Source organism: Camelus bactrianus, chromosome 10 (assembly GCF_048773025.1).
Source record: "Camelus bactrianus isolate YW-2024 breed Bactrian camel chromosome 10, ASM4877302v1, whole genome shotgun sequence".
NCBI lineage: Eukaryota > Metazoa > Chordata > Mammalia > Artiodactyla > Camelidae > Camelus > Camelus bactrianus.
The window spans coordinates 13,434,127-13,548,618 of record NC_133548.1 but is presented as its reverse complement, the minus strand read 5'-3'; the positions used below and the strand labels follow the sequence as shown (position 1 = coordinate 13,548,618).

The following is a 114,492-nucleotide window of genomic DNA, read 5'->3' as shown; positions in this document are numbered from 1 at the left end:
GATTCTTCACTATGTCTGTGAGTCTGTTTCTGTTTTGTAGATGACTTCATAATGTCTTCTTTTTTCTTTCTTTTTTTTTCCTTCTGATTCCACATATGAATGTTATCACGTGGTATTTTTTCTTTCTCTTTCTGGCTTACTTCACTTAGAATGATTATCAGCAATGAGGTATCATGTCACACCAGTCAGAATGGCTGTCATTCAAGTCCATGAACAATAAATGCTTGAGAGCGTGTGGAGAAAAGGGAATCTTCTTACACTGCTGGTGGGGAATGTTGTCTGGTGCAGCCATTATGGAAAACAGAATGGAGATTCCTCAAAAAAACTAAAAATAGACTCACCGTATCCTGCACTCCCACTTCTGAGTATATATCTGGAGGGAACTCTAATTTGAAAAGATACATGGATCCCAATGTTCCTAGCAACACTATTCACAATAGCCAAGACATGGAAACAGCCTAAATGTCCATCAACAGATGACTAGATAAGAAGTTGTGGTATATTTATATAATAGAATTCTACTTTGCTGTAAAAAAATAAAATAACACCATTTGCAGCAACATGGACTGACTTAGAGGTTGTCATTCTAAGTGAAGTAAGCTAGTTCTTTCTTCTGAGTACCCATGCTATGCCAGACAACCTCTCCATGCTTCAGTTTCATTCTATGTAAAATCAGAAAGTAATGTCACTTACCCCACAGAGTTGTTGTAAAGATGAAAGGATTTTATAAATGTAAAAGGCCTAGATCAGCTTCCTCATTTCTTATCCCAGCATGAGGAGACTGCTACTGACCACACACTATTTTAAAAACAGGTCCCCTGCCTTTGAATCATGCGTTTATATACACACCTATCAAATGCTCAGCCAGAGAGCAGGAGGTCAGCTTAGTGACTCCTCAACACTTGGCAAGATATAATTTTCTGAATTGACTTAAAGAGAAAAATCTACCAAAATTATTTTCTAAAACATAGCTCTAACCAAAAGTAGAATAGTTTAATTAAAAACATTTTATTTCTAAGAGTTATAAAAGTAAAACATGGTCAATGGAGAATAGTTTACAGAGATAGAATGATAGGAAGTTTTAAGTCAAAGGACCACTCCCAACCATAAGGATTCACTTGACCCTCTATCAGTAGTTCAGTGCATGCTCTTCAGATGTGCATTTGTGTGTAGCTTTATGTACAGTCATTTATGTGTTTTACTCCATACAGAAGTACATAAAAATATAATATCTGTCTAAAACTAACCTATACAGACCAGACACTCCTATTCCTTCTTTTCCTAAGACACAGCCTCTGAAATGTAAACACACAATTTTAGTTCCTAATCTCATGATCTGGATAGAAACCAGAAGGTAGACATTTAAATTTCAGTTATGTCAAAAGAGATTAAAGTAAATTAAGCTAAAATCTATTGATAGCTCAAGGCAGTCCACCCTGAGGCTACAATTTGCTTATACAGACAAAACAGGTGAACTCCTGGCACATTTTAAACATTATCATGCATGCATGTAAGAGATTCAATAAGACTATTTCAATGATTTCAAAATAGTGCTTCAAATTAATAAGAGCATGTTTCATATACTCTAAAAAGTTGTTAACATCAACTCCAAAACTCACTCTCATGTCACCTCTGTAACCTCTAAAAGGCAGTTACCTGGTGGTCCCTCTAAGAAGAAGGCAGAAATTGTGCAATTAAATTTTCTAGGATCGTGCTCGGGTAACTGAAGTTCTAGCCCCATCCAGGATATACTTACATGAACTTCCACCTACAAAAGAGTTGGGAATCATGACACATTAGAATTTCAACTCAGCAAATCTAAGCCTGAAGGCAGGTAAATCAGGAACTACAGTGGGAGCAAATCATTCAATCACTAAATGAGGAGTTATTTTGATAAGACCAGAGTTTCTAATGATTGTAAAGAAAGAATTAAAACAGATGCTCTAAGTGTCCAGGGATTTATATAGGAAACAACTCTTGTGGATGACAAAGGAATTCAAATTTCATCAAAATGGGAAAGGTTGCCCCCTCCCAAAAAAGGCAGACAGATAAGCTGTTTACAAAATCATGGAACTGTGCCAGTTAGCTGTATTTGAGTTTATTTTGTAAACACTTTCCAGTCCACATCTTACAAGAAACATCGTTACTAAGATGTTCTCCTTTGGGTGACAGACCTGGGCTAAAAGAGGGCACGGTGCCATTTTTAATTGGCACAGGATTTCATCATGTGCAGACTTGCATCATTTCAACTGCATCCCTTTGAGGCTGTATCTGTACTGACGGAGGCACCAATCACCACACCAGTGAAATCCCATCTGTCCCTGCAATGATCCACTTTTCCCAGGGGCAGAGCTTCACTGGAGCCAGGCCAAGATGATGCTCCACCCTCACAAAGCCAGATCATGCTATTAACAGTTCAATTATTTGCTCAACAACTAAGTTCTTCTTCTTCAATAGAAGAATGGCCACACGATTATCTGCCTGATAATATACATGAAGAAAATCAACAGGACTTGTTCTTGGCCGCCTACCTCTTACCAGCCCCAATTTCTCTATCACCTAATGTGGTGCTCTCCACATCCTTTAAGGCTGTTATTAAAGTTGTATCACATCTATCTGCAGGAGAGTTGCCAATATACAAAATTCAAAAATGTTCCTCAGCCAGAAAAAATCAAGGACTAAAGTCTTTCTTACTTCATAACAATTAGTGTTCTCAAATGACATGTTTTCAATTTAGAAATATTTGGGGTTATAGCCTTCATTCTTTTTCAGCTTTCAATAGTAAAAAAAAAAAAAAAAAAAAATATATATATATATATATATATATATATATATATATATATATATATATATATATATATATCTCCTACATTTACAACACACTTCACAGATTCCAGCTGATTCATTAGCATCATTGACCATACATTCTGGGAAGTCTCCTGAGAAGGAAGACCTGTCATTTTTACTGAATATGGTCCTCACAGGTGATGGGCCAACATCTGTGTTTGGATGACCTCTACTAACATTCTAAAGTTACTCCGTGCTCTTAACTAACCATTTAGACAGTAGTTGGGGCAGTATGCCTTAAACTTTTTATATTATTGTCCTCCAAAGGCACTTTCGTAGGCATTCTGTTCCCTTAATCACCTCCCCCTTTAAAATAATAATACCATAATTACACTACTTTTTATGTGTTATGTGTGTGTGTGTGTGTGTGAGGGAGAGAGATTTATTTAGAAAAAATAGTAAGATATTTTCACTCCTCAAGAAACCATTTTTACCTACTTGGGGCCCATATTATCCCCAGTTCAAATACATGTGTTAGAGTAACCTACTTATTTTTTTTAAATGAAGGGGGAATAATGTAGTTATTTATACTTGATCCTAAATAAAATTCTAGCTGTGTGTCAAACAATTACACAAATTTATATCCAATTGTCTCCTGGATCATCTTCTTACAAAATATTTTTCATCATACCCATTACTAACAAAATTATATTTTATAATTTATTTGTTTACTTGTTTATAATCCATCTGCTACCCACTGGAATGAAAGTTCCACACAAACACAACTCTGTCTGTATATTCAATGTTGAATACACAGCTCCCATATATCTGTGGCCCACTCTAGGCACTGAATAGTATTTTTTCAGTAAATTAAGTAAGTCAAAATTTCCTAAACTGAATTGACCATGGAGCCATTTCTCCAGGAATAAAATTAACACTATGGGATAACAATGAGAAAGCCCTGTGGAAATAGTACCTTTTTAGCTCTTCAAGGTGCTGTCCTCAGAATTAACAAGGTATTAATCTCCTTAGTGATTGAGTTGTTTATTTTTCCTCCAAATACCTTTCATCTAAGTGTCACGTTCTTTGAATTTTATTTCTTGAGCCCATGACATTTGCCTTTTCATAATGTCCATGAAGGGTAATATATCCTCAGAAAAGAGATCATCAGATGGCTTTTCCCTGACAAAAGAGGAACCAAGAGAGAGCAAGGAGCCTGGGAAATGGAGGTCAATGGAGAGCTGAAGAGAGAAAGTGCCCCATTGCCAAAAATAAAAGAAGAATGCCCCAATGACAATCTTCACACAGCCAATAATCAGATCTGCGTTTTGCGATTTTCACATCATGATAGGAAAATGTATTGTGAAGTAGGAAAAATAGAGGAAGTAGAGTTTCAGAGACTTGATATTGTTGTTTAACCTCAGTAAGTCTCACTTTCTTCTTGTATAACATGGAATAAAAATCTAATAATAAATGCTGCTACCTTAAAAGAGTTAATTTATTAAAGAGGGTATCGAAATGTACGCCTCATAGTCGGCCATCAAAAATAGCTCACTCGCCTTACTTATTGCCTAATGTTTTCACTGAATTAAAAGTCCAAATTAAACCAAAATATACTTATACAACAAATCCAAATTTTATTTATCTCACTATTTTTTAGGAGAAACATATTTCCTTATATATATTTTTAATAATCAGAAATAATCAGATGGCACTTGATCCTCATGAGATTCTTGATGATGAATACAAAGGAACATCTTAACATTCCTTAAAATTATTCACAAACCAGCAAAACTTCATCCACCAAGGTCAGACTGCCTTACATTTCCTTCTTCAGTCCTTACACTTTCAAAGTTTGCTGTTGACAATTTATAATTTGTACCTTGCTAATTTGTTTACCTCTCCACTGAGCCCTTGTCATAGCCCTTAAGACACAACCATTGGCCTTAATTTCCCTCTTCAAATCCTCCCTTTTGTCTTAGAGTAGAAACTCAATACTTTTCCTCTCATTACCTCTGGTTTACTCTCATTTATCTAACAGGCATAAGGCAAAATGAACCACACGTGATTTAGTCTAGATTCTGTTATAATGTTTAATTCTTACCATCCATTGCAAATGTGATCATTTTAATAGATTAAATGTTAATTATATCATCTTCCAAGCTTTGACATTGTGGGAAAAGCTTCTATTTATTATGAGTTTTTACAAACATAAGCTAGTAAATGGTCACCACAAAAACAGGTGTGCAATGCTCAAGCATAACCATATGGTAAAATTATGGAAGAAATAGCCCCAGAGGAACAGTGAGTTTGAGGAAGGGATATCTGTTTGAAGTAACACAAGTTGGCGTGCTGTAATCAGAGAAGCTTTGACTTATGAAGAGTTATGTAATAATGTAGAATGACCTGGTATTTCCCACATGCATAGAGGAGCATTACAGGTGTCATCTGCTTTCCTAAAGTTTGTATCATGGAGAAAAGCCAACGTTAGTATAGTAATAGCTTTTGTTTTCACAAAAGCAGAAGTCCTCTTCAGATTTATTTCAGTTAGTGAAAACAAGCCCAAATGTAGGTCTTTTGTTAAAAAAACAAGTGGTGTAATGCCAACTTTTGGAACGTGAGGAAATCCTGTACTGCTGAAATAGATCGCTACACCTATGGCAAAGTCAGTTTCATCAAAGTAACATATGTATAAAGAATTTAGTAAAGTAGCAGTGAGGCTCTGCAGAAATACATACTGTAGAATCATCAAACCAAGGATTTATAGATGTTCTTTCCATTGCATATCCTGAATCTAGGCACTTGAATGTTGAAGCCTTAATAAAATACATTAAAAATTATTAAAAACATCAGCAAAGGGATTAGCCATGTTTTATATACTCAGTGAATGTTAGTTTCTGGGCTTTAATTTTTCTGTCAATGATCTACAAAATTTTTAATTTTCTTTCATGTTTTATGATAAATATAATCCTCTATATTCATATAAATCCTCACTTTCTTGGCATCATGAATAGCCTAAATTACCCTCCTCTTCAACAAACTCCTAATGGCATTTTTCACCTCTGTGTTTCTCACTGTGTAAATGATAGGATTTAACATAGGAGTGAATATTGCAAAGAACATAGTCACCAACTTGTCTACAGGGTAGGTGGCCACAGGACGTGTGTAGGTGAATATACAAGGGACAAAAAAGAGTATCATAACTATAAAGTGGGAGCCACAGGTAGAGAGGGCCTTGCGTCGCCCTTCAGAGCCGTGGGATTTCAGGGAGCTCAGGATGACTATGTAGGAGATGAGTAGCATGGAAAAAATGAGTAAGCACATGCCCCCACTGTTAGCTGCCACCACCACTACAAGCCTGTAGGTGTCGCTGCAGGCAAGCTTCAACAGCGGAAAGAGATCACACATGAAGTGGTCAATGACATTGGGGCCACAGAATGGCAAGTTGACCATGAGAAGAATCTGCACAGTGGCATGCAGGATGCCCCCAATCCAGGCCACCACCACTAGGAGCTGACAGAGCCCCTGTCGCATGATGGTCGTGTAGTGCAGAGGCTTGCAGATGGCCACATAGCGGTCATAAGCCATGATAATGAGGAGGATAATTTCTGATCCTCCCAGGAAATGTTCCACAAAGAGCTGAGTCAGGCAGCCACCCCAGGAGATTGTTTTCCTCTGGTGCAGCAGGTCAATGAGCATTTTGGGGGTGGTGACACATGTGTAGGAAGCATCTATGAAGGACAAGTAGGTGAGGAAGAAGTACATGGGAGCTGAAAGTGCAGGGCTGAGGGAGATGGTGATGACCATGAGCAGATTGGCCAACACGGTAAATAGGAAAACGAGCAAAAAGACAAAGAAGAGTATTTTCTGCAAGTGTGGATCCTGCGTGAGTCCCAAGAGAACAAATTCAGTCACATTGTTGGGAGGCGTGAGGAGAGCCATTCAGCAAGCAACACCTTCTTGGGGCCTGAACTACCTAGCAAGAGATAAAGAATGATACCCATTAATCATGAAAGGATCGTGGTTTGAATTTCTTGGCACAAAAGCAGAGCAGTCACTGTACCTGTGGAGCGTTTCTTTGCCTCAGTGCTTGTTTTAATTCTCTCTTACTTCCTCCATGATACTTTCCATCTCTTCAGACACCTAGTACCTGTCGCCTGTATAACATCTATAGGGCAACATCTGATGAGTCATTTACTGAGAAAACCCTAAGCTGTCCTCGTGAGATCTGGATTCCCCTTCTGTCTCCAGCTCCATGTGACTCTGCTAAGTCATGTCTGTGTCCCATGATTCTGAGCCCTCCTCTGTGTCTGTGAGGTTACAAACTGTTATTCTCAGATGGATCTTGTAAGCTGAGAGATGTGGCATAGAGGTTAGAAGCATTCCCTCTTCCATGAGAATTCACACCTGAACCCTCAGCTCTAACTGTGGGAAGAAAGACACCATAAATATGTATCTCCCATAAGCAGGCAGTTTAGGGAAATGTATGTAAGTAGTTGGCAACACGCTCTCCCTGGTACCTACCAGAACACATAAGCTGTTCAGGTGTGTTTCCCCACTGCACCTACCACAGTGCCTGGCATAATGTCCTCCCTGCCTGGAACCTGTTAGCTGAGGAGGAAGTGCTTGGTGAATTGCCATTCTCCATGGGGGAGAATACGTCTGCTTCCCCAGACCATAAATGAACCAGGAATTCAAGTGTTCTCATCCTCCTGCTCTGTTTATCATTGCTCTCTACTTTATGAGAAACATAAATAAACTTGTGAAAGGAAGCTGCATTCCAGGTTAATTTCTGACATACTTTATAAGCTAAGTATCAAAATGCTCTTGCCTATAAGAAAGAGTGTATTACTGGGTCATTTTACTTTCAAGGTAATTATAGTATTTGTTAATTAATTTTTTTAATTCTTCAAAATTATGTTCCACATACAACTTTACATAGTCACATACAGTAAATTTACAGCTTTTGTAGAACCGGATTGAAAAAAACATCTTTCATAGGTGTTCAATACAATAGGATCTATCAAGCAAAGGAAATCCCTATTTCCAAAGTTGTGAAAATAGAAATTTAATGTGGAAAACAGAAGGAAATAGTCTGCTAGATAAGATAAAGTACTATATATATATATATATATATATATATAGACAAACACATATAAACTCTATTACTTACTATAAATACCTTTTTACAAATTCATTCATTCAACAAATCTTAATTGGACCCTGACTGTGTATATTAATGTATGCATGTTCACATAAAGTTACAGAAAGTGTCTCTGTGAAGCGCCTTTAGTAATCCCTTCCCTGACATTTTATTACCAAATAGCAGCAGCTCATCCCTTCATGATGTGAATGACCTTCCCACCCCTTTATGTTTCTGCTACAGGCATTCTCCTGCCTTCTTCTCCGGTCTTCCCATAGCATCCATCATCTGTCATTCCTGGTTAGAGGACATTGCATTACTAATAGAATAGAAATGTGGGGACATAAATTTCCCAAAGAACAGAGAAAACATAAATATAATAAAATATATTGTCCAAAAACTATTCCTTTTTTTTTTTTAAAAAAAGTTAAGTGAATAAAGAGCTTTATTTTCAAATTATCCAAGATGAAAATTGTACACACATTTAGAAAAAAGGGCAGCAGATTCATTGCATTCCCTTATTCTCAGGTTGACTCCCCCAGCAGACGAGAAAAGAGTGTACATAAAGTAAGAATTAGACATAATTATTGAAACTGACTTAGACATAACTATGAAAAAACAGAATTTAATTCATCTTTTCCCTATGACTCCACAATACTCTTTCTAGGAATAAGCCCTAAAGGAAAACATATTTTAGATGGAAAAATTATTTTTTAAAATATGTTTAACAAAATTATTGGGAGCTGTGGAAAATTTAGAAACTATATGTTATGTTCCGTATTGGAGAAATGGCTAATAAAGTATCCTGCATCTCTTTGAATAATGTGCAGTTTTAAACACAGGTGTTAAATATATATCAATGAGAAAAAATACCTCAAAATATTTTTTCTGCCAAGTTGGTAATATTATAGTTGATTCTAACTTTCTTGATGCTTGATATGCTGAAAAGAGATTTATATCTTAGACTGGTGGGGGATATGTGATTTGTAAAATCCACTAAAACTCTATGATTATACAATTTCCCGGGGGAAAAAAATCTCACCTATGATGTTGTCTGACATAGCTCCATGGCCAGGGCCCCAGGAAGCTGATAGTTCAACAAGAAAGTTGTGAAGTAAAAAATGACAACTAGCTCATCTCTACCAAGCGTGTTTGCTGATTTATAAGTGGCACCTGGATAAGACCTTTCTCTTGAGCCTTAAAAGTGCTACCACATATCCCATTTGTAGTCAAATTCTATGATGTTTCTTACTTGTGGCTAATTGGACCTCAGGAGTATTTCACCATCATTTTAGATCTTGCCAAAAACACAATTATCTCAAGAAAGGAAACTGAACTTCAGTGGAGAATTCTTATAGCATTCTTCTTTAATTTTGAATTGCACCCTTAAGTCTACATGAAAACAAAACACTATGACAAGAGAAAAACAAGTTAATCACTTATGAAATTGGCTATTTGATAGTAAATGATTTTAAATATGGAGTCTAAATATTTAATATTACATAAATTAAACACTTAGTTGGGTAACTATCTGATTTTAAAATGTTTATTATAATATTGAATTTTTAAGTGACCTACCATTCATGGTAACCATAATTTTAAGTATTATTTTCAGATTAAGTGATAAATTATGAACCCTATTATAATATTAGCACTTCACAGCAGATAAAATTCACAGTATTTCTTCAAAGTAGTTGTTTCATGTGCCAGTTCTGGAATTAGATTCTCATGCCAATGATAAAAATAATTCCATTCTCCAGTTATATTCAGAGATGGTAAAATGCATTTATTTCAGTTATTTAAATTTGATCTCATAATATCCCTATGGAGTAGAAAAAATGTAAGCATCAATATTCACAATTTATTATAAGGAAATAGAAGACAGAATCAGAATGCCATTTGCCAAGGCAAAATAAGAAGCCAGGCCACTAAATCCTGGGCCAAGATCCTTATCTTTAAGTTACTGTTTTACAACTAAAGTGGTATGACGTGTTTATGCTGCCACCAACTGTGAGGCATATTATAATTATTTACCAAAAGAAATAAATACCAATCTTTGAAAGTATTTTAATAAATTCAATTCAATTCAATTCATTAATTTCCCCATTTACCATAATGACCACATGTTCAAATATGCTTGCTTTAATATAAAGAAAAACAAATTGAACATAACTCTGCATTGGCTACAGAGAATGTGGTCATTATGAGCAGCATGTGTCATGAAGGAAAAGCATTTAAGAAAACTGAAACCACATGACTAAGCCTATCTTGACTAGACACTGTAATATTATAGTGCCATAATAATATCTGTGATGGCAGATGCCAAAGACAATTTGAATGAAGATTTGAAACTATCTAAAGGATTATAAGGAATATGGATTTTCCTTCAGTGTCATCATGAAAATGTCTTGAACTTGTCTTTCAGCTCCAGAATGAAACCCAGAATCAGATTGGAGAATTAGCATGTACAAAGCCATCATTCTCAACCTCATAAAAGCTTGAAACCTACTCATAATGGCCCATTAAGTGGTCATCCAGCCTCACTTAAACAGCTGCAGTACTGGCTAGAGAGATTGCTTTAGAAACCCAACCCCTGTCTAGCCTAGCTCCCCAAGCTCCAGAGAGTAGCATGAAATGGAAAGAGGACAGAGTTAGGTCTAAATCAGTGAAGGTTGTTCATGAAAATAATTTTTCAAAAGAAGAGTTCCTGGAGCCATGCCAGGAAGGTCTTTTCCAAAATACGAATCCAAGTACAGAAGGGTTTAGAACTCCAGAGAGACAGTGACACAGATTTTCAAACTTGAAGAAGGGTAAATCCAAATGAAAGCATCAGAAAATATATATGAATCCTATCACAGTTGATCAGAAATTAGGTGAGGAATGGTTTGAACTTCGATAGTTTCAGAGACTAATATCTACCAAAGTATTCTTAGAACAGCTTCATGCATTTCACTAGGTAGAAGAGCATGTTCTCAAAACAAAGAGGCACTCAAGAGCAGAGCTCACGTTGCCTTATTCCAACCCAGAGACAATTTTACACCAAAAGGATATCTCTGCAGTTGTTTACCAGGAATAGAAAAGTTTGGAGAGGTGATATTTATGATAAGTAAATATTGGCATGAGCAGAATCACAGAACTTGGGAGCACCTTCCAACTTACCTAAGTGAACTACTTATAGAAATGCAGAACTCATGTAAAGGTTATGGAATATGATGAGGGCATACTGTGACATAAAACCCATATCTCCTGATTCTGAAGCTAGTTTTCTTATTCTCCATCATGTTTTCACAACCCTAATATGTTTGCTAAATATTGTTACATCATGGAGTCCATTGATTTCTTCAACAGAACCTGGTACCCGTGAAGTGGGAGGCTGAATCTTTCTGTTAAAAAAGGAAACTGTAAGTATGTCTACGACCTACACACACGTTTGTATTTTGGTAGCATACTTCATTTTTGAAAAGAGTCAAAATTAATTCACAACAAAGCCTTATAATTTGGGTAAGTCTTCAGCTGAGAAATATTTTCTTGATCAACTGTGGAATAATTAATCCTCTGTATTAACATGTAAAGAAAATATCAATAGTATGGCGATGAGAAATTTATATTTGGGTTTCAGATAAATCCAAAGCTTTTTAATAACATAAAATATTTTCTTTCATGGTGTATAAGAGGAGAAGAAACATGCTAATTTTTTCATTGTATACAAAGAGTAAATCTTTGAAGATATCTATTTCAGCTTCTTACAAAGATATTCAAATCCTTCTTCAACACCTTCTGACATTTGGTCCCCGAGCTTTTGTTGGAGGACACCCAGGCACAAGGAGCTCCCTAGTATCTGAAACACTGTGGTACATTAGACATTGTAGGACTGGCTTATGGATATACTAACTGAACAAAATATAAAGTTAAGAAATAGAATAATAGGTATATAGAATTTTTATATAGTGATATTGCAGGGTACTGTAAACAGAATGACTATTCAATAAACATGCTGGGAACTTTTATTTATCCTAATGATAAATAAGGAAAGTGTATTTCCAGTTCACACCATAGCTGAAAATGTGTATCTCATGTGAGTTAGAAACGTGAATGTAAAAGGAAAAACTTTATAAATTTAAAGAGAATTATCTTTTTAAATGCACAGCGTGGAAGGACTTTGAGAAGTAGATGCAGAGATCTTTCATCATGATTCCAGCTTCCTCATATCTGCATAATAGCGTAGGGGGGAGGTCCTTGATCCCAACCTCATTCACTCCAGTAGTCACGTGTCAGCTCCTTCAGTTCTAATATTTTTGAAATATTTAATTCACCATATCAGATTTCCCTCAGATTAAACTTCTAGAGTACTTTATATTTCCTTCACTGAAGAATTAATGAAACTTTATTCAATATGTGTCTGGCATTTATTTAATATGTGTCAAATACATGGAGGCATTAATACTGCTAAGTACACTAAATGAATCCAGTTACAAATTGAGAAAATGATGAAGACATATTTTATGCCTTAGTATCTATGTTGTGGGTTGACTCTATTCAGAAACATGTAATGCCAGAGCCTTAAAAAACTGATGTCTGTATATAGTATTTGATCCCCCAAATTGCTATAGAGCAGTTGTAAACAGAAAGACACCTTTGATTTATCACTGAAGTCAAGAACATAGTTTACAGAGAATGAGAAAGGCATTCCTTGTGTACAAGATCATGTGTACCCCAAATGTTAAACATTTGTTGCATTTAAAAAGGAAATCCTGAACCCAGACAGTTTAATTTAATGTAGGCGGACTCTGGAGCTCTATGTGATATGAACGACTTAAGTATGTATTGCAAGAATTGGTGGAGGCCATTTGATCCAGATGCAAAGAACTGGGTTGAATAATTTAATTTTTCAGCCTAAACTGTGTCAGAATGCACAAAATCAACTATATGCTACCATCACAGTTTACATTTAACAAAGTTTATTTCTTATGGATTTATCCTCAGCTGTGATCATGTGCTGTGAAATTTTAAATTACTTAATTTGACCAGGACATTTATTTTTAGATTAAAATTTTTTAGCCGTAAGAATTTTTAATTTCAAAATTTCATTCTCTTTGATAAAAATGGAACAAGTTCTATTAGGTCATATTTTTCTGTACCAGGACAGTGATTGCTCCAGAAAAAGAAGTTGAAGTAAAACCAAAAAACTTTTGTCGCTAAAGGATCTTAATACAGTATGATTATTGATTGTACCAAATATGCCACACTGATGAGGGATGTTGAGGGTAGGGGAGTATGTATGTGTGGATGGAGAGGGCTATATGCGAACTCTGTATTTTCTGCTCAATTCTGTTGTAAACCTGAAACTGCTTTAAAAGAACAAAGTCTATTTTTTTCAATGGGCATTATAACAACAACCAGAAAAAAAATACAGTATAATTACTTATACAAGAGATTATATCACAAGGGATTAAACCTATGCAATTCATTTGGTCTCAAAGGACTATAAACCATTCCACTTAGATAAAAATTGATTTTATAGCTGTTTCAGCAATAAGTAGTCTACATAACCCAAAGGAAATGATTTTTTAAGTGCAATCATTGATAATGAAAGCATTTATTGATTCTGTAATAGAATGAACATCATGTCCTACATGAAGGATACAGCCCTCTTCCTGCTAAGGTCACAGTTTTACTCCAAAGTTTCCTCATAGCATTCTTCATTTCTTCATTTCTCAGGGTATAGACTAAGGGGTTCAACATGGGAGTTAAGAAAGTTAAAACCACAGTCATGAATTTATCAATGGGAAGGGTAGAACTAGGCCTTGCATACAAGAAGATACAAGGAACAAAGAATAAAATGACCACCGTCATGTGTGATGCACAGGTGTAGAAGGCTTTGTGATTTCCTCCCGCACCATGCATCTTAAGGGAGTGTAATATGACCCCACAGGAAACTAAGAGAATGAAGAAGACAACAGTGCAGGTTGCCCCTCCATTAGCCATCATGGAGAGTCCGATGAGGTGGGTGTTGGTGCAAGCAAGTTTCAATAAGGGGTACATGTCACACAGGAGGTTGTCAATGACATTGGGGCCACAGAAGGGGAGCTGATGAATGAAGAGAAATTGAACCAGTGAGTGCAGGAAGCCTCCATCCAGGCCACCAGCAGCATGAGAACACATACCCGCCGACTCATGATGGCCAAATAATGAAGAGGCTTACAGATGGCTATGTATCGGTCATAGGCCATCACCACTAGAAGAATGACTTCAACACCAGCGAACAGATGATCTATAAAGACTTGAGTCATACAAGCCTGGAAGGAAATAGTCTTTTTCTGATGAAGCAAGTCAGTGATCATTTTGGGAGCAATGGCAGTAGAATAGACAGTATCTATAAATGATTAATAAGCCAGAAAAAAGTACATGGGGGAACCCAGGGACCGGCTGGCCACGATGGTCACCATGATAAGCAGGTTGCCTGCTATGGTCACGAGGTAGATGAGTAAGAAGGGGACAAATAGAACTTTTTGCATCTCAGGGTTCTGTGTGAGCCCCAGCAGGACAAACTCAGTCACATTGTTCCTGTTTTCCATGGTGATCTGAAGGTGTTGATCAGGTGTCAGAGTCTGCAAACAAAAGGGCCGATAATGACTTGGAGAAGATTGCAAGCTTTCTGTCAAAACTGTGATGTCTTACTGCACAGTGTTTGCTCCACAAGGGCTCACACAATGAGACTTTGGAATCTCCTCCCACAAGCACTCTATCCAATATCACAAATTCCTTGCTTCAACTACAGCGACGAGATGTCCGTATTCTAACTGGGAGGCATATCTGAGAGATGATCTACTACACAATAAGAAAGCTGCTTTCTCCAGAATCTCTCTCACAGAGATGACATTTTTTTCCTTTTATTAAATTGAAGTTTGGCGATTTTACAATGTTGTATTAGTTTCTGGTGTAGAGTAGAGTGATTCAGTCGTACATTTATAAATATACACATATTCTTTTTCATATTCTTTTTCATTATAGGTTATTGCAAGCTAATGAATATAGTCCCTTTTTATCTAAATTTTTAATTGAAGTATAGTTGGTTTACAACATCGTGTCAATTTCTGGTGTACAGCATAAGGACTTTGTTGTTCATCTATTTTATATATATAGTAGTTTGTAGCTGCTAATCCCAAACTTCTAATTTATCGTCCTCAACCCTTTTCCCATTTGGTAGCCATACATTTGTTTTCTATGTCTGTGAATCTGTTTCTGTTTTGTAAATAAGTTCATTTGTGTCACCTTTTTTTAGATTCCACCACAAGCAACACAATTCAAAGACTTCCTTTTTGACTTTATATGTTGTTTCTTTTTTCCCTGAGTATGTTTTGGCCTCTGAGGTCCAGCATGAGATCAATCCCATTCCTAACATCTTTACTTATATATTTATGTAAAGCAATGCCCAGGCATGGAGCATAGAATCACAGGCTGATGTGTAGATAGATGCCTTTCTGAGTTACTATGAGCTACAGAAACAGAGTAAGTCACCCACATCAGTGAAGGAACCAGGCACATCATGAGTGCTCATTAAATGCTTATTAAACTCTATTTAAGTAAAATGAATTTCAAGACTATAAGAGAGCAACTGAGCAGAGATAAATGTATAAAATTCTTCCTACCCAATAAAGTACAATGAAAACAATATTTTATTTAAAAATACACACACACAAACAGCATACACACAAACCACACACACACACACAACTAAATTGACATTAATTGCAACTTAGGCTATTGGAAGAAAAAACAGACAATACAAGTCTCAGTGAATGTGTACTACACAGACATTTTCCCTACTTTCCAAAATTGTTTAGAATTAAATATTGCTAGCCAGAACTCAATTAAGAGTGCCAAAATAAAAATTTTAGGCAGAATCACAGTATAGTGGAAAGAATTCTGTACCCAAAATCTAGAAATATTATTTAATTTTGTGCAGGCATCCTGGAAAAATCATGTCCCAACTCCTATTCTTACTGAAAGGTGATAGTCTTTCCAGATGTGTGAGTTTCCGAATTCTTGTCATTGAAATCTTTATCCTAAGTGGCATGTGAACACTTTTGCTGGCAGTCCACCTTTATATTAACCAGAATGAATTAGTATGTATTAAAGGTTATTTGGCTATTAAAGTAATGAGTATATTAGACTAGTTATTTTGTTCATATTGTAAATTCTTGGTTATCTGAGGCTGTGTGGAATACAGGCCATTCACTCTCGCTTGTGGAAAATAAAACTTTGTGGGGTCTTTCAGATATGATCCAGTGCAATTTTACATGTAATGTGTAGGTTACTTCATTTTGGCAAAATTATTATGTGCCCCTTTTCAGTGTTAATTTATAGACTGTCATTTGTGGAGAGCAGGAGATTTGTGCCTCTGGCAAGCCAATTTGTACTCGAACATCAGAGAGAGAATAAAAGTGTAGAAGAGAAAAAATGCGAGATGACTGAGAATAGGCAGATCGGAAATGACAAAGATCTTAAGCTGAATAAAATATGCTTTGAAACTGGTCAACAGTTTGAGTTTGGGGAACTTGCTGAGCTGGGACTAGAGGAATTTCAGATTTCCTGAGCTATAGATTCAGAGATGGATTAGAGGGTAACTCAGCATTAGCTCCAGGATTTGCCTCTCAGAATCTTTATACTTCTGGATCAAAGGAAAATGAGAAAATCAAATTCTCAACTTTAAGATGCATGAGTATAAGCAACCAGTTGCCTAAAGGAGTTCCATCTTCAGGGCTCTGGATGTGCACTTATTATACACCTAAATATCTCCACTCACAATTACCAAGCTGTACCTGCATTTATGATGAAAAGTAAATACCCGCCTTCCATAGGAGTTGTCTGAGCATGCAACAGATAATGTCTAGTAGCAGAGCCTAACCCTTGGACCTGTAAGTACTTACAACACCTATGTGTTTACAGCTGGTTTTCCACCATCATTGTTGGGTCTGTTGGGACAGCAAACATGCGTTATTAATAATTGTATCTCCAGAATCTGAGCATGCCTTATGCATTTAAGTGACCTAATTATTACTCTAAGCTGTTCAAAGCTATTAACTCAACTGGGAATGATACAAAATTCCAAACGTTATCAATATCGGATGTTGTTAAAAAACTAATATATCTGCTTCAAACATTTGTGAGATTCTTCAAATTTCAATGAGAAATGGTAACTCTTTAAAGAATGCTCAAAACGTAGATCATGATAACTATCCCACAATGACAAATAAAATAAGGTAAATCAAGCAGATCTACACTATGCCAAATTCAACAACATAAGGTGGGGAAGCAAACCATTTGGTTTGTAAGGTGTGCAATACTGGAAAACACAATCAGCAAGATATTGGAAGTTAAAGACTGAAATTTTGAGTTTCAGTGCAGATCCTTTTGAAACATATGATCACAATTCCTGTCTAACCATGTTTATATTTAATTGTTTATATAGTAAAACCTGCTTCCCATGTAACCAATGGCTTTTTCTTAATGAGTGAGTAGTGACCATTAAAATGATGTAGCAAAAATTTTGAGATTCTAATATACGCCTAACTAGCTCATTAGATTTTAAAAAGATAAATTTTAAAGAAATATCACATTTCCCAAGTGAATTTCTTCATTGTAAAAGAAAAATGCCAACACTAAACCCTAAATATGGTTGAACAGACTTTGGAAACAAATACTCAAAAATAGCTATCAGAGATGGTACACTGCCTATCTCACACATAGTCTTTGTCTGTTTTGTTTTGTTTTGTTTTGTTTTGTTTTGTTTTGTTTTGTTTTGTTTTGTTTTATAAATATTACCGGGGTGGCCCTTAATGGCTGCAGTGTATTTTAAGAGAACTCAGGTTCTAAATTCCAATTTGGAATTTGAGCCTCAAAATGCCAACTGTGTGACTTGGGAAAACCACTCAACAGCATTTCTATAATGAAACATAATAGTATCCAACACATAGGCTGGTTTTAGAGATTAAATAGGATAATGCAAATAAAGCTCTCCAAACATGGATAAGTAATAAGCACTAAATAAATTAAAAATATGATTTACTACTTTTTGTTTCCTCATATAAATTTGGTGCCACACCTCAACAATTAGTTTTACATGAGTTTCCTCAATGTCCCCTCTCTTTTCTAGTTATCCAAAGGAGCATTTCCTGAGGGATGGATGAATGGATTGAGTGTGTCATTATCATATGCAATTATGGAAGCCATCCAGTTTTACCACTCACATTACTGTGTCCAGATTCCCTTGTGTGTCTTTCTCCATATCTCATTCTCCACTTTGAAATGTATCATTAAAACTAAGTTATATCTGAGGGAATCTTTCCATAAATTAAGAGATCAACTGTCTGTGTACTGCAATGTGTCCTGTTTTATTCACAATATTTATAAAAATGAGAAAATATCCATGTCATTAACCCACAGGCAGAAATAGATGTTGGTATTTTCTTTGAGATTTTTGTAGATCCTGTATCTAGCACAATTCATGAATTTTCACAGACACTAAAATTCACTTTCCAATAAGGTGTAAGTATAGCTCAATGAGTCTAACAAGTAAGTAAATGCCTCTGAACTCAAGCTTTCACATTTTAAGTTTTGAGTTTCCTTTTACAATAAGAAGCTGTTAACTCATATATCAAAATGTTATTTGGGAAATAAACACAAAGGAATAAGAAGCAGAGACTCAGATATTTGTACAACAATGTTCATAGCAGCACTATTCACAATAGCCAAAAGATAGAAACAACCCAAATGTCCATCAACTAGTGAATGTATAAACAAGTTGTGGTATATACAAATGATGGAGTATCAGTCAGCCTTAAATAGGAGGGAAATTCTGATATATGTTACAACATGGACGAACCTTGAATAGATTGAAATAAGAGCAATGAGCCAGAAACAAAGAGGCAAATATTTTATGATCTCCCTTTCCTGGGATACCTGGAATAGTCACGTTCTAAGCAACAGGAAGTACAGCAGTGGTTGCCGGGGACTGGGGGGATGAGGAGATGCGGAGTTACAGTTTAACGGATGCAGAGTGTCAGTTTGAGATGATGAAAAAGTACTGGAGATGGAGACTGGTGTTGGAAGCACAATAATGTGTTTTGTATATTTTACCAAAACTAAAAAAAAAAAAAAAAAATTACCAAAAGAAATAAAATGTCTACACAAGAATATTCAAAAACACTATGTTCAAGATAACTATTTGTAAAAAGCTATCATGGTCCTTACTATTATCTTCAATATATTAAGATACAAAATAAATAATTGTCAGATTCTCTAAATTATATAAAACAATCTAAAAGATTATGTGAAGATCATATATATGTCCTGTTATATTTTGTTATGCTCGGCTATGTTTAGTCTCTATTTCAGCTTGCATTTAAACAACTGTAATACAAAATATTGGAGAAAATTATTGTCATTGCATTTGTTCCAACAGCATTATACAGAATGGAGTAAACATACATGCTGTATTATTCCTGGCATTTCTGGCATAAAATATTTGAGGTTAAATGGTAAAACATGCTTCATAAGACAGATACAGAATTTATTTCAAGTAACTCAGTTTTCCCGATTCTCATCGAAGGGAAGAGTTTTTGTGAATATGTTACCTGAGTTTTCTATTACCTCTTCAGTCAGTTGTTCCAAATCCAGGCTTCACCAATTCTCTTTGGTCCTCGAAGATGAATGTTTAGTTCAATGAAGGTGAGGCAGGATTTCCACCACATCAACCCTGGTGTGACTGCAGAGAGAAGATCAGGCTACACTTAATCACTTTGTCACATAAACATATATCTCTCTGCCTGAACAAGGTATGACCATGTTCTTCAACTTTTATAAACACTTTACAATTTAAATTATAGAATTATTTAGAGCTGGCTTCAAGAATATATAGTTGATATGACTGATAAGTCATCAAATTTGAAAGCTGTCACTGAAAATATATATCAAGAACAAATTTAAAGCATTATTATGTTGAACTGACCAAATTAATTGAACAAACCTTTAATACTATTTCAGCCAATAATGCAGAGAGCTGAATAATTAAAGAAATAAGTTTTATTTTGGATATTTTTTAAGCATTTATATGATTATTTTAATATGATTCATGCCTAGTAAAGTAATGGCTTTTGTTTTACATTTCGACTGTAACGTTACTACTCAAGGAGAAATCTTCCCCCCGGTAAGAGAAGCTATGACTGGGCACTTAATCAACAATGAACAGTAAATCACTTCAGAGTTGTCAAAACAGTTTGTCCCCAGGGCTGCTTGTTCAAGATTAAATTCACTGAGGAATCATGCTCTAGAGAACTGAGATCTTCCATAAGATCCTTCCAGCACATTGTATATCTTCAGAGGCTTCTCCTGCCAATCACATTAGGGGAATTAAGTGGAAAAACTGCATTCTAATACCAAAAAGTAAGTCACTTATTAAGAGCAAAAACATAAGGTTGTGTAAACAAGAATTTTTATTTTCAGTTAACCAGTGTATACTTGAAATTCTCAAATGCAATATGGCACTGGAGAGAAGTAAAAGGTAAAGTCTTTGTGTATGGCAGATGTACTGAGTGAGATTATGGCTAATCAACATAATAAAATTTCAATTTAGCTCAAATAATGTCCACATACAAAATTCCAACTCAGAACTTTGTGCAAAAGAAAACAATCTTTCTTAAAAAGAAATGCAGAAACAAGTAATTAGGACTTATAATTTGAAAGAGATTATTATAAATTAATAGAAGAAGGAAAAATTAAAAGCTAAATTTAGATGTCTTTTATATAGCTATGGCAGGTCCCTAAATCTGAATGTCTCTACAAACTATCTAACAAAACACACAACAGAATAGACAATATTCTGTACACATAATCTAATACAATATACAATACAATAGAATTGGCACATAAGATCACACATAACTAACACATACAGCATAAATAAGTCACTGAGAATACACAAGTTTCAAATTAACCCTAAGGAAATAAACATCAAATTCCAGCAGAGAGATCTCTGGAACTTATGGTCCAAGCCTGAGAGAATGAAGGAAACTGAAATGGGTGCAAAGAAGAGAAGAAGGAAGTAACAATCCCAAGGAAGGTAGAGCACAGTCCTACTCATATTTACTAAAGAGTAAATCACACACAACTTTTAAATCATTAAAAAAAAATTGCTCAGCATCATTAGATATTAGGAAAATGCAAGTCAAAGACCCAGAATTCTTTGATCTTGAAAACTCTTTGTAAATAGTTTTCAGTAGTTCCTTTGAAGAGTGATATCTTTTCCTGTCAGGACACTGACATACAGGGTGGGGATGATAATTTTTAATGAACAAATTTTTTATGGGAAAATACCAAGGCATCCCCATTGAAGCTAAAAATGAATCAAGATTTCTCTATTCACAGTCATTACCCCATGTTTTCCTATATCAAATAATATAATAATATATTAAGGAGAAATGTGATATAAAATATTTAAAGAAAGTTATTAGAAAGAAAAATCATTAAGATACCATTATCTTTCTAGCAAATCCAAAAGAGTTAACTGAAGATCTCTCATACATATAAGAGTTCAGTGAAGTGGCTGATTTCAAGAGTAAACTGATAAATATTTATTAGTTATTTTCTTGAATGCTAGCTATAATTATTTAGAAAATAGAATGTGGAAAGAATATTTTTCATAAATGTAATCCAAATTATAAAATATATGTAAAAAACAGAAAGATGTGAAAGACCCATAAGATGAAAACAAAGGAATTATTGAAGAATATCAAAGAAGACCTAAGTAAACACAGATATTTTCATGTTTCCATGGAGAATGATTCAATGTGAACAAGACATCAATTATTTTCCTAATTAATTAGACATTTAATACATTGTCAGTCAAAATTTTCATAGTTTCTACAACTTCTGAAATTATTCTAACATTTACATGAGAAATAATTGTTCGAAACACAAAAACTTGTCTTTAATAAGAGTATTGAGTTATAGTCCTCTTAGCAGATATTAAAATCTACTTATAAGAACTAAAAAAAAAATGGAGTATTGGCTTAGGAATAAGCAACTGGTCAAAAGAAAATATCCTAGAAATAAATACAAAAGCATTTGGACATTAAATATAGTAAACATGACATATCAAATTAGGTAAGTAGGTAAGATTTTTGGAAACTGTGTTGAAAATTTTGTTTTAAGGTAACAGATAACCATTTGCAAAGTAGATTTAAATTCTTTATACATATGCACACACACAAATATACACATACATTTTCTCTCTTTCTGTAAAATCTCCCACACACGTAGATGCATATATGTGTACTTAATGCTTTAAAATACAAAAACATAATTAAAGTAGAAAAAAATTTATAAATTGTTACATAACCTTGATGTCAAAAAGGCACAAACTCTGATAATAGTGATTGATAACATTAAAAGTTAAATTATAACACTTCCACACTACCAAAACACTATCTAGAAGTTCTTTGTTTTATACTATAATATATAAAATCTTTCCTAAGTCAATAAAACATTTTGAACATGCCAATTAAATTAGATAAAATATATGAAAAAGCAATTCATAAAAATGTACCAATGGCAAAATACTTCACTATTAAGTAAATGAAGCAAATTGTTGACTTAAAATAAGATATAATTTTGCTTATAAAAAGTTAGAAATATTTATAAAAATCTATGTTCAGTAATGCTGTAGAATAGAACAAGAATACATAGGAAGGCATTTATTAAAAATATGAAAGACTATTTGTGAATTTTTTCAAATTTAAAGAACTTCAAAGGCCTAATGGGGTGCAGAGTTATGTTATATATGGGATAGGAAGATTCAACTGTCAATACCTTCAAAGCAATTTCAATATAAAAATCCCAATGGCTTTTTTTTCAACATGACAAGCTGAATTAAAATGTATGTGGAAAAACAAAGACTTTTTTCACCTCATAAAAAAGGTTGAGCGACTTGTCCTATAAGACATGAAAACTTATTATAAACTTACATAAATAAACACAAGTTTAGAAAAATTAATCAGTTGACAGTAATAAATAAACCAGAACTAGAATCAGACATGAATGAAAACTCAATATGTGAAAAGATGGGTTATTCAATAAGTGATGCATAGACAATTGGCTATCATCACTGGAAAAAAAATGAAAAGGGCACTTTACAGCATATATAAAAATCAATGTTCAATGGATTAATATTGGAAACTAAAAAATGCAAAACTTTTTAAATCTTTAGAAGATAATATTGATTGACATTTTTCTGGCCATACAGTAGAAATGATATGATAAGAAAGACATAGAAGTGCTAACTTAAATCCACATAAACACTGAGAAATTTGATTACATTTAGAAGTTTCCATTCATCCAGCTATATGAAAGAAATGTAGAAAAAAACCCCACAAACTGGGAAAAGATTTTTGCAATGCATACAAACAAAAAAAGAATTAGTACAGAGCATTCCTAAAGAACTCCAATACATTTATGATAACAGAAAAACAACCTACTAGAAAAATTGACAAAAGCATGAATACATGTTGAATAGAACATGAGAAAAAATGAATGTTTAATAAACATGCAAATATGTTCAAATTCAGTAGCAGTAAGGATTGAAAAATAAAACCGTAATACAGTCATAGTCTTATACTCATTAGATTTGCAAAAACATTAAACATCTGACAATATCAAGTATTGGTTGGGATGTGGACTAATGGATCTGCTTCACACGGTTGACAGGAATTCACCTGATAATACAGGTTTAGAAGAAAATTGCAACTATCTGTGATTGTGAACTTGTAAACACTACTTAACACAAAAGACATTCTTTCAGGATGTTTATAGCAGCACCATGTGCAATATCGAAAACTGGAAATAACCCAAATGACCACTGACTGGATGGTCTATTCAGACGTGGAATAACATACAGCAGGGGAAATTGTGGGACTAGAGAAATGTGCAGTCATATGATCAAATCTTAGAAAAGTTAATTGACATTGTCAGTAAAAGATTCAGAAAGCCACATACTGCATAACATAATTTTAATAAAGAATATGAAACTCCAAATAATATACTTTAAGAATACATACATATATAGTTAAACTATTTTCATCAATGGTTAACAAAAAGTTCAGCATTGAGATTATCTCTGGGAAGAGACAAAGGAAGGGAGTCGGGGAAATATACATCAGTAGTTTCAGTGATATTGATCATATTCTAGGTAAGATGCTACAAAACAGATATAAATTGCATATATTAATGGATATGCATGAAAATACACAATAAAATTTTAAAGTAAGAAAAAGTCTAAAATCTTTTTTTAGAAAAGAAAATCGTTAAAAAGCATAGATAATATTCCATAATACAATGAGAGCAAATCTATCTTCTTCCTAATTTGAGATATTCCAGAAGGGACTGCACACTGAGAAAAACCTGATAATTTTACATAAAATTGAAAAACAAAATTCTGTTTACACAGAAACAAATGATTATTAAGTCTATAAGTAAAAAGTATTTACGTTGAATATGACTTTTAGGGAATACACTGCTTATGCAAAATAACACATCTCTTTCCTATATCTTCAGTATCTTTAAGACAAAATAAGAAGTACTGTCTACCATGTGAAGAGTGGCAAAGATGTTCATAATAACTAATGAAGAAGAGCGTGAAAATATATTGACAACTTGGATTAGTGTGGTTTTCTATCCTCTAATCAAGAACCAGAATCTGTTTTCATCATCAACCACATCCCATCTAACAAAATAGCTCACTGATCGTATCTTTAAATGAACACAGTAACCTCTCCCATCTGAATATCCTGCACTACAAACTCAAAGACATTGACCTGAGGAACAGAAGTCATCTTAAAGACGAATGCATTATGCAGCTACAGAAAGTTGCTGTGCCAAAAAAAAAAAAAAAAAAAAAAAAAAAAAATTAACACTTTAAAATTTAAAAACCACTTTTTTTGGCCCTCAGAAATTTGTCTAAATATTAGCCAAATTGTTTTCCCATTAATTTGAAAGTAAAGTAAATTTTAAAGGTTAGCTTGTTTTTTCACAACTCTCCCTTCTAAAATCCCAATTTAGTATAAACTGTGAAAAATAAAGTTACAGGGTGTACTTAGTTTATTTTTTCTTGTAATAGGACAAAAAGCTGTGTCTCTTATTCATCCTGCAGAACTTCTCTATTAGATTGATTCTAACCTCAAAGGACAATTTATTCTACTTTTTGGATGCTTTTGTATAAACAAAGAAAAGCATCTCTGTGGAGTCTATTGAATTGACTAAATCATCCATGGTTAGAATTTACTGCCTGTTCGTTGCTTTAGGATTAGTGACAAATGTGTTCAGTGTGCGTGGCACATTCTGATTCTACCCATAGTTAACTTTTTATCCCAGAGTTTTGCCATCGCACTTTTCATCTCTGAATTTCTCAAGGTGTATATTAAAGGGTTCAACATGGGAGTGATGACAGTGTAAACCACAGTTATGGATTTATCAATGGGAAAGTTGGAAACAGGTCTCACATACATGAAAATACAGGGAACGAAGAAGAGGACCACGACTGTGATGTGGGAACTGCAGGTAGACAGGCCTTTGCGCCTCCCTTCCTGACTGTGAGTTTTAAGGGAATTTAGGATGACCCCATAGGATGTTAGTAGAAGGATGAATATGACCATACAGATTGCTCCACCATTGGCAACCACAGTGAAACCCACAAGGTGAGTGTCAGTACAGGCAAGTTCCAACAATGGGTACATGTCACAGATGAAGTGGTTAATGACATTGGGGCCACAGAAGGGGAGGTTGTAGACAAAGAGAAGCTGAACCACGGAGTGCAGGAAACCTCCGACCCAGGCCACCACCAGCAACAGGATGCAAACCTGCCGATTCATGATGGTCAAGTAGTGCAGTGGCTTACAGATGGCCACGTAGCGATCATAGGCCATCACCACCAAGAGGAAGACCTCAGAGCCCCCAAATAAATGTTCTAGGAAGAGCTGTCCCATGCAAACTGAGAAGGAGATTGTCTTTTTACCACAGAGTAAGTCTCTAATCAACTTGGGTGAAATGACAGTGGAGTAAACCGCATCCATGAGGGACAGACAAGCAAGGAAGAAGTACATGGGGGAGCCCAGGGAGGGGCTGGCAAAGACAGTCGCCATAATGAGCAGGTTACCCACCATCGTCACAACGTAGATGAGCAAAAACAAGACAAATAATGCTTTTTGCCTCTCAGGATTCTGAGTGAGGCCCAGCAGAACAAATTCTGTTAGATTGTTGCTATGTCCCATTTAGTCATCTACGAGGCCGGTGTCAGGGATGAGAGATCAGGAGACCCAAACCTGTAATGAGATTGTGAACATGACTACGAATGTATCTGCTACATTACAGAGCATATCTGTGTGTCTGTGTGTCTGTTTGTCTATGGTGGTTTGCACACAATAAGCATTTGGTAAATATCTATTGAATTCTTCTTCCAAAAACCCATCACACCTTCCCTTGACAGTTCTATTTCTCCTCAGATGATTGTGTTGGGACCACAAATAAGAGGTTATATCTCTATGTTTGGTGGATCTTCTATAGAGAAGTGTAGTCAAAGACCAACAGGCAGTCATAGCTTTAATAGAACCTTATTGAAACTAGGTCAGTTCATGACATAGAAGTCAACAAAGACAAGCAAGTAAGGGTCCCTGCTCTCCAGAAACTTACTCTCTGGTGGTGACCACAAACTCTAAGTAAACTGGCATAGAGTCAGTCCCTTGAGGTGGCAGTATTTGGAATGAGTGCTTTTACAGTAGACCCAGGAGGCATCAAAACTAACATCTTTTCTGGAATAACTCCCTTAATACTATGATATCCAACTCTTAGATATTCAGTCCCTCCCATTTCAAAGGCTGTTTGGTCTTAGTGAATCTCTCATTAAAGTCCAAGACCCTGGAATTTGGACTGTATCAAATAACTGCAAAATGACTTAGCCCAATGTTCCCTGCAGCAATTACATGGTCTCTTTGACTATCAGGTTTTTAAGAAGTTATAATTCTTTTAATCTTTACCTATACCACAGTGCTTAACACATATACACAACATAGACATATTTCAGAATATATTTTAGTATTGAAATGACTCATGACTATCACCAACAATTACATTAGCAGATTAACGGCTAGTATTTTTTTTCCCCAAAACTCTTGGGGTGAGCTAGGTAGTGAGGGAGGAGAAAACAGACACTGAAAGGAGAGGCAGAGGACAATGAGACATGGTTTTACTTACAATGCTTAGGTACTGAGAGTGCTCAGAAATAGGATTTCAGTGCCCGGATTCCAAACAGCGGCACACAAAAGGGAAAAATCCAAGCTCAGTGTGAGAAGGCAGGTGTCTGAGTCATTTTCTAAATGTAATTACAAGTCTGTTTCAGTGCACTCACTGGAGAATAAAGAGATTGAACTAGATGCTCTCAGAACCCTTGTGAGTCTAACCATCTGTGATACTTTTTGTGGAGTCTTGCCTTATTCTCTTCTGCTGGCCTTTTTTTCTTCTTTCATATTTTCATAACTAAACAAAACTTCTCATGCTCATCTCTGTCGCTGGAGAAACACTAGCTAGTGAGAATGAGATTTGAAAATTACAGAGACAAAAGAGCGATCACAAGTTTCTCATTCACCGTGTTCCTATTTAACATCCCAAGCATCCTTGGAGAGAGCGCGGAGCACAGCGGTGAACGATGTGAGCTCTGGGTCTGCATTGCCTGTGTTGGAATCCCAGCTTCACCACTAACCATCTGGGTGACCTTGGGCAAGTTAATAAACCTCTCTGTGCCTCAGTTTCATCATTTTTAGAATGGGGATCTCAATAGTGCCTACCACTTAGCGTTGTCATTTTATTGCAATTAAAGCACCTAGAACCCTCTCTGGCACCTCGTAAAGACTCAATAAATGATAGTGATAATTCATGTTTTTTAAAGCTTCACTACGAACATTGTATCAGAACAAATCATCTGGATTTTGTTAATTTGATAATAAGTATAGACATAGCTCAGGATAAAAAGAATAGTATATTCAAACATGGGTGCTGTGATAATCATAAAGATTCGCACATGAAGGCCCATATCAAGCTGCCAGAACAGAAGAGGCACATATTCCTGTATACTTTAACAAACCTGACATGATCTACAATGTTAAGTTGCCTAATTAAAAAATCTGAAAGTAATTATAAATATTAACATATCATTTAAAATATAATTAACCCATAAACCAAGATTATCAATCCACTAGTTTATTCATAATATATTACATTTCTCTTTTTTGTTTGGGAAAATGGACAATAAATATCTTTCAGGTTGTAATAATAACACCAAATACACTTGGTATATTCCAGGTAGTTTCTGTGTTTTGATAGCTTAATTTTCTCAACTGAGATTCCTCCAATGAAAATATATGATATTTAAGATTATAGCTATATTTAGCAACATATCACATGAATTTTCAGTGATTATCCTTTGTTAATGTTTCAAGAACTCACCTCTTGGGTTTTTCCTTTGTCTTTAAAGATCAGTGCTTCTTTCTCTAAGGGTAACTGCAGATACTTCAAGTATCTATGTCTGATCACAGAACACATAGTACTGTATGGCTGAGCAATGGATCTAGAAATAGTTTCAAATGGTCACACTTTCTGTATTTTCACACAATCTCCCCATCACCTCAGTCTTTTAGGTAAATATAGAATCATCTGACATGGATGCCTAGAATATAGACACTGAAATACAACATAAACATTTACAGTGCAAAGATAGTTGAACACTCTCACCTGCTACCTGCTAGAAAAATTTCTGCAAAGAAAATCAAAGCTGCTGTTTGTGTGAAAACTGGCCTAATTAGTGGAAATTAACTTGATCGAGCCCATTATTGGCTGATACAAACAGCAACAACCAAAAAACCTCAAAAATTTAAAAACACTGAAATTAGTTATTTGAATGTGTCTGTTCTCAGTTAATTATGGTAAGGTAACCAAAAATTACGTTACTTTGATGGGGGGTTTAGGCTAATATTCATATCTCTGGCCATTGATCTCTCTCTGCACCTAACAAGAGAAATTCTGGGATTTTAACTTTTTGAAATAGCCAATGGCTGAGCATTTCACAGGTAATAGTAGAACTCTTTAGGCTTTTGGTCTTTTAAATAGCTTATCCTTGAGGCTGCCTCATCCTTAATTAAAAGCATGTCTCTACCTCTCCCCAGTTTTATCTCAGAAAATTGGGAGCTTCCACAAACTTCTCAATGAGAGAAGTCTATGCTGAGAAAATTAGACGTCTGGAGGATTAGATACCAATTGAGAATAAATTTCAGCCTGGGCTGAAATTTGGGTTTTCAGAAATCTCCTGGGCTATTCTGTCAGAAAAAATAAGCTTTTTGAGAAACCTCCATATTGTTTCCCATAGTGGCTGAACAAATTTATATTCCCACCACCTGGATAGTAGAGTTCCCTTTTCTCTACATCCTCACAAGCATTTAATTTCTCCCGTAAATCCCATATAGCCGTCCTAAAAGGTGTGAGGTGGTATCTCATTTTTGTTATGAGTTGCATTTCCCTAATCGGTGGTAATGTTGAGCACCTTCTTATGTTCCTAGTGACCATTTGTATGTCTTCTTTGGAAAAATACCTATTCAAGTTCCTTGCCCATTTTAAATTGAGTTTTTTGGTTTTTGGCTCTTGAGTTGTAAAAGTTCCTTATATTTCTTAGATATTAACTCCTTATGAGATATAAGATTTGCAGCTATTTTCTCCCATTCTGTAAGTTATCTTTTCATTTTGTTGTTTCCTTGGATGTGAAGAGCAGTCTGAATTTAAAACTTGATATCCTGGACTTCAATCTTATGTCATGATAGCTTTTGCCTCTTCTGTCTCGGGGCCCTGAACTGTCATTTTACAAGTCTGACAACCTGACTGGGCAGACATTGTCTCCATTACCCTATATCTACATCGAGAAGAAAGAGACCCAGAAGAGCCCAGTCCTGTAGTCATCTCTACCAAGGCTCCATTCATATAAATGAAGTCATCTTGGACCCTCCTTAAATGTCCATCAGTCAACTGAATACCAAAGAGTGACCTCAGTCCATGCTACACAAAACAGAATTGTTCTATCAAGTTCTTCCTAAATTCGTATATAGTCAGATACAGACCAGTGAATGGCAAGATACAGCCCTGTATGTGGACAGATACATGCTTGTGTGTGATCATATCAGATACATATGCATATACATACATACATGCAGTCGTAACAGTAGTCATATACTGACCCATGTGTTGTCAGATACAGACCCATGTGTGTTCACATATAGATACATACATGAAATTGGATACAGACTTACATATCACTGAATATACACATATGGGTGGTCATACAAATTCACATGAGGTTGGATACAGAGCTGAGAGTGTGGTGGGATACAGACTTGTGTATTGTTGGACACAGGCCTATAAATGTTTGAATACAGACATATGCCCCTGGCTTTGAGGATTGTGCTGTAATTCATGCCAGCAAAAGACATTAAACCCTTTCTGACCAGCTCATTGAAAATGTGAATTAAATGTAATTAAGAAAGCCCTCATTTTAAGAAACCAAAAGGCAAGATGCAGTCTAGAGAGATGATTACAAATTTTTATTGAGACATCAATCAATCCTTCACAATATGTGTCTTATTCTGGATAAGAAAACAAGATATTAAAACATGTTTTCCTCAAAATAAACATGTAGAGTCATGACTTTCTAAGTATCTTTTTCTGGGAAATTTTCAAACTTTGAAGAATAATCCTAAAATTTAGAGGAGGAGGAGAAGGTGAGGGAGGATGAGAAGATAGTGCCCTAAAATTGAAATTCTAGCTGTTATAAAACCTGACATATTAAATAGAAAATTTTCAAATTATTACTGAAACTTATAACAATATTGCAGATTATTTTACCTGTTGGGGAAAAGTAGGCTTAGATATTTCCTAATCACTAACAAATCTAAATTCTAGATGGGTTAAAAATAAAATGTTTTGAAAAGTTATTTAAAAAAAAAGAGGTTAAAATTTATAAAATCAGTGGAAGGAAATACATTTTCCAAGAGTGATGTGATAGAAGAAATCAAAAATAAAAAAACATAAGGATAACATCTTTATATAAAAATAGCCATTATTACAGCATAACAAAATTTATCAATAAAAATTCTCACTCCAATAGATTAAGAATTCAAGTAATCGACAAAGTTTATAGAGTGGATTGTATGTCCCATGTATTATGAGAACATAGAGACAGTTAAATAACTTTCCCTGACTTCAGGGTGTTTATAGTCCAATGAACACAGATAATTAGCAAAGTTTTGTAACTCATTGCTTGAAAGAATTATACAAATTTGAAAATTAACAAATTTCTGTCCTACAGAAATAGACTCACAGACAGAGAATACAGACTTGTGGTTACCGGGGGGTGGAGGGTGGGAAGGGATAGCCTGGGATTTCAAAATTGTAGAATAGATAAACAAGATTACACTGTATAGCACAGGGAAATACACACAAAATGTTATGATAACTCACAGAGAAAAAAATGTGACAATGAGTGTGTATATGTCCATGAATGACTGAGAAATTGTGCTGAACACTGGAATTTGACACATTGTAAAATGATTATAAATCAATAAAAAATGTTAAAAAAACAAACAAAACAAAACAAAACAAAACAAAAAACAAATTTCTGTCCTAGTCCACTTGGGCAGCTATTAAAGAACACCATGGACTGGGTGGCTTAAACAATAAACACTTATTTTTCATAGTTCTGGAGGCTCAGAACTCCAAGATTAAGGTGCCAGCAGATTCCATGTCTGGTGAGAGTCCGTCCCCAGTTTACAGACAGCTATCTGCTGTGTCCTCACGTAGCAGAAGGGTCAGGTGAGCTCTCAAAGTTCTCTTATAAGGGCATTAATCCCATTCATGAGGGCTCCACACTCATGACTTATTTCTCAAAGAGCCCACCTCCAAATACCACCATATTATACAGGATTTAACTTATAAATTTGGAGAGGGAAACAAACTTCCAGTCTATAGCAACATCCAAAAGGGGAGGAATTCATTCTAAATTCTGATCAAATCAAATGCTTTGAGATAATATACGAAATATCCGTATAATAACAATAGTAATATAAATCAGAATATGAGGTTTTTCATACAGTGTGATTTATCAGTGAAAAGCATCCATTGCCCCCTAGCCTTAGCCCCTCATGCATCCAGACTAAATAAGGGAGGTAGAATAGTAAGTTTCTTTGACGACATGCTTCCAACCGCATTAAAGGCAGATAATATTTAATTTCAAGCCTTTTTCAGAGAAAGAGAGAATTTATTAATGAGATCTCTACCAAATAGAACAAATTCTGGCTTCTTCCTAATAATCTGTATTTCATTAATAAAAGAGATAAGAATGACATATACTGCAGCATGTCTCTTCACGATATCACTCAAAATACCCGGTTTCAAGTTCTGTAGTTTTCCTCAAAATAAACATGTAGAATCATGACTTTCTAAGTATCTTTTTCTGGGAAATTTTCAAACTTTGCAGAATAATCCTAAAATTATTATTTTAGGCTGAATTAATATTCAGCCCATATTAATATTTGAAGCTCTCAGATTGTGCTTTATGATGAATTTACAGATGAAAGGCAGAGCCTGGGTCTCTAAAGAAGGCTATGGAACACTATGAGCAAAAACGGAGATGGGGATATTGAAAACCAGCAGAGATATTATCAAATAGTCTAAACTATCTGGGAAGATTAATGAATCATCTTTATGAAAATGTAACCCCAAACAAAGCTGCTCCACTTGAGGAGATAATATGATTTCCCAATTGTAAAAATAAGTAAGATTGGTTATTTTCATGTATATACACCATGTTCATTCAGATTATTTTAATATACTTAGCCTCTTGGTGATTAACATTACAACTCTGAAACATCACTCTTTTTTGATGTTAACATACGAAGCAATAAAAGCAAAAGAATATATAAAAATATCTTGCAAATACAGAAATAAAACAGATGCTTCAAATATTAATATGGGCTGTCTTTGTGTAGGGAGGAGTGAACCAAGTTTTTATGTATTATTTCTTATATTATTTTTCCAAAATCTGTAATGAACTCTATTAATTCTGGAAAGATTACATTAATAAAGACAGAAACATGAAAAAATCTTCCACTAACTAAAATATATTTACAGTATTAACTATAGCTTAACTCATCACATAGAACAAAAATCAGTAGTCTCAACAGAGACATTTTACAACCAAAAGCTATGCATATTTTCATAGGAAATTGTAAAAATCTTAAAAATATATTTCATATAAAATATATGCTTTGAACTCAAAAATTATGAAAATCTTAAAAATATGTTTTGATCACTGGAAGTATTCACATAAAAAATGTTTTTCATCATGCACAAGTTATTAAACCTGAGGAGAAATTTACTACAGCTAAATAATCATGCATGGCTAACTTGGAAAGAGCAACATTTCATAGAAAATAAGTGATACATTTCCCTGCTGTCTCATTTTCTTTTTCTGGTCCAGAGCTTTTTCATGGCATGTTTCATCTCTCCATTTCTCAGAGTATAGATTAGAGGGTTCAACATAGGAGTGATAACGGTGTAAAACACAGTCAAAGACTTATCAATGGGTAAGGTAGAAGGAGGTCTCACATACATAAAGATACAGGGGACAAAGAAGAGGACAACCACAGTAATGTGGGAGCCACAGGTGGACAAGGCTTTGTGCCTCCCTTCCTGACTAAGACTCTTCAAGGAGTGCAGGATGACCCCATAGGAGATGAGTAAGAGCATAAAGATGACCACACAGATTGCCCCATCATTGGCAACCACAGTGAGGCCAATAATGTAGGTGTCAGTGCAGGCAAGTTTTAACAAGGGGTACATGTCACAGATGAAATGGTCAATGACATTGGGGCCACAGAAGGGAAGGTTGTAAACAAAGAGAAGTTGAACTACAGCATGTAAAAACCCACCAACCCAGGCCAAGAGCAGCAGCAGAACACACACTCGCTTATTCATGACTGTCAAATAATGCAAGGGTTTGCAGATGGCCACGTAGCGGTCATAAGCCATGACCACCAGGAGTAAAATCTCTGCACCACCAAATAAGTGCCCTATAAAAAGCTGGGTCATGCAGCCTTGGAAAGAAATGGTTTTCTTCTCATAGAGTAAGTCTATAATCATATTTGGAGTGACTGTAGTAGAATAAACAGCATCCATAAATGATAAGTAGCCAAGAAAGAAGTACATAGGTGCATCTAGAGTTGGGCTCACCACCACAGTCATGACAATGAGTAGGTTGCCCACCATTGTCACCATGTAGATGAGCAAGAACACAACAAATAATATTTTCTGACCCTGGAGGCTCTGAGTGAGCCCCAAGAGGACAAACTCAGTCACATTCCTCCTTTGTTCCATAGATTCTTCTGTATGTCTTATTTCAAAGCTCAAGACAAAATTACCTGTAAATATATTTATTACTAGTGACTTCCTGAAATCTTGAGATAATTTGTTTTTTCAACCAATAGGCAGTATAGTTTATTATGCTCCTGTACTTTCAGAAATTATAATACAAGTCTGATAAAAACATCATCCCTCACCTCAACAATCGTATAGACTGTTGCAAAGGCAAGTGAATAGGGACATATGTGGGAAAAGGACAAATTATTAAATAAATGAGTTGCCACAACTAGCTTTACATCTGGAAGCCAATTAAATTGTACATATAGTTAATACCTATTACAAAAATAAAAATTTATTAGAGGTTTAATACAAAAGTAAAGCAAGTTTTACTTCATACTTACTTTCCAGTTAATAAAGGAGGTAACTTTCTACATTCTAGAGTGGAAGAATCTTCTTAACCAATCATTAAAATCCCATATAGATACATTTGACAATTTCAAAATTTTGGATGGATTTAGGAAAAGTTACCAAATATCAATACACAAAAGTAGTTTGTAGAAAAGGTTTACATTTTAGAGGGTATATACAGAGTTAATATCAAAAATAGGCAAATATCTCTAAGCAATTAACTAATAAAATGAATAAAAATATAAACAAACAATTAAAGGAAGGATACATCAAAATGGCCCAGAAACATATGATAGGATGCTGAAATTCATAAGTGAACAGAAAAATAGGAATTGAAGCAACAGCTTACTTACTACAGTGTTACCTTGGGCTCTTAAAAGTCAATCAATTTCTATAGATGTTACATCATCTTTTAGCTTTTAACAGAAGATTTTCTTTTGAACTGTTGGAATTTTCAAAATGAACATGAATGCCCTGATACCTAAAGAAATTTGAATCTTGATTGTGAACAGAGACTACATATATTAATTGCTGGAAAAATTGGTTCTTTTAACAAAGAAATATTAAACTGATATTTTAATTGGAGAAAAAACTGCAGATTATGTTTGAATTGTTTAGATAAAAACACAATGCTTACAGCACATATTAATTAAAAGTACCATGAGGTTTAGAAATATCTTCCCATTAAAATATTCCCAAATAGTTACACTTGAAATTAGTTTTTAAGTATACTTGATGTTAGAGAAGGTAAATTTATTCTAGATCTTTATAATAAGAAAATATCCCAAAAGAGTATTACATCATAGAATCGATCTCCACATATTTTAGTGATCACAAAGGATCCCTAACTTGGCTGATCAAGAGAAACAGATAGGGGAACTTCTGAAAAACTGGATTCTCACACCATCAATGTACTCTTGCAAAATATAAAGTCTAGTTCAGAATCTTGTGTATAAACCTTTCCTGGGTTACCTGCATAAGGAGACAGCCATTCAATCCATGAACTGGGCTCTGATGCTTTCTCCCTTGTTCTTCATGCACTGATTCCATCGCTGAGAACACAGACAGCAGGACACATACACCATCACTGGACCTTGACGTGTTTCCACATGACCAACTCTTCTCATGTTTGCAGGAAATCTGATTCATCTCAATCTTTTAGAAAAATATATACTTTTGAACTGTTAGAATTTTCAAAATGAACATGAATGCCCTGATACCTAAAAAAATTTGAATCTTGACTGTGAACAGAAACTAAAAATATAAATTGCTGGCAAAATTTGTCCTCTGAACAAAGAAATATTAAATCAACATTTTAATTGGAGAAAATACTGTAAATTATGCTTAACTTGTTTAGATAAAAATTTTGCCTTTTTGTGTTTTATACCAGTAAAAGTGAAATAGTGAAAAAGCCCTTATGACATTCTGATTCTCAGCCTGTTACACTGTCCTGTCTTCATACAGCACTGTTGAACGTTGGGTTTCCTGAAGGATGAAGAATACTTATTTCATATACATGCTTTATTACGTTTTGAATCCATCATTTCAATTCGGGAAGAAGCCTGTCATGTGAGCACCAGTACAGACAGATACTCTCTGAGGGTAACAGCAAAGGTCTACACTTTATCGACATTTGAACTGCAGCACATATTATGGAGTCATTCAATCTCCAAGGGCGATTCTTGTCTAATTAAATTTATTGGGACCTTAGTTGTAATTTTGACAGTACACTCCTTATCTCTAGAGATGCCACCAAGATAATCACCATGGAGAACAGGCCTTACAGAACCCTGTCCTCTGGGGGGAAAATCCTAAAAGAACAACTTGAGGTCATATCTCCAAAATGGAAAAGTCCAGTCTGGGCAGAAGTAGAATATGTAAAAGCTTTCTTGTTTAAGTCATGACCTTCAAAGTAGGAAAATCTGTTTAAGCTTTGTCTTTGCAGATGACATCTGATCTGATTTCCAGAAGATAATAAATGCTAATTTCAAAGTAAGTCACTTAGAACTTATTTCTAATGCAGACAAGGTTTGTCACATAGTTTGTCGTATGGTTTCAGAGAGGCAAGTTGACAGAATCTGTGTTAGTGTGAGAGTAGGGTAAGAGAAAACATTCGTGGGACTAGTCTGTTTATCTCAAAGTACTGCTCATGGAACAGTCATCAAAATAACCAATAAACTGGGCCATAAAAGAAGTTGCAATACATTTCAAAGGACTTCATAATATAGAATATATATACATATATAATAAAAATGTAATTCAACTAGAAATTGATAACAAAAATATAATTTTCCAGTTATTTACAAATTAAACAACCCAAGTCTAAATTATTCATAAACCTTTGGAAAAATAAATTTTCAATAGAAAGATAATGATACATGTGTATATAAAAGATATATTAAAGATATCTATGAACTATATATTTAAAAACTATAAAAAGTAGATGTAGCTCCAGGAATGGTTAGAGGGAAATGGATAGCTTTAACTGTAAGCATTAGAAAAAATGTTATAAGAAATGGCCTAAACCTCGATGTTAAGGAGCTAGCAAAGAAAAAGCAAAACTAGCACAGAGAACATTGTACAATGGAAATAGTAAATAGAAGACAGAAATCACTGAAATAGAAATTAATTTAAAAAATAGAGAAAATATGTGAATCCAGGAATTGGTTTTTTGACAGTTTAATAAAATTGATAAGATCTTAGCAAAAATGATTAGGAAAAATAAGAGAAAAAAATTATCATAATCAAGAATGAAGAGAGGGTCATCACTGCAGAGTCTACAGAACTTAAAAAGATAATAAAAGGATACAATAATTTATGACAGTATACTTGACAACTAAAAGAAAATGGACCACTGTTATGAAAAACACAACTTTCTACATAAACACACTAAGGAAAGTAATTAAAAACTGGAATAATCTAACATTCAAGAAAATTAATTCTTTAAAATTCTTTCCTTCCCAAAACAAAATTCCATCTCCATATAGCTTTATCAATGAATTCTACATAAAAATTAATCAAGAAATAGTACCAATCCTACATACATACTTTTAGAGATGCGAGGAAATTATTATACTTCCCAGCTCATCTCCTCGCTGCATATGCACCCAGAGTGATCCTTATACCAGAATGAAACAAGGGCCTCACAAGAGAAATAATCAGACCAAGATCTCATATTATCCCAGACACAAAATTGTGGACACAATATTTAGTTTGATTCTTTTAAATGTTTTATTTTTGATTTTTTTCTTGCTGTTACAATTTATGAAGCAGATCTGGTGCAGTGTTGGGTCTGGGTCTAAATTATGTCCCACTGCTGATGCAGGATCATCCTAGTATTTAACTCCCTGCACTGGCCCTGTGAACGATGAGGTCTTCCAGCTGCTGAGAATAGGCATTCTTCCTGGCCCAGTCTGAGCACCAAGCACTCCTCTCTCTAACCTGTGTGGGTAGATCTTTTCCCATCCTCATGTAGTTTCCTGAAGACTATGAATAATTGAGGGGGATCTCTCCAGATCTCCAACATTGCCTCCCTCAATGTCTCTGAATCTCTCTTTCTCTGTCCCTCAGGTCTATGATCCACAGTGTTCCAAATCTAGCTGCCTTGTTGCCTTGGTCTCCTCAGACCCTCAGCTTCGTCTCCTCAACTCTGAGAGTCTACCAGGATCTTTTGAGGGATCCTTCTCTGTACCACAACATGGAAAGTTTTCAAAGGTAATAAATCAGAAAAATCTTAGAGCTTCATGTGTTCATTTCTCATCACTCAGTGATCACTGTCAATCACTTTTGACATCTAGTGTCTTGAAAATAATTATTTCATATTCTGTTTCTTTGTTTGCCTGGTTTTACAAAAACCTGTACATGAATATTTATATCAGTTTTATCCATAATCTCAAATAGCTGGAAACAATCAAAATATCTCTTAATGGAGAAAAGGATAAATGTCATACAGTTTGGAATAATACTCAGCAATAAAATGAACTATTAACAAATGCAATATGTACAAATCTCAAATGCATGATACCAGGACCAAGAAGTCAAATTTAAAAGACTAGATATTGGACATGATCCTATGTATAGAAGACATAAAAAATTGCACCCAAAACTGTTAGCACAAATAAACAAATTCAATAAATTTGCAGGATACAAAATATACATACAAAAACCAGCTGCATTTACATATACTAACAATGAACTATCTAAAAAAATTATTTTAATTTTGAAAATCATCCCATTTATGATGGCATCAAAAAGAATAAGTTACTTAGGTATTCATGAGAGGTAATGGATATGTATATTAGCTTGATTGTAGTCTCCATTTTACAGCATATATGTATATAAAGTCACGACATTGTATACATTAAATATAGAAAATTTTGAATTCTCAATTATACCTCTATAAAACTGGGAGAGAAAAAAAAAAAAAGACTAACATACTGTATGATTCAATTTATAGGACATTCTGGAAAAGACAAAACTATAGGAATAGAAATGGATCAGTGTTTTCCAAGACCTGGAGGTGAAGGGAAGAGGTGATACAAAGGGGCATGGGGAAATACTTTTGGTGATAAAACATTCTGCATATTAGTTGATATGGTGGCTACGTAACTATATGTATTTGTCAGTCCTTGTATAACTTTGACTAAAAAAGGATGAATGATGTACTGTAAAGATTATATCTTATGTAAAAATGGAAAACGAAAAGAATTTCTACATTAAAACGTCAGACAATTGGAAAATGTATTAGAAGACAAGATTCCATTTACAGTAGTACCAAAAGAACTCAAAAATACTAAATCTACAAAGAAACATACCAGATCTACATGAATATAAAAGACGTACCCCGGTTTATGGATAAGAACTCTCAATTCTCTAAGATATAAACTCTTTCTAAATCAAGTCTTATTGAAAATACGAACTAAACTTCATTTTTACTAGACTAGCTTATTGAAGTTTAATTATGAAACATAAATATGCAAGAATAGACAGTTCTGATAAGGAATAGTAATGAAGGAGTCCTAGGCTTATGAGGTATCAAAGCATGTTTTAAATCAAATGTAATCACATCACATGTTTGAAAGTCACATGAGTAAAGAAGAGATTGCTGTAAGTTAATAGAGGCCTGATTTTTATCCAAACACATACCACATTTTAGAATACAAAGTTGGGATATCAAGTCATGAGGAAAAATACTTGTGCACCTATAAAAATGACCTTGAATGATTCCTGAAAAATAATTAAAATTTAATCCCTACTTACATGGTGCAAAAATCTAAACATAAAATATAAAACAACAAAAAAACTTTAAAAATTAAACGTTGAAAAAATGTGGGATGTTTTGATAACATTGAAACAAGGAAATTCTTCCTAAACAAGGCATAAAAGCAAGAAAATATGAATAGATTTAATTATAGAAATGTAAAAATATTTCCACATGGCCAAAAATACTTTGCACAGTATAGAAACAACAAAATCAAATAACAAGCTAGAAAATTAACTCCACATACATGGAAAAGGAGATTATTTCCTTAGTATATAAATAAATTCTAAAAATTGATATGAAAAAATCAGCAATCAAATAAAACACATAAATTATTAATAGGCAGTTCATATGAATACAAATCATTTTAAACATTTGAACAGATACCCAAATTCAATTCTACTTATTTGCAATTAAAGTATACAAATGAAAAACAATTTCCTTAAACAGACTGTTATATACCCAAAATGTTTATCAAGCACTGGTTTTTGAGAATTCAGGCAAACAGATATTTTCCAGAATGAAGAAGGTAGTGAGTTTGGTACAAGCTCATGAATGGCATTTTATCAAAAACTATGCACATCAACATGATAAATACATAAACCAACTGACTCAACAATTCCACCACTGGGAAAACATACTTAGAAAATCACAAAAATACTTCATTGAAGAACTGTTTGTCATAGAGAAAGACTGGGGAAAGCATGAAGAGGACTGGATGCATCAGTGTCAGTGTATCTTCATAAAGAAGTTAAGCAGTATGAGGAGACTGAGAATGACTTAGATCTATAGACTGGTATATGAAGATGTTCAGGAAATGGGAGATACTGCTTTGGGATGATTAAAAGATTTATTCTACATAGTCCCTTTTGTATCAATTCTATTTTAATATTTATTATTATTCATTATTTACAGCTTCCTATTTAAAAAAGTAAACTATTCTACTAAAAATAGCATATGTAAAGCAAATGAAATTGAATAAAGAGGATAGTCTATATACAGTATTAAATATTTTAACTAATATAAGTAGAATGAAGATAAAAGACAAGAATCTGACTAACAACAAAAATAAGAATAAGAAAGTAATAAAAGTAAACACAGAAATAAAGTAAAAAATAGTGTACTTCTATAAAATTCATAGCATAATATTTACTGACTCTCAACTGTAAATGCATTCCACCCTTCCAGATACAGGGTTAAACCAGACACTATGGAGTTTACATTTTAGCAGGGAAACTGTTATCAAAAGCACAAATATATAGTTCATTCTTTAATTAGAATTATCATAAATCTCTTGAAAAGAGGACATTTTACATCAGATTTATGAAGACTGTTACATTCCAAGGAGATTGGCCCTAATGCTAAATTTATTGCTTCATCATTTACTAGTTCATATGACATGTTTTTCTCCAGAGCTTCTTCATAGCACTAGTCATCTCAGAATTTCTTAGACTGTAGATAAATGGGTTCAGCATGGGGCTTATGACTGCATAAAACACACTCAATGATTTGTCAATAGGGAAGGTCTTAGCAGGTCTTGCATACGTGAAAATACAGGGAACAAAGAAGCAGACAACCACAGTGATGTGGGAAACACTGGTCTGGAGGGCTTTCCGCCTCCCTTCCTGATTCAGATTCTTTAGAGAGTGCAAGATGACTCCATAAGAGATGAGTAAGAGCAGGAAAAAAATACTGCACATCAGTCCTCCATTGACCACCACTAAGATGCCAGTGACATAGGTGTCAGTGCAGACAAGTTTCAACAAGGGGAACATGTCACACATAAAGTGATCAACGACATTGGGGCCACAGAATGGGAGCCCATAAATAGTGCTAACTTGTATAGTTGAGTGCAGAAAACCTCCAGCCCAGGACACCACCAGCAGCACAACACATACCCTTTGCCTCATGATAACCAAATAATGCAAGGGCTTACAGATGGCCACATAGCGGTCATAGGCCATCACCAACAGAAGAACAATCTCTGACCCACCAAAAAAGTGCTCAGTAAAAAGCTGAGTCATGCAAGATTCAAAGGATATGGTGTTTTCCCCAAAGAATAAGTCTGAAATCAATCTGGGGGAAATAGAAGAGGAATAAATTAAATCTATAAAAGATAAGCTGGCAAGAAAAAAGTACATTGGTGAGTTGAGGGTCTTACTGACAGTAATTGTCACGACAATGAGCAGGTTGCCCATCACAGTCAAAATGTAGGAGAGCAAGAACATAACAAAAAGGACCTTCTGCTCCTTTGGATTCTGTGTGAGGCCCAGGAGGATGAAATAAGTTACATTGTTCCTTGGTTCCATCTAGTCTGTACAGCAGCTGACTCACATATTAGAAACAGTTTACCTACAAAATAAGGGGGAAAATATTTACATGCATTATAAGTATAATCTTTTATTTATCCATTCAATTAAAACAATGTGTATGAAGTATCTGTTTGTATCCAATGGATCATAGACATTGTGAATACCAAGTTGAATAAGGCATAGTTCCTTATGCTCAGTGATATGAAACAAAATAAGAGATCAGATCCATGTAATAAGTGCCATTATATATCAGGATATTCACACAACACTAAGGTCACAGTGTAGGAATATATCAATCAGACTGAAATCAAAGGTTTCCCAGTGAAATCAATGGTTTTAAAGGAAAAAAATGAAAGAACAAAAGAAGATGGGAAGGGAATCCCCTAAAATGGTACACCATTTATAATGTCACAAAAGTGTAATACTTGAAACCCATTTAAGCTAAATTACACATTCAGTGTGAGTAGATCAAACTATAAATAGAAGATCACTGTCCTGAATTGCCTCAAACCACACTGAAAATTCTTAGGGTCTTTAAATGGATATTCCTCCTTTTCCTGACCATTAAATGCTGCAGCACTTTAATTTTGTGTCCCAGCCTTCTGTCTCTCCACTTATTTTTAACCTTGTATAGGCAGCATCTCCAGTTTTGGACATCTACAATTGGATATCAATTTAGCGTATATAAAAATAAATTAAAAATTTTCCATAATAAAAAGGAGTTCCTGTCTCATTAAATTGCTTAGACAGAAAACCTCCCAGTGTTCTTCACTATTGTTCTCATGTTACTGATTCTTTTAACACATCCTGTTGTCTCTATTTTCAAATTATATTACAAATTTGATCATTCCCTACTCCCTCATTTCCTTACTCGCCCACCGCAATAGCCTTCTGCCATGTCTTTCCACTTTTATTCTGCCTCCAAAAATTTATTTTCTTGAATCAGCCCTTGTGATCCTCTGTAAGTCTTGCTCTGACTATATCACTACATGTCTTGAAACTCCTATAGCGGATTCCAGTCAAGCCCTCACAATTTAATATGTCACATTTAAACTTATAATAACAGGAGCTATAAACCCCACTTTGTAGTTGAAGAAACTAAGGCTTGGAACATCCAATTAATTTTCCAAGGCCTCACATTTTTAAGTGATAAAACTAGAATTGAATCTAAGTTTGACTTATGTAAAAGCAACTTAATTTCTTACATAATGAAGACAGTCACAAAATTCTGAAGCCTGGTTCCCAATACTTACTGTTAGACGTACCCTGTGGAGGCTTGTTCACTATCTGAAGGAAGGCTTTTTAAGTTACGCACAAAGACTTGGAAATCTTCCTTCATCCAGTCTGAAAACAGAGGACATAGGCTGCATTATTACTTGAGGATATATTTTATTTCACTCAACTGTCTGTCCATTTTCTCCGAGGAGTTTTCAGAAGATTATTTTTTTTAGATTATTATTTTTCAGAAGATTGATTATTCAGAAGATCATTTTTATTTGCACTATGAATTATATAAAAAATATCCCTCAGTGTGTGAGCACACACACACATGCACACACATAATTTATCATGTTGGAAATTTATCAAAACAAAAAACTAGCGAATCCTTTGTTTACATAGGAAAATAGCAACCAGTCATTGCACAAGAAAATGTGTCTCTAGTAACCTTACCCTCCTAACTTCAAAATTTAAAAATACCATTCAGTTGTTTAGTCCTTCTCACTGCGTCATGTTGTAGAGCCAGGCTAGATGGTTGGTTTTGAGAGACATTCTTCTGCTTTTCTTTTTCTAATGCAATACTTTAATTCTAACAAAGGACCTCCTAAAATTTTATATGTTCTTAAAAAGATAGCATCTCTTTCCTGATATTGGCAAAGATCACTGGGCATTTTATCCCTTCTAACCTCATTTATCATTGACTCTTAGAATTGGAATGTGTCCAAAACTGATCCTCATTTAATTAAATTCACTGGAGTTTTCCACAAAGTTTTAAAAGTATATCTCTATGTAAAGATGCTATTAGGTCAAATCATATAACGAGGGCAGGAAAGTGTAATATGGAGAAAAAAATAACTTTAGAAATATTATGAGGTTAATGCTAGTGAAAAATACAATACCTGCCCAGTCATTTTGTTCCAGTTAGATTAATTAATCATGTATTTTCCAACCTGCCACAGTAAGTTTTTCTTTTCTTTTATTTAATATCAAATTTATTCTGCCTTGAAGTTTGGTTAGATGTATAAAATATTATCACCAGTATAGATATAATAACTAATTATTTATCCATATTTTATAGTTTAGAGTACCCATTTAATGCCAGAAACTGTACTGTGAGTGAAAACACAGCCATTAATAAAACAGGAGAGGAAATCATGTAAAAGTTCCTTCCTGCATGGATCTCAGATTCCCATATTAGAGTCAAACAATAAAAGAGAAAATTTAATAAAGTAATGATAGTCTTATGTGCTGCTTGTAAGACAATAGGGCACTGTGACAGAAATAAGAGGGAGAATTCTACTATGGATAATGTAATCAGAGAAGGCATTACTTAAAAGGTGACGATTAAACTGAGATCCAAAGGATAGGAAGGGGCTACCACTGGAAGCACTGTTACAGACAGTAAAGTTAAGGAAAGTTTAATTAAGTAAAATTATATCATTTAGAAGATGATATGATTTATATGTAGAAAACTCAAAACATGCCAAAGGAAAATTTTTGCAGTACGTTTTGCAGTATGTTTTTTAAAAAGTGGTGAGAGTGTGCACTCTAGTCTTGCTCCTGAATTTAATGGAAAAGCTTTAAATCTTCCAATGTTGAATCTGATGTGAGCTGTGGAACGGTCATAAATGGCCTCTATTATGTTGAGGTACAGCCCTTCTATTAGGTTTTTTTTTTTTTTATCATGAATGAATGTTGAATTTCTATACTATAAATGAACAAACCAGACTAAGAAATTAAGAAAACAATTCCATTTACAGTGGCCTCAAAAAGAATAAAACACTTAAGAATAAATCTAATCAAGTAGGCAAAAGTCTTGTACTCTGAAAACTACAAAAGATTGCTAAAAGATATTACAGAAGACACACATAAATGAAAAACATTCACGAGTTGGAAAATTTAGCATTACTGAGATGTCAGTACAACCTAAAGTGATATACAGATTCAGTGTGATCCATATAAAAATCCCAAAAATGTTTTTTTGCAGAAACAGAAAAAAAAAAATCCATCTTAAAATCCATATGAAATTGCAGGGGATCCAAACCAAATAGTCAAAACAACCTTGAAAAAGTGAATGAATTTGGGGATTTCCTATTCCTGATACCAAAACATCCTACAGAACTATGATAATCGTGGCAGTGTGGAACTGGCATAAAGACAGACATACTGGAGGGAGCGGCCAACAGGCAGAGTAGGAAGACCCTGAGCTCACTTCCTCCCATGGGGGCACCCGAATTACAACTATTTTCAGAGCAGCTACTAATGAGAACATTCTGAAGGCTAGCAAAATTTTTCTTTACAATGAAAGACATAAATAAGGAACTACAACAAATAGGTAGAAAGATTGGAGACAGTGCAGTCAAGACCCTTACCCCCAGGCAAATTTGGCTTTGAAGGCCAGCGAGGTCGACCTTTGGGATAGCCAATAGAAGGCTGTGGGAAGTAGAGACTACAAACAAAAAGTGCACTTCCAAAAATCACATACACTGCAACACCCAGGGCAGAAACAGTCATTTGAAAGGAGCTTGAGTCAGACCCACTTGCCTCCTGGAGAGGTAGGAAGAAATTGGGACTCACGTTAGGGACAAAGACACTGGCAGGAGCCATTTTGGGGAGCTATCTCATGACAAGGGCACTGGTGCTGGCACACTCCATTTGGGAACATTCCCTCTAGCTTTTTAGTGGTAGGACCCAGCCCAACCCACCAGCTAGAGTGCACCAGACCTAAGAAGCCTCAGACCAAGCAGCAAGGTGGGTGGGGACATAACCCTACCACCAGCAGGCTGGTTACTGTAGGGAGCCCTGAGGCCCCAGTCACCTTGGAACCATTCTCACCCACTAGGGGATGGGCACCAGACCCAGGATCCCTTGTCCTCCCCCGCCCCCGCCAACGCATATGCAGGCCAACAGCAGATTCTGAACCTCTAAACTCTGCCACCAGAGACCCCAGGACCTGGCTTCACCCACCAATGGGAGGGCACAAGCCCCAGGATCCACTGGGCAATGGCCTAGAACACCAGTTGGTGGACATCAGCCCTGGAAACACCAGTGCCCTTCAGGTAGCCATGTCAGGACTCAGACACACTCACCAAGCAGAAGGCGCCAGCCTCAGGACACCCTGTGGGCGTGTCCTGAGGCCCACCAACCAACAATCCAACACCAGCTCTGGACCCCTAGACCCCACAGCCAGAGACATCTAGACATAGCTTCACTACCAGTGTACTGGCACTATCCCCAGTGCCCAGCCTCACCCACAAGGGGCCAGGGACCAACCCTGATACCCAACAGGCCCCAGCCTCATGTCAGGCATGAACTTTCACTTATTTTGTTTTATTGAAGTATAGTTGACTTACAACATTGTGTTAGTTTCTGGTGTACAGCATAGTGATTCAGTTATACAGAGATATGTATATATTATTTTTCATATTTTTTCATTATAGGTTATAGATTATAGTTTCATTTATTTTTTAAACACTTTTTTATAGAGTTATAGTCATTCTACAATGCTGTGTCAAATTCCAGTGTAGAGCACAATTTTTCAGTTATACATGTACATACATGCATTGTCACATTCTATTTCACTGTGAGCCACCTATAGCTTCATTTATTTTTAAGTGAAAGAAATAAAAAATACTCTAGATCTTCTATTCAGAAAAGAAATGAATAGAGTGAATTAAGCACTTCCAAATTATGAGAATTGGAGGAGCTCACTCATGGATACTGGAGTAGATATGGTTGGGATCAAGGATTCACCACTTATGCTGGGATGTAGGGATGTAGAAACTGGATTCAGGATGAATCTCTGCATGGACTTCTCAAAGTCCATGCTGCCCCAAATTGGACAAACATAATTTTCTTTAAACATTTTAAAGTATTTTCCACACATTTAAATATTTACCTACAGAGGGTATATACATTTTCAGATAAGATGAAGCGGAAATACACATTCTTCTTGACATAAGGATAAATAAATTTTTCTAGCACATGCATTGAATAATTATTGTTTCCCACTACCCTGCAATACCACTATTTTCATATATAAAAATCTATGTATTTACTATCCTATTCCTTAGGTTTCTATTTTGTTCAGTAAGTTTATGTATTAGAGATCAGCAGAGAATCACAATGGGGGACTGTAACCTTAGCAAGCCATATGCCAGTTCTGCAGCGCAAAGAAATAAGAATGTTTTTATGGAGAGGAAAAGAAAGTTGAGAGGGTTATAGTAACCTTCATCTCCTCAACTCAGGAGTCTCCCAAGATCTTTGGAGGTATCCCTCTGTGTACTGCATCATGGAAACTTTTTCAAGGTATTAAAGTGGAAAAATTGTGGCACTCAAATTTTTGTTTTCCACTGCACATTGGTCATTGTCAATTGTTCCTGACATCTAATATCTTTAAAATAATTGTTTCATATTATTTTCAGGTTGGTTTGTTTGTTTGTATAAAAACCTATACATGACTATTTATGGCAGTTTTTACCAATAAATTCAAATAACTGGAAACAATCAAAATATATCTTAATGAAGAAATGAATAAACAGTGATACATCCATAAAACTAAATACTATTCAGCAGTCAAATGAATGACTATTGATAAACACAGTAATAAGCATAAATCTCAAATGCATGATACTACTAATATCAAGAAGCCAGATTGAAAAGATTAGATACTGGACATGATCTTACATAAAGAAGACATAATAAATTACACCAAAAATTGTTAGAACTAATAAACAAATTCAGCCAAGTTATAAGATACAAAAACATTTCCTTCACTGTGGTAATCATTTCACAGTGTATATGCATATAAAATCATCACATCATACACCTGAAATATATAGAACTTTAAGTTGTTAACTATACCTCAATAAAGCTGAGAGAACAATATTACATACTATATGATTCAATTTATATAACATTCTGGAAAAAGACAAAACTCTAGAATTGGAAATGGATCCGTGTTTTCCAGGACTTGGAAATGAAGGCAGAAGGAGATTACAAAGGGTCATGGGGAAATACTTTTGGTAATGAAACATTCTGCATATTGATTGTGATAATGATTGCACAACTTATGTATTTATCAAAACTTGTAGAACTTAGATTGAAAAGGATGAATGGTATACTGTGAAAATTGTGTCTTATTTTAAAATTTTTTAAAATGTCCAACATTGAAGGACAGATACTTAGAAAATGTAATAGAAGATAAGATCCTATTAAAATAGCAGCATAAAAAATTCAGAAAGACTAAACTATTTATACTGGAAACAGACTAGATATTATTACCATAAAAGAGGACTTAAGACCTACCAGTTTGTGAATAAGAATTCTCTAAAGATGCAAATTCTTCCTCAATCAAATCTTATTTAAAATACGACTAACTAAACATAGTTTTTACCAGACTAGCTTGTTGAAACTTAACTTCAAAGCATAAATATATAAGAATAGTAGTAATCCTGATAAGGAATAGTAATGAAGGAATCCTAGACCGATAAGGTATCAAAGTGTATTTTAAATCAAATGTAATTACATCCTGTGTTACATGGAACATGAACAAAGAGATCAATGGAAGATAGGAGGCTTGAATTGGAGTAATGCATACCAAATTTTAGAATGCATAGTTGGGATAGCAAAAACATGGGGAAAAATAATCATGAATTGATAGGAATGTCAATCCAGAAAAATAATTAAAATGTAATATCTACTTATTTACAAAAAAATTAAGTGTAGCTTTTTAAAAAACTTGAATATAAAATAACAAAAAGACTTAAGAATTAAATGTGAAAGATTGTGGAAGAATATTTTGGTAACATTTGAATAGGAAAATTCTAAGCAAGACATAGAAGCTATCAAATATGGATATATTTGATTATGTAAAAGTTAAAGTATTTTGACATGGCCAAAAATATTCTGCACAGTATAAAAACAAGAAAAATTAATCACAAGCTGGAAAAGTAATAATTCTACCTACATAGTAAATTGGATAATTTCTTTATTATTATAATTAAATTATCAAAATGAATATGAAAAAGATCAGCAATCAAATAAAACACATAAAATCTATTAATAGGCAATTCATGAAAGAGGAAAATACAAGTAATTTAAAACACTTGAATAAATGCTCAAATTCAATTATATTCATTTGTAATTAAAGTATACAAATGAAACACAATTTCTTTCATCAGACTGTCAAACACCACAAATGTTTATCAAGCACTGGTTGTTCAGAATGTCATAAAAAGGTATTCTCTAGAATTAGGAAAGTAGTGAATTTGGTACAAACTCATGGATGGCATTTTGTCAATAACTATGAACACCAACATTTTAAATACATAAACCAATTGACTCACAATTCCACCGCTGGAAATTCAAACTTAGAAAATTTCAAAAAGACATCATTGCAGAATTATTTGTCATAAAAGACTGCGGAAAAGATGAAGAGGACTGGATTCATCGGTGTTAGTGATCTTTATAAAGAAGTTAAGCAGTTTGAGGAAACAGAATGAGTTAGATCTATAGACTGGTATATGAAGACATTCGGGAGGCTGAGTAGTAAATAGCAAAATTTATACACAGAGACATTGTAAACACATATGAAAAAATACACTTATTTTTGCAAATATTATTATTGGAAGAATCTTAGAGGATAGTGACTGCATCTGGAAAAACTGGAAGACTATTTTGGGATGGGTAGGAGGTTTATTCCAAGTTATTCCATTTTGCACAGATTCTATTTTTAGTATGTATTATTATTGTTATCTATTACCTTTCAATTTTTAATTTAAAAATGAGATATTACACTAAAATTTTATATTGAATAAAAAGAATAATCTGTATAACATTAAACATTCTAAATTTAAAATAAAAAGAATGAAGATAAAAGACAAGAATCTGAGTAACATAAAACTAAGAATGAGAAAGAATTAAAAATAAATACAGCAATTAAGTAAAAATTAATGAAACTCTATAAAATTGCACTGACTACTTTATTACATATTATTTACTGACTCCCTACTGTAAATGCATTCCAAACTTCTAGGTGCACTGGTAAACCAGACATTACAGAGTTTATATTTTAGCAGGAAAGCTAGTATTAATAGCAGAAAGATACAGTTCATTTTGAATTACAATTATCACAATATCTTCAGAGAAAAGGAAAGTTTGCATCAGATTTATGAAGACTTTCATATTCCAAGGAGATTGGTCCTAGGGCTAAATTACTTCTTTCATGATGGATAATGCACTTATTTATTACTTAATCTCACTTTTTTCTCCAGAGCTTCTTCATAGCACTAGTCATCTCAGAATTTCTTAGACTGTAGATAAATGGGTTCAGCATGGTGCTTATGACTGTACAAAACACACTCAATGATTTGTCAATAGAGAAGGTCTTAGCAGGTCTTGCATACATGAAAATACAAGGGACAAAGAAGCAGAGAACCACAGTGATGTGGGAAACACTGGTCTGGAGGGCTTTCTGCCTCCCTTCCTGACTCAGGTTCTTTAGAGAGTGCAAGATGACTACATAAGAGATGAGTAAGAGCAGGAAAAAAATACTGCACATCAGTCCTCCATTGACCACCACTAAGATGCCAGTGACATAGGTGTCAGTACAGACAAGTTTCAACAAGGGGAACATGTCACAGATAAAGTGATCAACGACATTGGGGCCACAGAATGGGAGCCCATAAATAGTGCTAACTTGTATAGTTGAGTGCAGAAAACCTCCAGCCCAGGACACCACCAGCAGCACAACACATACCCTTTGCCTCATGATAACCAAATAATGCAAGGGCTTACAGATGGCCACATAGCGGTCATAGGCCATCACCAACAGAAGAACAATCTCTGACCCACCAAAAAAGTGCTCAGTAAAAAGCTGAGTCATGCAAGATTCAAAGGATATGGTGTTTTCCCCAAAGAATAAGTCTGAAATCAATCTGGGGGAAATAGAAGAGGAATAAATTAAATCTATAAAAGATAAGCTGGCAAGAAAAAAGTACATTGGTGAGTTGAGGGTCTTACTGACAGTAATTGTCACGACAATGAGCAGGTTGCCGATCACAGTCAAAATGTAGGAGAGAAAGAACATAACAAAAAGGACTTTCTGCTCCTTTGGATTCTGTGTGAGGCCCAGGAGGATGAAATAAGTTACATTGTTCCTTGGTTCCATCTAGTCTGTACAGCAGCTGACTCACATATTAGAAACAGTTTACCTACAAAACAAGGGGGAACATTTGAATGAATTATAAGTTTAATCTTTTTATCTATTCAATTAAAAGAATGTGTATGGAGTGTATGTTCATGTCCAATATGCCATTGACATTGTGAGTACCAAGTTGAATAAGGCATCGTTCCCTACCCTCAGTGATGTGATTCATGACAAGGGATCAAACAATTCGAGACCTAGGTAATAAGTACCATTAAAAGGATATTCACACAATGCTAAGAGTGTAGGAATATGTCAGTTAAACTGGAATCAGAGAAGGCTTCCTATCAGAAGCAATGATTTAGCTGCGTTTTGTTTTTTTTTTAAGTGAAAGAACAAGAAAAGATGGGAAAGGAATTTCATGAAAAGGTACACGACATAAAGTCACAAAAGTGTAATAGTTGAGACTCACTTAAGGTGATTTACATTATCAATGTGAGTAGATCAAACCATAAATAGATGTTCTCTGTCCTTAATTGTGTCAAACCTCAGTGATACTTCTTTAGGGTCTCTAGGTGGGTATTTCTCTTTTCCTGAACAATAAATACTGCAGAAGTCCAATTTTCTTACTCATCTACTTCATGACCATAGCGGGCAACCTGCTTATCATGGTGACCATCGTGGCCAGCCGGTCCCTGGGTTCCCCCATGTACTTTTTTCTGGCTTATTTATCATTTATAGATACTGTCTATTCTACTGCCATTGCTCCCAAAATGATCACCGACTTGCTTCATTAGAAAAAGACTATTTCCTTCCAGGCTTGTATGACTCAAGTCTTTATAGATCATCTGTTTGCTGGTGTTGAAGTCATTCTTCTGGTGGTGATGGCCTATGACCGATACATAGCCATCTGTAAGCCTCTTCATTATTTGGCCATCATGAGTCGGCGGGTATGTGTTCTCATGCTGCTGGTGGCCTGGATGGAGGCTTCCTGCACTCATTGGTTCAATTTCTCTTCATTCATCAGCTCCCCTTCTGTGGCCCCAATGTCATTGACAACCTCCTGTGTGACATGTACCCCTTATTGAAACTTGCTTGCACCAACACCCACCTCATCGGACTCTCCATGATGGCTAATGGAGGGGCAATCTGCACTGTTGTCTTCTTCATTCTCTTAGTTTCCTATGGGGTCATATTACACTCCCTTAAGATGCATGGTGTGGGAGGAAATCACAAAGCCTTCTACACCTGTGCATCGCATATGACGGTGGTCATTTTATTCTTTGTTCCTTGTATCTTCTTGTATGCAAGGCCTAGTTCTACCCTTCCCAAGGATAAATTCATGACTGTGGTTTTAACTTTCTTAAGTCCCATGTGGAACCCCTTAGTCTACACCCTGAGAAATGAAGAAATGAAGAATGCTATGAGGAAACTTTGGAGTAAAAATGTGACCTTAGCAGGAAGAGGGCTGTACCCTTTATGTAGGACATGATGTTCATTCTATTACAGAATCAATAAATGCTTTCATTATCAATGATTGCACTTAAAAAATCATTTCCTTTGGGTTATGTAGACTACTTATTGCTGAAACAGCTATAAAATCAATCTTTAAGTGAAATAGTATATAGTCCTTAGAGACCAAATGAATTGCATAGGTTTAATCTCTTGTAATATAATCTCTTATATAAGTAATCATACCGTATTTTTTTTCTGGTTGTTAATATATTGCTCATTAAAAAAATAGACTTTATTCTTTTAGAGCAGTTTCAGGTTCATAACAGAATTGAGCAGAAAATATAGAGAGTTCACATATAGCCTTCTCCAGGCACACATATATACTCCCCTACCCTCAACATCCCTCATCAGTGTGGCATATTTGGTACAATCAATAATCATACTGTATTAAGATTCTTTAGTGACAAAAGTTTTTTGGTTTTACTTCAACTTATTTTTCTGGAGCAATCACTGTCCTGGTACAGAAAAATATGACCTAATAGAACTTGTTCCATTTTTATCAAAGAGAATGAAATTTTAAAATTAAAAATTCTTATGGCTAAAAAATTTTAATCTAAAAATAAATGTCCTGGTCAAATTAAGTAATTTAAAATTACACAGCACATGATTACAGCTGAGGATAAATCCATAAGAAATAAACTTTGTTAAATTTATACTGTGATGGTAGCATATAGTTGATTTTGTGCATTCTGACACAGTTTAGGCTGAAAAATTAAATTATTCAACCCAGTTCTTTGCATCTGGATCAACTGGCCTCCACCAATTGTTGAAATACATACTTAAGTCGTTCATATCACATATAGCTCCAGAGTCTGCCTACATTAAATTAAACTTTCTGAGTTCAGGATTTCCTATTTAAATGCAACAAATGTTTAACATTTGGGGTACACATGATCTTGTTGTACACAAGGAATGCCTTTCTCATTCTCTGTAAACTATATGTTCTTGACTTCAGTGATGAATCAAAGGTGACTTTCTGTTTACAATTGCTCTATAGCACTTTTGGGGATCAAATACTATATACAGACATCCGTTTTTTAAGGCTCTGATATTGTATGTTTCTTGATAGAGTCAACTGACATTATAGATACTAAGGCATAAAATATGTCTTCATCATTTTCTCAATTTGTAACTGGATTCATTTAGCGTACTTAGCAATATTAATGCCTCCATGTATTTGACACATATTAAATAAATGCCAGACACATATTGAATAAAGTTTCATTAATTCTTCAGTGAAGGAAATATAAAGTACTCTAGAAATTTAACCTGAGGGAAATCTGATATGGTGAATTAAGTATTTCAAAAATATTAGAACTGAAGGAGCTGACACGTGACTACTGGAGTGAACGAGCTTGGGATCAAGGACCTCCCACCTACACTATGATGCAGAGACGAGGAAGCTGGAATCATGATGAAAGATCTCTGCATCTACTTCTCAAAGTCCTTCCACGCTGTGCATTTAAAAAGATAATTCTCTTTAAATTTATAAAGTTTTTCCTTTTACATTCATGTTACTAACTCACGTGAGATATGCATTTTCAGCTATGGTGTGAATTGGAAATACACTTTCACTGTTATCATTAAGATAAATAAAACTTCCCAGCATATTTATTGAATAGTCATTCTGTTTACAGTACCCTACAATACCTAGATACCTATTATTCTATCTCTTAACTTTCTATTTTGTTCAGTTAGTATATCCATAAGCCAGTCCTACAATGTCTAATTTACCACAGTCTTTCAGATACTTGGGAGCTCCTTGTGCCTGGGTGTCCTCCAACAAAAACTCGGGGACCAATTGTCAGAAGGTGTTGAAGAAGGATTTGAATATCTTTGTAAGAAGCTGAATTAGATAACTTCAAAAGTTTACTCTTTATATACAATAGAAAGTAGCATGTTTCTTCTTTTATGGTAAAAAAATTAGCAAGGTACAAATTATATTGTCAACAGCAAATTTTGAAAGTGTAAGGACTGAAGAAGGAAATGTAAGGCAGTCTGACTTTGGTGAATAAAGTTTTGTTGGCTTGTGAATAATTTTAAGGAATGTTAAGATGTTCCTTTGTATTCATTATCAAGAATCTCATGAGGATCTGCCATCTGATTATTTCTGATTCTTAAAAATATATATAAGGAAATATGTTTCTCCTAAAAATTAGCCAGATAAATAAAATTTGGATTTGTTGTATAGTATATTTTGGTTTAATCTGTATTTTTAATTCAGTGAAAACATTAGGCAATAAGTAAGGTGAGTGAGCTATTTTTGATGGTTGACTATGAGGCGTACATTTTGATAGGCTCCTTACATACATGAACTCTTTTAAGGTAGCAGAATCTATTATTAGATAGATTTTTATTCCATGTTATACAAGAAGAAAATGAGACTTACTGAGGTTAAACAACAATATCAAGTCTCTGAAACTCTACTTCCTCTACTTTTCCCACTTCACAATACATTTTCCTATCATGATGTGAAAATCGCAAAACGCAGATCTGATTATTGGCTGTGTGAAGATTATCATTGGGGCATTCTTTTTTTTTGGCAATGGGGCACTTTCTCTCTTCAGCTCTCCCTTGACCTCCATTTCCCAGGCTCCTTACTCTCTCTTGGTTCCCCTTGTGTCAGGGAAAAGCCATCTGATGATCTCTTTTCTGAGGATATATTACCCTTCATGGACATTATGAAAAGGCAAATGTCATGGGCTCAAGAAATAAAATTCAAAGAACGTGACACTTAGATGAAAGGTATTTGGAGGAAAAATAAACAGCTCAATCACTAAGGAGATTAATACCCTGTTGATTCTGAGGACAGCACCTTGAGGAGCTAAATAGGTACTAATTCCACAGGGCTTTCTCATTGTTATCCCATAGTGTTAATTTTATTCCTGGAAAAATGGCTCTATGGTCAATTCAGTTTAGGAAATTTTGACTTACTTAATGTACTGAAAAAATGCTGTTCAGTGCCCTCAGTGGGCCATAGAGATATGGGAGCTGTGTATTCAACATTGAATAATACAAACAGGGTTGTGTTTGTGTGGAACTTATATTCCACTGGGTAACAGATGGATAATAAACAAGTAAATAAATAAATTATGAAATATAATTTTGTTAGTAATGGGTATGATGAGAAACATTTTATAAGAAGATGATTCAGGAGAGAATTGGCTATAAATTTGTGTAATTGTTTGACACACAGCTAGAATTTTATTTAGGATCAAGTATAAATAACTACATTATTCCCCCTTCATTTAAAAAAATAAGTAGGTTACTCTAACACATGTATTTGAACTGGGGATAATATGGTCCCCAAGTAGGTAAAAATGGTTTCTTGAGGAGTGAAAATATCTTACTATTTTTTCTAAATAAATCTCTCTCCCTCACACACACACACACACACACACACACACACACACACACACACATAACACATAAAAAGTAGTGTAATTATGGTATTATTATTTTAAAGGGGGAGGTGATTAAGGGAACAGAATGCCTAAGAAAGGGCCTTTGGAGGACAATAATATAAAAAGTTTAAGGCATACTGCCCCAACTACTGTCTAAATGGTTAGCTAAGAGCATGGAGTAACTTTAGAATGTTAGTAAAAGTCATCCAAACACAGATGTTGGCCCATCACCTGTGAGGACCATATTCAGTAAAACTGACAGGTCTTCTTTCTCAAGAAACTTCCCAGAATGTATGGTCAATGATGCTAATGAATCAGCTGGAATCTGTGAAGTGTGTTGTAAATGTAGGATATTCATATATATATATATTTTAGTACTGAAAGCTGAAAAAGAATGAAGGCTATAACCCCAAATATTTCTAAATTGAAAACGTCATTTGAGAACACAAACTGTTATGAAGTAACAAAAACTTTAGTCCTTGTTTCTTTCTGGCTGAGGAACGTTTGAATTCTGTATAATGGCAACTCTCCTGCAGATAGATGTGATACAACTCTCCTGCAGATAGATGTGATACAACTTTAATAACAGCCTTAAAAGATGTAGAGAGCACCACATTAGGTGATAGAGAAATTTGTCCTGGAATGAGGTAGGTGGCCAAGAACAAGTCCTGTTGATTTTCTTCATGTATATTATCAGGCAGATAATCGTGTGGCCATTCTTCTATTGAAGAAGAAGAACTTAGTTGTTGAGCAAATAATTGAACTGTTAATAGCATGATCTGGCTTTGTGAGAGTGGAGCATCATCTTGGCCTGGCTCCAGTGAAGCTCTGCCCCTGGGAAAAGTGGATCATTGCAGGGACAGATGGGATTTCACTGGTATGGTGACTGGTGCCTCCATCAGTACAGATACAGCCTCAAAGGGATGCAGTTGAAATGATGCAAGTCTGCACATGATGAAATCCTGTGCCAATTAAAAATGGCACTGTGCCCTCTTTTAGCCCAGGTCTGTCACCCAAAGGAGAACATCCTAATAATGATATTTCTTGTAAGATGTGGACTGGAAAGTGTTTACAAAATAAACTCAAATACAGCTAACTGGCATAGTTCCATGATTTTGTAAACAGCTTATCTGTCTGCCTTTTTTGGGGTAGGGGAGAAACTTTTCCCATTTTGATGAAATTTGAATTCCTTTGTCATCCACAAGAGTTGTTTCCTATATAAATCCCTGGACACTTAGAGCATCTGTTTTAATTCTTTCTTTACAATCATTAGAAACTCTGGTCTTATCAAAATAACTCCTCATTTAGTGATTGAATGATTTGCTCCCACTGCAGGTCCTGATTTATCTGCCTCCAGGCTTAGATTTGCTGAGTTGATATCCTAATGTGTCATGATTCCCAGCTCTTTTGTAGGTGGAAGTTCATGTAAGTATATCCTGGATGGGGCTAGAACTTTGGTTACCTGAGCTTGATCCTAGAAAATTTAATTGCACCATGTCTGCCTTCTTCTTAGGGGGACCACCAGGTAACTGCCTTTTATAGGTTACAGAGGTGACATGAGAGTGAGTTTTGGAGTTGATTTTAACAACTTTTTTGAGTATATGAAACATGCTCTTATTAATTTGAAGCACTATTTTGAAATCATTGAAATAGTCTTATTGAATCACTTACATGCATGCATGATAATGTTTAAAATGTGCCAGGAGTTCACCTGTTTTGTCTGTATAAGCAAATTGTAGCCTCAGGATGGACTGCCTTGAGCTATCAATAGATTTTTAGCTTAATTTACTTTAATCTCTTTTGACATAACTGAAATTTAAATGTCTACCTTCTGGTTTCTATCCAGATCATGAGATTAGGAACTAAAATTGTGTGTTTACATTTCAGAGGCTGTGTCTTAGGAAAAGAAGGAATAGGAGTGTCTGGTCTGTATAGGTTAGTTTTAGACAGATATTATATTTTTATGTACTTCTGTATGGAGTAAAACACATAAATGACTGTACATAAAGCTACACACAAATGCACATCTGAAGAGCATGCACTGAACTACTGATAGAGGGTCAAGTGAATCCTTATGGTTGGGAGTGGTCCTTTGACTTAAAACTTCCTATCATTCTATCTCTGTAAACTATTCTCCATTGACCATGTTTTACTTTTATAATTCTTAGAAATAAAATATTTTTACTTAAACTATTCTACTTTGGTTAGAGCTATGTTTTAGAAATAGTTTTGGTAGATTTTTCTTTTTAAGTCAATTCAGAAACTTACATCCTGCCAAGTGTTGAGGAGTCACTAAGCTGACCTCCTTCTCTCTGGCTGAGCATTTGATAGGTGTGTAAATAAACGTATGATTCAAAGGCAGGGGACCTGTTTTTTTAAAATAGTGTGTGATCAGTAGCAGTCTCCTCATGCTGGGATAAGAAATGTGGAGGCAGATCTAGGCCTTTTACATTTATAAAATCCTTTAACCTTTACAACAGCCCTTTGGGGTAAGTGACATTACTTTCTGATTTTACATAGAATGAAACTGAAGCATGGAGAGGTTGTCTGGCGTAGCATGGGTACTCAGAAGAAAGAATTAGCTTACTTCACTTAGAATGACACACTCTAAGTCCATCCATGTTGCTGCAAATGGTGCTATTTTATTTATTTATTTATTTTTTTACAGCAGAGTAGTATTCTATTATATAAATATACCACTACTTCTTTATCCAGTCATCTGTTGATGGACATTTAGGCTGTTTCCATGTCTGGCTATTATGAATAGTGTTGCTAGGAACATTGGGATCCATGTATCTTTTCAAATTAGAGTTCCCTCCAGATATATACTCAGAAGTGGGAGTGCAGGATATGGTGAGTCTATTTTTAGTTTTTTTTGAGGAATCTCCATTCTGTTTTCCATAATGGCTGCACCAAACAGCATTCCCACCAGCAGTGTAAGAAGATTCCCTTTTCTCCACATGCTCTCAAGCATTTATTCTTCATCGACTTGAATGACAGCCATTCTGACTGGTGTGACATACCTCATTGTTGATCATTATTCTAAGGGAGGTAAGCCAGAAAGAAAGAAAAAATACCACATTATAACACTCATATGTGGAATCTGAAGGGGAAAAAAAGAAAGAAAAAAGAAGACATTACGAACTCATCTACAAAACAGAAACAGACTCACAGACATAGGGAAGAATCTTACAGTTACTGGGGAAAGGGGGTGGGAAGGGATAACTTTGGGAGTTTGAGATTTGCAAATGTCAGCCACTATATATAAAAGTAGATTAAAACAAGAAGAAAGAACTAACTTCTGTGAAAAATTAAGGTTATAGTGCTTACTACTTATTTCTGTGGGTTCATCACCAGTTGTGGGTTCTGGCCAGCAGAAGTCCCACCGAGATGGAACGAATTACTCAAGACTCTGGGGAAAAGTCAAGAGAGAGAGAGGGAGTTGGGAGCCAACTCCATTAGCCTCTCAAATCTCTCATATTTATTGAGTACAGTCAAAGCAGGAATTTAGGGAAGGACAGGGTGGGATCACAATGAGTACAAAGGCTTCATGTATTGTTGGTGTTTGGCTCAAAGTTAGAGGACCCTTTTTGGTGAATCATAATCGTGTTGAGCCTTTCAGCTTATCAGGGCGGAACCTATGAGAATCAGCTGCTTGACAGCTTGGACTCAGATGGCTGTGCCTGTCTTAGGTGGCCCCCTCAGTGGGTCTTACCGTCATTGGCTAACCAGCCTTCTCACCTCTGAGCCTGCAGCTTTTTACCATTCCAGCCCAAGGCTGTTTTGGGGATAGAAGACTGACAGCAGGCATGCCCAGCATTCATAGCCGGGGGGCCTGGGTCATTGCTAAAAATCAAGGCAGGTACTAAGCTCATCTTCTTTAAGGAAATAAGTGGCTGGGATCCATTACAATTTGTTAAGCTAATCATGGGCTCCCACATATTTCCAATTGAACTTTGGTCTGGAGAGGTGCATCTATTCAAGACACCTCATACCTCAGGTTAATAGGGGTGAATATGACTAAGTTTTATGAGACACACAAAACATGCCAGGACATTGCAATGCTTAATAAACATTTCAGCTATAATTTAACATTTTAAATCCCATGTCAAGGTTTATAATTTTGAATAATAAATTTTAAACTATAACACTAGGAACTTAATATAGATATGCAACAACTCTGAAAAAAGCAACTGAGATTTAGACAGAATCTATAATTTCTAATTAAATATAACCCTGGAAGGTCTGTAATAAAATCCAGGTTTTTCTGATGTCAAATTTCATAAATTTCAACCATATACATCATGTTTATCCTTCTTTCTTCATGCCTTGTTCATACTGTTGTCCTTCTTGTTCACTTCCTAAATTTTAAATTTATAAGAGTAGAATTGTCTAAATTGTCTTGTCAAGGGCTAGCTCATTTCATCTTTTTTGAAGTCTATAAAGCATACAGACACTTCCCCTTCTGGAGCTTATTTTGTACATGCACTGTTTCAGGAGTGCTCATTCTGACTCCCTCTTTATGGAGAGGGCATTGCCTTGAATCCCTTGCACTAACGGACATGCTATTAAATGAGAGATACGTACAGTCTAGGTAATAATCAGACAAATGAAGAAATGTAATTCCTCACTTCTCTATATGAGCAGTCTTTTGAGCAATGGCATTTCACAGGAACACTGGAAAGAAGCAGACAACATCACAAAGAGAATCTGAAGGCAGTGATTCAACACTCAACTGGGAGTCCAGGTATGGTCCAGCTCTTGGTTTTGGCTAAAGTATGTCTAGGAATAAAAATGGTAAAGTTGGAACATGGTAAATGGCACTTATCAACCTGACTGTCAGAGGAAGAGCAGCCAGGCTCTGAGAACAGAGCTCTCTCAATTCTGGACACAGAAGCTGGCACTGGTTTGCCTGGGCCCCGTGGTTCTAAGAAGTTTTCTTTGGATGAATTCAACTTCATGAATGTAATTAAATGAACTTAAATGACTAGTGTGTACACAGTACCACATTCAAAATTTGATGGAAAGAGAATCAATTAGCTATCCCTAATCATCCACATAGGAGTTAAAATTAACATGAAATTAAAAAAAAATTAGCTAAGGAGCTAATTGAATGACTGCTGATTTGCAACCTATACACATACGTAGCAGTTACCCAGGACACCATGTGAAGGGGGTTTTAGGGCATGAAGTGAGGCTGAAAGAGGAGTGGTAATGGATTTGTTTAACAGATGGCACAGGCATAGGAAGCAGGAAGTCAGGAGCTTATAGTAATAAAAAGATAATCATGATGGATTATTAGTGTTCTCCAAGCATTCTCATGCCTGCTACTTCCTTCAATCCCCAAGAAAGTGTTGTGAGGCAGGGCATACAATTCTTGGAGGAGCTGAGAGGATACTGGTCAGTAGCCTGAGTGATGAACTTAATCCCATAGACACCAAGAGTCTTTGGGCAGGTTACACAAGTTCTGCAAACCATATCCACTGCATTAGAAAACACTAAATACAATGCTAGTTCATATCTCATATGGATTCTGTGGAATTTAAAAAAAACCATGAAGATCTTAGCACAGAAACCTCAAATAATAACTCCTTGACACATACTGACTTTAACTGCTGCTGCATTATTTTATTTTCACAGGATTTGAAGACTCTGCAGTCAGTAAGTGGCCTGACTGCAGTGGAGAGCTAAGTCTGTTCAACCTCGAACCCATGGCCTTTCCCACTGTACAAAACAGACTGAGGTGTTCTGGCAGTAAGAGATGGGTTTGACTGCACTGGGAGGGAATCATAGAAAAGTATGAGGTTGACTACTCTGGGGGAGGGTCTTGAATTCAGACTGGGAAGTTGAGACGTGGACCAGCAGTCAATATAGTTCTGTGATGAGGTCACAGATTTTAGTACAGAAGAGGTATTATTATCTATTTTGTTCTAGGCTATTTTGCTTTTAAATATTTTAAGTCATGAGATGGTGCAAAGGGAATCTTACTTGGAAGCGTAAACATTTAAAGCAGATAAGAGCCAAGCTGCTGTGTTTCAAAGGGACAGAGTCCCTAAAACAGCTCCTTCAAACTCCTCATTCTTCAATACTCCACCACAATGGCCTGACTCTCCAGATGAGGAAACTGGGTTCCAGAGTAGTGAACAATGTAACAACACATTCTAGGAGTTAGAAGGACAACCTGGAATAAAACCCCACAATCCTCATTTCCCAGAACGTGTCCCTTCTACTACATTGGGGCTATTAAAGAATGTTTTAATTTCTTGGCCTTAAGCCATATTGTAGATTTGTGAAGAGCATCCTGGGAGCTGTGTGCTTTGTTTAGTAGGAGGGATGATTTTAAGAATGGGCCTTTGTGTATTCAGAAGAGTCTTAGAGAATGAGTTGCTTACATCCCTGTTAAAAGCAATGGCCTCTACTATATTTTTACCAAGTGACAGACAGCCTCTGCTTAAGTACCTCAAGCAAAGAGAAGTTTGCCAATGAAGCAGTTCTTTTACCACATCAATTGACTCTATTAACAGTTGTATTTAGCCAGTTGAGGCCACTGTCCACTTCTTCAGTGGTAAAGTGTAACAGTGAAGGACTTGTGTTTCAAAATGGAATTATCTGTACTCATAATTCCTGCTCAATATTATCATAAAAGAAAAAATGTAGCTTGTTATTGGTATTGATTTTGATTCAGGAAAACCTGGATTTGCACTATTTACTAACTGTGGTGACTTACTGTCATTTTTTTTTTTTTTACATCTTTATGTCCTAGTATCTTATCTCTAAAATGAAGAAAATAAAATAGTCCATTGCCTGAAACATAGTAGTGATTCATTGAATAGTTACAGTATGTGATAATAATCCATCTGGAGAAGAAGAAATGTAAATGGAAAAAGTATAGATTCTTAACAAGTGGAAAGTCTTTGGGATATGACCCTTCTGTCTTGTAGGCTCTTCAACTAGCACATTCTAGGTGCTCAATAAGTATATGGAGTAAATGAATGAGAATTTGAACGAGATGTTCTAAGTTCTTGGACTTGGGTGTGGCTAGCGGTAAGTTAAGGTCAGCTTCCCAGCTTGAGCTTCCTCAGAGGCAGTGGGTGAGTGAAGGGCTTGTGTGTAGGTAGTTTGATGGGAAACAGAATGAAGGCAGTGAATGGGGTGAGTGAAACAGGGAAGGACAGAAAGTGAATCCAAGATTGTGTTAAGCTGGTTACCATTTATCCACTGGCTCCTGTCTACTAATGATCTAGGGTTTCCTGAAAGTATGTTAATTCTTCATAGAGCCAGGTGTATGTAAGTGATGAAGAAGGGTCTTCTAAGTGTCTCAAGCAGCAACTGTCTGGAAGGAAAGCAAGAGGTACACTGGAAAGAGATGTTGGGGGGATTAGCAGGATGAAGCTGTTCTCAGAATATAATTGTTAGCAACTGGTTGCTGTATCCATGGCTGGAGAAAAAGTAGGTCAAGAGAATATAAGATAGAGTGCAAAAAATGTCCAACACACTCAATAATTAAAAATATTTTTTTTTGTAGATTTTCCAGCTCAGGGAGATAAGCTTATATCAGAGAATAGTGAATGGAGAATCTCAATAATGTGACTGAATTCATTCTTTTGGGCATTACAAAGAATCCAGAGCTGAGGAAAATACTCTCTGCTGTGTTTCTAATCATGTATGTGTCCACCGTCTTGGGAAACCTCCTCATTGTGGTAACCATGGTCACAGATCAGAGTCTGAGATCACCTATGTATTTTTTTCTTACCTCCTTTTCCCTCATGGATACAACCTTCTCTTCTGTCATTGCCCCCAAGCTGATTGCAGACTCCCTCTCTGAGAGCACTACCATCTCCTTCAAAGGCTGCATGGCCCAGCTCTTTGCAGATCATTTGTTTGGTGGAGTGGGGATCATCCTTCTCACTGTCATGGCCTATGACCGCTACGTGGCCATCTTTAAGCCCCTGCACTACATGACCATCATGAGGCCTCGGGTGTGCTGCCTGTTGCTGGGAGGGGCCTGGCTGGGGGGACTTTTCCACGCAGTTATACAGCTTCTATTTATATATCAGATACCCTTCTGTGGCCCCAATGTCATTGATCACTTTATGTGTGATTTGTTTCCATTGTTGAAACTGGCCTGCATGGACACCCACATCCTGGGCCTCTTGGTCATCCTCAACAGTGGGGTGATGTGTCTGGCCATCTTCCTTATCCTCATCACCTCCTACATGGTCATCCTCTGCTCCCTGAAGTCCTGCAGCTCTGAAGGATGGCATAAAGCTCTCTCCACCTGTGGCTCCCACCTCACAGTGGTCATTTTGTTCTTTGTACCATGCATTTTCTTGTTTGTGAGGCCTGTTGTCACGTACCCCATAGACAAGGCAATGACTGTGTCCTCTACTATCATCACACCCATGTTAAATCCCTTGATCTATACATTGAGGAACACGGAGGTGAAAAATGCCATGAGGAAACTGTGGATGAAACAAGAGATGCTGTGTGGTCATTAGCTTGCATGCTAAGAAAAAATCTTGCCAAAAGGTTAATGAGGTCTTACACTCCCCATTCATTCTAATCCACCAGGGACACAGCAACCAATTATGCAAATCTGGTTTAAATGCAAATCTGCTAAATATTCAAATCACATTACTGCCTACCTCTCAAGTATATTTTATATTTTATCCTTTTTCTTGAGGCTCTGATAGCTCTCATTCTCTCTCTCCTTTCTGTCTCCCTTTCTCCCTCCATATTTAACCTGTATTTTGAATAATTCAAACATTTCCCAGTTTAGGGCTTTTGCTTTTCTTACTCTGTTCACTGCTGGAATTCTCTTTCCCAGAGATTTTACTTCACAGATTCCATCTCATTTTTTTCTACTTTCAGATGAACTCCCACCTTCTTAGACAAGTCTTTCCTGATGACTTTCTCTAGTCATTCCCTCTCAGTTTTTCTCTAACTCTTCATCTGCTTATACCTCTAACATCAATGATTACAAGCTAACTTTAAAAATTATTCCTTGATTTTTATTTTCTCTATTTTCCCCATAAGATCATAATCCTTGTAAAGGCAGGGATTTTGTTTATTCATTTATGTTGTGAGTAGAACACTGGCAGTCACCTATTAGGTGCTTAATAAGTACTATTGAGTTAATATAAGTCTAAAAGAAACTTTTAAAAAATATTTGCAAATTCACAAGTTGGGTGAAAAATAGGGGACAATAAATAAATACATACTCTTTATTAGTTAGTGTTTTCCCAGATTTCATGCTGCCAAATGTCCTTTGGGGAAGCTTTTGGCAGAAACGGCAATTTCAAGTTAGTAGGCTACTATTCAATGTGGAAGACAACACTACCCAAATTTTCTACTTCCTCTTTTCTTCCTTTAGAGAAGTAGAATAAAAATCACTTGTGTCAAGGTACTTCCGAATCTGGTGTGTAAATCTTGAAACATATAGATGAGATATCTTGATGAGAAAAGAGCAACTCTAGAGACCTATTTTTTTTTTAACAATGTGAAAAACAATTCTTGCTGTTATAGAGTTGAATTTCCAAATCCAAATGATACTTATTTTCTTCCAGATCGTGATTTGTCTGTCATTAGACAGACACTGATGCTCTTTAAAACTGCCTCCCTTGACTGGTTATATGGGAAGATTAGGGTTTTAGTCTAATTTAGTATGCTCTTATGGTTTTCTTATTTTTTAAAATATGTGATGTAAATGATAATAATTATCATATCAGTTATAATATTTCAAACAGTATAGCATGATATTTGAAAGAATATTTTTATCTGGAAATATAAGATGTGTATGTGTAATAAGTATTTCACATTAATTATCATCAACTCTTTTCAAGAACCAGGGTATTCATTCATTTTTTTGAAGAATATCTGCTGAGTTTGTATGAAAAGTATCAAATAATCTTATAGGATTGGGATATACTAGTGATGAATAAGGCAATAAATTTTCATTTTATCCTCAAGTTGACTTTCTAGTGCAGGAGACAACATATAAAATGAAAATAAGGTCAGAGAATATGTAAAAATGAAAACAAGGCCATAGGATAACTGATTCTCTGAAAAGTGTAATGGAGTGGTGAATGGGTGACTGGGTAACTCTAGATAGATGGACAAAGGGGGCTTTTCTGAGAGGTTATTTCTAAACTGAGATCTGAAAGGCGAGATAGAACCATCCTCAAGCACATCGGTTGGAAAAGCATTCAAGGCAATAGAGAAAAACTTGTGCAGAAACTCTCGGGTAGGAACCAGCCTTTTGTGCAGAAGTTCAGGGAGGTCAAGAAGTTCAGTGACGGGACAAGAGGGAGTGTGGTGCAAGGTGAGATGTGAAAGGTGTGCTGGGCACTGATCAAGGAATCAATTATTTTTTTAACACTCAGGTTCAAGAAGTACTTGGGTCAGAGTAACTCAGAATAAAAATGAAGAATCTAATCTTTCATGAGCTTATAGATGACACAAATTGCTATCAGATATATTTGCACAGAGCTTTTTAAAAAAACTTTTGCTATGTCAGTAGCAGAACATAATGTTTAGTGTCTGCTGCAATATCTTAAAATTGAATTCCTGGATATGATGCAGGAAAACAGATGTGAGGCATGAGAAGGTCTGTGTCCCAGGCTTCAGTTGAGCCCCTGGGACATGCCCTGCCAAGTGTGGGTCCTTGGCTTCATGCAGGAAGAAATTCAAGAGCGAGCCACGGTTGAGTAAAGGTAGGTTTATTCAGAGAGATACATTGAAAGGCAAGAGAAAGGCCACAAGGTGTGGGGGTTGGGCACTCAGATTAAAAGTAGGTACATATTCCATAGACAGAATGTTGGCCATCTTGGAAGGGAGGAGAGGGAGAGGTAGGTGCTGCAAGGCATAGTGTTGCCAGCTTTTCTGGGCTTTGGTAGCTTCATATGCTAATGAGTGGAAGGACAAGTCTAGCTAGCCTTGGGAAGGGGCTGGGACTCTCAGGAAGTTGGCCATTTCCCACTTTGGCCTTTTGTGGCTAGCCTTGGGACTGCCGTGGGCCTGTGGGCACTTAATTCACCATTGATATACTACAGTGGGCGTCTAATGAAGCTCAAGCTTTACTAGAAGTTAAATCTCCCATCATCTTGAGCCTCAAGGCCCATTGATGGTTGAATCTTTCAACATTTTGATGTTAATTGCTATATCATTCCTTGAATGGCTTGCCCTGCCCCCTTCCTGTCTCAGCCTGACTACGACTCTTCACTCAGTTCATGTCAAAGACGAAAAAGCCCATGACAGTGTAATAACTTTGATCTCTGTAAGAACCTTATGATAATCTTTTTTTTTTTTCAATTCTAATTATAGAATTTGAGAACTGGGAGGATCATAATGAGATCCCTAACCTTAAGTATTTGTAATATTTAGGTAATTTTCCAGTATCAAAATTAGATATAGAATTCACCTCTTCTGTTACATAGATGAAAGCTGTTCTGGACATTTATGCAGAATTTACTATCTGTCATATTCCACAATTTTTTTCTCTGACCTGTAGTATAGGTCTCCCTAATTACTACATATGAAGTAGCTTTACTCATTAAACATATTACTTAGCAGCTCAAAGCCTGCCTTTATTTTTCTCTAACACTGCGATGTTTAAAATAAGTCTTGATCTTACCTCTTTTTTGTAGGAACTTGCTGTTGCTAATATTAGATTGTAATTCATATGATCTCTATTCAGAATTGAACTTACTCAATTCAATTACTGAATTAGTCAATACTATTCATGGTACAAAGACATCACAATGTAAGAATACATGTGCAATGTATAAAGGAATACATCTTTTAATTTGAGGGAGAGACTGGTCTAAAAATCAGTTGCAAACTTCAAACTTATTGGAAAACATTGGATGAACTTGCTTCCTATTTCACTCAGAACTAGCTAACAGAAGAGAGAACTTATATTTACCAATTTGGCAGCACCCATTCAGTTATATGCTACCTAGCTCTATTACAAGAATATAAGATCCATGAGGGAAGAAACTTTTATATGACTTTTTCCATTTCATTTATTGTTTTGTCCTCACTCATGGCACAGTTTTTGTATTGACAGAGGTACCCTAAATATAAAAAAAAGTACAATTAGTAATTGGATAAATATTTAGTTATTGTACTTGAATTGGTGATAAATTTTTATATATTTGACCAAATGTCAAGGCAGAATAAATTGAGTACTTAATAAAAAAGAAAGAAAAGCTTGCTGTGGCAAGTGGGAATAGACATGATAAATTAATATTCACTGAAGCAAAATGGTTGGACTGATATTTATCCTTGTCTAGCAATAGTCAGAAAATGATTATAAAGCTGTTTTTCTTTCCAGGTTACATCTTTTTTACCTTAATTCTGTGATGTGGTTTAGTAGGATCTTTGTAAAACAGATGTAATTTTAAAGTTTAGTAGAAAGTCCCAGTGAATTTAATTAAGCAAGAATCAATCTTGGACACATTCCAATCTAAGACTTAATGATGGATGTGACTAAGAGAGAGAAAATGTTCAGTGTTCTTTGCCTCTATTGGGAAGATAGATTATATCCTTTTAAGAACTGATATAAAATTTTTAGGAGGTCCTTTGTTAGGCTTAAAGCAATGCATTAAAAGGCAACAACAATAGCAACACAAGGAGGTCTCTCAAAATCTCAAGTCAAGTAGTCTGGCTGTACCAACATGAGAGAGAGAGAAGAGTTAAACAACTGAATGGTATTTTTCTATCTTGGAGTTAATAGGAAAGGAGGTAACTGAAGACAACTTTCTCTGGAAAATGGCACTTGCTATCTTCATATGTAAACATAGGATTTGCTTGTCTATTTGAATAATTATTCTAACGTGGTAAACTTTTGCCTTTGTGTGCACTGTGGAATTTTTTTTTAAACACTGTGGAATTTATAGTGCAAATAAATAACCAGAGGAATCCATGGAGGAAATGAACAGACAGCTGAATGAAATCAAACATATCCTCAAGCAATAGTTCCACCTTTCACCCCTCCTTTGTCATATTGGATGAAAGAAGAATTCCAGGATTTATGAGTGATTTAAAAAGTCTTCCTTCAGACTGTAAGCAAGCTTCCACAAGTAAGACTAACAGTAAATAGTAGGAACCAGGATTCACAATTGGGTGACTTTCTTTGTTTTGTAAGACATAAATCATTTTGCAATAAATCAAATGTAGGTATTAATTCTAGTTTTATCACTTAAAAATTTGTGCATTTGGAAAAATTAATGAGATAGTATGACACTCATATCAACTGTAAAATGGTGATTACAGTACTTCTCATGTAAATACTAATTGTGATGCATTAAATTGTGAGAGCATGATTGGAATCCACTATGAGAGTTTTGAGCGGTTGATTGATATAATCAGAACAAGATTTGAAGAGTATAATTTGAGCTAATTCAGGAGAACAAACTGTTGGAGGCCAGAATAAAAGCGGAGAGGCATGACAGGAGGCTACTGCAGTGGACCAAGAAGGAAATGAGGGGTAAGGAATGAACAAATTTATGATATATTTTGAAAGTAGAGGTCACATGATTTGATAAAGTTATCAATGAATAATATGAGAGCAAAAAGATTTTTGTCTGAGCAAATACATTGAAGGCGGTGTCATTTAATGAGATGTGAAACAACTTTTTAATTGTGGAAAATTTAGAATTTGTGTTATATTTACTAAGTTGATATCCAACTTTAGATGTCCAAAAATAGAGGTGTTTCTTATAGAAATGTTAAAACTTGGGTAGAGAGAGGGACTAGAGACACAAATTTGACTGCTTTAGCATTTTTTGTTCAAGAAAGGGAGAAATATCCAACTAAAGACCCCAAGAAAGAAGTCTCAGTGAGTTCTGAGAGAATCCAGGATAGTGACCATCTATTGATACTTTGATCTACTGACATTGAATATATAAATTAGTTTAAATGGGTCTCAATATTATATTTTTGTGATTAACTTTTGTTGTTATTGGGGGTGGTAATTAGATCTATTTATTTTTTTAATTTATTTTTAAAGGAGCAACTGGGAATTAAACCCAGGACCTCATGCATGCTAAATCATGTGCTCTACCACTTCAGCTATACCCTACCCCATATCTTTATGATTATAAATGGTGTACTTTTTCATGGAATTACTTTCCCATCTTTTGTTGTTCTTTTACTTTTCCTTAAAATTCAACTTAAGTATTACTTCCTCTAGAAAGACTTCTTTGATTCCAGTTTGATTGATATAGTCCTACACTGTGACTCTTAGCTGTGTGTGAATATCCTTATAATGACACTTATTACATGGGTCTGGAATTTTCTGATCTCTCATTATTTGTCATACCACTGAGTGTAGGGACCTACTACTATTCAACTTGGTAATCATAATGTCTGTGATGCATTGGACCCAAATACATTCTCTTCACGCATACTTTTAATTGAATGGATAAATAAAAGGCAAAATTTAAAAAGCATTTAATAATTTTTCCCCTTGGTTTGTAGGTAAACTGCTTCTAATTTGTGAACTCAGCTCCTGTACAGACTAGATGCAACCTAGGAACAATGTAACTTATTTCATCCTCCTGGGCCTCACACAGGATCCAAAGGAGCAGAAAGTCCTTTTTGTTATGTTCTTGTTTTTCTACATTTTGACCTTCGGGGGCAACCTGCTCATTGTTGTGACTATAACTGTCAGTAAGACCCTGAACTCACCAATGTACTTTTTTCTTGCTAGCTTATCAATTATGGACATGGCTTACTCCTCTTCTGTTACTCCCAGATTGCTTTCAGTCTTGTTCTTTGGGGAAAACACCATATCCTTTGAATCTTGCATGGCTCAGCTGTTTATAGAGCACATTTTTGGTGGGTCAGAGGTCTTCCTTCTGTTGGTGATGGCCTATGATCGTTACGTGGCCATCTGTAGTTCCTTGCGTTATTTGGTTATCATGAGGCAAAGGGTGTGTGTTGTGCTGCTGGTCGTGTCCTGGGTTGGAGGATTTCTGCACTCAGTAATTCAACTTGGCACTATTTATGGGCTCCCATTCTGTGGCCCCAATGTCATTGATCACTTTACATGTGACATGTACCCCTTATTGGAACTTGTCTGCACTGATACCTATGTCATTGACATCTTAGTGGTGGTCAATGGAGGACTGATGTGCAGTATTGTGTTTCTTCTCTTACTCATCTCTTATGGAGTCATCTTGCGCTCTCTAAGGAACCTGAGTCAGGAAGGGAGATGGAAAGCCCTCCAGACCTGTGGTTCCCACATCACTGTGGTTGTCTTCTTCTTTGTCCCCTGTATTTTCATATATGTAAGACCTGCTAAGACCTTCTCCCTTGACAAATCATTGACTGTGTTTTATACAATCGTAACCCCCCTGCTGAACCCATTAATCTACAGTCTAAGAAATTCAGAGATGACTAATGCTATGAAGAAGCTCTGGAGAAAGAAAAGCAGATCAAGTATTAAGTAAGTTCTATATAAATCATGATGAAACTCATTTAACATTAGGCCAATCCCCCTGAATGTAAAAGTCTTCATAACTCTGATGCAACTTTCCCCTTTCGCTAAAGGAATTGCAATAATTATATTAAAACATGAACTATATGTTCACGCTATCAGTGACAATTTTCCGCTAGAATATACACTGTATAACGTCTGTTTTATCACTATACCTAGAAAGGTGGGATGCATGTACAATAGGAAATCTGTAAATAATATGTAATTAATTAATTAATTAATGGAATTTTTATACTTATACTAATTTAAATTTATTCCTGCATTTACTTTATAACTTTTTCATCTTTAGTTTTATTTTACATCAGAGTCTTACCTTTTCTCTTCATGTTTTATTGTTCTATTTAAAGCATTTCATGCTATATAGACTGTTAAATTCATTTGCTTTACAAATGAAAATTTTAGTATAATATTTTAATTTTTCAAATAAACTTGAAAGTATGATGGATAATGATAAATATTTGAAGTAGAACCCACGCAAAATGAAATAGTGTAGACCAGAACTCCTCTACATCCCATAGCGTTGTCTCGCAGTTCTCCCAGTTGCAGTCACTACCCTGTTCCTGAAAGTTTTCAAGTAGTAATCTTGCAAATACAAGTATATTTATGTCTCTGTGTATAAATGTTGCATTTTACTACTGAGGCTCCTGAAGATCTCTGTGTACCTGTCTATATAGATCTAACTCATACTATTTAACTTCCTTATAAAGGTATATTCAAATTTAAATGTCCAGTCCTCTTCAGGTTTTTCCTGTCTTTTCCTAGGATAGATAATTGTGCAATGCAGTGTTTTTGAAAAATGTTTTTAAACCTAGAGGTGAAATTTTGGAGTCAATTGGTTTATGTATTTATAATGTTGGTGTTCATAAAATGCCGTACATGAGCTTGTAGTAAACTCACTATTCCCTTCATTCTGGAAAAAAATGTTTGACCACATTCTCAAAAACGAACACTTGATAAACATTTGTGGTGTTTGACAATCTCATTAAAGAAACTGTGTTTCACTTGCATACTTTAATTATAAGTAAATAAATATAATTAGAATTTGGACATCTATTGATGTGTTTAAAGTGATATGTAATTTTTTTTCATGAATTACTTATTAATGAATTTCATGTGTTTTATTTGATTGCTGACACTTCCCATACTAATTTTATGATTTAATTAAATACTAAGGAATTCATCCAAATTATCTTATGTGTGGAGTTATTGTTTTTCCAGCTTGTGATTTGTTTTTGATATAATTATACTGTGCAGAATGTTTTTGACCATGTAGAAATAATCTTGCATTTACATAATTAAATCTATTAATATTTTCTTTGGATATTTTCTTGCTTAGAAAGAATTTTCCTATTTCAATGCCTATACTATTTTCCATAGTGGTTGCATCCATTTATATTCCAACCAAGAGCGTACAAGTGGTCCAAAGTTTCTACATCATTACCAACATTGGTTTTTTATAAAATCAATTTCATTTCACTCACTAGGGCTCTGCTCTCATTATCTGATCATTTCCCAAAGGCTCCATTTCTAAATATTACCACTAACATACTTCAGTGGTCAAGGACTTTTAATATGTATTTATACCTACTAGGGATACTCTCCTAATTACTCCCCTAATTATTTCTTCAGAAAGTTCTTGTATTCCTAAATATTTGCATTTTATCATATCATATTTTTCAAAGTTTTAAAACTTCCCATAAAATATATGTAGAATGTCATAACTATATATTTGTTTTGAGAAAAATGACATATTTTTATATCTTATTTTCTCATTCTGAATTAAGGCATATATTATGTAGAATTGATTGATGTCTCAAAAAACTTTTAATCATTTCCATAGAGTGTAAGTAAAATTTGCTTATTGGTTTTTTTAGGTATTTTATTCATTTTTTAAAACATTTTTTAATTGAGATGTAGTCATTTTACAATGTTGTGTCAAATTCCAGTGTAGAGCAGTTTTTTAGTTATACATAAACATACATATACGCATTGTCACATTTTTTTCCTCTGTGAACTACCACAAGATATATTTTCCTGTGCTATACAGTATAATCTTTTTAATCTATTCTTCATATGCCTCTCAGTATCTACAAATTTTGAAATACCATTCTGTCCCTTCCCACCCACCAAACCCCCTTGGCAACCACAAGTTTGTATTTTATGTCTGAGTCTGTTTTTGTTTTGTATTTATGTTCTTTTTCTTTAGATTCCACATATGAATGATCTCATATGGAATTTTTATTTAAACAGAGAACTTTCTGATGTAGATTTGATGAACATTTTTAGTGAGTTGATCAGAAAAGATTTAGTGTCTTTTGCTGGCATTCTGAATTATAGCACAGTCCTCAAGGTCAGAGATATATGTCTTTATTTGAACATTCATAGAAATTGACATATTGTAACTGATGGTATGTCAATTAAAAAATAAAATAAAAAAGAGGAAATAGATAATCTGAACAGACCAACCACTAGAAGTAAAATAGAATTAGCAATAAAAAAACTTCCCTGCAAACAAAAGTCCAGGATCAGATGGCTTTACTGAGGAAATCTACCAAGCATAGGAAGAAGAACTTATACTGAAACTTCCCAAACTCTTCTAGAAGGTAGGAAAGGATGGAACACTCCCAAAGTCAATCTATGAAGCCAACATCACCCTGATATTAAAGCCAGACAAAGACACTACCCAAAAGGAAAATTATAGGCCACTATCTTTGATAAATGTAGATGCAAAAATTCTCACCAAAATATTAGCAAACAGAATTCAACAACACATAAAAAAGACTGTACACTATAATCAAGTTAGATTCATCCTAGGGACACAAAAATGGCCCAACATATGCAAATCAGTCAGTGTGATTCACCACATCAATAGATGAATGGACAAAAATTACATGATTATCTCAAAAGATGCATAAAAATGCATTTGATAAATTCAATACTCATTTATGATAAAAACTCCTACTAAAGTGGTAGAGAGGGAACATGTCTCAACATAATAAAAGTATTTATGACAAACTCACAGCCAGCATAATACTCAATGGTGAAAAGTTGAAAGCCTTCCCACTAAAATCTGGAACAAGACAAGGATGCCCACTCTCACCACTTCTATTCAGCATTGTATAAGATGTCCTAGCTATAGCAACCAGACTAGAAAAAAATGAATTTTAGGGTGGATTTTTCTTGTTCTGTGAAGGAAGTTTCAGGCATTTTGATACAGGTTGTACTGAATCTGTAAATCAGTTTAGGTAGCATTGACATCTTAACAATATTAAAAATCTAGCTCATAAATGTCTTTCCATTTACATGTGTCTTCTCTAATGACTTTTAGCAACATTTTGAAGCTTTCAGTGTACAAGCTTTTCATCTCCTTGCTTATGTTTACTCAAGTATTTTATTCTTATAGATGCTGTTGCAAATAGAATTGTTTTCTTAATTTTCTCTTCATGTTGTTTCTTGATAGTATAAAAATTCAACATCCTTTCATGATAAAAAGTCTCATTAAATTGAGTATAGAAGGAAAGTACCTCAACACAATTAGGGTCATACATGACAGAGCCACACCACATGTCACACTCAACATTAAAGTTTGAAAGCCTTTACATTAAAATCAGGAGCAAAACAAGACTCTCATCTCTCCTTTGCAACATAGTACTGTAATAAAAATTCCTATTAAATTTTTGTTTTCTACATGTAGACCAGGTCACCTCTGAAATGAGATAATTTTGCTTGATTTTTGTTTAATATTACTCTCTGTGAGAGTGCTTTGACTGGTAGTCATGTCCTATTCTTTAGAGCTCAGCTTGAACATCACTTTTTAAGAAAGGCATTTTCTGATTCCGTTTTCCACATTAAGTTTCTTCCTCTTTTCTCTGTAACAGTACTTTATTTGCTGTCCTATAAGAATGGCATTGGACTACAACTATTTTATTGTCTCTTTCTTTATTGTCTGACTGCATTATAAAAATATAAAATCCATGCAGATAGGAACTTTTATATGGCTGTATTTCCCTGTGTTATTCATTGCTTATTAATTCTCACCCATAGCACAGTTGGTATATTAAAATAGGTACCCTAAATTTTATATAAAAACAATTCATAATTGTATAAATAATTAGTAATTATATTTGATATTTGTGACAGAATTTTTATATATTTGAGCAAACATCAAGGCAGAATGGACCAAGTACTAAATAAAAAGAAAGAAAAACTTGCTATGGCAAGTGGGAAAATATATGAAATACTAATCTTCATTGAGTAAAAATGATTGTGCTGATATTATGTTTTTATTAGCAACAGTGTCAACATGATTCTCAAGCTGATTATTCTCTCCATTTTCCATCTTTTTGATCCTAATTAAATGATGTGGTTCAGTAATATCTTTACACTAGATGTAATTTTAAAATGTAGTGGAAAATCCCAGTGAATTTAATTAAGCAAGAATCAGTCTTGGACACATTCCAGTTCTAAGACAATGATAAGTGTGGCTAAAAGGGATAAAACATACAAAGTTATGTGACCCTATTGGGAAAAAGAGGTGGTATCATTTTAAGAACTTATATATATTTTTCAGGATGACCTCGGTTAGACTTGAAGCAATGCATAAAATAAGATAAAAACAACCCTGTAATGTCAAAAAATCTCAAGGTGACTAATCTGGCCACACTGACATGATTGAATGAGGACTAAACAACTGAATGGTATTTTTCTGTTTTGAATTTAGTAGAGAAAGAAGTTATTTGAGTTAAAATTCCCTGGGAAATGGCTAGTTGCTATCTTCCTATGTAAACATGAATTTACTTGTCTTTTTAATAAATTATCCCAACATGGTGAATATTTGTTTGTGCGCACTGTGGAATTTCTTTAAAATTTCTAAACTGCAAATAAAAATAGTTTCTGAATAACCAGAAGAGACCATATAGGAAATGAACAGAGAGCTGAATGAAAGAAAATATATCCTAATAATACAGCTCTCTAATTATCTCCCCTCTGTGGCCACAAAGAATGAAAGAGGAATTCCAAGTCTTTGTGAGTAGCTAAAGTCATCCTCCAGACTGTGAACAAGCCTCCACAAGGTAAGACTACCAGTAGATACTGGCCACCAGGCTCGCCATTGTATCACTGTCTTTATCATCTAAAAAAATTTAAATCTTTTTGAAATACATGAAACTTAGATTCCAATTCTAGTTTTATCTGTTAACAATGTGTGACTTTAGGGAAATTAATGAGATGTTTTGAGCCTTAGTTCTTCAAATGAACATGAGAATTACTGTTCTTGTTAATGTGAATAATAAATGTGATACATTAAAATGTGAGTGAATGATTGCAATCCACTATGGGACTTTTGAGCACTTGAGTGATATAATCAGAACAAGATTTAAAGAAAATCATTCAGGCTCCTTCAGGAGAACAAATTGTCTGAGTCCAGAATAAAAGTGGAGCGACTCGGCAGGAGGCTATTGCAGTGAGCCAAGAAGGAAACGGCGGAAGGGGAATAATCATATTTGTGTTACACTTCCCAAGTAAAGACAGTAGCATTATTTTTTAAGGTATCAGTAAGTCATACGAGAGCAACAAGGGAACAAATATCACTGTGAGATTTTCTGTCTGAGCAATTACATTGAAGGTGGTATCATTTCAAGAAATGGGGAACACTTTTTGTATTGTGGAAATTTTTAAATTTTGTGTTATATTTACTGAATTGATATCCCACTGCACATGTCCGAAATTGGAGACACTGTGTACAAAAATTGGAAAACAAGTGTAGAAGTAAATGCTAGAGACTCAGATTTGACTGTTTCAGCATTTACTGTTCAGGAAAAGGAGAAATATCCAACTAAAGGCCACATGAAGTAGGCCTCAGTGAGGTCTGAGACAATCTAGCACAGTGAACTTCTGTTCATAGTTTGAGATCCTCACCCTGTATATGTAAATTAGTTTAAGTGGTTTCAATATTACACTTTTGGACTTTATAAATTATGGACTTCTTTATGAACTCCTCTTCCTATCTTGTTCTTTTACTTTTCCCTTAAAATTCAGCTAAAACATTGCTTCCTCTGGGAACCTTCTCTGATTCTAGTTTGACTGATACATTCCTACTCCATGACTCAGCTGTGTGTGAACACCTTTACAGTGGCACTCATTACATGGGTCTGTCATATATCATATATGAAATCACCTTGTCATATATTACATCAATGAGGGTAGGGAACGATGCCTTATTGAACTTGGTAATTACAATGTCTGTGACACATTGGACATGAATAGATAGTCTATACACATTGTTTTAATTGAATGGATAAAAGAGATTAACCTTATAATGCATTTAAAGATTTTCCACCTGTTTTGTAGGTAAATTGCTTCTAATAATGTGACCTCAGCACCTATACAGACTAGATGGAACCAAGGAACAATGTAACTTATTTCATCCTCCTGGGCCTCACACAGAATCCAAAGGAGCAGAAGGTCCTTTTTGTTATGTTCTTGCTCTTCTACATTTTGACCTTGTTGGGCAACCTGCTCATTGTTGTGACTATAAGTGTTAGTAAGACCCTGAAGTCACCAATGTACTTTTTTCTTGCCAGTTTATCACTTATAGATCTAATTTATTCCTCTTCTATTTCCCCTAGATTGATTTCAGACTTGTTCTTTGGGGAAAACACAATATCCTTTGAATCTTGCATGACTTATCTGTTTATAGAACACTTTTTTGGTGGATCAGAGATCTCCCTTCTGCTGGTGATGGCCTATGACCGCTATGTGGCCATCTGTAGGCCCTTGCATTATTTGGTTATCATAGGCCAAGGGTATGTGTTGTGCTGCTGGTGGTGTCCTGGGTTGGAGGATTTCTGCACTCAACTATACAAGTTAGCACTATTTATGGGCTCCCATTCTGTGGCCCCAATGTCATTGATCACTTTACATGTGACATGTATCCCTTATTGGAACTGGTCTGCACTGACACCTATGTCATTGGCATCTTAGTGGTGGCCAACGGAGGACTGATGTGCAGTATTGTGTTTCTGCTCTTACTCATCTCTTATGGAGTCATCTTGCGCTCTCTAAAGAACATTAGCCAGGAAGGCAGGCAGAAAGCCCTCCAGACCTGTGCTTCCCACATCACTGTGGTTGTCTTCTTCTTTGTCCCCTGTATTTTCATGTATGCAAGACCTGTTAAGACCTTCCCAATTGACAGATCATTAAGTGTGTTTTATGCAGTCATCACCCCTAGGCTGAACCCATTAATCTACAGTCTAAGAAATTCTGAGATGACTAGTGCTATGAAGAAGCTCTGGAGAACAAAAAGCAGATCAAGAATGAAATAAGTTCATTATCAATCATGAGGAAACTCATTTAACTTTGGAGCCAATCTCTCCAAATGTAAAATTCTTCATAAATCTAATGTGACTTTCCTTTTCTCTAAAGGAATTACAGTAATTATATTAAAACATGAATTATATGTTCATACAATCTTTGACAATTTTCCTTTTAGAATATAAACTGTATAATGTCTCACTGTACCTAGGAAAGTGGGATGCAATTACATTAAGGAATCTATAAATAATATGTGATTAATTAATTAATGGAACTTTTATAGTTATACTAATTTTAAATTAATTCCTTCATCTACATTTATAAGTTTTTCATCTTTAGTTTTATTTTACATCAGAGTCTTATCTTTTATCTTCATTTTTATTGTACTAGTTAAATTATTTAATGCTGTATAGACTATTGTCCAATTTCAGTTGCTTTATATATGAAAATCTTTTGTATATTTCAATTTTCAAAATAAACTTGAAACTATTTGGATAATAATAAATATTAGAATTGGAACCCATGAAAAATGAAATACTGTAGAACAGAACTCCTCTCCATCCCATAGCGTTGTCTCCCAGTTCTCCCAGTTGCAGCCGCTACTCTGTTCCTGAGATTATTCAAGTAGTAATCCTTGCAAATACAAGCAGACTTTCATGCCTGAGTGTGTTTATGTCTCTGTGTACAAATATTGCATTTTACTACTGAGGCTCCTGAAGATCTTTGTACCAGTCTATATAGATCTAACTCATTCTGGTTTCCTCATACTGTTTAACTTCCTTATATAGATTCACTCAAATTTAGGTGCTCAGTCCTCTTCAGGTTTTTCCTGTCTTTTTCTTGGGTAAATAATTCTGCTATGCCATGTTTTTGAAATTTTATAACTATCAGTCCTAGAGGTGAAATTTTTGAGTCAACTGGTTTATGTATTTAAAATGTTGGTGTTCACAGTTATTGTCAAAATGCCATCCATGAGCTTTTACTAAACTCACTTTTCCCTTCATTCTGGAAAATACCCGTTTGATGACATTCTCAAAAAATCAGTGCTTGGTAAACTTTGTGGAATTTGACAATCTCATTAAAGAAACTGTGTTTCACTTGTACACTTTAATTATAAATAAATAAATAAAATTAGAATTTGGACATCTATTGATGTGTTTAAGGTAATATGTATTTCTTTTTCATGAAATGCATATTAATGAATTTGATGTGTTTTATTTGATTGCTGACATTTCCCATACAGATTTTATGATTTAATTAAATACTAAGGAATTTATCCCACTTACTATATTGTGTGGAGTTATTGTTTTGCCAGCTTGTGATTTGTTTTTGATATATTTATACTGTGCAGAATGTTTTTGAACAAGTAGAAATAATACTGCATTTACATAATTAAATCTATCAATATTTTCTTTAGATATTGTCTTGCTTATAAAGAATTTTCCTATTTCAATGCCTATACTATTTTCCATTGTGGTTGCATCAATTCCAAACAAGACTGCACAAGGGGTCCAAAGTTTCTACATCTTTGACAGCACTACTTTTTTATAAGGAAATTACTTTCACTCACTAGGGTTCTGCTCTCATTATCTGATCATTTCCCAAAGGCTCCATTTCAAAATATTACCACTAAAATACTTCAGTGGTCAAGAAATTTTAATGCATGTTTATACTTACTAGGGATAGACTCCACTAAATATTCACATTCTTCAGAAGGTTCTTGAATTCCTAAATATTTGCATTTTATGATAAACTTTAAGGTTATTTTTCAAAGTTTGAAAACTTCCCATAAAATATATTAAGAATGTCATAGCACCACATATTTGTTTAAAGGAAAATGACATGTTTTAATATCTTGTTTTCTCTTTCTGAATTAATCATATATTGTGAAGAATTGACTGATGTCTCAAAAAATTTGCAAGTATTTCCACAGAGTGTAAGTAAAATTTGCCTTTTGGTTTTTTTTATTTAAACAGAGGACTCTCTGATGTAAATCTGATTAACACTTTTAATGAGTTGGTCAGAAAAGGTTTAGTGTCTTTTGCTAGCATTCTGAATTATAGCACAGTCCCCAAAGTCAGGGATATATGTCTTTATTTGAACATTCATAGAAACTGACACATTGTAACTGATGGTACTTCAGTTAAAAAATAAAATAAAAAAGTAGGAATAGATAATCTGAACAGACCAACCGCTAGAAGTGATACAGAACTAAAAATAAAAAAGTTCCCTGCAAATAAAAGTCCAGGACCAGATGGCTTCACTAAGGAAATCTACCAAGCATAGGAAGAAGAACTTATACTGAAACTTCCCAAAATCTCCCAGAAGGCTGAAAAGTAGGGGACACTCCCAAAGTCAATCTATGAAGCCATCATCACCCTGATATTAAAGCCAGACAAACACACTGCCAAAAAAGAAAATTAAAGGCCACTATCTTTGATAAATATAGATGCAAAAATTCTCACCAAAATATTAGAAAACAGAATCCAACAACACATAAAAATAGTGTACACTATGATCAAGTTAGATTCACCCCAGGGACACAAAGATGGCTCAACATATGCAAATCAATCAATAGACAGATGACTGGACAAAAATTACATGAGTATCTCAATAGATGCAGAAAAATGCATTTGATAAATTGAATATCCATTTATAATACAAACTCCTACTAAAGAGGTAGAGAGGGAACAGGTCTCAACATAATAAAAAGTATTTATTTTTTTAACATAACACTCATATGATGAAAAGTTGAAAGTCTTCCCACTAAAATCTGGAACAAGACAAGGATGCCCACTCTCACCACTTCTATTCAGCATAGTATAAGATGTCCTAGCTATAACCAGACTAGAAAAAAAATCTGAATTTTAGAATGGATTTTTCTTTTCCTTCAAAGAAAGTTTTGGGCATTTTGATAAAGGTTGCACTGAATCTGCAAATTAGTTTAAGTAGCATTGACATCTTAACAATATTAAAAATCTAGCTCATAATATCTTTTCATTTACATATGTCTTCTCTAATGTCTTTCAGTACATTTTGCAGCTTTCAGTGTACAAGCTTTTCATCTCCTTGCTTATGTTTACTCAAGTATTTTATTCTTATTGATGCTATTGTAAATGGATTTTCATAATTACCTCCCTGTGTTGTTCCTTGATAGTATAAAAATTTAATTTCCTTTCATGATAAAAAGTCTCATTATACTGGGTATAGAAAGACAGTATCTCAACATAATTAGGGTCTTACATGTGCATACCACACCACATATCATACTCTAGATTAAAGCTCAAAAGCTTTTACGTTAAAATCAGGAACAAGACATGAGTGCACACTGTCATTACTCTTTTGCAACATAGTACTGCAATAAAAATTCCTAGTAAAGTTTTAGTGTTTCTATGTGTAGACCTGTTCATCTCTGAAATGAGATACTTTTACTTAATTTTTATTTAATATTACTGTCTGTGACAGTGCTTCCACTGGTAGTCACTTCCTGTCCTTTCGATCTCAGGTTAAACATCACCTTATTAGAAAGGCCTTTTCTGGTTACATTTTTGAAAGTCAGCTAATTCCTCTTTTTTTCTATAAAAGTACTTTATTTTCTGTCTAATAAGAATGGCATTGGACTACAATTATTTTATTAAATTGTCCTTTCTTTATTGTCTGACTGCATTGTCAGTATGTAAAATCCATGCAGAAAAGAATTTTTATACGATTCTACTTCCCTGTGTTATTCATTACTTATTAATTCTCACCCATAGCACAGTTTGTGTATGAAAATAAGTACCCTAAATTTTTATAAAAAGCAATTCATAATTACAAAAATGATTAGAAATAATTTCTGATTTGTTGATAAAATTTGATATATTTGACCAAATATTAAGGCAGAATAAATCCAGTACTAAATAAAGGGAAAGTAAAACTTGCTATGGCAAGTGGCAATATATATGAAAAATTAATCTACATTGAATCAAAATGTTTGCTCTAATATTTTGTTTTTACTAGCAATAGTCTCAACATGATTCTCCAGCTGATTATTTTCTCTGTTTTCCATCTTTTTCACCCTAATTTCAAGATTACCTTGGTTAGACTTAAAGCAATACATAAAATTAAAAAAATAGCACAATAATATCTCAAAATCTCAAGTTCACTAATCTGGCTACACTGATATGATCGGATGAGAACTAAACAACTGAATGGTATTTTTAAAATTTTGAACTTAGTAGGAAAATAATTTACTTGAGATAAATTTCCCTGGGAAATGGCTAGTTGCTATCTTCCTATGTAAACATGAATTTACTTGTCTTTAATAAATTATCCCACATGGTGAACATCTGTTTCTTCATGATCACTGTGGAATTTCTTTAAAATTATCTACAGTGCAAATAAAGATAGTTTCTGAATAACCAGAAGAGACCATATAAGAAATGAACAGAGAGCTGAATGAAAGAAAATATATCCTAATAATACAGCTCTCTAATTATCTCCCATCTGTGGCCACAATGAATGAAAGAGGAATTCCAAGTCTTTGTGAGTAGCTTAAGTCATCCTCTGACTGTGAACAAGCCTCCACAAGGTAAGACTACCAGTAGATACTGCCCACCAGTCTCATCATTATATCACTGTCTTTATCATTTAAAAAAATTAAATCTTTTTGAAATACATGAAACTTAGATTCCAATTCCAGTTTTATCTGTTAACAATGTGTGACATTGGGGGAAATTAATGAGATGTTCTGAGCCTTAGTTCTTCAAGTGAAAATGGGATTTACTGTTCTTGCTAATGTGAATATTAAATGTGATAAAATGTGAGTGAATGATTGCAATCCACTGTGGGAGTTCTGAGCACTTGAGTGATATATTCAGAACAAGATTTAAAGAAAAGCATTCAGTCTCCTTCAGGAGAACAAATTGTCTGAGTCCAGAATAAAAGTGGAGCGACTTGGCAGGAGGCTATTGCAGTGAACCAAGAAGGAAATGGGGGAAAGGGAATAATCAAATTTGTGATATACTTTCCAAGTAAAGACAGTAGCATTTTTTTAAAAAAAGTCATCAATAAGTCATATGAGAGCAATAAGGGAGTGAATAATACTGTGAGATTTTCTGTCTGAGCAATTACATTGAAGGTGGTCCCATTTCATGAAATGGGTATCACCTTTAGTGTTGTGGAAAATTTAAAATTTTGTGTTATATTTACTAACTTGATATCCAACTGCAGAGGTCCAAAATTGGAGACACTGCATACAAAAATTGCAAAACAAGTGTAGAAGTAAAGGCTGGAGACCCCAATTTACGTGCTTCAGCATTTACTGTTCAGGAAAAGGAGAAATATCCAACTAAAGGCCACATGAAGTAGGCCTCAGTGAGTTCTGAAACAATCTAGGACAGTGAACTTCTGTTCACAGTTTGAGTTCCTCACCCTGTATATGTAAATTAGTTTAACTGGGTCTCAATATTACACCTATGTGACTTTATAAATTATGGACCTGATCATGAAATCCTCTTCCCATCTTTTCTTGTTCTTTCACTATTTCTTTAAAACTCAGCTAAACATTGCTTCCTCTGGGAACCTTCTCTGATTCTAGTTTGACTGATGCGTTCCTACCCCGTGACTCTTAGCTGTGTGTGAATATCCTTGTAGTGACACTTGTTACATGGGTGTGGAAGTGTCTGACCCCTTGTCATATATTATATCACTAAGGGTGGGGAATGATGCCCTATTGAACTTGGTAATTACAATGTCTATGACACATTGGACATGAATAGATACTCCATACATGTTGTTTTAATTGAATGGGTAAAAGAGATTAACCTTATAATGCATTTAAAGGTTTTCCACCTGTTTTGTAGGTAAACTGCTTCTAATAACGTGACCTCAGCACCTGTACAGACTAGATGGAACCAAGGAACAATGTAACTTATTTCATCCTCCTGGGCCTCACACAGAATCCAAAGGAGCAGAAGGTCCTTTTTGTTATGTTCTTGCTCTTCTACATTTGACCTTGCTGGGCAACCTACTCATAGTCGTGACAATAACAGTAAGCAAGACCGTGAACACATCGATGTACTTTATTCTTGCCAGCTTATCATTTATGGACATAGCTTATTCCTCTTCTATTTCCCCCCGATTGCTTTCAGACTTATTCTTTGGGGAAAATACCATATCCTTTGAATCTTGCATGACTTATTTGTCTATAGAGCACATTTTTGCTGGGTCAGAGGTCTTCCTTCTTGGTGATGGCTTATGACCGCTATGTGACCATCTGTAAGCCCTTGCATTAGGTGGTTATCATAGGCAAAGGGTGTGTGTTGTGCTGCTGGTGGTGTCCTGGGTTGGAGGTTTTCTGCACTCAGTAATTCAACTTGGCACTATTTATGGGCTCCCTTTCTGTGGCCCCAATGTCATTGATCACTTTACATGTGACATGTATCCCTTATTGGAACTGGTCTGCACTGACACCTATATCATTGGCATCTTAGTGGTGGCCAACGGAGGACTGATCTGCACTATTGTGTTTCTGCTCTTACTCATCTCTTATGGAGTCATCTTGCGCTCTCTAAAGAACCTGTCAGGAAGGGAGGTGGAAAGCCCTCCAGACCTGTGTTTCCCACATCACTGTGGTTGTCTGCTTCTTTGTCCCCTGTATTTTCATGTGTCAAGACCTGCTAAGACCTTTTCAATCAACAAATCTTCAAGCGTGTTTTATACAGTCATCACCCCTATGCTGAACCCATTAATCTACAGTTTAAGAAATTCTGAGATGATTAATGCTATGAAGAAGCTCTGGGGGAAAAATACAGGTAGATAAAGTATTAAATTAGTGCTGTATCCATCATGAAAGTGATGATTTAGCATTAAGTCCTGTCTCTTTGGAATGTAAAAACTTCATTAATCTGATGCAAACTTTTTGTTTCTTCAAATGATTTAGGATAATTATACTTGAAGAATAAACTATATGTTCATGCTATTAATAACAATTCCTTACTAGAATGTAAACTGTATGTTTTATCACTGTACCTAGAATAGTAGGATGCATTTATAGTAAGGTGTCAATAAATAATTTATAATGAATTAATGAAAATTTTATTGAGTTACACTAATTGTTAATTGTTTTACCTCTTTGAAAATTTAATTTTTGTATTGATGCATAGTATATTTACAATGCTGTGTTAATTTCTGTTGTACAGCATAATGATTCAGTTGTACATATAGATATTCCTTTTCATATTATTTTTCATTATAGGCAATTACAAAGTATTGAATATAGTTCCCTGTGCTATATAGTAGAACTTTGTTCCCTATCTATTTTATATATAGCAATTGTTAATTAATTTCTGCATTTACTCTTACTTTCTCATTCTTCATTTTATTTTTAGTCAGATTCTTATTTTTATAATCTTCATTCTCTATATTATATTAAATATTTAATGTTGCATAGACTATCTATTACATTTTATTTGCCTCATCTATGAAATTTTTAGAGTAATATTTTAATTTTAGAATGAAAATTATAAGTATGATGGAGAATAATAAATTTTAAGAATAGAATTTATGAAAAATGGAATAGTGTTGAATAAACCTCCAAACTATCCCAAACAAGTTTCTTCCAGTTCTTTCAGATACGATCACTATAGTTTTTTTCTAAGATTCTTCTAGAAATAATCTTTGCAAATCAAACATTTTTCATATATGTGTGTATATTTATGTTTCAGTGTATACATTTTGCTTTTTATCACTCAACCCCCTATAGGTCTTTATGTGCCAGTTTATATAAATGTAACTCATTCTAGTTTCTTCATACTGATTAAATTCTTCATAAAGCAGCACTGTAATTGATGTATCTGGTCCTCTTTATATTTTCCCCACTCTTTTTTGAAGTTAAATAATTCTGCAAAAGCATCTTTTTGAAATTTTTTAGTATGAATTCCTAGAAGTGAATTTCAGTCAATTGCTTTATGTATTTAAAATGTTGATGTTCATATTTATTGCCAAAATGCCATCTATTTGGCACCTATTTACATGTTAAAAACGATTTTATTCTTTTTCTATGAATTGCTTACTAATCAGTTTTACATGTTCTATTTGATTTGGTATGATGGTGATATTTTCTGTACTGATTTGGATGGTGTGGGTGTATTTGTAATATTTATTCTTCCAAATCATGAACATGGATATCTTTCCATTTACTTGTGTTTTCAATTTTTTTCATCAATGTATTTTATTTTTCAGTGTACAAATTTTCACCTCCTTGATCAAATTTTTCCTAAATATTTTATTCTTTTTGATGCTTCCGTAATGGGATTAGTTTCTTAATTTCTTTTTTGGGTAGTTTGATGTTAGTATATGTAAATGCAATGAATATTTGTATGTTGATATTGTATCCTGCAAACTTGAATTTTTTATTAGCTGTAACAGTTTTGTTGCAGTTTCTTGCATTTTCTATATGTAAGATCATGTCTACTATATAGTCTTTGAAATAAGACTTTTTGTTCTTAGTATCATGCATTTGAGATTTATGCATATTAATATGTTTATAAACATGATCCATTCATTTATTGCTGAGTAGTTTCCCATTTTATGAGTGTATCACAGTTAATTTAGCTTTTTCTCAATTAAGAGATATTTTGGTTGTTTGCAGTTATTTGAAATTCTGAATAAACTGCTATGAATATTCACATATAGTTTCTGACAGAACAAGGAAACAAACAAGGGAAACTTTAAAATAACTATTTTCAGGACACCGGATATCAGAAACAACTGACAGTGTTCACTAAAAGATGGGAAACAAGCTGAGCTCTAAGATCTTTCCACTTCATTAGGCTGGGGAAAGATTTGCCCAGAGAGATTAGAGAGAAGGTGGCTTGGTCCTCACACTGGGCCAGGAATATTGCCTGTTCTCACCAGCTGAAAACCCTCATGGTTCAGAAAGGCCAGGGCACTGAGTTGAATACTTAAGAAGATCTTGCATCAGGAGTGGGTCATGATTAGGCTTAGGCTGAGAACATCTCAAGATCTGCCTCAAAAACCATAATAGCAAGAAAAAAAATCCACAAGAAAACTTCCAAAAGAATCAAACTAAATACTAAATACTGTGCTCAGAATTTTGTGTCTTTGTTAATGTGAGATGTTAATTGAATTGTTTTCTTTATGATACCCTTACCCTTGTTTCAGTCTGGTATGAGGGTTATGGGTACATAAAATGCATTAGGAATTATGTTAATTCCTCCCCTCTGTGAAAGTGTTTATGTAAGATTGGTGCTGTTTCTTGATTAGTTGGTGTATAGAACTCAATGATTCAAGCTATATGGGAATGAAATTTTGTTTTGGAAATGGTGAGATTCTAAAGAACCAATTTATTTAAGTATTTAATTATTTCAGCTTTTAATTATTTTTCTCTGTGTGTTTAGAAAGTTGTGTTTTTTTTTTTTTAATAGCAGTGGTCCACTTTCTTTTGGCAAGTATACTGTCATAAATTCCCTTATCATATTTTGTTATCTTTTTAAGATCTATAGAATCTGCAGTGATGACTTTCTTTTGTGTTGTTTCTGATAATCTGTTCTTTCTCTTATTTTTTCTTAATCCATTTTGCTACGTTCTTATCAAGGTTATTAAACTTTCAAAGAACCAATTCCTGGTCTTAAATATATTCTTTATTTTCTATTAACTTCTGTTTCAATGACTGCTGTCTTCTATCTGCTATTTCCTTTCTGCAGGGTTCTCAGTGTTTTATTTTAATGTTCCTTTTCTAGCTTCTTGAGACAGAAGCTTAGTTCATTCCTTGTAATATTTCTTGTTTTCTAATATTTGCATTTAAGCTATAAATTTCTCTCTAAGCACTCCTTTTACTGCATCCAGTTGATTTATATATAATAAAATGTTATATTACATACAATTTTCTATGCATATATATATTTCATAGATACCTTTCACATACATTTGTATCACCATCTTTGTCTTGAAAATGTACCTATCAAAATGTTCATGGTTAATTTAGATGAATTTTGCTTAATTTGTAATTATTTGGAAACATTTTTGTTATCCATTTCTAGTAGAATTACATTATTGTAAAATATTTATGTAACAAATATATGTATATATACCTATAAATATTTGTGCTCTATAATTTAAGTCCTTGGAAATATGTCATGGCCTAGTGTACTGCCTACTTTGTTGAGTGCCCTGTGAGATATTTGAGATGAACTGAATAGTCCCACAAATGTCTTCTTCCCCTGTTTCCACACTAACACAGATTCTATCAAATTGCCTGTCTGAAAATATGTGACAAAGTATGTGACAAATTTTATCTGTATTTGAAACAGACTTCAAACAATTTATTCTGAAATTAGCATTCATAATGTTTTGGAAATTAGTTCAGCTATCATCTTCAAAGACAAAGCTTAAATTTTAACAGATTTGTCTACAAGAAAGTTTTTACAATTTTTCTTTTCCCTGCCAATTCTGGACTTTTCCCTCTTGGTGACATGACTTCATTTTTTAAGTACTTTTTCCCAGAGGACATGGCTCTGTAAATTCTGTTCTGCATGGTGATTACCTGGTTGGCATCTCTGGAGATAAAGAGTCACCATCAAAATTATGATTAAGGTCCCATTGAATTTAATTAGACAAGAATCACCCATGGAAATACACCAACTGAAAGGCTTTATAACATGTACAGTAGTTCAAATGTAGATAAAGTGTTTACAGACCTTTGCCCTTACCTCACAGGACCAAATTTCATAAACTGAAATGATGGACTCAAAATATAGTGAAGTTTGTATATGAAATTATTCTCCATCCTTCAGGAAACTCAAAGCTCAACAATGCTCGATGAAGGCAGGAGAGTATAACTGATTGAGACTCAAAATACTGGAAAGACTTTCACTATTTCAATTTCTTCGGTATAAAAGACAAAGAGCAAAATTTATATGTAAACAATTCATACACAGTTTATAGTATTCTCTCCAATCAAAAGGTTTAATTACATTTGTTAGTGATTCAAACATATCCTGCAAACAGTCAATATTTTGGTTCTCTGTTAACAATCAGATTCAGATTTCTTTTGTAATGGGCCATTAATATTCACTTTGAAAATCCCAACTTTTGGAAAAGGAATGTTTTTCTGAATGACTTAGTTGAAACAGATTTCCTGCCAGCATGGAATGAGTTGGTCACATGGAAACAGTTTAAGGTCTAGGGATGCTGCATGCATCTTGCACTCCGTGTCCTCAGAGATGGCATCAGTGAGTGAAGAGCAAGGGAGAAGACAGAGGAGCCCAGAACATGGATTGAATGGCTGTCTCCTTATGCAGGTAACCCAGCAAGGATATTTACACACAAGATTCTGAACTAGGCTTTACATTTTGCAAGACTACAATGGTGGTGTGAGAATTCACTCTTCTAGAAGCTCTCTTTTGTCATTCTCACAATCAGTCGTGTTAGCTCTCCTCTGTGATTACTGACATATGAGGAGGTTGATTCTATCTGACCTTGCTCTTTTTGGATATTTTTGAGTTACAATGATCTGGGATAAATTGACCTATAACATAAACTAGTCTTAGGAACTAATTTCAAGTGTAATTAATTGGGGATATTTTCATGGGCAGATATTTATAAATCCGCTGATATTCTGAATTAATACGTACTCTACACATTGCTTATTAATCTGTTAAAAATTAAAAGATAATGTAGCATCTGTAGACCTTGATTAAATTGCTTTCAAGAACATGAGGTGATACAGTAGTAAGCAAACTGTTACTTCAATTGTCACTTTTCTGTTCCATTTGAGCTTCAGTGTACTAGTATGTTAGTGGCCATTGAGATATACTCTTCCCTCAATTTTTAAAATATATCTTAAATTTCTTTTATATTTAATTTATATTTTTATTTGTTAATTTCTTAGAGATCTTTGTCTATTTTAGATATTATCTCTGTGTAAATCCTGCACAATGTAAATCTTTCTCCAAACTACTTTTACGTATTTAGATTGTGCTATCTAAATTTACTAAATCCTTAAATTTTTTTTTGAAATTGTTAAATATATCTCTTAGGAATTTCAATGATTGGTTAAGAAGATTCTCCCATCCATAGAGATGAAAAAGTTATCTACTTAATATGTGAAAAGTAAAATAAAGTAAACCTTTCTTTAATATTTTCTTAAAATTTAATCCATTTTAATTTTTGTATAAGGTATTAGCTATATGTACAACTATATTACCCTCCAGATAGAAAGCAAATTATGACAATTCAGTTATTAATAATGTGTTCTTTCCCCTCACATGTCTCTTAATTACTTGCCTCTCCATTGGTCTGAAAGATTTTTGAGGTTAGGGATGAGGCTTTAATCAGCCTTATGTGATAAATCTGAAAGTACTGGAACATAAACCATATTGCTTATTTGCTGAAAGAATAAACAAGTTATCTGAAAACTTCAGGAAATCACTAGTAATAATATTTATAGGTAATTTTGTCCTGAACTCTGAAATAAGACATACAGAAGACTCTATGGACCAAAGGAGGAATGTGACTGAGTTTGTCCTCTTGGGGCTCACTCAAAGCCCCCAGGGTCAGAAAATATTATTTGCTGTGTTCTTGCTCATCTACATTGTGACAATGGTGGGCAACCTACTCATTGTCGTGACTGTGGTGGTCAGTCCAACCCTGGGTTCCCCTATGTACTTCTTTCTTGGTTATTTATCATTCATGGATGCTCTTTATTCTAATACAATCACCCCAAATATGATTATACACTTACTCAGTAAGAAGAAAGCCATTTCATTCCAAGCCTGCATGATCCAGCTTTTTATAGAGCACTTATTTGGTGGTGCTGAGATTTGCCTCCTGGTCGCCATGGCTTATGACCGCTATGTGGCCATCTGCAAACCTTTACATTATTCCACAATCATGAATAAGAGAGTATGTGTTCTGCTGCTGCTATTGGCCTGTGTTGGTGGGTTTTTACATGCTGTAGCTCATCCTTTCTTTGTTTATAACCTTCCCTTCTGTGGTCCCAATGTCATTGACCACTTTGTCTGTGACATGTACCCCTTGTTAAAACTTGCCTGCACTGACACCTACGTTATTGGCCTCACTGTGGTTGCCAATGATGGGGCAATCTGTGTGGTCATCTTTATGCTCTTACTCATCTCCTATGGGGTCATCCTGCACTCCCTGAAGAATCTTAGCCCAAAAGGGAGATGCAAAGCCTTGTCCACCTGTGCCTCCCACATTACTGTGGTTGTCCTCTTTTTTGTCCCATGTATCTTTATGTATGTGAGACCTCCTTCTACCTTACCCATTGATAAATGCTTGACAGTGTTTTATACTATTATCACCCCTATGTTGAACCCTCTAATCTATACTCTGAGAAATGGAGAGATGAAAAATGCCATGAAAAAGCTCTGGGCAAGGGTACGAAAATGAGGTAGCAGGGACATATATATTATCACCTATTTTTAGTAAAGAATTTGTTCATTCCAGTAGAAGTCATGTGTGATTTTTAACTGTAGTAAATTTCTCCTCAGGTTTAATAACTTGGGCTTGATGAAAAATATTTATTATGTGAATACTTCCAATGATTATTATATACTTTTAATAATTTCATAATTTTCTAGTTATAGATATGTATATATATAGTTTGAAATATATTTTTAAGATCTTCACAGTTTCCCAGGATAATATATATAGTTTTTAGGTATAAAATGTCTCTCGAGGATATACATTTATGTTCTATATGATGAATTAAGCAATAGTTAATAGTGTAGATTTATTTTAGTTAGTGGAAGATTTTCTCTTGTTAGTCTCTTAAATAATGTAAACATTCTCATAATTAGTAGGACTGATTACAATTTTCAGAAAATAATAGAGGTATGACATAAACAATTTATTCACTCCATTCCACACAAAGACAGCCCATATTAATATTGAAGTATATATTTTAATTTTTTATCTGTGAGACACTTTGCATATATTATTTTGTTTATATTGCTTAGAATGTTAACATTGAAGAAGAGTGATGTTTCAGTTGTAATACTATCATAAGGTGGCTAAGTTTGTAAAATTCATTCAAATGAACAAGGTGTTTATGTAGAAAAATCATCAAATCTTACTTCTTTTCCCAGGTAGGTAATCATATTATCTCCTCAAGTGGTGTAGCTTTGTTTGGATTTATATTTTCATAACAATGATCCATTAGTCTTCCCAATAGTTTAGAATATCTGGTAATACATCTGCTCTTTTCAATATTCCCAGCTCCTTTTTTGCTTATTGTGATTCATAGCCTTCTATAGAAGTACAGGCTCTGCCTTTCATCTGTAAATGTAGCATAAAACATAATCTACAAACTTCAAACATGAACTACAGAACTCGACACCAGGTGTTTTAGATGGTATCATTGTTAAAATAAATGCTGACTATATATGACAATCTTATCTCTCTTATTAATGAAATACAGATTACTAGGCAATCAAGAAATCAGAATATACTGTTTTATTTGACATATCATTCATGAAATAGTTTCTTTCTTTGAATCAGGGTTGAAATAAAACATTATCTGCCTCTAAGTAGTCAGAAGCATTTGATCAAAGAAATGTACTATTCTGCCTCCATTGTTTAATCTTGATATGAGGGGTGAAGTCTTTGAATCAATAGGTACTGATCACTAGTAAATCACACTGTGTGAGAAACTTCATATCCTGACTTTTATCCCTGTTAAATGGATATTTCTTATATTATCTCAAAGTCTTCTCAGCTACAATGCTATTTACCAAAAATACCAAGCATTTGAGTTTATCGGATTCTATGTATTTTTTTCCTCCACTTTGAATGTTGCTCTAGACTGAGAGTTGTGTCCCTCTTCAAAACCAGAAGTTAAATCCTTTAGAATGTGATGGTGCTTGGATGTGGGCCCTTTAGGAAATGATTAGATCATGAAGATGGAGTCCTTATGATTGGAATGGATGCTCTTTTATAGAGACCCCAACACCCATGACTCTCCTGCCATATGAGGATGCAGCAAAATGATGGTTGTCTATCAACAGGGAAGGGACCTTATCAGATATGAAATCTGCTGGCACCTTAACCTTGGACTCCTGATCCTCCAAACTGGTGAAAATAAATGTTTATTATTTCACCACCCAGTCTATGTTATTCTTTATTAGTAGCCAAATGGACCAAGTCAGATGTTTAATTTTCAAATTTGTGTAGTTATTTCAATTGATGAGCTGAAAGTCTTTATTAATTGTGTCTGTTCATTGGTCTATAACCTCCTTGAAGTCACGGACTTTTAAAATTGTCTTTGTTTTCTCTGTTTCTTGAATAATATAGGGAACCCAGAATCCACTCTATAGATTTTGTCAATTACTTGAATTCTTGGCCTACTGAAGTGAATATTTTTTCTGACAAATTTTGATTAACCTATTCTACATTAAAGATATAATATATAATATTGCTATAAATATTTACTTGATATTTACTATATATACTTAAAATTATTATACCTTTCATGTTATAATTATCGATGTTTTTATATAAGTATTTTATTTTAATATTCTTTTACTTTTTGATTTTTTTCTATCACATCACTCTTGGAAAATTTCATAATCTTCCAATGATTTTATCAATTTTAACCTTTTTTCAAAAATAAACTTTTCAAAATATTTTATTTTTTAACCCAACTATAATTTAATTTTGTTTATGACAAGGAAGTATCTAAGCCCAAACAGTAAAATATTCTTCCAACACAATTATTAATTTGTATAACAATTTGAAAATGTTCTATTTAGTATGTCAAGCTTTACAGCATCAAGAGGATTCAATTTGGGGGCAATTTTTCCTCTTCTCCCCCTCCTCTTCCAAACTTTATGGTCATTTTGCAGAGTTTGAAAACTTCCCATAAAATATGTTTAGAATGCCATGACTCTACATATTTATTTTGAGGAAAACCTACAAATTTTAATGTCTTCTGTCCGATCCAGAAAAAAAAAAAAACCCACATATTGTGAATGATTGATTGATGTCTCAATAAAAATTTGTAATCATCTCCATAGAGTGTACATAAATCTTGCCTTGTGGTTTACTTATTTAAAAAGAGGACTCTCTTATTTACATTTGACTCACATTTTCAAGGATCAAGTCAAGAAGTACGCCTTCTCATACCTCTCACCTGCCACTGACACCACCTCTGCAAGGTAGGTATAGTTAGGATTATTCCCATTTTACAGATGAAGAAAATTGAATTTCAAAAAATTTAAACAATCTGCCCAATATCAGAGACACAGCTAGTCTTCAGATCTACCCTTTTCAAAATTCAAATTTATGTTCTTCTGATGACTTTAAATGATATCTGAAAAACATAGTATTTCATCAAAACCTCTCTGATTTTGTAGTCATTGAAATTTTTCTCTTCCTAATTACAGAGTTGTATAATGTGCCTGTGTATATAAGCAGTTGGAATTCAGAAAGCTGTATGGCTTGTTGGTATTTAGAATGGAGTGGAATATATTATAGAAAGAAGATGCCGGTACCCTCTTAGCACACACCTGACATACCTAATATTTAAAATTATTCTGGATTTCTTGTTCTGTTGGGTAAAAGTGATCAGTGACTTAAAAAATTGATCTCACTGTATTTAGCAGATATGAAAATAATAAAGTGTTCTCAGGTGATTACAGTAGCATTATAAAATTAAAATTTAGTGTTCTTATTTTACAGAAAAAAATGGAGGATCCAAAAGGTTAAAAAACTTGATCATGGAAAATATAAGTTAGATTTGAGCCCAAATATGCTTCCCCACATTGTGTGAGTTTTTATTATACAGAATTTCTTGGAATTGGTCATTAATTATGGTTTAGCATATACAATATTTTTAATTATATGCCATAAGATGTGACACTTTATTAGATCAACATTATTAGTAGCAATTAAATGCAGATGTTTTTCAAAACCAAACAATAAAATATATCCCTAAAACAATTTCACTATTAGGAAGATGGCTTTACACTTAGTCTCTTGAATCTGGAATCCTCTTTGACAATTGTCTCAGGAGATTATTTATAAGGGCTGTTTTTTTTTTTAAAAAAAAGCAGGAATTATTAGTCCACAGTTGTCAAAGAAAAATTTTCTCAGCTAAACAACTTACCTAACTTAAAAGACTTTGTTGTGAATTAATTTTGACTCTTTCCAAAAATGAAGTATATTAGCAAAATACAAATGTATGTAAGTCATAGATATGTTTATAGCTTCCTCTTTTGACAAGGCCCAGCCTCCCACTTCATGGACACCATATGTTTTATTGAAGAAATAATGGGCTCTGTAATGTAACAATATTTAGCAACCATATTATAGTTATGAAAACGTGATGGAGAGTGGGAACACCAGCTTCAGGATCAGGAGACATGAGTTTTATTTCACACTATGACATCATCTTATTCCATAACCTTATATAACTTCCCCTATTTCCACAAGTAGTTCACTTACGTGAATTGGAAGGTGTTTCCAAGTTCTGTAGTTCTTCCCGAGCCGATATGTTTATCGTCATAAATATTGTTGTATTTGTTTCTACTTCAGTTAGAAGTAAAATTAGAAGGTTTATGAGACCAAAGCTCTCACTTCCTGAAACTTTTCTATTTCTGGTAAACAGTTAAGAGATGTCCCTTTGGGATAAAAATGCCTTTAGATTGGACTAGACAACATGAGCTCTGCTCTTGAGTGCTCTGTTATTTTTGAGAACGTGATCTGCTACCTAGCGTGATGCGTGAATCTGCCATGAGAACACTTTGACAGGTACCTGGTTTCTGTGAAATTAGTCCCTGAACCTATCAAACAAGAAACCATACCTCAACTGGTTTCTGATCAACTGTGATAAGATTCACATAATTTCTTCTGCCCTTTCATGTTCAAGAATCTGTTTTGCTGTTAACTCCAGGGTTTTAAACCACTCTGTCCTTGGATTTGCATTCCGAAAACAGATTTTCCTGGTGTGGCTCCAGGGACTCCTCTTTTGAAAAGTTGTTTTCCTAGACAATCTTCACTGATTTAGACCTAACTCATATCTCTTTCCATTTCATGGACCACTCTAGGACTTGGGGAGCTGGACTAGACAGGTGTAAGTGTTCTAAAGCCATCTCTATATCCAGCACTGTAGTTATTTAAGTAGAGACTGGGATGACCCCTCAATGGACCATTGTGAGTGGATCTCAATTTTTTTATGAGGTTGAGAATGACTTTGTCTGTCCATGCTAATTCTCTTATCTGAGTCTTTCATTCCAGAGTTGAAGATAAGTTCAAGACATTTTCATGATGACATATCAGGAAATTTCATATTCCTTATAGTTCTTTAGATGGTTTCAAGTCCTCATTTAGACTGTCTTGGGCATCTGCTATCACAGATATTATTACAGCACTTTAATATTAAAATGTCTACTCAAACCAGGTTTGACCCATGCTGCTCACAGTGATCCCATTCTCTGGAGGAATCCAGAAAATAAATCATCAGTGTGAAACTTATTTTTCTTCTTATGAATGCAGGCATATTTGAACATGGTCAGTGGGTTTGTGCTATATAGGAGTATTTACAAACAAATTGAACTGGAGTAAATTCATTTAAAAATAATTTCAAATATTGATAGTTATTTATTTTAGTAGATACTTGTAATAGGCCTCCCAGTTGGTGGCAAGGGAAACTTGCCATGACCATAATTAAAGATTGTAAAACAATAATTTAAATGTAAGTATCCTGGCCTGGAAGTTAGTGTCCTGGTCACCTATTTTGCCTTGGCAAATGGCATTCTGATTCTTTGTCTTATATTTACTTACTATAAATTGTTGATATTAAAACTTATTCTTTTGTATTCCACAGGATATTATGAAATTAAACTTAAATGACTGAAATAAATGTATTCTGCCATCTCTGAGTATAACTGAAGACTGGAATGATTTACATGGTTATTATGTTAATCTAATTCCGGAATTGATGCAAGATACGACCAATTTGAAAATGTATTCTAAACTTTACCTGCTATGAAATGCCGATATTATAATAGGATTTTTAATTATCACTTAATGTACACCTGAAAAGAAATATTTAAGCATTCTACTTTGCATGAATGATTGATTAAAAAATAAAATATTATAATAAACATTTTTTCAGTTAGATAGTTACCACCATAACTGACTAACTTACACACTATTTCTTATTCAGACTCAATATTAAGCTCATTTGTTACCAAATACCTAAGTTCATAAATGGTCAACTTATTTTGTTTTCTGTTATCGTAAAGTTTTGTGTTCATGTAGACTTAATGAGGAGTTCAAAATTAAAGGGAATCCTCTAAGAGTTCTCCTCTAAAGTTCAGTTAAGTTTCATGAAATAATTGGGTTGTTGGCAAGATCTCCTAATGGTGGTGGAATACCCCTGAGGTCCAATTAGCCACAGCTAACAAACTTTACTGAACTGGTCTACAAACAGGAAATGTGGTAGCAGTTTTAAGGTTCAAAAGAAAGCCCCCATCCAAAGGTACTACTTATAAATCAGCAAAATGCTTATTGTAGCTGAGTTAGTTGCCGTTTTTCATTTTACAACTTTATTTCTTTCTTGGTGAACTATCAGCTTCCTGGCACCCTGGCCATGGAGCTATGACAGGCAAGTTCATAGGTAAGATTTATTTTTCCCTCAGGAAATCACATAATCATAGACTCTCAGATTTAAATGGATTTACAAGTTATAGAATCACCCCTCATCCTCCCCAATCTGAGATTTCAATCCCTCTTCAGCAGGCAAGACATTAAGAAAGAATGACTAAACTACAATTATGCTGACTTAGAGGTAAAAATATTTGGGGTCTTTTTTCTTATTGATATATATTTAAATTATTTAGAGGAAAAATAAAATTAGTTAGAATTAAATTAGAATAACTGTATAATTCAAATTTGCATCCAAAATTTTCCCAATTTATAGTACATCAGATTTTCCTATTATACTGCACAATTTTTTAAAAGACCCCAGTTAAACACTCCATATGAATCAAGGAGATGCACTGTATTTTAATTATCCGTTTTTCCAATGTTAAGCATTCCATGTAGTTTGCAAATTTTTCATAGCTCTTAAAAATTTAGTTGAACATATTTGTGAATAATGTTTTTTCCTTTTAAAAAGTGTTTTCCTTTAGAGTTTAATCCTAGAAAGTGTATTATAGAATCAAAGAGAAAAAAGAGTGTTTTTATTTCTTCATAATCATTTCTAAATAAATTTCATTAATTATGTCTAATTATTAATTAATATACACTATACTATTTTCTGATCTACTGAGGGCATCTTCCTGAGAATAAGAGAATTCTGTGAAGCTACTGTACTTTGTTTCCACATATGTGTAAACTTTTCAATTTGGATAATTAAAAAATAAAACTCTTAATCCATTTATCTTTGAAAGGAAAAGACATATTTTGGTAGAATATGTCTTATTATGTTTATGTTTTTTCTTTGGGAAATTTATGTCCCCAAATTTCCTCATTCTATTAGTAATGCAGTGTCCTGCAACCAGGAATGATGGATGATGGATGATGGATGCTGTGGGAAGATGGGAGAAGAAGGCATAAGAATGCGTGCAGCAGAAACAAAGGGGTGGGAAGGTCATTCACATCATGAAAGGATGAGCTCTGCTGCTTGCTAATGAAATTTCAGGGAAGGGATTACTAAAGACACTTCACAGGGATATCTTTTATAACTTTATGTTTACACACATATATTAATATACACAGTCAGTGTCCAATAAATATGTGTTGAATGAGTGAACTTGAAATAGGTATTTATAGTAATAGACTTTACATGTGTTTGTGTTGTGTGTATATATGTTCATGTGTATAGTACATTACTTATCTCTCTGTCTTATCTAGAAACTGATTTCTTTTTGTTCTTATAATAAATTTTTACTTTTAGAACTTTGAAAATGAGGATTTCCTTACTTGACAGATCCTCCGTGTACTGAACACTTACACACTAGTTTTTTTTTTAAATCCAAGTCTACTGTGCTGTAAATTTATTGCATGTGCCTCTGTTAAATTGTATGTGGAACAGAATTTTGAAGAATAAAAATGTATTAATTAACAAACACTACAGTTATCTTGATACTAAAATGACCTGATAACATACTCATTCCTAGAGGCAAATAATATTTTCATATTACCCCATAAAGTGTGCCAGAAAGATTAACACGGAATACAACTTAATATCAACATTTATTTATGCTTCTGATAAAGTAGAGAGTAATGATAAACAGAGCAGGAGGGTGAGAACACTTGAATTCCTGGTACGTTTATGGTCTGGGGAAGCAGGTGTATTCTCCCCCATGGAGAACGGCAATTCACCAAGCACTTACTCAGCACCTAACAGGTTCCAGGCAGGGAGGACATTATGCCAGTCACTGTGGTAGGTGCAGTGAGGGAACACACCTGAACAGCTTATGGGTCCTGGCAGGTACCAGCGAGAGCGTGTTGCCAGCGACTTACATACATTTCCCTAAACTGCCTGCTTATTAGAGATATGTATTCATAGTGTCTTTCTTTCCATATTTAGAGCTGAGGGTTCAGATTTGAATACTCGTGGAAGAAGAAATATCTCTTGTCTGTGCACAGCACCTCTTAGCTTACAAGATCCATCTGAGAATTACAATCTGTAACCTCACAGATGCAAAAGAGTGCTTGAAATCATGGGACACAGAGCTGATGTACCAGAGTCACATGGAGTTGGAACAAGAAAGGTAATCCAGATCTCGCATACATAGCTCAGGATTTTCTCAGTAAATTACCCATCAGATGTTGCTCTGTATATGTTTTACAGGTGACAGGTACTAGGTGTCTGAAGAGATGAAAACATCGTGGAGGAAGTAGAGAGATTTGAAACAAGCACTGAGGCAGGACTGTCAAGGACACACTACGTAGGTACAGTGACTGCTCTGTTTTTGTACCAAGATATTCAGACCACGATCCTTTCATGATTAATGGGAATCACTCCTTATTCTTGTAGATAATTCAGGCCCCAGGAAGGTGTTACTTGCTGAATGGATCTCCTCACGCCTCCCAACAATGTGACTGAATTTGTTCTCTTGGGACTCACGCAGAATCCACACTTGCAGAAAATACTCTTCATTGTGTTTTTGTTCATTTTCCTATTTACTGTGTTGGCCAATCTGCTCATGGTCATCACCATCTCCCTCAGCCCTTCACTTTCAGCTCCCATGTACTTCTTTCTTACTTACTTGTCCTTCATAGATGCCATATATTCATCTGTCACCACTCCTAAAATGATCATTGACCTGCTGTATGAGAGGGGAACCATCTCCTGGGGTGGCTGCATGACTCAGATCTTTGTTGAACACCTCCTGGGAGGATCAGAGATCATCATCCTTGTTGCCATGGCTTATGATCGCTATGTGGCCATCTGCAAGCCTCTGCACTACACGACCATCATGTGACAGGGGCTCTGCCAGTTCCTGGTGGTGGTGGCCTGGACTGGGGGGATCCTACATGCCACTGTGCAGATTCCTTTAATGGTCAACTTGCCATTCTGTGGTTCCAATGTCATTGGCCACTTCATGTGTGATTTCTTCTCATTGTTGAAGCTTGCCTGCAGCGACACCTACAGGCCTGGAGTGGTGGTGGCAGCCAACAGTGGGGGCATGTGCTTACTCATTTTTTCCATGCTACTCATCTCCTACATAGTCATCCTGAGCTTCCTGAAGTCCCACGGCTCTGAAGGACGGCGCAAGGCCCTCTCTATCTGCGGTTCCCACTTTACAGTAGTGGTGCTCTATTTTGTCCCTTGTATTTTCACCTACACGTGTCCTGTGGCCACTTACCCTGTGGACCTGTTGATGAACGTGTTCTTTATAATCCTCACTCCCATGTTAAATCCTATCATTTACACAGTGAGAAACACAGAGGTGAAAAATGCCATGAGGAGTTTGTTGAAGAGGAGAGTAACTTAGGCTGTTCATGATGCCAAGAATGTGATGATTTATATACACAGGGAGAATTATATCTGTTGCAAACTTGAAGGAAAACTAAGATATTTTGCAGATCATTGACAGAAGAAAAGGATTCATAAACTAACATTTTTGATAATTTAATATTGGCTAGGCATTTACTAGGCATTTTGGTAACTTATACTTTACTATGGCTTCAATGTTTGTGATCATAACTTCAGAATAGGCAATGGAGAGAACAACTATAGACCCTTAGTTGATTGTAAAGTATATTTTTCTTCAGATTATTACCACTACTTTACTAAATCCTTCATATATGTTACTTGGATGAAATTGGTTTTTCATTGGACCTTGATATCAGACATTCTTCTGTGTTTGCTTAGCCTGTTGCAAAGCAAATAAGGCATAGAAATTCTTTGAATGATGGAATCACAGCTGAATTTTTTTTTTCCGTGCTATTAATTTACCAAAAGCAAAAAGAAAGGCACCACTAAATGAGGAAATATAATTCACTAACTATCCCTAATTCTTTTCTTTACAGAAACACGAGCCAGAAATTTTGAAATTACTCTTAAGTTGGACTTATTTTCTTAAATATCCTTGTGGCTCTCAGTTTTTCTTTAATATAAAGGATATGCTTTATTTTTACATACCAAGACTTGAGTAGCCATTTGAAACACGAGTAAACATTCTTTTTATCAAATTTAAACCAAGAAGTCTATGGTTAGTTTCCACAGCTAGTGAACTATGCATCTGAAACACATTGGTTCCAACTCTATGAAATTATGAATAAAACTGCTACAAATATCTTCATATAGTTATTGAAAAAAGAAATAAAGAAAACAGAAATATATGAAATAATTATTTTCAAGACACTAGATGTCAGAACCAATTGACAGTGATCACTAAGAGATGGGAAGCAAATTGGGTTCTAGGATTTTCTGGTTTATTACCTTTAAAAGTTCCCTTGTTGTGACACAGAGAAGAATACCTTAGAAGGTCCTGGTATGTTGCTTGAGTTGAGATGAAGTTGAGGTTCTGTGGAGACCAAGCAGCTAGAATTCTGAGGATGCAATATCATAGAGCATAGACCTAGAGACCTGTGTCAGTGGTGGGAAAGAGAGACAGCCAGACAGACACTGAGAGAGAGAATGCTGGAGAGCTAGAGAGAACACCTCTCAGCTCATCATAAAAGTACTGATCGGTGCAAATATTTGAGAAAACTACCTGAGGCTGGGAAAGATCTGCCCAGATAGATGAGAGAGAAGGGTGCTTGTTCCTCACATTGGGTCAGGAATAGTGCCTGTTCTTACCAGCTGGAAAACCTTGTAGTTCATGAGGGTCAATGCTTAGGAAGATTTTGCATAAATCGAGATATAATAATTAGCCCTGGACTGAGTCCTTCTCAAGACCTGTTTCAAAAACAAATTAGGAAGAATTAAAAAAAAAAAATCCAAAAAGAAAACATCCAAAAGGATCAAACTAAATATTATGTTCAGAATTTTGTGTCTTTGTGAATGTAAGGTATTAATCTATTTTCTTTGTGCTCCCCAGGTTTCATTCTGGTATAAGGGTTATGCTGGGTGCATAGAATGTGTTAGGAAGTATATTAATTCTTCCCAGGAGTGAAAAGTACTTATGTAAGACTGGTACTGCTTGTTGATTAGTTGTTACATAGTATTCATTGATTAAAGCTACATGAGAATGAAATTTTGGTTTTGGAATGGTAGGATTCTAAAGAATTCATTTACTTGGGTATTAAATTATTCTAGCTTTTAATTGTTTTTTTTTCCTAGTGTGCTTAGAAAGTTGTATTTTTCATAGCAGTGGTCCATTTTCTTTAGTTGGCAGATATACTGTACTAAATCATGTAACATATCATTTTATTATCTTTTCAAAATATGTAGAGTCTGAAGTAACAGCTGTCTCTTCATTGTGGATTCTAATAATTTGTTTTTTGTCTTCTTTTTTCTTAATCAGTTTTGCTAGAATCTTATCCAGTTTATTAACTCTGAAAGAATTCATTAAATACTTTCTTTATTTTGAATTTGTTTCTATTTCAATGACTTGTCTTCCATTTGCTATTTCCTTTCTGCAGTGTTCTCTGGGTTTATTTCAATTTTTTTTCCTGTGTCCAGAAGTGCTTTCTGCTGTTTATTAAGGTTAATGCTGGCGCAGCCCACCTGTGTGACTTTTTTTTTAACATTTTTTATTGATTTATAATCATTTTACAATGTTGTATCAAATTCCAGTGTAGAGCACTATTTTTCAGTTATACATGAACATATATATATCTTCATCGTCACCTTTTTTTCTCCATGAGCTACCATAAGATCTTATGTATATTCCCCTGTGCTATACAGTATCATCTTGTTTATCTATTCTACAATTTTCAAATCTCAGTCTATCCCTTCCCACCCTCCACCCCCTGGGTTTATTTTAATTTTTTTTCTAGCTTCTTGAAACAGAAACTTAGTTCATTCTTTATAATATTTTCTGTTTCCTAATACTTGCATTTAAGTTATAAATCTCTCTAAGCACTCCTTTAACTGCATCCAGTTGACTGATAAATAAAATATGTACTATATTAAATATGGCTTTTATACATATATATTTCATACATACCTTTCATATATCTTTTACATTCATTTGTATCATTATCTTTGTATTGAAAATGTACCTTTTAAAATGTTCACAATTAATTTAGGTTTATGTTGCTTAATTTGTAATTAATTAGAAAATGTTATGTTTTGTTGTCAATTTCTAGTTGATTACATTATTGTAAAATATCTATATATCTATATATCTATAAATATTTGTGCTCTATAACTTAAGTCCTTTGAAATGTATTGCAATTATGTCATGGCCTAGTGTACTGTCTACTCTGGTGAGAGCCCCATGAGGTATTTGAGGTGAACAGAATAGTCCCACAAATGCCTTCTTTCCCTGTTTCCACACTAACACAGATTCTATCAACTTGCCTGTCTGAAAATATGTGACAAAGTGTGTGACAAACTTGATCTGCATCTGAAACAGACTTCAAGTGACTTATTCTGAAATTAGCATTCATAATGTTTTGGAAACTAGTTCAGCTATCATCTTCAAAGACAAAGCTTAAATTTAACAGACTTGCCTATTTTGAAGGCCATGGTTTAAACAAGAAAGTTTTTACATATTTCATTTCTGCCCATCCTGAGCTTTTCCCTTTGATGACATGACCTCAAGTTGTTTTTTAATACTTTTCCCGCAGAGGATATGGTTCTACAAGTTTTGTTTTACACTGTGATCATCCCGTAGGCATCTCCGGAGATAAAGTGTCACCATCAAAATATGATTAAGGTCCCATTGAATTTAATTAGACAAGAATCACCCACAGAGATGCACCAACTTAAAGACTTTATAACATGTACAGCATTTCAAATGTAGATAAAGTGTCTACAGACCTTTACCCTTACCTTACAGGACAGACTTTCATGAGCTGAAATGATGGACTCAAAATATAATAAAGTTTGTATATGAAATTATTCTCCATCTCAGGAAACTCAAAGCTCAACAATCCTGGATGAAGGCAGGAGAGTATAATTGATTGAGAATCAAAATATTGGAAAGACTATTTCACTATTTCACTCTCACTCATATAAAAGACAAAAAGCAACATTTGTATATAAGCAATTCATACACATTTACAGTTTCCTCTCCAATCAAAATGTTGAATTGAAATTTGTTAGTGATTGGAACAATTCCTACAAACAATCAATATTTTGGTCTCTGTTCACAATCAAGATTTGGAGTTCTTTAGTAACAGGCCATTCATATCCACTTTGAAAATGCCAACTTTTTGAATAGGAATACTTTTCTGAATGGCTGAGATGAAATAGATTTCCTGCAAACATGGAAAGTGTTGGTCACATGGAAACAGTTCAAGGTCCAGTGATGTTGCTTGTGTCTTGTTCTCTGTGTCCTCCGAGATGGCATCAGTGAGTGAAGAGCAAGGGAGAAGACAGAAGGGTCCAGAACATGGATTGAATAGCAGTCTCCTTATGCAGGTAACCCAGGAAGGGTATTTATATGTAAAATTCTGAACTAGGCTTATAATTTGCAAAAGTACTTTGGTGGTATGAGAATTCAGTCTTTTAAAAGTTTTCCTTTGTGATTTTCACAATCAGCCATGTTAGGAATCCTTTGTGATTATTAAAATATATGAAGATTGATTTTATTCTGTCATGCTTTTTTGAATATTTTCATATTACAATGATCTGAAATAAATTTACTTTCTCTAACATAAAGTATTCTTAGAAACTAATTTCAGCTGTAACTAATGGGGTATATTTATTGACAGATAATTATAAATCTGATGATACTCCCAATTAATATGTTCTCTAAACATTGTTTGTTGATCTGTTAAAAATTAAAAGATGATGTAGCATATGTAGGATTTGAGTTGCTTTCAAGAAACCAAGATAATATGGTAGAAAGCAAACCTTTAATTCCCACTTTATGTCCACAGGGGAGCTTCAGTTTACTATCATATGTTTCTTGGCCATTTAGATCTATTTTTCCTTTAATTGTATATATTCTAATTTTTAAAAATATTTTATTTTTTGTTAATTGCTTAGAATATCTTTGTATATTTTAGATATTAACTCTGAGAATTCTCTAAAATGTAAATCTTTCTTCAAAGTACTTTTGTCTTTTTACATTGTGGTATTTTTTCCTATATCCTTTAAATTTTTTTGCAGTTGTTAAATACATCTATTTTGGATTTCACTAATTAGTTAAGAAGAGTATTCCACCCTAGAGTAGAAACAATTACTCAATAAGTGTCAAGTAAAATAGAGTAAACCTTGCTTTAATTTTTTATTAAAAATAATCCAATATTATTTTTGTATAAAGTATTAGCTATACATGCAATTTAACTATTTTCCAGTTGGAAAGCTAGTTGTGGCAAATCATTTATTTAATATTTGTCTCCCATGTATGTCTCTTAATTACTTGCCTCTCCATTAATCTGAAAAATCTTTGAGGTTAGGGATGGGCTTTTAATCAAACTTCTTATGATAATCTCTAAAAGTATCAGAACATTAAAAAATGCTACTGATTTGTTGAAAGAATAAATAAATTATCTTAAGACTTCAGGAATTCACTAGTAAGAATTTTATTTACAGAGAATTTTGTCCTGAACTCTGAAATAAGACATACAGAAGACTCTATGGACCAAAGGAGGAATGTGACTGAGTTTGTCCTCTTGGGGCTCACTCAAAGCCCCCAGGGTCAGAAAATATTATTTGCTGTGTTCTTGCTCATCTACATGGTGACAATGGTGGGCAACCTACTCATTGCTGTGACTATAGTGGTCAGTCCAACCCTGAGTTCCCCTATGTACTTCTTTCTTGGTTATTTATCATTCATGGATGCTCTTTATTCTAATACAATCACCCGAAATATGATTATACACTTACTCAGTGAGAAGAAAACCATTTCATTTCAAGCCTGCATGACCCAGCTTTTTACATGGCACTTTTTTGGTGGTGCTGAGGTTTGCCTCCTGGTGGTCATGGCTTATGACCGCTACGTGGCCATCTGCAAACCTTTGCATTATTCCACAATCATGAATAAGAGAGTGTGTGTTCTGCTGCTGCTATTGGCCTGTGTTGGTGGGTTTTTACATGCCGTAGGTCAACTTTTCTTTGTTTACAACCTTCCCTTCTGTGGTCCCAATGTCATTGACCACTTCGTCTGTGACATGTACCCTTTGTTAAAACTTGCCTGCACTGACACCTACATTATTGGTCTCACTGTGGTTGCCAATGATGGGGCAATCTGTGTGGTCATCTTTATGCTCTTACTCATCTCCTATGGGGTCATCCTGAACTCCCTGAAGAATCTTAGCCCAGAAGGGAGGTGCAAAGCCTTGTCCACCTGTGGCTCCCACATTACTGTGGTGGTCCTCTTCTTTGTCCCCTGTATCTTTATGTATGTGAGACCTCCTTCTACCTTACCCATTGATAAGTCCTTGACTGTGTTTTACACCATTATCACTCCTATGTTGAATCCTCTAATCTATACTCTGAGAAATGGAGAGATGAAACATGCCATGAAAAAGCTCTGGACCAGAAAAAGTACATGAAGCAGCAAGGATATATATGTCATCTATTTTCAAAGAAGAATTTTTCTTTCCAAAAAACGTATATGTAATTATTGAACTGCAGTAAACTTCTCTTCAGATTTAGTAAATTGGATGTGATGAAAAACATTTATTTTGTGAATACTTGCAATGATCAAAATATACTATTAAAATCTGCATAATTTTATAGTTCAATACATATGTATATATTGTTTGAAATACATTTTTAAGATTTTCAGTTTCTTAATTTTGGGTGTAAATGTCTCTATTGAGAACATAGATTTATGTACTATATGATAAGTTAAGCTACATTTAATACTGTAAATTTATTTTAGTTAATGGAAGATTTTCTCTTGTTACTCTTCAGTAATATAATCTTTCTCATAATTAATAGGACTCATTATAGCTTAAAAAATAATAGAGATATAACATAAAATGTCATTCACTCTCTTTCCCTAAAGACAACTTATGCTAACATTGAGGTACATATAATATTTTTGAGCCTGCAAGACCTTTTGCACGTACTATTTTGTTTATATTGCTTAGCAAGTTAACATTGAAGCAAAATGATGTTTCAGTTGTAATGCTAATCATAAGGTGGTTAAGTTAATAAAAATTATCTGAATGAACAAGGTTCATTCAATGCAGAAAAATAAACAAATCTTACTTCTTTTCCCAGTTGCATAATCATATTATCTGTTCAAGTGGAGCAGATATGTCTGGCCATATATTTTCATTAAGATCAACCATTAATCTTCCCAGATAGTTTAGAATATCTGGGAACACATCTGCTCTTTTTCAATATCCCCAACTCCTCTTTTGCTTACAGTGTTTCATAGCCTTCTATAGAGATGCAGGCTCTGCCTTCCATGTGTAAATTTAGTATAAACCATAATCCACAAGCTTCAAACACTAACTACAGAACTTGACATCAGATGTTATGGGTGATACTGTTAAGGAAGATGTTGACTATATATACCATCTTATCTATCTTATTAATGAAATACTGATTACTAGATAATAAAGAGGCCAGAATATATTGGGGTTTTTGACAGACATATTCATAAAATAGTCTCTCGCTCTGAATCAGTGATGCAATAAAATATTATCTGCCTCTAAATGGTCAATAGAATGTGGTCAAAAAAGCTTACTATTCTACTTCCAATTTTTAATCTTGATTTATAAGGGGATAAGTCTTTGGGGCAACGGATGGTTTTTATTAGTAAGTCACAATGTATGAGAAACCTTATGTTCTGAATTTTATACTTGTTAAGTGGAGATTTTTTATATCGTCTCAAAGTCTTTTCAACTACAATACTATCCTCCCAAAATATCAAACATTTGAGTTGATCAGATTTTATGTAATTTATTCTTTCACTGTTAGATGTTTCTATGGAGTGAGAGTTGCATCCCTCTCCAAAATCAGAAGTTAAATCACTTATAATGAGGTGATATTTAGAGATGGAACGATTAGGAAATGATTAGGTCATGAAGGTGGAGTCCTCATCATTGAGATTAATTTCCTTTTAAAGAGATCCCAAAGCTCACTTGACCATTCCGCCATGTGAAGACACTGCAAAACAGCAACTGTCTATCAACAGGGAAGGGGCCTTACCAGATATGCAATCTGCTGGCACCTTAATCTTGGACTTTTGAATCCCCAAACCTGTGAAAAATAAATGTTTATTATTTAAACAACCCAGTCTATGGTATTCTTTATTAGTAACCAAATGGACCAAGTCAGATATTTAGTTAATTTTCAAATTTTTGTAGTTATTTCAATTGATGAGATTAAAGTCTTTATTAATTTTGTCTGTTCATTGGTCTACAATCTCCCTGAAGTCATGGAAATTTTCTTAATTGTCTTTGTGTTCTCTGTTTCTTGAACAATATAGGGGACCCAGAATCCACTCTATAGGCTTTGTCAATTACTTAAAATCTTGATCTATTGAAGTGAGTGTATTTTACAGATAAATATTGATTAACACACTCTACATTGAAGATATATATATATATTTATATATATATCTTTATATATTTTATGTATCTTTATATATAAATATATATAATATTGCTACAAATATTTACTCTTCTTTGACATTTACTACAAATATTTAAAATAATTATGTCTTTTTTTCCTATAATTATGAATGTTTTATATGAAGATCTTATTTTAATATTCTTTTACTTTTTGATTTTTTTCTATTACATCTTGGTCAATTTCATAACTTTCTAATGATTTTATCAATTTTAATCTTTTTTCAAAAATATAACCTTTAAAAATATTTTATATTTTTAACCCACCTATAATATATTTTTGTTTATGATGAGGAAATAGCTAAGCCTAAATGGTATAATAATCTGCCAACATAATTTTATTAATTTCAGTAACAATTTTAAAGTTTTCTATTTAGTACAACAAATTTTACACCATCAAGAGTGCTCATTTTGGGGGACCACTCTCCTCATCCTCTCCTCCTCCCCCAAAACTATAGGGTCATTTTGCAAAGTTTGAAAGCTTCCCATAAAATGTGTTTAGAATGTCATGACACTACATGTTTATTGTAAGAACTACATTTTAATATCTTGTGTTCCAATCCAGAAAAAAAAAACACATTGTGAATGATTGATTGGTGTCTCTATAAAAATTTGTAATCATCTTCACAGAGTATATATGCATCTTGCCTTATGGTTTTATTATTTAAAAAGAGGCCCCTCTTATTTACATTTGATTCATATTTTCAATGATCTGGTCAGAAAGGTCTTTGTGTCTTTTTCTAGCATGAAATACCGCACAATCCTCAAAGTCTCAGTCATGTGTCTGTTTTGAAGCATTCATAGCCCTGTATGCACAAATACACAGGTTTGTATTACACCACAACTCAGATCTGTATCAAACCTCATGAGAATCTCTGTGACCACTTGTACATAGACTTTCAATCATATGTAGGTCTCTATCCAATTGTATGTTTGTGCCTAGGTGTGAAGACACATAGATCTGTATATGATGGCACATAGATCAGTATCTGACTACCTATCTGAAAGCATTTGTTTATGTACATGTATATGTATCTGATGTGCTCACACACAGGCCTGCATCTGTCCACACACAGGGCTATTTTGCCTTTCACTGATCTGTAACTGACAGTATATGAATTTAGGCAGAACTTGACTAAATAATTCTTCTGCCCTGTATGGCATGGACTGAGGTCACTCTCTGGCATTCAGCTGATTGCTGGGCTTGTAAGGAGGGTCCAAGATGATTTCAATTCTCTGAATGGTGCTTTGGCAGGGATGGCTGCAAGACTGGGCTCTTTTGGGTTGTTTTCCTTCTCCATATGATATAAGACAATGTGGCCTATGTCTGCCCAGTGTGGTTGTCAGACATGTAAAAGGGCAGCTCAGGGCACCCAGAGGGAAGAGGAAAAAGCTATCAGGTATCCTAAGTCTCATCCCATCATGACGTCAGCTTGAAGTCCAGGATCTCCAGCTCTAAATCAACACTGCTTCTACACATTGAAGGAAACAATCAACAAGATGAAAAAGTAACCTATGGGATGGGAGAAAATATTTGCAAATCATATATTTCATAGTAAGTTAATATCTAAAATATATAAAGAACTACAACTAAATAACAACATCAAAAATAAATAATAAAAGTGGGTAAAAACCTTGAATAGGTATTTTTCAAACAAATAGGTACTTTTCATACAAATGGCCAATATGGACATTAGAAGTTGCTCAACATCACTAATCAACAGGGAAATGCAAATCAGAATTAAACTGAGGCATCACCTTACACCTGTTAGGATGGTTATATGAGATACATAGCAGACAATACATTTTGGCGAGGATGTAGTGAAATGGAACTCTACTATACTACCATGTGAATATAAATTTGTTCAGCCACTATGGAGAACATAATGGAGATTTCTAAAAATATTAAAAATAAAACTACCATATGGTTCAGCAATCTCATGTCTGTGTATATATCCAGTAATATGACAGCAGGAATCTGCAGAGCGATCTCTACTCTCACATACATTGCCCCATTATTCACAATAGCTAAGACATGGAAACAACCAAAATGTCCATTGACGAATGAATGGATAAAGAAAACATTATATATACCTTTATATATATATATATACACATATACATCCATTTTTGTCAAAAAAGTATACCTTAATTCAAAAACTAGTTTGTTTTTTTTTTTCTGGATGGAGACATAAGGGAGACACTAATAATGGCTACAGAAATTTATGAACTGTTTGTAGAAAGGGAGCCCTGAAAAAGGAATTTTGTGCTTCTTCAGGCTGAAATTAGATTAAATTCAATTAGGAGACTGGATTTTTCAATTAAAAGTAGGCTGGCACAGGTGCTAGGTTTGATTCCTCTCTGTTGAGAGATTAAATGGACTTAAATGCTGCTTTTGGGTAACAGGTTGTGTGAACTTCCTTGCCTCTAAGTGATCTGCATTTGCTTTTGAAATCTTTTGCACTTTCCTTAAGTGAATACATATTCACAGTGACCTATGCTCCTATTTGACCAAGTGTTTTGAAACTTCTGGATGGTATTGACACTTTCTGTCAAATTCTAATTAAAGCTCTTTGGACTTTCAGTTGACTTTGCGATGCTTCAGAAAGCCGTCCTGACTGGTGTGAGTTGATACCTCATTGCAGTTTTGATTTGCATTTCTTCGATAATTAGTGATATTGAGCATTTTTTCATGTGCCTCTTGGTCATTTGTACTTCTTCATTGGAGAATTGCTTGTTTAGATCTTCTGCCCATTTTTGAGTTTTTTTTTTTTTATTAAGTTGTATGTGCTGTTTATATATTCTGGATATTAAGCCTTTGTCAGTCGCATAATTTGCAAATATTTTCTCTCATTCTGTGGGTTGTCATTTTGTTTTGCTCATGGTATCTTTTGCTGTGCAAAAGCTTATAAATGTATAGGTCCCTTTTGTTTATTTTTGCTCTTATTTCTATTGCCTGGGAGGACTGGCCTAGGAGACCATTGCTAAGATTTATGTCAGAGAATGTTTTGCCTATGTTTTCTTTTAGGAGATTTATTGTGTCTTGTCTTATATTTAAGTCTTTAAGCCATTTTGAATTTATTTTTGTGTGTGGTGTGAGGGAGTGTTCTAACTTCATTGATTTAAATGCTGCTATTTAGTTTTCCCAACACCACATACTGAAGAGACTGTATTCTCCATTGTATATTCTTGCCTCCTTTGTCAAAGATTAATTGACCATAGGTCTGTAGGTTTATTTCTGGGCTCTCTATTTTGTTCCATTGATCCATATGTTGGTTTTTATGCCAACATTATGCCATTTTGATTACTGTAGCTCTGTAGTATTGTCTGAAATCTAGGAGGGTTATTCCTCCAGCTTCATTCTTTTTCTTCAATATTGCTTTGGCAATTCTGGGTCTTTCATGATTCCATAAAAACTTCAGGATTGTTTGCTCCAGTTCTGTGAAAATGCCCTGGGTAATTTGATAGGCATTGCATTAAATCTGTAGATTGCCTTGGGCAGTGTGACCATTTTAATGATAGTGATTCTTCCAATACAAGAGCATGGGATATCTTTCCATTTCCTTAAGTCAACATTAATTTCCTTAATATATGTTTTGTAGTTCTCCATGTATAAGTCTTTCACCTCCTTGGTCAGATTTATTCCTAAGTATTTTATTGTTTTGGATGCAATTTTAACAGGAATTTTTCTTTACTTTCTTTTCCTTCTAATTCATTGTTTGAGTGAAGAAATGCAATTCATTATTGTATGTTAATTTTGTATCCTGCTATATTGCCAAATTATTTTATCAGCTCTAGTAGTTTTTGTGTGGAGCTTTTAGAGTTTTCTACATACAGTGTCATATCATCCACATATAGT

The 114,492-nt window shown here is 34.5% G+C and overlaps 10 protein-coding genes and 3 pseudogenes across 10 annotated transcripts; 7 read left to right on the top strand and 6 right to left on the bottom strand.

Annotated features, from left to right (window-relative positions):
* Positions 1-5,802: 5,802 nt before the first annotated feature.
* On the bottom strand, positions 5,803-6,729 carry LOC105076759 (olfactory receptor 4C3D-like). Its single transcript, XM_010965017.2, has one exon. It carries the CDS (start codon positions 6,727-6,729, stop codon positions 5,803-5,805), a length of 927 nt encoding a protein of 308 aa, XP_010963319.2.
* A 6,823-nt stretch (positions 6,730-13,552) lies between these two features.
* Positions 13,553-14,546, bottom strand: LOC105076419 (olfactory receptor 4A15-like; annotated as a pseudogene).
* A 10,756-nt stretch (positions 14,547-25,302) lies between these two features.
* LOC105076758 (olfactory receptor 4A5-like) lies at positions 25,303-26,250 on the bottom strand. Its single transcript, XM_010965015.2, has one exon. It carries the CDS (start codon positions 26,248-26,250, stop codon positions 25,303-25,305), a length of 948 nt encoding a protein of 315 aa, XP_010963317.2.
* Positions 26,251-33,526: 7,276 nt separating this feature from the next.
* On the bottom strand, positions 33,527-34,450 carry LOC105076418 (olfactory receptor 4A15-like). Its single transcript, XM_010964513.2, has one exon. The coding sequence runs from the start codon at positions 34,442-34,444 to the stop codon at positions 33,527-33,529; it is 918 nt and encodes a 305-aa protein (XP_010962815.1). The 5' UTR covers positions 34,445-34,450.
* Positions 34,451-41,482: 7,032 nt separating this feature from the next.
* Positions 41,483-42,406, bottom strand: LOC105076757 (olfactory receptor 4A47-like). Its single transcript, XM_010965014.2, has one exon. The coding sequence runs from the start codon at positions 42,404-42,406 to the stop codon at positions 41,483-41,485; it is 924 nt and encodes a 307-aa protein (XP_010963316.2).
* A 7,999-nt stretch (positions 42,407-50,405) lies between these two features.
* Positions 50,406-51,797, bottom strand: LOC105076417 (olfactory receptor 4A47-like). The gene is made up of 2 exons (XM_010964512.3): positions 50,890-51,797; positions 50,406-50,424 (listed from the first exon to the last, which is right to left on the bottom strand). The coding sequence occupies exons 1-2, from the start codon at positions 51,795-51,797 to the stop codon at positions 50,406-50,408; spliced, it is 927 nt and encodes a 308-aa protein (XP_010962814.3).
* A 381-nt stretch (positions 51,798-52,178) lies between these two features.
* Positions 52,179-53,265, top strand: LOC105076756 (olfactory receptor 4A15-like; annotated as a pseudogene).
* Positions 53,266-64,260: 10,995 nt separating this feature from the next.
* LOC105076414 (olfactory receptor 4C6-like) lies at positions 64,261-65,190 on the top strand. Its single transcript, XM_010964511.2, has one exon. The coding sequence runs from the start codon at positions 64,261-64,263 to the stop codon at positions 65,188-65,190; it is 930 nt and encodes a 309-aa protein (XP_010962813.2).
* Positions 65,191-71,217: 6,027 nt separating this feature from the next.
* On the top strand, positions 71,218-72,147 carry LOC123616955 (olfactory receptor 4A47-like). Its single transcript, XM_074373054.1, has one exon. The coding sequence runs from the start codon at positions 71,218-71,220 to the stop codon at positions 72,145-72,147; it is 930 nt and encodes a 309-aa protein (XP_074229155.1).
* A 6,440-nt stretch (positions 72,148-78,587) lies between these two features.
* LOC141578964 (olfactory receptor 4A47-like) lies at positions 78,588-79,516 on the top strand (annotated as a pseudogene).
* A 12,484-nt stretch (positions 79,517-92,000) lies between these two features.
* On the top strand, positions 92,001-92,918 carry LOC105076752 (olfactory receptor 4A47-like). Its single transcript, XM_010965012.3, has one exon. The coding sequence runs from the start codon at positions 92,001-92,003 to the stop codon at positions 92,916-92,918; it is 918 nt and encodes a 305-aa protein (XP_010963314.3).
* An 8,630-nt stretch (positions 92,919-101,548) lies between these two features.
* LOC105076413 (olfactory receptor 4C3D-like) lies at positions 101,549-102,475 on the top strand. The gene is given in 1 exon segment (XM_010964510.2): positions 101,549-102,475. A coding segment is annotated over 1 exon segment (927 nt).
* Positions 102,476-107,681: 5,206 nt separating this feature from the next.
* On the top strand, positions 107,682-108,599 carry LOC105076412 (olfactory receptor 4A15-like). The gene has a single exon (XM_010964509.2). It carries the CDS (start codon positions 107,682-107,684, stop codon positions 108,597-108,599), a length of 918 nt encoding a protein of 305 aa, XP_010962811.2.
* The last annotated feature ends 5,893 nt before the right edge of the window (positions 108,600-114,492 follow it).

Excerpts from the sequence above, each read along its gene's own strand:
- LOC105076759 (XM_010965017.2), bottom strand. The coding sequence starts at position 6,729 with ATGGCTCTCCTCACGCCTCCCAACAATGTGACTGAATTTGTTCTCTTG.
- LOC105076758 (XM_010965015.2), bottom strand. The coding sequence starts at position 26,250 with ATGGGACATAGCAACAATCTAACAGAATTTGTTCTGCTGGGCCTCACT.
- LOC105076418 (XM_010964513.2), bottom strand. The coding sequence starts at position 34,444 with ATGGAACAAAGGAGGAATGTGACTGAGTTTGTCCTCTTGGGGCTCACT.
- LOC105076757 (XM_010965014.2), bottom strand. The coding sequence starts at position 42,406 with ATGGAACCAAGGAACAATGTAACTTATTTCATCCTCCTGGGCCTCACA.
- LOC105076417 (XM_010964512.3), bottom strand. The coding sequence starts at position 51,797 with ATGGAACCAAGGAACAATGTAACTTATTTCATCCTCCTGGGCCTCACA.
- LOC105076414 (XM_010964511.2), top strand. The coding sequence starts at position 64,261 with ATGGAGAATCTCAATAATGTGACTGAATTCATTCTTTTGGGCATTACA.
- LOC123616955 (XM_074373054.1), top strand. The coding sequence starts at position 71,218 with ATGCAACCTAGGAACAATGTAACTTATTTCATCCTCCTGGGCCTCACA.
- LOC105076752 (XM_010965012.3), top strand. The coding sequence starts at position 92,001 with ATGGACCAAAGGAGGAATGTGACTGAGTTTGTCCTCTTGGGGCTCACT.
- LOC105076412 (XM_010964509.2), top strand. The coding sequence starts at position 107,682 with ATGGACCAAAGGAGGAATGTGACTGAGTTTGTCCTCTTGGGGCTCACT.